This window comes from Cucumis melo, chromosome 9 (assembly GCF_025177605.1).
Source record: "Cucumis melo cultivar AY chromosome 9, USDA_Cmelo_AY_1.0, whole genome shotgun sequence".
Classification (NCBI taxonomy): domain Eukaryota; kingdom Viridiplantae; phylum Streptophyta; class Magnoliopsida; order Cucurbitales; family Cucurbitaceae; genus Cucumis; species Cucumis melo.
In genome coordinates, this window is record NC_066865.1 from 22135383 (window position 1) to 22255040 (window position 119658).

General features: G+C 31.2%; 16 protein-coding genes and 1 non-coding gene across 26 annotated transcripts; 8 read left to right on the forward strand and 9 right to left on the reverse strand.

Annotated features, from left to right (window-relative positions):
- Nucleotides 1-6513: 6513 nt before the first annotated feature.
- LOC103482590 (E3 ubiquitin-protein ligase HOS1) lies at nt 6514-13283 on the forward strand. Its single transcript, XM_008438824.3, has 10 exons — nt 6514-6807; nt 7117-7504; nt 7798-7932; nt 8031-8206; nt 9027-9431; nt 9506-9664; nt 10368-10862; nt 11250-11387; nt 11794-12509; nt 12611-13283. Exons 1-10 carry the CDS (start codon nt 6694-6696, stop codon nt 12783-12785), a joined length of 2901 nt encoding a protein of 966 aa, XP_008437046.1. The 5' UTR covers nt 6514-6693; the 3' UTR covers nt 12786-13283.
- Nucleotides 13284-14001: 718 nt separating this feature from the next.
- LOC103482591 (O-fucosyltransferase 30) lies at nt 14002-16908 on the forward strand. Of its 2 annotated transcripts, XR_536500.3 has the most exons (3): nt 14002-14530; nt 14864-16343; nt 16737-16908. XR_536500.3 is itself a non-coding variant. In XM_008438826.3 (2 exons), the coding sequence occupies exons 1-2, from the start codon at nt 14082-14084 to the stop codon at nt 15921-15923; spliced, it is 1509 nt and encodes a 502-aa protein (XP_008437048.1). In that variant the 5' UTR covers nt 14002-14081; the 3' UTR covers nt 15924-16573. The 2 variants fall into 2 exon arrangements, 1 of the variants encoding a protein (XP_008437048.1); XM_008438826.3 differs by lacking the exon at nt 16737-16908 and having other exon boundaries at nt 14864-16573.
- A 4310-nt stretch (nt 16909-21218) lies between these two features.
- On the forward strand, nt 21219-26392 carry LOC103482592 (peroxisomal acyl-coenzyme A oxidase 1). The gene is made up of 14 exons (XM_008438828.3): nt 21219-21692; nt 21795-21903; nt 21998-22059; nt 22244-22453; nt 22827-22914; nt 22997-23159; nt 23496-23691; nt 24114-24311; nt 24538-24669; nt 24895-25015; nt 25133-25243; nt 25457-25526; nt 25680-25863; nt 25955-26392. Exons 1-14 carry the CDS (start codon nt 21555-21557, stop codon nt 26162-26164), a joined length of 1992 nt encoding a protein of 663 aa, XP_008437050.1. The 5' UTR covers nt 21219-21554; the 3' UTR covers nt 26165-26392.
- A 1879-nt stretch (nt 26393-28271) lies between these two features.
- Nucleotides 28272-33816, reverse strand: LOC103482593 (probable glycosyltransferase At5g03795). Of its 3 annotated transcripts, none has more exons than XR_007823545.1 (6): nt 33595-33816; nt 31581-32266; nt 31354-31484; nt 30640-30988; nt 29511-30437; nt 28272-28488 (listed from the first exon to the last, which is right to left on the reverse strand). XR_007823545.1 is itself a non-coding variant. In XM_051089818.1 (5 exons), the coding sequence occupies exons 2-5, from the start codon at nt 32037-32039 to the stop codon at nt 29751-29753; spliced, it is 1626 nt and encodes a 541-aa protein (XP_050945775.1). In that variant the 5' UTR covers nt 32040-32266; nt 33595-33816; the 3' UTR covers nt 29510-29750. The 3 variants fall into 3 exon arrangements, 1 of the variants encoding a protein (XP_050945775.1); XR_007823546.1 differs by having other exon boundaries at nt 28272-28513; XM_051089818.1 differs by lacking the exon at nt 28272-28488 and having other exon boundaries at nt 29510-30437.
- Nucleotides 33817-37492: 3676 nt separating this feature from the next.
- Nucleotides 37493-42229, forward strand: LOC103482594 (uncharacterized). Its single transcript, XM_008438831.3, has 10 exons — nt 37493-37715; nt 39173-39232; nt 39345-39384; nt 39913-40091; nt 40222-40260; nt 40496-40582; nt 40689-40749; nt 41276-41400; nt 41721-41812; nt 41911-42229. Exons 1-10 carry the CDS (start codon nt 37668-37670, stop codon nt 42023-42025), a joined length of 846 nt encoding a protein of 281 aa, XP_008437053.1. The 5' UTR covers nt 37493-37667; the 3' UTR covers nt 42026-42229.
- A 3121-nt stretch (nt 42230-45350) lies between these two features.
- Nucleotides 45351-46538, reverse strand: LOC103482595 (3-isopropylmalate dehydratase small subunit 1-like). The gene has a single exon (XM_008438832.3). The coding sequence runs from the start codon at nt 46385-46387 to the stop codon at nt 45626-45628; it is 762 nt and encodes a 253-aa protein (XP_008437054.1). The 5' UTR covers nt 46388-46538; the 3' UTR covers nt 45351-45625.
- A 2360-nt stretch (nt 46539-48898) lies between these two features.
- On the reverse strand, nt 48899-58225 carry LOC103482597 (DNA mismatch repair protein MSH4). The gene is made up of 24 exons (XM_008438833.3): nt 58022-58225; nt 57261-57464; nt 57150-57185; nt 56929-57041; nt 56661-56706; nt 55971-56017; nt 55769-55876; nt 55421-55496; nt 54376-54448; nt 54115-54260; nt 53951-54036; nt 53632-53771; nt 53399-53538; nt 53266-53316; nt 52690-52753; nt 52400-52543; nt 52237-52304; nt 52070-52128; nt 51272-51428; nt 51140-51192; nt 50955-51053; nt 50362-50476; nt 50162-50284; nt 48899-49285 (listed from the first exon to the last, which is right to left on the reverse strand). Exons 1-24 carry the CDS (start codon nt 58076-58078, stop codon nt 49121-49123), a joined length of 2370 nt encoding a protein of 789 aa, XP_008437055.2. The 5' UTR covers nt 58079-58225; the 3' UTR covers nt 48899-49120.
- Nucleotides 58226-62660: 4435 nt separating this feature from the next.
- Nucleotides 62661-65046, forward strand: LOC103482598 (60S ribosomal protein L15-2). Its single transcript, XM_008438835.3, has 4 exons — nt 62661-62766; nt 63616-63782; nt 64303-64500; nt 64637-65046. The coding sequence occupies exons 1-4, from the start codon at nt 62763-62765 to the stop codon at nt 64880-64882; spliced, it is 615 nt and encodes a 204-aa protein (XP_008437057.1). The 5' UTR covers nt 62661-62762; the 3' UTR covers nt 64883-65046.
- Nucleotides 65047-66262: 1216 nt separating this feature from the next.
- On the reverse strand, nt 66263-70182 carry LOC103482599 (uncharacterized). Its single transcript, XM_008438837.3, has 7 exons — nt 69698-70182; nt 68747-68917; nt 67922-68086; nt 67684-67848; nt 67224-67358; nt 67007-67104; nt 66263-66628 (listed from the first exon to the last, which is right to left on the reverse strand). Exons 1-7 carry the CDS (start codon nt 69890-69892, stop codon nt 66439-66441), a joined length of 1119 nt encoding a protein of 372 aa, XP_008437059.2. The 5' UTR covers nt 69893-70182; the 3' UTR covers nt 66263-66438.
- A 1238-nt stretch (nt 70183-71420) lies between these two features.
- On the forward strand, nt 71421-75733 carry LOC103482601 (phosphatidylserine decarboxylase proenzyme 1, mitochondrial). The gene is made up of 12 exons (XM_008438840.3): nt 71421-71746; nt 71830-71918; nt 72214-72267; nt 72376-72441; nt 72807-72867; nt 73017-73126; nt 73224-73477; nt 73878-73984; nt 74183-74250; nt 74505-74582; nt 75108-75233; nt 75452-75733. Exons 1-12 carry the CDS (start codon nt 71578-71580, stop codon nt 75605-75607), a joined length of 1338 nt encoding a protein of 445 aa, XP_008437062.1. The 5' UTR covers nt 71421-71577; the 3' UTR covers nt 75608-75733.
- A 134-nt stretch (nt 75734-75867) lies between these two features.
- On the reverse strand, nt 75868-78476 carry LOC103482600 (uncharacterized). The gene is made up of 3 exons (XM_008438838.3): nt 78321-78476; nt 78013-78164; nt 75868-76179 (listed from the first exon to the last, which is right to left on the reverse strand). The coding sequence occupies exons 1-3, from the start codon at nt 78324-78326 to the stop codon at nt 76161-76163; spliced, it is 177 nt and encodes a 58-aa protein (XP_008437060.1). The 5' UTR covers nt 78327-78476; the 3' UTR covers nt 75868-76160.
- A 1587-nt stretch (nt 78477-80063) lies between these two features.
- LOC103482602 (VAN3-binding protein-like) lies at nt 80064-82860 on the reverse strand. 5 transcript variants are annotated; one of them, XM_051089819.1, is made up of 7 exons: nt 82764-82860; nt 82046-82472; nt 81532-81916; nt 81174-81350; nt 80702-80751; nt 80519-80576; nt 80064-80418 (listed from the first exon to the last, which is right to left on the reverse strand). In XM_051089819.1, exons 2-7 carry the CDS (start codon nt 82292-82294, stop codon nt 80180-80182), a joined length of 1158 nt encoding a protein of 385 aa, XP_050945776.1. In that variant the 5' UTR covers nt 82295-82472; nt 82764-82860; the 3' UTR covers nt 80064-80179. The 5 variants fall into 5 exon arrangements, with proteins under 5 accessions (XP_050945776.1, XP_050945777.1, XP_008437065.1 ...); XM_051089820.1 differs by having other exon boundaries at nt 82046-82477; nt 82764-82781; XM_008438843.3 differs by having other exon boundaries at nt 82046-82477; nt 82595-82781.
- Nucleotides 82861-91262: 8402 nt separating this feature from the next.
- On the reverse strand, nt 91263-91335 carry TRNAK-CUU (transfer RNA lysine (anticodon CUU)). The gene has a single exon. It is a non-coding gene; the product is annotated as a tRNA-Lys (tRNA).
- A 318-nt stretch (nt 91336-91653) lies between these two features.
- LOC103482603 (probable aquaporin TIP2-2) lies at nt 91654-94865 on the reverse strand. Its single transcript, XM_008438844.2, has 3 exons — nt 94448-94865; nt 93257-93507; nt 91654-92233 (listed from the first exon to the last, which is right to left on the reverse strand). The coding sequence occupies exons 1-3, from the start codon at nt 94572-94574 to the stop codon at nt 91859-91861; spliced, it is 753 nt and encodes a 250-aa protein (XP_008437066.1). The 5' UTR covers nt 94575-94865; the 3' UTR covers nt 91654-91858.
- Nucleotides 94866-99866: 5001 nt separating this feature from the next.
- Nucleotides 99867-103842, reverse strand: LOC103482605 (pentatricopeptide repeat-containing protein At5g66520-like). Of its 2 annotated transcripts, none has more exons than XM_008438847.3 (4): nt 102135-103842; nt 101309-101484; nt 101092-101178; nt 99867-100267 (listed from the first exon to the last, which is right to left on the reverse strand). In XM_008438847.3, exons 1-2 carry the CDS (start codon nt 103542-103544, stop codon nt 101470-101472), a joined length of 1425 nt encoding a protein of 474 aa, XP_008437069.1. In that variant the 5' UTR covers nt 103545-103842; the 3' UTR covers nt 99867-100267; nt 101092-101178; nt 101309-101469. The 2 variants fall into 2 exon arrangements, with proteins under 2 accessions (XP_008437069.1, XP_050945778.1); XM_051089821.1 differs by having other exon boundaries at nt 101565-103842.
- A 1888-nt stretch (nt 103843-105730) lies between these two features.
- Nucleotides 105731-110840, forward strand: LOC103482606 (uncharacterized). 2 transcript variants are annotated; one of them, XM_051089822.1, is made up of 11 exons: nt 105731-105878; nt 106757-106835; nt 106989-107099; nt 107293-107406; nt 107780-108121; nt 108465-108769; nt 109016-109115; nt 109191-109250; nt 109546-109632; nt 109762-109902; nt 110356-110840. In XM_051089822.1, exons 4-11 carry the CDS (start codon nt 107332-107334, stop codon nt 110683-110685), a joined length of 1440 nt encoding a protein of 479 aa, XP_050945779.1. In that variant the 5' UTR covers nt 105731-105878; nt 106757-106835; nt 106989-107099; nt 107293-107331; the 3' UTR covers nt 110686-110840. The 2 variants fall into 2 exon arrangements, with proteins under 2 accessions (XP_050945779.1, XP_008437070.1); XM_008438848.3 differs by lacking the exon at nt 105731-105878 and adding an exon at nt 105918-106222.
- A 5482-nt stretch (nt 110841-116322) lies between these two features.
- LOC103482607 (metalloendoproteinase 1-MMP) lies at nt 116323-117751 on the forward strand. The gene has a single exon (XM_008438850.3). The coding sequence runs from the start codon at nt 116541-116543 to the stop codon at nt 117630-117632; it is 1092 nt and encodes a 363-aa protein (XP_008437072.1). The 5' UTR covers nt 116323-116540; the 3' UTR covers nt 117633-117751.
- The last annotated feature ends 1907 nt before the right edge of the window (nt 117752-119658 follow it).

Sequence of the window (119658 nt, forward strand, 5' to 3'; positions counted from 1 at the left end):
ATTAATCTCTGTAAAAAAAATTAAGAAAGAATTAATAAGAAAATCTGACTAAATCCTAAACTTTATACTTTGTGTCAAACATACTCTAAAAACAATTTTATAAATACTTGTGTGACTCCTCAAAGAAAACAATATCTTACTTAAAAGTTATTTTATTAAAAGCTCTCTTACTATTCATAAATTAATTAAAACCATTTTGTTAAACTTTTATAATTAAGTTTTGTTTTTTAAATTTATGCAACACATGCGGTGCACTAATATCAAACTAGTTTAAAAAATTGTACCACTAAATTTTCTAACCTTAAAAGTTGATATCCCTATTCACCTTTCAATCGTACCCTTATATATTAACAAGCTAAGAGTTTCGATATTTGTATCAACCTTTAAAATATTTATAATATACATACATATGTGAGAAATAGTGAAAAATAACATAGTTAACAAAGTATTTACCTTTCATAAAAAAAAAAATGAAGTGTGATTTTTTATTTTTTTTTTGTCTTTCGATTATTTTTTCCAAGTAGGGTAATAGTTTGTTTTCTTTACCGTTTTTGAAAAAACCCTATGTGTATTTAGCTTAGCCAAAAATTATAATTTATTCATGACTTTGCTTAAATATGGAGGAAACAAAATACCAAACTATTTAAACGATCGTGTAACAAAATTAAACGATAGAATTGAAAAGATAAATTGTAACCATAACTAAACGATCGCGTACCAAACAATAACCAAATCTAAACGATCGCAAATATATTATGCATGCCTTGTTGACGACGTGGTCGATAGAACATTTTTTGTATTTTACACGATGGACCTCTGAGTTTTTTCCGTTTTCGAAATTATTACTGTAAATGCTGTTTTGTTATATTTTTTAAAATACTCCTTTTGTAAAAGTAAAATTTGTTTTATGTATTAAAAAATCCAACGGTTAAAAATAGTTGGTTAAAAAAAATCTTAAATATATATATATATATATATATATAATCTAATATCTTATCCTTGCTCCATTTTTAGTTTTATATGTATGCATACAAATGGGAATTATTTTATTGTAGAATGAAATTTTTTCTTTATACTACTTTTAATTAAAGATATTTAAAAACTATTTAGAATGTGTAAAATAAAACTATTTATGACGTGTTAAATATGGAATGGAATGAAGAAATATTATGAATTTTTTTTAGACAAATATAAATATGATGGCATGAAGGAATGAGTGGGTGGAAAAAGAAAGGAATAAATGATAAATTGAAGTAGAATATAATTAAGATCAAAGACTTGAACAAAAAAGAAAATGAAGAAAGCTTACGTTGCATTTAGTATATGTTTGAAAATTTAAAATTACTTCTAAGGGTAAAATAGTCAAAATATTTTAGATTCTAGACTTGGGTCTATTGAATTGATAAGTAATAATAGTTATTGTTGATTTTTTTGGTTCAATCTATCCAAGTTTTACAAAGTGCACTTCATAAGGTTTGGTTGGCCCATTGTTTTGGTTCCAATGTTGCAACAAACTATGTTCTAAACACGATTTTACTCTTTATCAATGGCAGTTGTTTGTAATTGATTAATGTTGTTACTTGTTCCCCATTACAGAAAAACAAGTACTCTGTACATCTTCAAATTCGAGCTAATAATTGTAATACGTTATGATTGTTGAAACTACACAAATATTGAATTTAGTAAACCGTAGACATTAGGTACCTATTTTACAAGCTTATCCAAATTTCATCTCAATCTTAAAGAAAAAAATTGATTTCCATCTATAAATAGGAAATTGAATGTCAAACACCGAAATTGATAGTACAAATTCACATAATTCGAGTTAATGTCCTGATTATTTTATATTCAAGAATTTTTTTTTAAATCTCAATTTCTTGCCGTCAAAAGGAAAAAACAGTAAACCAAAATATAAAAAGTGTACAATCGACAAAGATGAATAAAAAAAATGGATTTTTTAAAAAATATAAAAAATCGACAAACTATTTACCCTTCGTAGAAAAAAACTACTAAAATTAAAAAAAAAATCATTACACTTTATTTTTCAATGAAACGTAAATATTTCGTGCAAATATTTTATTTTGAAAAATTTCTTAAAAAATAATATTTAACTGAAACAACTATGACAGTGACTAGTTAAATTAAAACAAATTCTTTTAATCACAAGAAAAATAAAATTATTGAGGTAAAGATTAATCTTTTAGAGAAAAAAAATGCACATAACTTAATCATAAGAATTGAAGTAAGTGAATTAAATTAAAATAAAATGAAAATTGAAAATATAGAACAAAAATTATATTATTGTTTATAACCTAAGTTTTTGTTGAGTGAAGGTTTCTCTGACAGACAGGAAGCAGAAAAAAATATGAAGAAGAAAAAAATGGGCATTTCCGTAAAAAAATGAGAGAGGAAATGACGATATTGGCCTTATAATGGTTAATTTATTTGGTGAATGAATATTACAAAAAGTGAGCGTCATGTGGCTTTGTAGGAAAAGAGGTCACAACAGCCGACAGGTGACGCTTTGATGCTGATTTTTCCCTTTCTTTTTTGTCCTTACGTGCCCTTACTCAAATTTCATAGGGGTAGTTTTGACATTTTGCCCATACGTAATATAATTTATTTCTCTTTTCAATACATTAATTTTAAGAAAATATGAGAAAAGAAGATAGATTTTATTATATATAATGTTAAAAGTTAGAATTTAGGCCATATAATTTGATAAAATCTTGTGAATAGTTCGATGGTTTAATAAAATCTTTAAAAAATGGTCCGACTATTTGTGAAGGTTTTATTGAACTATGGAGATTGAATTATATCTTTCTCTAAACCATGATACCATATTTGTGATTTAACCGAAAAAATGATAAATATTGTAATTTTAAACTTTTAAAAAGTGTACTACAACATTCATTTAAATTTAGAGTTTGATTTGATGGAATATAAATATTAAGACGAGCTATAAACAAAACATGTCTCCCATGTTTAGGGTAATTATATGGTAATAACTTTCATGGATTGATCACCGAAACTTTATCAATAATCTAACGTTACATACATCATTTTTTACTCTCGGCACTTTAGAGTGAGGACTATGGAGGAGTAATTTAGTTATTTTGAGACAAGATTTTCCTTTAATCGAAACAGTTGGTTGCTAGAGCTATGTGTTGAAAGTGGCCGTTGTTAAAGATTTTGGAGTTGGTCGTCAACGAAAGTGGCGGTGGTCAAGCCAAAGTTGGTGGTGCGGTTGCTGAAGTTGTTGCCCTCAATGGGGGTCGTTAAAGTTGGTGATATTGGTTTCTGGAGGTAGTAGTTGAAGTCGACCGTCGATGGTGGTCATTAGGGTTTTGGTTGTTAGACGTGGTGACCATCAAAGTTGATCGTCGATGATTGGTCGCCAAAGATGGTTGGTGGTGAAAGTTTTACCAAAGTAGCATAGTGGTAACTGGATGCAATCGTGTTTTGATAACTATATGTAACAACAAATTAAGGAGAGATTAATCATTACATAGTCAAAAAAAAAAAAAAAAAAGAATCGATCTCAAAGTTTTTTTCTTTTTTCCTTTTCAAACCAACTTATTTGATAAGCTATTTTAAAAGTTAACTAATTTGTATTTTTGTTGAAAAGTATCAACTTAATCATTGCAACTTATACTAGTTTAAATTATGTGTTCAGTTCATGAAGTCCTAATTTGATCTTTTATCATTTTTATTGTTTCAATTTGTCCCTTGTAGTTTCATCTGTCATCTTTACAAATGTTCAATACAAAATTTCTACTTAAGGTAGCAGTAAAGGGTCGGTTAGGACTAAGTTAACAATAGAAAAAATAAGTGAATCGTTGAAAATTTGTATATTAATAGAACCAATTTGAAACTAAACCAACATTACAAAGAATCAAATTAAAATTCAGCTCAAACTATAAGCTTATTATTGTTGTTATTGTTATTTATAGAATTGAAAATGTATTTAATAGATTTCTAAAAATTTAACTTAAAAAACATCATATAGATTATTATTGATCATTTTACTTTTAAATCTTATAAATCTTTAAATTTCAAATTTTATATTTAATTGTTGCATGATTTATTCAATAGATCAATTACTTTTTAAAAATTTAAAAAAGGGAAATAGATTCATTGGGCAAAAAAATCAAAAATTGAAAGAAAAAACCTACTTTTTAAAAATCTGTTAAACGAATAATTAAAAGCGTAGATATTTCATTAAATACCTTTTTAAGTCTAAAAATCAAATCAACATAAAATTAAAAGTTTATGACTAAATATAAAACATGTATCTCATTTTTAAAATTTTTTTAATTATTAAAAAATAATATAAATAAAACCTATAAATTTTATCATTTCATTTTAAAAAATAAAAGTCATCGTTGATTTGATTCTATGAACTTTCTAAATCGGTACTAAAATATAAATTGTTTAAGATATTTTCTTTTTTTAAAAGATTTAAAACCTAAAATAGATACGACACTATGAGACATTATGGTAATATCAATTTATCGTCACGATTATTTGATGTAAAAATATGTTTCTATTTTACGTGTACTTTTCAAATGTCAAATTCAATAATAAAATGATGAATGTAATATTGAAACTTTATAAATAAATTTTATACAAATCACAAATTGGATCTTTTTCTTCAAAAAATATATATGTGAATTGTTTTTTTAATTGTTGTTATGTTTGCTGCCGACTTGGCATACATTGAAGATTGGAGTTGACCGTTGACTATGTCCATCAACGCACCTTCCTCGGCAGATTGGCACACCCTTTAATCTTGGAAATTTCTTCCTTAAAGCTTCTATATTCTAATTAAATCCTTCTCAAGATTTCCCGTAATTATTAGTATATTCAAATGTCATTTGAGTTAAGTTATTATTGACTTACGACAAGACACTAATCACGATACAAGTAAGATAAATTGTGTATTTGAGGTTTTTCTAAAAAAGGAAGAAAAAAATTACAAAATATTTATACTAAAATCACTAAAAAACAAAATTAATTAAACTTGATTTTTCTATAAATTGTAAATATTTTACCAAATTGTACCATTTGTGACAAGTTTCCTTTTCTTTTCTTTGAATGTGGTAGAGATACTCTTTTTTTCATCAATATTCTGAGTCTAATTTAAAGATGTGTTTAAATAAGTGTTTCAGAGTTAAAAAGAAATTTTTTAAGCAATTTGAAGGTAAACTGATTCTTCATTTAGTTACCAAAATCAGATCCAAAATGTTGATACTTTTATTTATAAACGAAAATGCTTACATACTATTTTATAAAGTAAGAAAAATTAAAATGATGTACATAAGAAAACAAATGCATATTGCAATTTTTTTAAAAAAATTACAACGAAAACTTAGTCCAGGATTATTACTAAAAATTCCTAATGTAATTATATTGCAAAAAGAGTTTTTTATTTTCAATATAATTTAATATATACATTAATCAGATTGTGTTGATGAAGTTTTTAGATCTACTAAAAAAATTCACTTGGTTGGATTTTTGAGTTATAGTTTTTTTTTTTTTATAATTTAAATAGAGTACCTAAGTTTATCTAGAGGACATGAATAATACCCAAACTCTCGTTGAATTTAAATATGAAAATTTAGATTGATGTAATTTCTCATTTCTTTTTAGCTAATCCACGATGCGATAAAAAAGTTTAATCATACTTAATAAAATGACAAAACTAATCTAACATAACCTTTACATTTTGGATTGGGTAATTCAAGTTGTTTAATTTAACACACTAAGAACGTAAATAGTAACACAGTCGATCTATAAATGTAGAGTAGTAAAAAACAAGAAGAAATTAGGTCTTCCATATATAAAATCAATAAGTAATCATAGAATATAACAAGAACGTGGGAAACAGTCGAGATTTTGACAAAATTATGAGTTTATAAGTTTTTTTTGGCAAAAGTATGCCACACACATGCCATATTTCTAAAACATTCTTGTTTTGCCACTTCATATGGAATCAAGTATCATTTGTTTTAGTTTAATGTATTCCGTAATTTCAATGTTTGATTCAAACCTAATTAAATTCATGGATAAAGTAGTACAATTATCGAAACATAGTGAATTTTATTTCCAATTTGACAATTTCATATCTTTATTGTTTTTTAGAAATATTTAAAATTGGTAAAACGAACAAATTATTTACACTTTACAAAATCAAATATAATGTTTGATCGTAAATAGTTTGTATTTTTTTTTTTTTTAAAAAAAATCCGTTGTTTTTTTTTTTCTTTCGATTTTTTAAATTTGATAACTAGAATTTGTTTTCGCTATTCATGAAAGATTAAATTTCGCTATTTATCTAGTCAGCACTGTATATATTCCCGAACATAGGTCCTTAATATAATTGGGCCAAGCCCATAAAACGTCGAGGCCCAAACTCTGAATCAGTTTAAGCCCATTATTTTTGTTTACGACAAAATTTCTTCCGGAAAACGACCGCCTGAAAACTGAAAAGAATAAAAAAAAAACAAAAAAATAAAAAATTAATTGCTTTTCTTTTCTCCCAATTCCCACATGGAACTTGGAAGCTTCAAAAACCTTCAAACCTCTATAATGGCTTCCTTCACTGCCAAGCCCTAGCCTCAACTTCCTCACTCTTATTCTTCTTTTTCCTTAGCTCTCGGAGATATTGGTATTCGCTTTTGCTCTCACTCAATGGACAGGCAAATCGATGGCCATGCCGTTCCTTCCACATCTACCAATGGCAGGCTTGCTTCAGCATCGACTTCTTCGTCCTCGCGACCTGATTACAGTAGCCGAGCAGTACAGGTACTCGTTTCTTTACACCAGTTGAGGCGTTTATGCTATAATGCTGGATAGTGAAACCCTAGCTATTTTGGTTAGCACGTTGGAGAATTCTTGGTTTTTGATGCTTTGGATTTTTGTTTCCGGAAGCTACTGTGGCATTTCTGTGCTCAAGAGTTGATGGTGTTGAGTGTAGAGCAAGTTTGCGTTCGATTTTTTGTAGTTATGTGTGCCAGAATGGTTCTTGGGGTTGTTTTGTTATTTAGCCAGACGTCGGTTTTTTTTTTTTTTTTTTCCCGCTTCTAACTGTTGTGCTTATATTTTCAATTCTAGGAAGCGTTGAGACATTTGGCATTTATTGATCTGATTGAGTTATGCAATGAAGCAAAAGTTGAGCATTGTCGAGCCACAAGAGACTTGAGAAGCTGTGGACGTGATGTTCAGTTTGTGTTGAATTCATGTGGACATGCCTCTCTGTGTGAGGAATGTTGCCAACGGTGTGACGTTTGTCCAATATGTAGAGTCCCAGTTCCAAAAAGTGGTGCTAGAACACGTCTCCGTCTCTTCTATGAGTGTGTTGAAGCAGGTCTCATACCGAAGAATTCCAAGGAGAGGCCTCTCGAGGAAGATGGGGAGAATAGAATAACCACAGACGTACAACGCTTGTATTCCTTATTTGATATTGCACTGGAAAACAACTTGGTTTCTCTAATCTGTCACTGTATCCTTAGCCGCCTGACTACTCTGCTAGCATTTCATGTAGATGCCACCCAGTTCTGATATTGTTGCCTTTTCAACTTAATGTGGAACTTCATTGTTTTCTGTCTCTCTTTATTTTCTTTGTATGGGATTATGGAAAGCCTTAAATAATCTAACAAAGTTGCTAGCCTATTTGAAGCAATACACTTGTCATTTTACTTTGTTAACTTTTGTTTGAATTCTCATTATATTCTGCTAACTTACTGATTATCGTAATGTTTAAAGTTCAAAATTTCCTTTACAATAAGTTCTCAGATGTTACGGATGTTTGTATGGATGAGAGTGCTGTATCAAGTGATCCTGTACTTGCATTTTTGTTGGATGAAGTGGTTGTGAAGGATTGGTGTAAGCGGGCCTCCAGGAACATTATTACTGAACTTCAAGAAATATGTAAGCTAAATTTTGAAGATTTTGATGCCTTGTATCTTAATATAGCATGTATACTGAATACTTACATGCTTATATGAATATTATTCATTTCATTTTAGATAACTCTGGTGTAGAGGGAATGAAGTCCAGGATGAGCCTACTACTTAAGTTCTCGGTGCTGCTTGCTGGCATATCCAATGTGCTTGAAGTGTTGGACTCATCATTTAGAAGTTCTCATTCAGCACAGCTTGAGGACCTGCATAATCTTCACGAGGGCATATTGAAGATCAAGCAGGTTCATTTTCATAGGAAGCAATATGATTATCAATCATCATGTTTTTCTGCTTTACATTAGGCCTTAGTTCTTGGGTGCTTTAAAATGGAATTTGTGCTGGCCTTCAATTGAGTTGCATGTTATTCTAATATTTTATGTCATCAATTCCTGATATCTGGCTTAGTTAATCAGTAGATTTTCTTTCTGATCAGTTGGAGAATACTGAATTGAGACATGCTAGCTCTTGGTGGCTTTCCTAAGATGTTTTCACACTGAGAAAAACAAAGATAGCTTTAACCAACATTTCTCTCTCTTTTCTTTCCTTGGTGAAATGTTATAATATCACGATTCACGACTCTGTATTTAATAATCTCCATTTGAATGATGGAAAAAGTTCAACTGAGATTCTTTAGTGAAGAATGAAAAGGCAATATTACCGGTTAGAAGCTGGAAATGTCACAATATGTCCATGATGTTTCACATGTTGATGATTATCTTTCTATCAAATTCATTCTTGTCACATAAGTAAATGTAGGAATTTATAATCTGTAGAAACTAGATTCTCATCCTTTAAGTTCAGTTTTTTCTTGCCATAACTTTCTAGGTTTAGAAAATAATTCTGAGGGTAATTAATGATTTTCTCCAAACTCTGCTTTTTTCCCCACTTCAAAATAGTATATGCTTGCGATTAAGTTAATGTTAGATCCTTATCCTATGGAAGGGTTATCAAAAAGTTGGGAGATCAGAACTTTAGAACCATCCTACTGTAATTAATTTTCCTTTTTTCTCTCAAGATAGTCTTCATGTTAAAATATTTATTGGCTACAATTTCTTTTACCAGCATATGGAAATTATGATGTGGGGCATAAGGCATCAGTTTTTGGAGAATGTTAGGTCCCGCCATTCTAGCTTTACATCATGGCTTACTGCTGTCCGTGAAAGGAAATCTGCTGCAATTAGGCGATCATGGCCTGATGCTTTAGATGACTCTGCTGATTCCAGTGGACTGGATGGATCTCTGTTCATTGAGGATGCTCTGGGGAATCTTGATATTGAGCAACAGTACTTCCCAGATGTTGAGGATGGTAAAGAAATTGTATCTCTAGAAAATGCTGCGGCACCTAAAATCTTCAGATCTAAAATTGGAGGGAGTTCAGGTTGCTACCCATTTGAAAATCTTCGGGTTGCTGTTGATGTTCTCTTTCTTCGTGGAAGTTCTGATGTAGTGGTTGCAAAGAAAGCAATTGTATCCTTCTTAACTATATATTTATTTCATTGCCCTAACTGTACTCTTATATTTTTCTCCTTAATCTATGATAGCTTTTGTATTACTTGTTTGACCGCCACTGGACGTTGCCTGATGAGAAATGGAGACATATTGTTGAGGACTTTGCAGCCACCTTTAGCATTACACGGCATTCTATATTAGAATCTTTTGTCTTTTATCTTCTAGATGATCATACAGATGAAGCCCTGCAGGTAATCTTTGTGCAACCCGTTACCTGCTTGTCTACATTATCATTAGTTTCAGGTTTGCGTTACTTATTCAAATATCCAACATTTGTGGTTCTGTGCTGTGTAGCTCTTTAATTTACATGGGATCTTTATTTGATTGGATGGATAAATGACTGAGTTAGAATATGTCGTGTAATTGTAGTTGTAGCTCAATACCAATGATGATTCCAAAATTTCAATCAATTTATGAAGAAAGAGTCGTGTAAATAATAGAATGGATTTAAGCAATAATTATAAATGGTCACGTGTATGGGATTTAGTATCCTCTGAGGTTTCTTGGCAGCTAAATAAATGATAGGTCGGGTCTTTGTCTCATGAGGATAGTTGTGTCTGAATGGTTGAGTTGACGACTTCATTCCGGTCTCTTTGTGGTGTCATTAGATCAACAAAGCACCCTACCTGTGGGGATTTGGATATGTTGGATAGCTTAACGCAACATGTATACCCTAATATTGAAGTGATTGGGAAGGATGAAAAAGCATCATCCAGGTTCAATTACTCCATAGTGTTACAAGTCCTATAAAATTTTGCCTAAATTATTAGTTACCCTAAAGAATTTTAATAGTTTCCAATTTACATAGTGCCTATTTCTTACCGTTTCTGCATTGTATGACTGTCTTTTTACCTGTTACCTTCTAACTTTTCCTTGCAATATGGCATCATGCAGGAAGCCTGCCGTCTTCTTCCGCAGATCTCTGGCCCAACAACCCATCCCAAGATTGCACAAGTTTTGTTAGAACGGAAAAATCCCGATACAGCTCTTATGGTTTTGAGGTGGTCAGGACGTGACAGTGTGTCAGTCCCAGTTTCACTCGTGGAAGCTGTAACTGGTGTTCGGGTGAGAGTGGAATGTGCACTCCTGACCGAAGCATATATGTACCAGAAAATGCTCTGCAATAGGGTAAGAGATAGGAGAAACTATAAAGAACATGAAGATGCATTTGATAATGCCGAAGGCAAATTTAGAAGCTGGGAGGACTGGATGAAAATATTGGTGACTGAAATTTGTTTTCTTTGTATCCGTCGGAACTTTGTGGATAGAATGATTGAGTTACCATGGAATTCCGATGAGGAAAAGCATCTCCACAAGTGCTTGCTGGAGTGGTCCACTGCTCATCCGTCAACCACTATTGGAAGTCTCCTATTTGTGTACTATCTTCAGGTATCCTTACACTTGTGCATTGCAACTTTCCAAAAAATATCCTGTTGAAATTAACCACGAAAGGAATACAAAGAAGTAGTTAAGGAATCAAGAAGAATGATGAAAATAAGCTGAACTATTTGCTTTTGTTGAAGTTTGTTAGGCTCAGCTGTTTCCAACTAACCGCTGAAGAGATTGCTTTATTCACATTACACCAAAGAGGTTATCTCCTCGTAATGGTTTAGTTTACAGACATGTTTTGAAGTTATATTTACATCATCAGAACTTTTGGTTTTAGTTAAGTCACTGTTATTTTTAGCATGAAATGTGCAAAGTAAATTATCATTTTGGGATCTATTCTACACACGGAGATTACGTATCATCAGAGCTTTCTGTATATTCTTTCAGAGGTATCAGTATCATGAGGCCTTCCAAGTGAATCTCATACTTCAGAAAGCAGAACAAGGCTATATCTCTGAAAATTCTGTTGGTGAAGATGTTTTATCCAGGATGAAATCGACTAGTCATTGGCGAGCAGGATTGGTTGTAAGTTATCTGAAACATTTTCCTCCTTTTATTGTGGTGTTGCTTGTGATGGGGTGAAGGTTTGTTCTTTAGAAGACACTTTTACGCCCCTTCATTTGAATGGGCAGTAAATTGTTGTTTGCTTGCTGTGTTTTTATATATGCAACCAGAAAGGTGAAAGCATTTTACTCAAATCATTTGGCACGAACTCTGAATATGACTTTTAACCTTGTGACCTAAACAATATCAATGAAAATATTCTGTTTCCTTTTCAAAATAAAAAAAAAATTAATTGCAAAATCAACATCGGTGGTTTTTATTGCAGCACTGTCTGGGTTTGGAACTCATGTTCATCCTTGATGTTTCATTATTATTACTACTGCTTCTAAGTTTTTTATATTCAATACTATTGCCTCAATATGAACAGGATAAATTCATGGAGTTGCTACCAGAAGCCCAACAGTTGGAAATAAAATCTGGGAAGCTGCCGAAGTTTGGTGCTAATTCAGAAGTAGAAGTGCCACAAAATGCCGATCCATCTGTGGTTCAGGATCAGCACTTAAGCAGTGTATTAATCCCCTCGGCTAATACATCTACCGTATCACATAGAAACGACAGTAAATATATCTTCAAGCCCCCAGTTTTTGAAACTCCAGGAAGGCTGGGTGGGACAGTGAATCATTCCAAAATTGCAACCTTTGGCTCGGCATTGATTCACGAAAGGCGGTTTGGCAGCAAGGAAAGAATACCAAAGCAAACTAACCTACACGAGAGTGTCAATTTTCAGGATGTGTTTAGTTCTGGATTCCATCAAGCTAGTGCTATGAATATTTCCCCCTCAGAAGAAGCCACAAGAAGTTCATCTAGAGTCCTGAATAGTCCGCTATTCGGGAACGATCCCGAGAAACTCTCACTGGTTAAGGAGCAAAATGGAATTACCAACCAAGTTCGGAATACCTCTCCGTATTCCCGTAGAATTACTGCTAACCCTATATATCATACTCCCAGCAGCAATTTCGGTTTATTAGATGCTCCTTCAAGGGGAGTGCAGGAAAATGGATCTACTACTAAAATAACGGTATCTATTAGAGACAATGGAACTTGGAACGTTTCTTCTTTAGATGATCCAATGGACATTTCGAGGTAAAGAAACCAATTTCATTTCCCACTTGCTGCCTGCTCCATTTGCATTTCATTTCTTCGTTTTATATTGATATTTGTATATTCTTTTCGTAACAATTCAGCCATGGAGAAGTACAAGATTCTGCAGTTGACACTCGATATTCTAATGGTGCACCAAGATGGAGGTCTGATGAAGCAAGCGATGAGGAAGAGACAAGTCTTGATAGAGCTTCGAGTATAGTACGCCACAGAGTTACTCGAAGCAGTACTAGAAGAACAAGGTCAACCAAGAGGTAATGACCATATTTGTCCACTTAACAGCTCGAGATGATGCATTATATGCAAAGCGGATAGCTCGTCATTGGTCCAAAAGACCACGAGAGTTGCAATCCTTACCGGCTCCAAGTAGTCATTGGTTAGGAGAGGAGGATGCAGTGCTTAAAATTGCTGCTTCCATGAGAGATGGAATAATCAATCAACTGAAAAGCTTCAAATTGTGAAGAAAAGGAATTCATTGGAGGGTCTTTCTATTTTCCATATGTATTTCAAATGTCAATATATTTTTATAGATTTGATAGTTTGATGAAATGATTGTGTTAGGAGGAAAATGGAAAACAGGGCTTTTAGGTTTTGATTATAGTTTTGATCGCGCTGGTCAACAGAAGCGGTGAGATTTGGTTGAAAATATTTCTTGTAATAGGAATTTTTTTATTTTTATTTTTCATTGCGAATATTGATAATTCTAATTTACATGAGGTAAATATTAAGACTTCCTCAGTAACTGAGTTTTTTTTTTTTTTATCAAAATGTTACCCTTCATTTGTGATAGATCATATAGTATTTATTTACTGACAATAGATTGTAAAATTTTATTATATTTATAAATATTTTGGTTCAAATTTACAGTTAAAAATACATACTAAATACTAAATAAGTTAGAGTCATTTCAAATGAGTCATTTCAAATGATAAAATTATTGAAAAAAATTACGAGGACAACAAATTTTTGAAATCTATGAACAATAGCAGTTTACCATGTTTGATGTTCATTAATATCTATCATTGATAGATTCTAAAAATTTTATCATATATGTAAATATTTTGGTTTATAAATTTTATCATATATGTAAATATTTTGGTTTATTTTGCTTTATTTGAATGAAACCTATTTTTTTTTGTTTGTTTTTTACTATATATGACAATTATTTATTTTCAATAAAGGTAACAAAGCAGTGATGTTTATTTAAAAAGTTGTAAATGTGCAAAATCTATCAAAATCTGTTGAGATTATATTGCAAATATCCAATAAAAGTATAAACTTTTCACGAATAGATTTTAAGATTACTGATTATTACGATAATTTTTTTAAAATGTTATATAATTTTAGAGTTGCTCCTCACTGTAATTAGCCGGTAAAATCCATCGCCATTTATTCTAATGGGCCCATTTTGAACAGGCCCACTGGATCAATCATGAGCCCATTTCAAAAACGCCCACCACCGGAGTAAGGCGACACCGCCGTCTCCTAATTCATTTTGCCTCGTCTTCGCATTCTTACCGGAGTGGCAAGAAGCCTTAAACAAAGAGAAAGGCCATGAATGTTTTCGGTTCGACCAGATCTTCGATCAATCGATGGAACTCGAAGAAACCCAATTTACAGCTCCGGCGTTTTTCTTTGTCTGTCTTTGTTCTTCTCTTCTGTTTCTTCTTTCTTCTTTACCTGTCCTCCTCCTTCTCCTCCTCTACCTTCATATCCTCGACTGCGTTTTCGACTTCAAATTCACGCCAATGCAATACCCAAATCTTGGGTTTGGGTGAGAAATTTCTTTTTTACGCGCCTCACAGCGGGTTTAGCAACCAGCTTTCTGAGTTCAAGAATGCTATCCTGATGGCCGGAATTCTCAACCGGACTCTTGTTGTTCCGCCGATTTTGGATCACCATGCGGTTGCTCTTGGGAGTTGTCCCAAATTTAGAGTTCCGGATCCTGGTGAGATTCGATTCTCGGTTTGGGAGCATATGCTTCAGCTTCTTCGAAATGGAAGGTAATCATTTCCCCCTTCGTTTGTGTATATCTATATATATAATTGTATTTTCAATGCCTTTATTTCTCTTGAACTGATGAGTGTTCTGGTTGTTGGGTTGCTGGATTGTTATGTAAGTTGCTTCTAAATCAAATAATTGAACCGTTTTGTTAAACTCGTTGCGATTCTTTTCTTTTGTGAATGATTTAAGAAGGAGCTGAAAAGAACGAGGCTTAATTATAAAAAATAAGTTCAGGAGCATTAGTTTGTAATTTTGCCAAAAAAAAAGAAAGAAAAATGTAATTCCTTGGTAATATTTGATGACATTATCTATGCATTTCAATTTTGTGGCAGGTACGTTTCGATGACGGATATTGTAGATATTTCATCATTAACTTCTTACTCTTCTGTTAAAGCCATAGATTTTAGGACCTTTGCATATTTATGGTGTGGAGTGCATCTGGAAAGTGTTTGTTCAAATGAATATAACAACCTAAAGCAATGTGGTCGTCTACTAGCAGGGCTTGATGGGAATGTAGACAAATGTTTACATGCTGTAGATGAAGATTGCAAAACTACAGTTTGGACATACCAAAGTAATGAAGTTGATGGAGCATTGGACTTGTTTCAGCCTAATGAACAGCTTAAGAAGAAAAAGAAGGTGTCATATGTCAGACGCCGTCGAGATGTATATAGAACCCTTGGACCTGATTCGAAAGCTGGATCTGCTACCGTTTTGGCATTTGGAAGTCTTTTTACTGCTCCATACAAAGGTTCGGAGCTGTATATTGATATCCATGGAGTTAGTAAAGATCAAAGAATTAGTTCTCTGATGAAGAACATTGAGTATCTTCCATTTGTCCCAGAAATCTTGAGTGCAGGAAAAGAGTATATTGACAAGATCATAAAAGCTCCATTCCTTTGTGCTCAACTGAGATTGTTAGATGGGCAGTTCAAAAATCACTGGAAGGCTACTTTTTTGGCCCTTCAACAGAAATTAAACTCTATATTAGAGAATGCTAATGAACCTATTCGCGTTTTTGTGATGACTGATCTTCCTGAATCTAATTGGACTGGAAGCTACTTAGGGGATTTGGATAGTGATTCAAATCACTTCAAACTCTTTTTCCTCAAGGAACATGACGAATTGGTTCTACGAGCATCTAAAAAGGTGATGGCTGTAGGACATGGCTTGAGATGGACATCCAATGCTTTTGGTCCTGGAAGAATTCGTAATATGAAGAAAGAGTGTGCTCCTGAGAGATTACCGGATGTTCTCTTATATATAGAGGAAACTGTTTGTAGTTGTGCTTCACTTGGTTTTGTTGGTACTGCTGGATCCACAATTGCAGAAAGCATAGAGCTGATGAGAAAATATGGAGTATGTCGAAGCCAAACTTGGACCAAATCTTGACATTTGCCTTCAAACTCAAGATTCTTTACCATGTCCACTGAAGTTATTCTCTGAGGATGGAGTCGGTGCCGATGTACTTTGATTGAATTACACGACCATCTGATACTTGCTTTTCCAGAAATTCTCTCGTCTATTCTTGTGAGCGATGCTGATTTGCCGCATCATGGAATCATGCTTCAAATTTAGCAGCAACTAATATGGTGGATTGTACCAAAATGGGTCGTCGTATCAGTTTTCAAGGTTGCATTTGGATGCAAGTATACATTACAGTTTCATGTTTACCATGAACAGGAATGCATATTTACTTAGTTCTTTGCACGATGGTGCAACAACTGATAGTTTAGGAGATTAATATACTTCATCGAAGCTAATGTGAGCTCAAGTCAGCGATAATTCGCATGATCTTCTTAGAGGTGGAAGGTTCGATCCCCGACCTTGTAACTGTGCTAAAAAAATATAGTTCTTGTTGTTTTCTTAGAAAGATTTAATTTTTGTACTTATGGTTTTAGAAATAGAAAATACATGGAATTCATGGTGGACTTCTCAGCCCTCATACGGTTGTATTTAGAATCATGACACCAATCATGTAGGTGTCATTTGATAACCATCTGAAAAGTTGAATTTATTGAATATTACTTCCGATTTTTAAACGTAGCTTCTGTTTTTAGAATTTAATCAAGGATTCAAAAGTACAGTAAAAGATTGGAAAGAAATAAGCATCTTTTTCGGGAATAGAAACTAAAAACACAATCATTCTTGGGGCTTGGACATATGAAGCTAACTCATAGTCCTTTTTTATGTTTTCTCTTCCAGATGTCAAGTCATTTTACATGGAATGAGATATCTGGATGTGGCAGCTAAGGACACACAATGCAAAATGAAGTAAGATTCATTTCAAACAATTTCTTTCCCTTAGAAATCGTAATTGTATCAAACCACAATATTCTATTGACTTGAACCAAGCTGGGTTCGGTTCATTTTCACATGTGGGATTTAGGAATTTTATTTATCGGCTTTATTAAAAAAAATTAGTGAAAATTAAATAAGTAAATCGTACCCCACAGACGTCAATAGACAATCGTTCATTAGTCTTTACAAAAATTAATAAAAATATAGAAAAATAAAAATAAAATAAGAATAGTAAAAACTAAATTTATAAAAGTAATTGAAACATGATTATTCCTAAATGTATAAAACTTATTTAAGCATGAAAGTTAAAAACTAGAATACTGTACCATTAACCTTATAGTTACGGGTTCGATTGTCGCACTCACACCTTTGAAAAAGAAAGACCGGTTAAGTTTAAAGATAGATTTTAAATTAAACTTTGTATATGAATAAATTGAAATGAGTTGTTGCAGTGATCATATAGAATTTGGGTCGATTATTTCCATTACATATGCATTCTTTTTCCTTAAAAAGATTATTATCATTCGTATAATGAAACTTTAAATTAGTAAAATACAAAAGATATACCATTCTACATCTGGAAGGAATTATATATAGAAAAGAAACATATAATAAAAATAGGAAAATTTGGAAACGTAACCTAAAAACAATAGTTGGAGAAAAATTGGAAACATTTTGAGGCAGATTGTGTACGTCATTCCTTACCTAATGCATAACGTCGAAGGACCAATTATAAATTGACATGTTACTTTTTAAATCAATGAAGTAATTAGCTGATACTAAATTTGGAATGATTATTTTTAAATATAGTAAAACAAATTAAAATACTTATCAGTAAAAGAAAATTGTAAACTTTTATTAATGTCTATGCTATGTCACTTATAGAAGTATATTAGTGTCTATTAATGTCTACAATTGATAGTATATAAAATTTTACTATATGTTGTAAATATTTTTGTTAAATTTCTCAATTTTAAATCAATTAAAAGTACACGTATTCGAAACCTAAAATTGAAGATATTTCGATAATGTCATGCGTCATTGTCACACCGTTTCATAATCAGTGTATATAGCTTAAATAAGGAGGATCACTACACAATTAATTAATTTCAATTAATACTTTAGGCTATGCCTAAATTAATATTAATTAATTACCTAACATTACTTTACCTAAATTAATTAAAATGGTTTATTGAAAAATAAATGTAATAATCGAGCATTATCTCTTGATTAATATGCTATTATTTATGTTACGAAACGCAATAGTTTGGTTTAGTGGTCAATATGGGCGACGAGTGAATTTGATCAATTTAAGTTATGGTGGTGACTTACTTAAAATTTAACATCTCCTACAAGAGTACGAGTTATCTTGATGGTCAAATATAGTGGAAAAAAATTCTTGAATCAACGTCGTGGTTCATTTCCTAAAAAAACAAATTGTTATTTATTAATTTCTTTGGTAGATATGTAAAATTTAAAAACATTTGTATTTCCTTGGGTAAAAATTATCATTATTATTTAATAATTTTTTTATAGGTTAAATTTAAAATTTACTACAAGTAAATAGAAACTAAAATTGAACCATAGAAAATATTAAACTAAAATGGAATAAACAAAAAAAAAAAAAAATATAGCGACTAGAATTGTATTTTAACCACTCTTTATATACGCATGCGCGTAAAGATAACAATCGAACTAAACCAATTTGTATAATTATTTTAGGGGAAGGAACAGGTATGAACTATAATCATATCAATAAGACTTTTGTGGTTTTATTAGGCTATATATGGAGGAAATAGGAAGATAGGGGATGGTCCATATATATATATACTTAAATTTGTTTTTTTAGTAAATAAACATTTTAATCTTATTTTGTCTTTTTTGTTTTAAAAGAAATACATTTAAATCATGCCAAATAAAAGGACGGTTATGCATTACGGCCACAATGGTGATTTCTTTTTCGCAATTACTAAAAAAGCTTTTCGGAAAAAAGAAAAAAAAAAGGGACAAATTTCCTCCGTATTCTAATTATTTATTTCTGAATTTAAAGTGTAATTATAATGGATAATAATTTTTAAAATAATTATTAAACATGTAGCAATATTTTTTAAAAATTGTAAATATAGCAAAGTCGTATATCTGTGGTTTATCAGTGATAGACCAACATTCGCTACATGGTCTATTAATAGATTTTGATAGATTTTACTATATTTGCAATTTTTTTAAAATGTTGCTATATACTTAATTATTTTGAATATAATTGCTACGTTTACAACTATCTCTCATTTAAAAGGAAAGAAAGTGTACCTGCTCTTTTAGAAAAAAAAGGTTATTTAAAAAATATATAGTAAAAATTAATATTCTATCAATAATATATTATAAAATTTTATTATACTTTATAAATATTTTGGTTTATTTTATTAGACTCGTAAGAAGGTAGATTTAAGTAAGGGTGATCAAAAAAATGAAAACCGAGAACCAAACCATCTAATGGTTTGGTTTGATTTTTTAGTATCAAATTGGACTTCTAGATTTGTATTTGAAAAAGATTAACAAAAAAAAAAAACGTATAGATTTGACCAGATCCTCGTTGAAAAAGCCAATAAAAACCAAACCGACCAAACTAATTTTAATTCAAAGAAAATAGACAGTTTTAATTCAAAGTCGGTAAAAAAGACCCAACGTGGGGAGTAGAAATAAAAATTTGAAGGAAAAAAAAAAACCAAAAAACGAGAACCAAACCGTTAGTTTATATTCCTTTTGTATAAAAACCATTTGATTTGGTTCGGTTTTTTGTTAGCTCAAAAGAAAAAACTAAAAAAACCGAACCGACATCAAGTAAGCATAGACTTTGAGGTACAAAATTTGGTAGGAAAAGGACAATGTTTTCAACTAATAGAAAGCTTCTTTCTATAAAAGGGACAAACTTTCCTCCCAATTTGTTTCCTTTTTATTTTGAAAATTAGAAAGTATATATAAATAAATAATTTGTTTAAACTTTTTTTTTTCTATGTACATGAAAATTTTGTAATTTTATATTTTAAATTCAAAGTATAAAAGTTTAGTTTTTCAAATTTTGCATTGGTCTCATAGCATAATCTAGCAATAATTTTCAAATGAAATTCAAAAGTTTAGGTTGAACATCTCCAATGTGGAATATAAGTAATATATATCACCAATTGTATATTTGAGACAACCATTTATAAAAATATATTGAGATGGATAAACCTCATATGAACATATAGCAAATATGTTAGACATATCATAAATTTTAAAATTTTCTAAACATATCTATCAAAATATATATATATTTTTTTAAGGATTATATGGAAAAGATAAATACACGAGGGATTATTGATTCTTTTATTTTTAATAAAAATTGTTATAGATAGTATATAAGATAAAACTGTTTACAAAATATAGTAAAATATCTCAATTGACTATAGAGGTCCGGAGGATTTTACTATATTCTATAAATAGTTGCAAAATTTTAACAACATTTTTAAATGTCATTTTTAATTAAAATATTTGGAGAATAAGAAAAATGGGTATTTAATAATATATTGTATAAGAAGTACAAAAGTTGAACAAGAATTTTACAAAAGCCAAAATTTCACTAAACTTTATTATTATACTAAATGCACAAATGAATCAAACTTTTAGAAGTTGAATTCATTTTTTTATTAAAAAAAACACTAAGTTTAGATGACCATAACTAAGTATAATTTGAATTATTGTACCATGCAACTACATTATTCAAAAAACTAAGATATCACATATATATTATAAACTATTTTAATTTTGGCTCGACTTAGCGATAAAAAAAAGTTTTTTTTTGTGTTAATTCTTTTAGTCATTCAATTTGTGAAATTATAATTAACCAATAATTCTAATAAAATAGTAAAAAGGAATATATTTTGAATTGATTTGTAAACATATCTCTTTTCGTCTTATGCGTCTCTTACGATGTCCTAAATGTGTAAATAGTCTATAAAATTACACTAGTAATGAATGAAAAGGCATATTGCACTTGATACTAAAAAGCCCTACTTTTTCTTAAAGAAAAAAGTACTGTTTTTTAAATAGCATGAAAAATGCTCAAACATATATATTTTTCTCTAAAAAAAATGAGTTCTTTTAAGGATAGGGAAAAAGGGTTAGTAAAGGATTTTTTTTAAGGATGTTTAATTCAAACTTAATCATAATTTGACTATGAATTAAAATCATAGAAAGAAAGATTATTTTAATGTGAAAAAGATAATCCCAAACCCACTTTAGAGATGTATGGATGAAGATGAAGATACTTTCAAACTTTTCAAAACAAAAAGATGGAGAGATAAAGTTCTATAGATCAAACGATATGAACATTGAACACGAGCTTAAAATGCGAACAGTAATCAAAGTTATTGAGAAAAAAAAGGAAAATTGTAAGAGGAAAAGAAAAAGAAATTCAAAACCAAAGACTTTTTCATTGGGAAACACAACGACCGACAAGTCGTGTGGATCGTAGTATTATCTTTTTTCTTTTCCTAATGGGATATTGAGAATCATTCTTCTTTAAATACCCACGTACCTCCGTTCCATTTGGCCGAGATTTTGTAGCTCGTTTTCCATTTCCGATATCGAATTTTTCAAGTTTTTTTTTTTCGATCTGGGGTTGTCGATTTCACTTATTAAAGGTCTTTTTTGAAGTGGGGTTTTCGAATTCTTCTTGACGAACAAATGGAGGGTGTTGATCATCTTGCCCATGAGAGGAACAAGGCCCAATTCGACGTTAATGATATGAAGATCGTTTGGGCTGGTTCTCGTGAAGCGTTTGAGGTATCTGATCGAATGTCTCGACTGGTTGCTAATGATCCGGTGAGTAATTTCTGTTCCACAGTCTTTAATTTTCTGGACATTCTTTCAATTTTTGTTATTCATTTGATTTAATGGATTTTTTGTGATGTTTTTGGTTTAAAGGCCTTTCGTAAGGACAATAGGGTCCATTTAACAAGGAAGGAATTGTTTAAGAACACTCTTAGGAAAGCAGCGTATGCATGGAAGAAGATTATTGAGCTTAAACTTTCTGGTATGACTAATTGATTTGAACTCTTTATGTGGATTGTGTTGTATTGTATTCTTATTTTCTTGAACGTTTAATTCACTTTGTGTTATCTCTTTAGAGGAGGAAGCTGGTAGATTAAGGTTTTTTGTGGATGAGCCAGCATATACGGATCTTCACTGGGTCAGTTAACTCAATTCTCTTTATTCGCATTACAACAACAATTACAGGCTAAATTGTTGGCTGTATGACTTTTGTTTGGACAACTCTGTGGATAAATATCGGTCTCCATCATCTTGCCTTTTAAACTTTTGGAATTACGTTTAATGTTCCATCTCTCATTCTCTGTTTTTTTTCTTTGTTTTAGGGAATGTTCGTTCCATTCCTTAAAGGTCAAGGTACTGAGGAGCAGCTAAAGAAGTGGTTGCCATTGGCATATAAGATGCAAATAATTGGTTGCTATGCTCAAACCGAACTTGGTCATGGTTCAAATGTTCAAGGGCTTGAGACAACTGCAACGTTTGATCCAAAGACAGACGAATTTGTCATACACAGTCCTACACTAACCTCAAGCAAAGTAAGTACAGTGGTAACTGTATATTCAGGCAGGGGAAGTTAGTTACCTCTTACCTGTATCGGATTGATCACTATCAAACTCTGTTTCATCTTTATGTGCCAATAATTAAAGAATTTGTTTCCTGTAGGTGTTACTGAATGGATTAGATTGATAATGAAGAGAAATTTTAATTAAATTTGCTATTTTGGTGACTTGATCAACTGTAGAAAGTTGTAACCGAATAAATTGACTGTAGTTTATAATATCTTTTTGTTTGATGGTTGGTATTCACACTCAGCGTTGATGTTTTAACTTTGGCACCTCTGTATTTAGGTATGAGAATATCTCGTGCATTCCTTGTCTCTTATTTTCGTTCCTTCTTTCTTGTGAACAGTGGTGGCCTGGTGGTTTGGGTAAGGTTTCAACACATGCAGTTGTATTTGCTCGTCTTATCACCAACGGTCAAGATTATGGAGTGCATGGTATGCAAATTATGAATGCTTTCAATCCTCTAGTTCTTGATCCTTATTTGTTATTTCTAATCAGAAAGCTTCCATTTTGTAGGTTTCATAGTGCAGATAAGGAGTTTGGATGATCACTCAGTTCTACCAGGCATAACCATTGGAGATATTGGTGTTAAATTTGGGAATGGAGCTTACAATACTATGGATAATGGGGTCATGCACTTTGATCACATCCGCATCCCAAGGAACCAACTGTTGATGAGGTTATTTCTATTTTCTGTTTTATCTTGTTTGTTTTATCTATTCATTTTCGGTCACCTATTCCTTACTATCATATTACATCTCTTCATGTTTTTCTTGTACATTGTTCATGTCTATCTATTGGGAATAGGAATGGGGATCATTTTCCTCGTTATGTTCTCATTGCTTGATTTTTCTTGTTTGAGGGATGAGCCTTGGCGAATCTCATTTCTATTCTTCAATCTTACAAAAAATTTGAAAACAAAGAAAATACAGAAATAACGACTCTCTAATTGGTATGCATACATATCATGCATTCAGTTGAATAAGCCCTCTAAAGTTGGCTCTAAAATTCACAGGTTTTCTCAAGTAACAAGGGAAGGGAAATATGTGCAATCAGATGTTCCGCGACAACTAGTTTATGGCACCATGGTATATGTTAGAAAGACAATTGTAATTGATGCTTCAAATGCCTTATCACGTGCAGTCTGTATTGCTACAAGGTACAGTGCTGTTCGTAGACAATTTGGATCACAGGATGGTGCGGAAAATCAGGTATTAGTTTAGAAGATTTTATGTTACAGGTTTATTTGTAAATTATCATTAATCTAGGCTATTATAGTCACATTAACTATTCTGCGTCAATTTTGTATCTAGTTTGATATATTTGTTTTCCTTTCCAAGAATTCTATTTATTTTACGGTTTCAACCTGCAGTTATTAACATTCTGCTCTGGTTAATTCCCCTGGTAATTATTGCTAGTTTCTTGTGTATGACCAACTCATCAAAATTATTTTCTCCATATGGGTTTATGAAATCAAGACCAACATAAATACAAATAGTTGAGTATATGATTACCAATCTGTCTTAATGTCCATGTTAGAAACAAAACATAGAAGAAATTGCCTCTCAACGACATTAATTTGCTGTTCTAGATTGTTGATGAATAATGTTTTCTCAATTGTTTGATCTTTTAGGTGATAAATTATAAAACGCAACAAAGTAGGCTATTCCCTTTGCTGGCTTCTGCCTATGCTTTCAGATTTGTTGGTGAGTGGTTACAATGGCTATACACGGATGTGACTCAGAGACTGGCTGCCAACGATTTCTCAACCTTGCCTGAGGCTCATGCATGCACTGCAGGGTTGAAGTCAATCACAACGGCTGCAACTGCTGTGAGTATCTTTTAAAACTCGTGCAAGTCCTCTCGAGGACTAACAGTTGGGTTGTGAGCATAATATAGAAATGTTCAACTCCATAGTTCTTTTCTAAGAAAATCCTATACTTATCCTTGTTAGTAGACTAGCAGAATTATTGGTCCTTAATTGTTTTATTGACATTTATATTACCAAGCACCACCTTTATTTTACTATCAACCTTAATTTTAAATTATGATTGCAGGATGGGATCGAGGAGTGCAGGAAGTTATGCGGTGGCCACGGCTATCTCTGTAGCAGTGGGCTTCCTGAGTTGTTTGCTGTTTATGTCCCTGCCTGTACATATGAAGGAGACAATGTTGTGCTACTTTTACAGGTGTGGTTCAACTTTTGAAGTAATGAATTATAATTGTGACTTTGTGTTAAACTTCTCAACATGGGAAGCTCTATTTTATTCTTTGATTGTTCCTTATAGAGAATGAAAACCAAAACAAATTTCTGCTGGAAGAATGAACAAAATCATTCAAATCGTCTTCAATCCATAAGATTCTGTCAAGGGTATCTAACTAGATTTGTTAAACTTATGTTGTTTATAATATAGGTTGCACGATTTCTTGTAAAGACCGTATCCCAGTTGGTGTCTGGGAAGAAGCCCGTCGGTACAACAGCTTACATGGGACGACTTCAACGTCTGATGGAATCCACTTGCAAAGTTCAGAAAGGTAAATTGTTATAAAAAAGAGAGAAATATTTGTACGTCCAACTTGAAGATGATATAAAAATCACAGGGACCTGGTTACTTGTTTACTGATTTTCTTGTCAATTCTGGTTCTCTGCAGCTGAGGACTGGTTAAATCCAAGCATCGTTCTCGAGGCTTTCGAAGTACGGTCAGCTAGGATGTCTGTTGAATGTGCCAAGAGACTTAGCCAGTTTACCAATCAAGAAGAAGGTGCGTCCGCTTCTGCCTGAATGAAAAATGGATTTCATTAAAAAAAAATAGTATTTTAAGAAATATTGAAATAACCGCCTTGTAATTTTCCTTTTCCGCTCTTCGACCAATTCGCTCGTGGCATCTTTAAACTATCAATTAATTATCTACATACATGACTGCAATTGTTCTCCTAATCCTGTAGAGATTTCATTATCCTTTATTATACTGCAGGTTTTCATGAACTTTCTCCTAGTTTAGTTGAGGCTGCAGTTGCACATTGCCAACTAATTATTGTCTCCAAGTAAGTTCTTGTTAGATTCACGAATCCTTGAAAGCTTTGATTCTTTTGAACTGGTCTTTTAACATACAGAGCATAACCCAATTTTCGGGTTTCGTGTTTTCAGCCTGCTCCTCAGTTCCTTTACTGATTGTTTTGAAAATCTTTCAATTTCAGATTCATTGAGAAACTTCAAGGAGACATACCTGGAAATGGAGTAAAAGAGCAACTGCAGAAACTTTGTAGCATTTATGCTTTGTATACTCTACACAAACACTTGGGTGATTTTCTTTCCACTTCCACCATCACTCCCAAACAGGCTTCACTTGCTGATGATCAACTTAGATCTCTATATGCCCAGGTTTGAACACAAGAACATTTTCCTCTTGACCTTTCTAGATGTTGAAGGGAAATCGTCTTCTAACCCGACGTCAAAATTCTCTCTTTTATAGGTTCGACCAAATGCAGTTGCTCTTGTTGATGCGTTTAACTACACCGACCATTACCTTGGCTCAATTCTTGGCCGGTATGATGGGAATGTTTACCCGAAACTCTACGATGAGGCATGGAAGGATCCCATGAACGACACGGCTGTGCCTGATGGCTACCATGAATATATCAGACCATTGCTTAAGCAGCAGCTCAGAAATTCAAGGCTATGAAGAATATCGTATGGTGTAACAAAATGTTATGCTCTTGATAATTTCTAATAAGTTAATGGATTCAGCCTGGGCTTCTATACTCCTGAATGAATTCGCCATTGTTTTAGATCGAATTACTACTATTAATTTTAAGTTCCTTATAAAAATGGAAGGTGGGTTTTCTTTTTATTTCTTTATATTTGTTCCTATTTTGAGTCAATAATAAAAAATAAAAGTTGAAGTTTCTTATTCCCTTCTTGTTATTATTATCTGTAGTCGTTAGTCGTTATTTTATATATTGAATGCATATTAGTCGGATTAAATAATTTAGAGAAGGAAGAAAATAAATTTTGATTAAATTAACAAGATTTGTTAAAACTTTATCCAAAATAAGATTTATCATTTAAGTTACAAATATTTATAAAGAGAAATGAAACAAGATAGAGTATTAATTTAAAGAGTATAAGAAAGAAATCAATTTTGACATTTAAATTTGTAAGTTGTATAAACTTAGAATAAATTTTAAATATGATCCTAAGTTGCAATCAACAAGCAACACCTCTAGCCAGCACTCCTAACCCTCTACCAAGCAAAAGAAAAGTGTATGCTTTTTAAAAATCAATTTTTGTTAAATTTTCTTTATAGAAACACTTTAAAAATTTTAGATTTTTTTTAATTCGTACGGGTGTATTTTTTAAAATTTGTATCATAAATCTAATATACAAATATTTGTATTTTATTTACCGAAATTTAAAATTTTTATTGAAAAACATGTCATTAGCTTTTGTAAATATGATATTAATTTTGAATGTTTTGTACGTAAGCTTTCCGTACTAAAAAATTAATTATTGTGTTACATGGGAAAGAAATTACATATATGTTCTTTAAATTGATGTTGTAAGTACAATATCGAAATATTATGTATTGTTAACAATCAATTTAAGAAAACGACGACCAACGTAATAACATTGAAACGAAATAAAATATGAAAAATAATATTTTTTTTAATGCAGTTAAATGACGAACATCAATTATATCGAACAATTCTATTTTGCAATATAGTATGAAAATAATAAAAATAAAACAATAATGACGAACATTAATTATATCGAACAATTCTATTTTGCAATATAGTATGAAAATAATAATTAGAAAACAATAATAAATTTCTTAATTTAAAATAATAATAATAATAATAAATTTTTTAATTTAAAATAATAATAATAATAATAATTTTCTTAATTTAAAATAACAATAATGTCACAGAAGAAGAAAGAGAATGATTAAGGGCAGATTGAGACAAAGAAAGAGAAGATTAAGAAGGAATAAGGGGACTAAATATATTCCTTACCCTCTCTTATTTTTTATTTCAAACATGTCATTTCTTTTCCTTCTTCCAAACGAGGCCTTTGATTTTTTTCTAAAATAATTTATTTTCAAAATTATTCAATAACTAATTTGAATATAGATTATTCTTATTGAAATTAATGGTTTATAAAGACTTACAACTTTTTGTGGGTCAAAATTAGTGGATGAATTAGCAACAATTGAATAAAGGATAAATATGCTCACTTTAGTTTAGGTTTAATTTCATGACATTAAAATTTTAGTCATATGGATACAATTTTACAAGTCTAGAATCACGACAACGATATACATGAAAAACGACGAAAGAAAGAAAGAGAAGAAAGAAGGATGAAGTTAAAATTTTAGAGTCATATTACATATCTAATCCCTTTCATATCACTTACCTTTCCATAAATCTTAAAAGATTGAGTAAAACAAATCCTTTAGTCCTTTTCCTTTTTAATGTTTGACTTTTGAAAATTGAAAATTGTACTTATTTTTCACCGTTCCCTTGATTTTCATATTTCCTTTGAAAACATTTTAGCTCTTTGTTGAACTCAAATTTGTGAAAACTGAATTTTTCTTTTGATTTTAAATAACCCTTTGAAATATTCTAAACTAATAAATGAAAATTATGTTTATAGTGAACTTACATTTCATAAACCAAGAATCAAATAGTTACCAAATGAATCTTAGATTATGAAATACACAAATAAAGAGATAAAAATCTAACTAGATGTTCATCAAGATCTATAGAAGCAAGTAGTCTACATCTGGTAAATTGCTCCCTCAAATCCTTATTCTGTATTTATATAAATCAATTTATTTACTTAACCAATCCATCCAATTTACAGTAATTTATTAGCCAAGAGAAATGCTAACTTACAATATGTACTTTGCATAATGTGTATGGGTGTATATCTTCAACAATATAAAAGTTTCCTCTGTGCTGCAGCATTTGCATATGAAGTGGCAAAGTCCTCTTTTCCTTGTCTTTCCTACAGCGGGGATTGGAACATACAGCTTCAATATCGCATAAGCACAAAGAACAGCAGAAACTTATATGAGTTTGACACTCGACGCATGAGAACGACTAATTAAGAATTCAGATTAGAATGGGAAAATTCAATGTTGGGGTATAATAATGTAACTACTTTCTACACATACTTGATAAAAAGACAACACCTATCTAGACACTTTTTTGAGAATCTTACGCAAATGTTTATATTATTCCTTTCTAGATTTATCTTTAAAAACATAAATAAATATCTAAAAAGAAAGGCTCTAAAGACTCCATGATAATGAAGACTTTATAAAACTCTAAGGTAATTTTAGATTTAAGAAGACCTCAACGATCTCATGCCTATAAACAGGAAGTTTGTAAGACCCAAAATTTAAAAAAACAAAAAAACAAAAAAACAAAAAACAAAAAACAAAAAACAAACAGGTGTCTTATGATGTTTATAAAACCTAACAAATTGAATGTCTAATTACTATAATGCCCCTTAGCCCTCATCATAATAATTACCCCAATATATTCCTAACTAGGGGTCTTTTAAGCAAACAAAATGAGAAAAAGGTGAATAAAGTGAATGAGTGAGTATTGAGACCCGAGAGTGATAGAGTTTTCACTATACACAATTTCTCTTATTTATCTAGACACAAGTTATCCTCCAACAAAAATCCTTTTTAATATTATCCCAAATCTTCACAAACATTTCAAAACTATCACTCAGAGTAAAAATCTTTCAAAACTACAAAAGTGAAATTCAAACTTAAAACAGTAATGTAAAAGCCTACACCAATGTGATAGTTTTGAAACATTTTATGAAAAGTTAGAGCTAATAATGCAACTTTTGAGACAATAAGAATACTTTTGAAATAAAAAGCAAAGTTCGTGGACATTTTTTTATAACTAGGCCAAATATTTTAACAGTACTTGTGATGGAAAGCATTGAAGAACTCCTAAACACAACAAATATAATTAGCTTCATAAAACAAACGATTATCTATGCTGTACCTGTACATATGCTGCTTGATGATTCCCGAGTGCCATTCTATTCCTTAGGCGTGGTTGTGTTAATTATCAAGATGATGATATACATACTCTACTCAAGACAACACCAACATCGAGGCAACAAACTTGGGACAACTTTCTTCTTACTCTACAATAAATTACTCTTTTCCGTAAACTCCTCAGCTCTTTTAAGACATTCGTCTCTAGACAGTTTTTCATTCAAATCAGAAGATCAAAGAGGTATTATGTCCGAGGGATTGGAAATAGATTCAGTCTACTAAACCAAATTGAGTGCAGAACCATGTGAAACAAATCATATTTAAGGGGTTTTGGGTTCCAAAGAAAGTGTTTCTGAACCATCTTCACATTTATCTGCATTGTAAGATATCTCTTCAATGGGATAGCCGTCAGAATCTCCTTCAGCTTGGGAATATCCTTTTCAGCCACAACCACAGAGAATGCACTCCAATCAAGAAACTCACTAAAAGGAAGCACAAAATTATCAGCAATAATTACTGGGACACATTCATAATAAATGGCTTCGATTATCCTTGGGCTGTTTACTTCGTATCCCATTGGACATATGCAGTATTTGCTTGACTTCATATGTTGTATATATGTCATCTTACGGGAGACTCTCAGTGGCAAAGGTCCATAAACTCTAATATCATCATCTTTGTCATTCCAATGCTTCAGAAGTATTGGACGGACTCTCCCATGCATGTTCCCAGCAAAGAAAGCAAGAATTGGCCGCTGTGATACCCTTTTCCCACCAACATTTCTAAGAGGTTTCCTTGGTGTCCTTATAGTAGTTTCTGGCAAGGAAACATCCTTCCCAAGTTTGAAAACCCCTTCTGAGAGATCAGCATTGCATAAAGCCTTTATGGTGTTTTGGCTAAGTTCTCTATGTTCATTGACAGTATAGGGGCCCTGCAGAAAGTTGTGACACATCAAAAGAAAGAAATTGGTTAACCATTAGAGTAGTGGCTTCAGCAATCTCTACTCGTTGCCATTCCGTTAAAGTGCTGATATAATTAAATTTACCATAACTCATCGGTAAATGTAAGTTTTTGGGTCAATCGGTGATTTAATATACTCAAAGAAATTTGAAATGAAGAAATAAGCGTCTCACCCAGTCATGGCAAGCAACAAGGAAATGATCGTAGCCATGTGTGCGGTTCCAATATGGATACTTTCCAGCAATCCAATTCACATGGTCCCTCAGGTATATTGACAATGGTTTCATGTTGTGAGAATCAGGCACATAAAGAGCCGTCTGCAGCTGGCGAGAACTATATGCAAGATAAAATAAGTGCGCCTTTTCTGGGTCTTTTGTGACAAACTGCCTGTTTTCCTCCATCAGCTTCATAAACCACCCTTCAGAAGCATAAATTCCCCTCAGATGGGGAGTGTGGAAGATAGGTCTAGATCCATCTCGGTAAATGTAAACTTTGAGTATCAGTTCCATCAGTTCATAACTCCTGACATTTTGGGGAAATATAATGGAATCAATTGATTACAAGTACTGAAAAGGAAAGGCATGCATAAGGAATTAGACAAAATCCAGAAGATTATCATGTATAAAAAACAAATGTATAAAACGGACTTTATTGGAAACATTCTTCTCAATCTGCAAGTCATACATGCTTCCTAGAACTTAGATTCCGACTTCCTAACTCTTTCCTTAAGCATACTAATCACTATTTATCTGTTCTTTCAAATATTTCTTGCATGAGCTGACTCCCACCATCATAGAAAGTAAAAGAGATTCTGACATCAAATCCTTAAATTATATCATCTCATTTACATATTTAAGTTAAAATAGAAGTACTGATAATGCAAATACCTTTTGAAGATAGATACATTCAAGAACAAAGGGGCATACAGATCAGCATCATCTATTACTGTTGGAGCATGCTTAAGCTCCTCCTTTGCATAAGCAAGTGCTTCCACAGGCTTCAAGGACCAAACATGCCTCTGGATTACATATACATAACATGGTCATCAGAATATTACAATAACTTTACTATTTATCTTTAAAACAAAAGGAAATAGAATTCCAAATTGCCATACCTCCAATGCGGAAGGCGGTCTCCTAGGTGGAGGAGGAGGAGTTAGAATAATTGGCTTCTCTTTTAACTTGGCATGCTTCCTTCTTCTAGATGATTTTCTTCTTTTAGGAGCTGTCTCTCTCTCCTGATTCACTGAAACAAGTTGAACCATTTGATCTGTAGCATTTTGCTGGACAACAGAGTTCAATGGTATCAATGGGAGCCTTTCTGTACTATTATTGTGGGTTTCATTCAATTCCATGGTTTCCTCCATGGGTTCATATAATATAACTGTTGCAGGTCGAGAAACGAACCATGTGTGCAATGGATAAGGAAGTATCAACATTTGAAGTGCAATGCCTCCAACAGTCAAAATGGCACCAATAAGACATACTTTTGTCCAATTTATTTTATAACTTATTGAAACCCTAAAGACTTCTCTCATTACGTATAGAGAAAAACGCTGCAATAGTTTACTCATTTCATTGCAACAATGTTTGCAACCCTATCGACCTATGAGAGACTGGTTCTAGAACATATCCTGACTGCATGCCATTATGATGTGAGAACAGATATAGAAATTTAATCCATTGGAACAAGCATTCAAGTCCAGGCAACATCTAAAAGGATGTCAGAGCTTAAACGGACTCGATTAAGTTTCCTGTCTCACCGCATGCAGTCAATTGCAATATCATGAGACTTCAGCACCTGCCAATGAACATTTTCAAAGTCATATTGACTGAACAGATTATTTCTGCAAGTACTGAAAGTAGGTACAGTATAAATGAAATGTTTGAAATGGATAGTTGATTTTCTATTTCATGCATTCAATTTCTCATAAAAACAGGTCTTCTGTGTTAATGCCTAAAATAAACCCCAGAATATAGCAAGCATTGAGTGCCCATCAAGAGAAAAAAAATCCTCGAATAAGAATATCTTTAAGGCTACCAAAACTTCAAAAGGAAGTAAAAAGAGTTTATTATGAAGTAAAAGTTAAAAATATATCAACCTAATCATAGTTCAACTAACTAAAACATATAGATTTGACCAAGAGTTTAGAGCTTCCAATTTCCCTCTATGTTGTTGAACTCATGGAAAGTTATATACATCTTCAATTTAGTTTCAATTAATTAGGGAAGTCATGCTCCAAATCTTATATATTATCCAATTTTTATTGAGAGGGAAAAGGAAATTAAGTCACAAATGACTTTCAGATATGGCTATCAGAACTATAAGAGAAATGTGATCCCCGTACTCTCCGAATTAACCACTATTTCTCATTAAAGTTCAATTAGTTTCGCTTTCACTTCTCCACTTGCTTACAGTTGTTGTGAAAGCTTTCGATCTTGAAGGTTATATGAATGGTAAAATTCAGCCTCTTGAGAAGTTCATAAATAGTAACTTCTCTGAAAAGAGGTCTGGAGCTGTATTGAAAAAAATATAGGTACACAGTTCGCGTTATTCCATAAGCGAATATCTGTTGAAAGAAACTACTATACAACATGCTTATAATCTCTGTTATTAAAGCTAATTGTAGAAATGGAAAATAACAACCCAATTTCTTAAATCGCCAATTGACCAAAAGCTTGTGGGCAAAGGTAAATTCAATTATATATCACTGACACAATAGTTATTTCTTACAGATGAAAATACGTAAATCAATTTTAAATTCCAAAAATCTAAAATGAAAAATATAGAATACAGGGTATCAATCAAAATGCATTAGTCAAACAGAAACAGGATCGTTGCCCTCCAATTAAACATCCACAAGATTAAACCCATTGAACAAACACCAAATTCTATGTATCGAGAACTTCATAATTCTCAACCGTCACACGATATGACGAAAATCTTAAGTCGCACGAAAATTAGAAAACCGTGTACTTCTCAGCTATGCAAAGTCGAAATACAGCTGAATCAATGAATTCAATAAACAGAAACGATTCTAATCAAGTAGAAATAAAAAATTAAAAAGAAAAAACGCGTCGAGAAGGGGAAAAAAAAGATTAACAGGATCATTACATCAAATTGCATACCTGGATTCAGAAAGCACGAAACAGAGAAAATTGGACCAAAATGATGATGGTGATGAACTCAGAGAAGAACAGAAACGGGGGATGACAATGGAAAGGATATGAAAGGACGGAGAATCAAGGAAGAATAAGAAAGAAAGGGAAAAGAAAAGAAGAGCAGAAATGGAAAACAGGGGAAGTGGAACCAAATGGAGGGAAATTACACACTGGCGACAAATGCGGGAACGGTTCTTATATATATAATATACACACAACTTTTTTTTGACTCATGATCCAATGTACAAATTAAAGAAAAAAATGTCTCAAGCAAATTAATATATATATATGTATCTTAAAATCATAATCACTTATAATTTATTTATTTTCGATAGTCTATTTTTGTCTATAGTTTATCAAAATAAATTGTAGTATTTTAATATATTTGTGAGTATCTTTGTAAATTTTATCTATTAAAATAATTTTTCATATCACTGTTTCTTTTTAAGGTTTTAGTTTTTAGTTTTGTTTTAATTTTTTTTTTCTGAATTTCAAAGCAATCTTTTAATTTATATTTTTCACTGAATATTCAAATTGAATTGTTAATGTTAATGTCCATCAATTAAATGAAATAAATATGAAAATAAAATTTTGGAACTAATTTTATTGGTGGAAAAATAGTGAAACCTTAATCGATTATAGTTTATTCAATTTAATATTAACAATAAACATTGGAAACCAAGTATTCGACTAAAGATCGACGTTAAAAATATAAATCTTAAATACATTACCAATTTGATTAAAATAAAACTTATACAAAAAATAGAATTGTAATATTTTGAAATTTATTGACAGAAAGAAAGCTATACCACTAAAATGAACAAAAACGTAATTGGGATCAAATATATATTATAAATTTTAAGGTCAAAGATTCAATATCAAAATAATTTACTTTCACTTTCTTTTTAGTATAACAATTTTTATCTTCCATTATCTATGCCTTATTTGATAATCATTTTATTTTATAATTCTTGTTTATTAAAAATAAACCATATTGGTTTAGTGATTGAATTATGTTTTTTTTTTGAAACAATAAATAAATATATATTTTTTAAGTTTCTTTTTTCATTTTCAATTTCCATTCCTATTAAAAACAAGTGAATTAGTTATCAAATCGACTTGTTTTTAAAAATTAAAAAAACAAATAGATTGATCATATGTTAAAAATTAGTAACCACCACTTTAGTTTTTAAGTTTTAGTATATAACAATATGTTCTCATATTTTAAATTTATAATAATTTAGTCCCTATACGTACAATTTACAATTTTAAGATTCCAATCGAAATTCTTATATAACTAAATCATTAGATTAATCCAAAACAAAATGTAAATTTTGAAAATGATCTTCACAATGAATTACAGTAAATTGGAACAAAATAAATTTAGGATATTTCCCATGATTTCTAAGTTTGAAACTTTATTTTTTCTACCAGAGTAGTTATTTCAAGTATTTTTTACACAATATCTCCTATTTTTATTCACTTTAAGCCTATATACTTTTATATGTCCAACTTTAGTCTCAGAACTTTCAACAAATCTTAAATTTAATCTTTACCACTAGTTTATTATAGCTTTTTCATTACCCTTTATTTTCCATTAGCATTTTTTACTATAAATTTTAAAAATATATTCTTATATTTTTACATTGTAATTATTTAATCAAAATAAAAGTTAACTTCAACAAACCAAACTTAACATTTACCAAAAGCATGAAGACAGAAAATTGGACAATTGAAAATATATGTAATAAAATTGAACAAATTTATTTTAATTTTAACCCTCATTCAAATACAAAAACTAATGTAATACAAATTATTTGACGTTGCAAAAAAAGACCTTTACAAAATGTTTTTCAACTTAGATATGCGAAGCCACCGTGTCCGCGGGGCAGAGGAAGTGTCACATACAACTGGCGCCACGTGATTGGTGATATCTTGATAGTTACGGAAACCCGTGGAGTCCAGCTTGTGGGTTTAACTAAATTCTGTCTTACATACTTCAAAAGAATAAAAAAGGAAATAAAAAACTCAATTTTGATCAATCTTTTAAAAATATTAAAAATATAATAAAATCTATTAGGATAAATTTTACTATATTTTTAATTTTTTAAAAATATTATTATATACATAATTATTTTTTTATAATCTATTAATTTTTTTTCTATTATAATTATCCACTAATAAGTCTATTAGAAAACATAGACTAATAAATATATCGAAAGTAAATGGGAAATTGAATAAATAGATGATGTGGCTACTCGTTTATGACCTTTCTTTTCTTTGTTACCCATCTTTTCTGCTACCTATTACTGCATGCTGTCTTTGCAGGTGAGTTAGATGAAGGATAATAATAAATATTAATCTTAGTCATAGACGATGGAATGTAATGTACCTTTTGTCATTTTAAGAAAAACGTGCTAAGTTCTTTTTAAAGTAACTTAAAATTTTAGGAGTTTAAAACACGTAATTCAAATATAACTTATAATTTTTTAGGTATGTTGTAATTTAACAAAAAGCAAGGGTATAAATGAGGGTGTATCAATTACTTAAATCTTTAAAGATGTGAGTAATTTGCATTGTGTTAATTAATTAAACATCTTGTCGTTTTATGGATGTGACTGTTTTGGAAGCTTGGGTGGCTCATTTGTGTGTTTGTCGTGCATTTTTAAAGGCCCCTTGGTCATATATGTGAGGTTTGACCATTTTTGTAAGAGTATGTAATATTATTGAGAAAAAGAATTTGGATGTGGTTGGTGTTCGTCGTTTGAAGAAGAAAGAAATCAGTATTCTTCCAAGCTATACTTCAACCTACTCGTTACCTTTGATTTGTGATTCATTTTGAGAGTGAGTTGTCAAGCTTCGGGGAGCCTAAACCATACAAGTAAAATGGTATTTGCTTGAGATGGAAAGATGAATTTCAAATGAGGGAGTCTCACGATTTCAGGGAAGTTTAAGTCTTTTTGAAAGGGAGTCTCTGTCTTAGGGAACTTAAAACACTTTTCACTAATATTACAACTTAAGTGAAACCTAAGTTGTATTTGAGAGCAGTTTCACATCTAAGGAGAATTTAGGTGAACGATTGAATAGTATTCGCTCTTCATTACTATTACAGAGCTACTATGTTGTAATTGCTTATCATTGATATTACTAAAGTTATATTTTTTGGACACACTATCCTCCAGATATAGGTGGTATTTACCGAACTTGATACCAATATCTGGTGTTTTTTTTTATATATGTTACTTTCTAACATTACTTATCACATTGTTTCTGTGCATTAGATACCTCCAAACAAAACTCAAATGCTGTAAGGATATTATATATATATATATATATATATATATCAATTTTTTTGCTGAAATGATTTGATAAAAATACACAATCTTCACTCTCCCTAAATATCATGATTCATGTGTTACATCACAATTTCCCTAAATGGGCCAACTTTGAAGAATACCCATCGTGTGCCGGCCCATAAATAATGTAAACGATGCCCAATATGGGCTCAGGCATCAACGACGTCGTATAGAAAGACCAAGAGATTTGCCATCAAGGCACAGATCTTGCTCACGTGTCATCCAATACGTAGAAGTTCAAATTATAACCAATGAAACATCGAAACGTCACCAAAGTACTCCGACGTGGACTCAACTATCAAATCCCATAGGCCGCGACCAGCAAAAGAAATTAGAGCCAATAAACAAAATCTCAAAGCTGAAATTTGTCCGCCAATAGACATATAAGCCCATTATAAAACCGCTAATTTACAAAATTTCACTATCATTAAACACTTTTCAAAAAGGGTATTATGGTCATTTCGTGTCTCCCAAATTGTCCCATAAAAATAAAAAAAGAGGGAAAATATAGAAAAAAGAAAAAGAAGAAGAAGAAGAATCTGGTCTGTTTCAATTCAACTTCTTCATGAATTTTTCCATTTGGAATTGCCGCTCGGACGCATCAATGGTAGCTTAGGTTTTAGATTGCTACTCTTCTGTTCTTGTCTCGATCTCTTGTAATTTTGAATTTAGTGCTTCTTGAACATGGCTGCTCCGTTCTTCTCAACGCCAATTCAGCCTTATGTTTACCAGGTGCTCTCTTCTTCTTTGATTCGTATTTTGATGTTTCCAATTTTAAGTTTGATTCTGGATCCTGCGAGGGTTTAGGTAAATTTCAAGAAGATGAAATGGAAAACTTTGATTATATGTCTTATTTCTTACTTTAGGTTGATTTTCCTGATCGTATGTTTGGTGGGTTTGATCCTGTTTAGTTTCGGCATTTTAATTTTGTGATTAAGGGTTTTACCATCCTTCGGGTCTCATTGATTTTGAATTTCGGGGGAGGCTTTTTCCACGCGTTGCAAATTGTTAACAAGGGGGTTTATTGATAATGGAGGACATTTTGTGATTCAAATAGGTCTGCGGGAACCATTTTTAGTTATGTTCTTTCCAGCTTTCTTCGGACAGGCCAAATGTCAGATATACATTGTTTGGAGCACCAGGATTTTTCTTGAAAGTGCAAATTGTTGCTTTTCGCTCCAAGATTATACACTGGTCTCGAGTGTGTTGGTCTTTTAAAATTAATAAACAACAAAACGAATTATGAACATGAGTTGACCGGTACATTTAGTGGTATCACGGCAATGCATTCGTCAGTCAATAATGGACTTGTATGATAGAGAGGTTTGAGGTATGAGTATGAACTCTATTACAGTGTCGAATTAGGCTTTTTATCTCAAGAGTAGTTCAAGAGGCTAAATATTTAAGCATTAACAAACCAACACCCAACTCATTGTAAAACCAATGTGGTATCACCCAACAATCTCTCATTACTTTTTGGTTCTTTGGATTGGATCTGACCATCTACCTAATCAAGTTTGTAGAGTTAGACTGCATGTGAAAGTTGTTATAACCTAGTTCTTTTTTCCTAATGAAAACACAACTTTCATTGAGAAAAGAATACAAGGGCATACAAAAAAAACCAGCCCACAAAACCACCCTTTTAAAGGAAGGGGGGGACCAACTAAGTTGTTATAACCTAGTTTATATTACCTCTCAGTGGCCAAATGGGTCTTCCAACTCCAAAAGCTAGTCTTGGAGGCAAAGTTTTACCTATCACCTAGCATCCAACTCTTTCAAAATTGACGTTGACATAATCCAAAATCATGATTACTGAATGTTAATTTGAAAAACCAAAAGATGAATAAGAAATATTAGACATTGTCCCATGACAGTTCTTAGACTAAAGAATGGATGTTTGTGATATGACAGCAAGCTTAAAAAGAAGCGATATGGGTTGCTGTCAGGGAAACATTCATTAGATGCCATCCTATTTAAAGCAGAAAACATGAACGGCCTGGAATAAAATTTGTCACCCTCTTGGTGTAGAGATCACCATTTAACTGATTTTTTCCCTGTCTCTAATATTTGTAACTTTGGAAGGATTGGATTTTAATAATTCTCATGAAGTTTGGTCGAATTGGAATCTAGTGTATGCTGTGTAATACTATTATTTTACTAATATTAGTTTGTTCTACGTCATGCTGTAGAGCCCACAAGATGCAATGATACCTTTTCAGATTTTGGGTGGTGAAGCCCAAGTACTACAGGTATATTATATATTGCTATTGTTATTTTCATCTAATGTCACATAGATAGATCATGGTTAACTTCTTTCAAGTACCACCTCTGTTAATGTTCTTGCTCATTTGACGCTGACAGATTATGCTAAAACCACAAGAGAAGGTTATTGCAAGGCCTGGTAAGTAGTGTTAGGATTTATTTTTTCTCTTGGTATCTATCTCTTCGTATAATAACATTTTGAGCTTTTAGAATATTGTTTCTATTCCTTTTAATGCTTTCCTTAGGTCAAGTTCATGTTTAACGTGCTTGGATATTGACCTCAATGCGTCTCCAACACTTGTTCAACTTGTTTTTAACTTGACACAATATTGGCATTTGTGAATAGTTCGTGATTCAAGTTCTCTCCCACAGTGTTGGTCAATAGACACAGGCACTAGAATCTAGATGTATGGATCGTTGCTAACTTGATGATCTGTTAATGCTCTGTATCTTCTGTCTGCTTGTTTCAACTGTAATTATTATTAATGTACATATGAAACTAGCAATTATAGTCCTTACAAATTTCTTATTTCAGAAAGTTTTGTTTATGAGAACTGAGGTTCCCTTATAGTTAATCTACTTTTTCTTAATTGGGGAAAGACTCGCCTGTTTCTTTGTTACCTACAGGTTACAACTGTATGTGCAACTGATACACTTATTGTTACAGGCTCAATGTGCTTCATGTCTGGGTCTATTGAAATGGAAAATGTTTTTCTCCCCGAAAATGAAGTGGGTGTTTGGCATTGGCTATTTGGCAAGAGTGTCACTAGCATCGTTCTTCAGAATTCTGGTACAAGTGATGGATATGTTGGAATTGCTGCACCTTCTCTTGCCAGGATTCTTCCGGTTTGTGTTGTGTTTTGTTGTCCTTTATTATTATTATTTAAGAAAAGGTTTAATCAATCGACTTTAGCTTCAATGTTGACCATTCTAGTTTATCCATAATTTTTATAAGTTTTTCCAATCATGTTGGCAGATTGATATGGCGATGTTTGGAGGAGAGCTTCTATGCCAGGTAGAGAGTATTGTTTACTTTGTTGTTTTCCTGGTAGCTTCTCTTTGTTACTTTTCTTAATAACTGATTTACCGCTGTGCCCTTCTAGTTCTCCCTCCCCCTCACAGTGGTTGAAAGAAACTAAATTTATTTGTTTAACAAGTTGAAGTTTTAGATATCTTGAATTCAGTTATTCTACTTATATTCTTTTGGGCTCCATTGCCTGATAATTTTTGCCTCATTTTTTTATACGTAGCCAGATGCATTCCTTTGCTCTGTTAATGATGTGAAGGTTAACAACACAATTGATCATAGAGTACGCAATGTTGTCCCAGGTGTGGAGGTGAGCTGATTTATTATTCCTTATTGTCCGTGCTTTCTTGAATTCATTTTGCCCTTCCTAATGTTGTTTATTTTCTTCTCTCTTGCTACTCTGGATCTAACTGTAGGGGTTTCTTAGACAGAAGTTATCAGGCCAAGGGCTTGCCTTTATCCTTGGGGGTGGATCTGGTATGCGCTTCTCATTTTTCATTTTAATTTTGCAAATTCTCCAAAGGCCCGTTTATATCTGTATTCGAGCAACACAAATGTTTGTTTTATTATTGAGATTTATTTTGATGCCTGCAATGTGGTGAATCACGACTGCTGACCTTGAACTGTACCAAGTCAGATGCATGTATGCTAGTATATTAAAATGGAGTTAGATTTTATTCACACATCAAATAGACGGAGTAATTTCTGTAATACTAACTTAAAGGCTGGTTCATTCAGAGATTTATGGTTCATAATTTACCAAGTATGATATATATAGTGGCCAGAACCAGAAGGATTGGGAGACCACATTATTGATGCTGATATATTTAATTTAATGTTCAAGATGGAACAGACTTCATGCTTCAGCTTTTAGACAATTTAAGATTAGCATTATTTTTATTTGAAGAGAAAGCTTTCTGTTTCAAAATAAGTAATGTATAGTATAAGTCTGCTAATTATGAAAGTCTTTTTTTTTTTTTTTTTTTTTTTTGGGTTCTGCTAGTTGTACAGAAAAATCTCGAGGTTGGTGAAGTTATAGCAGTGGATATCTCCTGCATTGTGGCTATGACCACCTCAATTGATGTCCAAATCAAATACAATGGTCCTGTGAGAAGAGCAGTATTTGGAGTAAGAGTTCTTTATTTGAATGGAGTTTTCTTTTTGCTTTCCATGTCTTCTCTTCGTTGGCCATGCAATAATTTTATTTCTAGGTTGTTATCCAGACAAAGGCCGAATAATTTACGAGCTACACTTCTCATAACTACAGCCAATTCTTACTCAGGGATTTTGTCGAGTGAATATCTTATTCGACCTTCTCTTGTCTCTCCATTTTTAAAGAAAATATAAAGTATCAGATCCCACAGTTTCGAACTCTCCTTGTTCTCGAGTTTTATAGGAAATACTTGTTTTTTCATGCTTTAAGGTTTCCCATGATCGTGAAATTGCAGGGTGAAAACTTAGTGACAGCCACATTAACAGGACCAGGGATGGTGTTCATACAGAGTTTGCCATTTCAACGACTTTCACAACGCATCGCGAGGTAATTTCTTAAGAATTCTTTCTAAGGTACAAAAGGTGTAATGTTTCCGTTTTTGCCCTCGAAACTTATTGGAGAAAGCATGGATTTTTTGGTTGCAGGGCTGTTACATCCCCAAACATGAGGGAAAATCCAAAGTTTTTCGTTCAGCTTGCACTTTTCTTTTTTCTGGCGTATGTTGTGATTGTATCTTCAATAATCTTGACAGATGTATGATTCTATTTCTAGATCTTCCCTTTTAAATCTCTCCCAGGGTGATTAGTTAGGCTGAAATTGGGATTAACTAATACAAAGGTTTAGTTCTAAGTTGGAAAACTTTTTTTTGGGCGTTAATTATTGGATTCTATTATATATATATATTGAAGTTGTGCAGATATTTTGAGCCGAGTAAATGATATCTTCCCACCTTGAGTTTTGTAATTTGGTATATTTGTATTATTAGCTATGCCTTCAATTTGTTGTATCCTAAGAAGTGTGGGGATTTTTGTTCTGAATAGAATTTAAAACTGAAACTTCAATTTTATAGACAAAGAAAAGGTAATAGTGAATTTAAATTCTACTCTGTTAGTTGTGCTTTTGTAGAAGGAATATTACGTTTTCACTTTCAATACAGTGTTGTTTGTTTTCCGTCAAATTGCCAATCAATTTTTCTTCAAAAAGAAAAGTGCAATTTCGTATGACGTGTGCAGAAGGTACTCTGTTCATGGTGCTGTCACATTTGGTCAGAAAATCAAGTACTTTTTTTTAATATAAATACATTGTTGAGCTATACACTTTTCTGATGGATAAATCAAAATAAAATTATCAATTTACACCTCAATTTTTGTTTCAGTTGTATCAATTTATAAACTTTTGATTTTGTACCAATTATATCACCTTTTCATGTTGCTTCAAATTCAAATTCTCGTTCAATATTCTAACCGACTTTTGTTTCAATGTTAGTTTTTTTTTAAAACATTTACACAAGTGTTCGGTGGTAATCATGCACTTATTTTAGATTATTTTTTTTTCATAATGTAACTCTACTTGTTTAAGATGGAATATGCAATGCTAAGAAAAATTATGATTGGCTTGCCACACTTGTATTTTATATACATGGGAGAAAAATTCGTCCCGATGATATGAGTTAACATCCTTGACAATGATTCTTTGATAATTTTTATTTCTAACAATTTTTTTTCTCACCAAAAGCATAATTTTTTAATGAATTTAAAATTGACGAGTATGTTTTAATGATTTTAAAGTCATTTCCAATTATCATACTTTCAACGTTGGTTTGTTGTTGACTTTTGGCTATGAACTTAATAAAATTAAATTGCTCGATATTGATATTGTTGAACTTCTAAAAGAAAAAAAAAATCTAAATGTAAAAAATATATTTGCATAGAACAATCTTAGTGTGATTATAGGAATAATAATTCTTCTACAATGTTACTGACGTTTAACCGTTAGAAGGAAGTTGATTTGGCATCTAGGGATTTATGGAGGTTATTCTCCCAGCTCAACTTGGGGGTATGTGGATCTAAAAACAAAGTAACCTTGAGACCGTATGAGATTATCGAAAAGGCGAGGACCTTGAGAAGAAACCAAGGCTGAGTGCTAGAAAGGCAACATGATTTACAACTTTATTGCTATCCTCCGAAGAGGTTACACTACACAGGGTCTCAACAGCCAATGGATCAACCGTTCATGTTTTGCTACAATTATTTTCTTTAAGAAAGAACGGATGGGTCGGTAGGTATGTTTTACTATAATTACTTGAAATCCATTATTTCTCACCTAGGTAGCATAACCATAGGCTATATCTAATCAAGCCTAGCATATCGTCCCCACGTAACTTCTAAAGAAATGTTCATATCAAACACGCTCTTTTAAGATCACTTATCTGAGTGAATCAAGTTCGTTCATCCCACAACATATGAATCTTAATCGGTCCTAAGGGCACCACCAAGGGATGATAAGCAAGCAAGCATATTGCTGAAAAAAGTATTATCTCAAATATCAAATCAGGTTTTATCGATACGGATAAGGCAGTGGATATTGCAGGAGAAAAAAGTAACAGTCGCTAGATTGGCAGCAGTGAGCTTCTTACAAAAATCTTCTCTAATCTCTAATGTTCCTGATTAGCATTAAAGAATGGATGTAACATATGACTCAAGAAACTGATCAACAGGACCACATGATCTCAAAATAAGAGTCTGGGGAATAAGGAGATGTGAGATTCCTTCATAGTGTCAAGAAAATCCTTCTTCTGTAATTAGAGACTGATTCCAGGTGAGGAAAAGGATGTCATTGACTCACAAAAGAGTAGAGACCTTGTCAACGGTAAAAGCAAAGACTCAAAGGCAAATATTCTAACCGATAAGGAACCTCAGATGAGAGAAGTCCATTGATGGGTAAAAAGTGTTTTAGTGGTATACAGAAAATTAGCATTCCATAGCGGAATTCTCATTGAAAAGAAAAAGAAATAATACAAGGGCGACCAGAAAAATAAACCATGAAAAGAGAAAACAAAGACGGAAGTTCGATGCTAACTACAAAAAGGACTACAATCCAAAAGAACGAGAGTAGTGTCATAGTTAAAAAGCAGTCTACCGACGGACACTTGAATATAAGCTTAAACCTAACCAACTCCCTGACCTTCTCCCTAGATTACTCAACATCCCTAAAGATCCTACTATTCCTCTCATGCTGGATACCCCACAAAGAAACTCACATGCAACAACTCATATCCCTTAATCCAAAACCAAAAAGAAGGATGCAGAAGCACCTCCTCTAACAAGGACCACTCACACCTAAAGATCTCTGGCAACGTCAATGGCAATATGAGCGACAATTTGATCAGGGCGCTAGTTTATCTCTAATATCATTCATGAGCTAGAGGAATATTAGCAAGAGTAAGTTCTGAACTAGAAAGCTAATTTTTAGAAACTCCAGTTGCCAAAAAGCAAAATGATTCTACATAATGGAACCCATTTCGAAATAAGATTTCTTGATGCAGAGTGCATTTGCCTTGCCAAGACCAAAAATGATAAATGGTTCAAAAATTACAACTATATTTCCCATTGTGTGAACAAATGCATAATGAAGTACAAACAAGACAACCACAGACTTGGTTTCAGTCTCATCTTTATTAGCTAGAGTTGAGGCTGCCACTCAATAAACCGACTATTAGGGCCCCGGCCCAGGACTGATTAGTGCCAAATTTTAGTTACATTACGATACTTCATTTATACTGAAATCACACAGAAATAAAATGCAAGAGTCAACATCACATCATCTACAACCAGCAAAAGTGGAGAAGGTCTTCCTAAATATACACAAATACTACATCTTCCTTGGTAAGAGAGCTTTTTTGGATGGAATGTAAATACAAAACTACGCAGGTTCAAACAAGTTTAAGCAAAAAATAGAAGATGTCGTACTAACGGTGAAAAATGAAGAGATATACGTTGACATAACAAGAATAAAAACCCCAAGATTTCAACAAAGTAGGAGGTCAGAACTTTGAAAGACAAGCAAATTCAAATGCTGAACAATGTGTCATCCCAATATCAGACTTTCCATAACTTGTAATAAAACTATGACATAATGTTGCTCCTAAAGAAGCTAAGGCTACAATGCAAGACTCATCTCAGACTTCAATTCCAAAAGCAATCATTTTTGCTGCCTTAATTCAGTCTGTATTATTAATTTATTCATACACGTTACCAAGACAGACACTTCTACAGAATTCTAAGCTCGGTAGCAAGCAAAGAAGTAACTTAAGAAACAAAACAACAATGAATTCTCACGAACCCAAAAACTTCAATGCGTTTAGCTTGAAATCATACCCGTTTTCCTTGCATATGCGAAAATTCCACCTGCTTCGATAACAGGACCTGCATCCCCAATAGGCTTAAGCTTGTATTCTTTCCCCGTAGTATGGTTGATCAAACGGCTTTCAGCGAGCTCAATTGTCACCACGTCGCCGGTCTTACATTCATCACAAATCCTAGTCTCCGATTCCAATGGATAAATTTCTCCAGTTGCCACGGAGTTTCTGAAGAAAATACGCGCATAAGATTCAGCAACTACAGCCACGGCGCCGGACGCTCCCAACGCAACCGGCGCGTGCTCCCGTGAAGAACCACAGCCGAAGTTGTCGCCGGCAATTATGATAGAATATTTGGTTTTCATTTCGTCAGATTCCACGAAGCGTGTGGAATAAGAGGAAGGCAGGCCAATTAGGGCGTAGGATCCGAGCTTCTCATATTCGCTGGGATTAGAGGGGACCAAAGTTAGGTACTCAGCCGGAATAATCTGGTCAGTGTCGATGTTGTCTCCGACGACATAGCAGCGGCCGTGAAATGCGGTGGCTGAAGGAGCGGTGGAGGATGGTGAAGCGGTAGCTCGAGGGATGATAGTTGCAAGACGCGGCGTCGCGTGGGAAACGGCGATGGATAGATCAAAGAGGGAATTGGAATAGGAAGAAGGGAATTTGAGGGTTTGAGGAGAAGAGAGAAGGGAAACGGAAGGTGAAGATCGGGGAGTGGAAATGGCGATAGGGCTTCGAGACAGAAACAGTGAAGCCGCCATGGTCGTTTCTGGCCGAGAAGATGTGAAGATCGAACGGGGTCTCCTTTTGGTGTTTTATGTCGTAATTAGCTTTGCGTAAAATGCCTAAATTTAAAACTAAAAGTAGAATTTTTTTTTAATAAATAAAGGATAAATAATACTGTGGTTAATGACTATAAATATGGTTTTAATTTCAATTATACCTTAATGCCCTAAATTTATAAAGTTTTCAATTTATACGTTGTTTATGAACAAATCTAAAACACTATAAAAGCAAGAAGAATATCGTAAATAGAAGAACGTAAAGAAGAATACCATAAATGAAAGAACGTAAAAAAGGAATATCGTGAATGAAATAACGCAAATTTGAGGGCTCGAAGTTTAGGATGAAAGTAAATTTTGAGGCTAAGATAGAAAAAAAATATAGAGAATTAATGAAGATTTGAGTGCATGGTGTTAAGGATGAAGGTAATAATAGGTATAGTTTATAGTTGATCGTGTTTTTATTTATCTTCATCTATGTGTTTAGAATTTTCCCCACCTGTAAATATAAAATTTCTTTCTAAATTTATACGAAAATTTTACTAAGTTTGTTTTAAAACAATAAGTGCGAGAATTAAAATGAAACTTTTCAAAGTTTAAAGGTATCGAAACCACCTTTATAGTTTAAGATTTTTTTTAATTGTATGGAAAATTCACCTTTTTTTTTTCTTTAACATCTTATGATAGTGTCTATACGGTGTATGAAATTTTTGAAGATATTTGTCAATAAAGTTTGCAAAATAACTCTAATTTCTAAGCGAGTTAAATGGTCCGTAAATATACATTGTATAATGGATAATCTAACTTTATTTTCAAAGTATATCTGCTTAGATTGTGATCTTGATAGAAGTAAATTCACCACATATATGTCTTAACTCTTGCCACTAGAGCTATATGTTGGGTTTCAAAACTTCAATCAGTGTTGATATATCAACAACAGAAGCAAAATATATTGCAACTATACAAGTTACTAGAGAAGAGATATGATTCAAAATGCTATGTTGAAGGAGTTCAGGCATGTACATAAGAAAATTTCCTTATTTCCTAATATTCAAGATCAATCTATCTATGTCAAAATTAATATTCAAGATTCTTCAAAGAGTTATCTTATTGTTCAAGAAGTTGTTGGAGACAATTTTGGATCATTGGATCTTACACTTTGCACATGAGATCAATTTATGACAATTAGATCTTACACATTGCATAAAGATAATTCGAAGTCATTGGATCTTTCACATCGATCAAGGACAATTCGAGTCATTAGATTTGCTTGATGACCAAGTTTCTTAGAAGACCCATAGTTGACAAACTATCCTAAAATCTCTAACAAATTAACAAAATGTTGAAGATATAATACCTAAAGTTTTTTCTTGTAACAGAGCTTGGTATTTTAAGAAACAAAATTTGTAACTCCTATTTTATATAGTATAATTATTCTATTCTTACTCGTAGTTTTTATCCTAATTTATCTAGGAGATTCACAAGAAATCGTAGTTTATTATTCTCTTCCTTCTTCGTTATTACTATTACCAATTTTAGACATGATCTTATTCCATTAAATCACAATCATTATTTGATATTTGATTTCATACATTAATTATATATTAAAAATTCGATAGTATACATGGAAACAATTAAATCAAGGATATGAACTATACCACACTATCGTCTATCATCATTAGAACAAAAGCTGGAAACACATAGACATCATCATGTTCACATTGTGTTTAATCGAGATGACAAAACCCCGCAGGTTATGCGGTATTATGATGCACTTGCTTCATATGCTACGTGAAATTTGCGTATGATTATTGGATACTTCCTAAGAGTAGGCTAAATTCAACTAAATAATCATCACCAAACCATGCAAATTTACTCCCTCTAAATCTTGCTTTTGTCAACGGTTCTTGCTTCTTAATTGTCATTATTATGATTTGTTCCAATTTTTTTTCCGAGATTATCGTTTAGAAGTTCTAGGTCATTTATATTGAAATTTTTAAATTTTCTATTAGTTTCATTTTTCTAAGTTACGAATCATGACCTCCTCAGCACATCTTATTAGGCATTTATGTAAGTTCGATCTCGACCAAGCCAGAGATTGATGCCAAGCAGCATATTATCTCCCAAACCAACTCTTCTCAACCCCATTTTAGTCCCAACTTGTTAGTTTTTACCCAAATCTTGGCTTCTGTTCATATATCACGTCATGCGATCTAAAATCATCCACGTAAACTATCACCAATGTTACTTTTTTTTTCAGTAAAATGATGGCTTATTTATGGTTAATGACTATTCCACAAGTATTAACATGCTCTGCTACTAGGTCTTAGTAAAGTTATGTTTCAAAATTTTCATTGGCGAATTTATCATGAATTGGTAATTTTAGGACGAAAGAAAAAATCAAAGCAGCTTCTGTTTTACAAGTAGGCTAAGGCTGGCAAATTTTTTAAGATAGTATCAAAGGTGTTATTTGATTATCTTAAAGACCATTATGAGCTGTTTTCCCCTTCCTTTTCTGGATTTCCTCACCTTTTCCATTCTCTTTTTCTGTTCAAACACAAACTTCGTAGTTGCACTCTTTTAATCTTCAATGGACCCAAAAACGTAGGTTGATGGATAAAGACAAATTTTATATTATATCAATTAACATGCAGAACAGTATGAAATTACTAATAATCGTGTTGTACCTTTGTATATAAAGGTTACCAAGAATCAGAGCCTGCCACTAATGTAGCCCTCTTTAAGATTTTGTAATGCTTCTCGTATTGAATCTTCATCGTGGCTGGAGTATTTCAAGCATATCAGACGCTGAGCTACATTATAAGCCATTCTGATCGGATGGTACTGCAAGTAGTTTATCTCCATCCGTCTTTCTTCCTGGATAATATTAAAGTTTTTTATCTAAGGTTATCATAATTTTGCAAATACCATTCAAATATTAGAGCACAAAATTAATGGATCCTGCTCCATAAGTGAGAAATAGAGTTAGACTAAATAGAACCTAAAGGATTGTTTCTTAGGTTGTGTAACTTGTGTTCTTTAACTCCATTTTTCCAATTACTCATCCAAACAAATTTATAAACACTGCTTTCCCCACTTTTCACCAATGTTTTTTTTTTTAAGAAAAATAAAAACAAAATAACTTTTGAAGAAAATAGTTTCCAAATACTTGTTTCTGTTATCAGAATTTAGTGAAACATTCAGATGTTACTACAAGAAACGTGAATGCAACGTTACCAACGGTCAATTTTGTTTAATTGTTATGTGAAAAAAATTTAAGGTTTAAAGAAGACGCGGTTTACAACTTGCAAAAATGGGAATGATCTTCTGAATCCCATTCCTTCAAATGAAGAAGTTGATTTACGGAGGATTTCATTTGTTCATCTTTGAATGAAGCCTAAAAAAGCACGATCTTGGAGAGGTAAAATACTATTTTCTGCTAGGATCTAAAACTAAATAGTTACAGTGGGTTTGGTTTAATTTTTCAAAGGTTTGATTTAAAGAAAAAACGGAAGCGATTCCCAACAACTCAAAATAGGTTTTAAAATAATTTTTAGTTTTATTTTAAATAGTTCTGTCAAAGGAGTTTAAATAAAAATGATTTTTTTAAGAGAAAAAAAGGTTCTCTGATGAGTCTAAACATACCCTTCAATCCTCTTTCTTGGTTAAATTCGTTACTTGGAGACAGAGGGCAAGAGAAATATGTTCATGAATTGGTAAGCTTTGGTTTCATTAAAACATAGACTGAATTACCTTCTCCTTGATCCTCGAAGTAATGTCTCTTGCAGTTTCGATAACCGAGCTAGGCAATCCTGCCACTTCTGCTAATAAAAGGCCATAGTGTGGAACATGTCTTATTCCGTCCTTTAGTTGAAACTAGTCGTCGATGCAAAGTTTCAGTCAGAAAAAAGGCAATAAAAGGGATTATAGACCAACGAAATGGAAAACAGTACCTTGAAATCCAAACGGTTATTCCTTATATCCACATGGAAGTGAAGAATTTTTACGTTTGGATAGATGGTTGCCACCTCTGATAGGCCCTCCATATGAGTGGCAAATATGGTATACCTGAGGCAGACAAAGAAGCGGTAAGTACATTTTGTTGAAGTTCGCTTGTGAACCCAAATCTGAATAAATTTTACTACTATTGTAATTCCTAGTCCCAAATTTATCATTATTAAAATGATATATTTAGTTTATGGATCCTACATATTATTTTTTACAAGCATAAAGTTTTTCCAAATCTATGGATATACTAGTGATGATGAGGAATGAATTTTGCATGGGACAAAAATGGACTAGACTCGTTTAACTAACATCTAGAATCTGATTTTCTTTTTCTTTTGTATTCAACAACACTGAAGATTTGAAGCTCGACCTTTAGGTTGATAATATATTGCTTCACCGGTTGAGATATGACTAGGTTGATGCATTTAAAACCTTATTGATCACTATGATGAAAATAGTATGCATGCACGCTTTATCTAAAATATAATTTGCATCTCTGGCAATCAAGTAGAATAGTTGGTAAGGATATTATATGCACGCTTTCAGTGTCAAAAGATGTTCGCAGCAGCTCCATGCAATTGCAAATCCATCAGAGGAAGAAGTTGACCTCCCAAGTTCATCCACGACAACGAGACTCCTACATTCCAGTGAACAATATGTTTCAATAAAATGTCGAGCATTTCGAGGGTTCTTCAAGTTCAGGTTCACAGTAGATTAACGTACCTTCGGGAGACATTCTGCATAACAAAAGCCGTTTCCTTCATCTCTGTCATGAACTGCCACCCGTAAAATATTAATGAAAAGATGCTTTCTTGGTAAAAGAAAATAAGTATGAATCATGTCGGAAACAAATACTGTGCTGGAGTTGGACTCTAGACTATCATCTGTGCCCATTCGTGTGAATATGCGATCAACAACTCTCAATGTTGAGAAATGTGCTGGAACATAACATCCAATTTGAGCAAGAATAACAAGAAGGCACATTTGTTGAAGATAGGTACTCTTTCCACTCCTGCAGAAAATGTAGTTCGTTAAAGCATGACATCTAAAGACACCCAAGTTGTACAATGGAAACCTGAATCTTAACCGGAAGAGTTAACTAATTTTCTCCTGGCTTAACTGTGTATGAGATGTTTAAATGATATTCAAATTACATATACCTTTATCTAAATTCAGCTCAATCTCCTCGAGTATCAATGAAATTATCGTATAATGTTGTTCCCTTGGATTGAACATTTGTGGAAATATATATCTGCCATAATTAAATATTTTTCAATGTTTCCAAGATTATTTATGATATGGTATGATATTATTATTATTTATCATGCCTATTTGATACTACTGGAACAACATTGATCTTGTGCTTCCAGTGATGGCTAAGCTTACAATTTTCCCTCATGTATTAGTTTCATGAGTAGTTTTTGACAAAGGTGCCACGACTGATGGGATGCTTTTCGCATCTCAAACTATGCAGTGTTAGTTCGTAAATGCTCTCCCTTTTGAGTTATTAGGTAACTATCAGTTTAAAGATCATTAGCTTATTCTCTTCTCTGAATTATTTTATTTCAAAGAAGTTAGCCAAGATGAAACAGGAAAAAATAAATCTAACAATTTTTTGTGCAATCTAAATCACGTCATGAGGTGAGTTCTTACATATTTGGACCCATGACGATTATCATGTTGGATGCTTCAGATAGAAATATGCTATTAGCCTGCAAAGAAAAAACTCAAATTTCCATAAAAAACAAGAAAAAGAGTCTACATACAAAACAATCATATATTACTATAGTATTAGCAATTGGCAAGGAAGTTATACATACAACGAAATCATTGTGTATACTTTCTAGGATTGGGTGTCTAGCAGCTTCAATTGCCATCGGGCCATTCTCTATATGTATCAAGGGAAATCAATCATTGTCAGTTTTGTTGTTGCATTCAGAAACATCAGGACCGAATGAAAGGCAGGAAAACATGTTTGCTTACCTGTAAAGTTTGGCCTAGTATATCGATCAACAGGCTTTGTTGATATTGTATGTGCAAATGAATTGACAATCATATCTAAGAGACACAAGACTTCTGCGAGCAGTGTTAGCATAGAGACGTCCTCTCTTATGGCATCCACCAGTCCTGACATTTGATTGGGGGCCAAATACATTTTTTTACCATGTAGTTTATTCGTCCTTGTTAAACTTTAAATTCAGAGATGTAGGTGAACTAAATCATTGGTAGCTCATGATTGAAGATTTAGTATATATCTAAGCATGTGAGATGACCTTCCAGGCAAATTTCTGTTCGTAGATAGCATTCTCCTGCAGCAGACTTGTTTCTAACATTCAGCTGAAAATGGGATAAAGACACTTAAGAGTTTTGCTGCATCCTACAGCATAATTTTCGTGGCAAAATCATACATGGATCGCAAAATTCTGAACCAAAAAAAGGTGGAGGTGTGGAACTATAAGCCATGGATTATCTTATGACATGAATTTTTTAGCGTTGTAGTTAAATGACTGAACCTTTGAGGTTATACACTTTTATCATTTCTAAGACTTTCCATGATGTAAGAATGACAACACTCTACAATTGAGTACAGATAGAGTAACCGATACAATAAGTTTGCAAATTCATTTAGGCCTTTCATTGTTGTTTCTTATGTGCTTCAAAGACATAAAGCAATTATAAACCATATACCTTTTGAATTGATGAGCTGTCAACTCGCATGAAAACTTATACGTAAGAAAGGAAAAGTATGACTATTATTTGTACATACATGTATATGGTAATAGATAATGACTATCCCCTATTAGATCATTGGTATGTGGTTACCATCGTATAATAACAGAAGTACTCACAGAAGCAAGTTCCAGGGTAGAGCATCGTATGTTGTTCCCGTGCTTCAAGACCTGAATTTTGTGGTAACTGGTAAGAAGGTGAGACTCAAAAAATTGCAAAGACATCAACCGGAAAGCAACTGTCATGCTTAACCTGAATAAACTTGTTAGGAAGCTTTCCTTGTACATCTTTATGAGGAATGCTCAAGTAAAACCCTTGCCTATTATTAAATGGCAGTTTTAAGTTGGGCAACTTGTACTCCTCTCGATATTTGTTAGCAAGATTATGTATAGCTGGTATGAACAGTGATTTTTAATTCATAATATGACTGACATCTAAAAGAAAGATGTTAACCGACATATTCAATTTATTAACAGGAGAAAAACCTTCACTAGTATCACAGAACGTCCTTCTTGCAATATCCAACAGTCCATCAATTCCAGCCTTAACTGCAAAACATTGTTGAGTGCGGGCAATAAAAGGAACTCTTGCATGAAGAACGTCTTCATCGATCACTTCTCCAATCCTGCAACAGGAAAACTTCTTTAAAATGAAAGAAATAGATAATGACTTTACTGAGGGCTTCTGTTAACAAGACCAGTGTTATTCAAAATATGTTAATTAAAATCTCTAAGAAAGATTGGTTGACTAGTCAAAAAGATCATATTATTGGGATTGTGTAATCATTGGCAGGAGCCAGGTTACCTCTTTCTAATGTTTGCATATTTTTCGTTTTCACAAACAGATTTGTAAATGTTTGCAAGCAGAAAACTCTTTGCTTCCTTAAGTATCTGAAATTTTGAACGAACCCATCACAAGTACGTGCTGGACTTTTGAAGAGCCTTGTACATATTTGGAAAGAATATTACCTTTGAGAGTAAAGGCAATGCCTCTAGGGCAGTTTTTAGCAGAATAATGCTAGATATCAAATTTTGGCTCTTTTTAGCATCACCAGGATGCAAAACTTCATTTGTAACTTTCTTTTGCTTGAAGCAGAAGTGACAAAGTACTCTGTCTGAATAAGAAACATGGAAAGACGATTATGTACAATATTCTTACTTAAGATTTTTAGTTCACTTTTATTTTTACACTCTTTTTGCACTTTACTAATGCTGTAGCTGCAGACTTACCAGTCTCTTTAGGAAATTTACGTAGAGCTTGAGAAAGCCCAAAGAACAATTGTTCATTGCTCATCAATTCATCCTAGAAAAGAAAAAGAAAAGGATAGGAAGCAGCACCTTATAGATGAAGTATCTGGCACCTACTGAAATATACAAAAACAAATTGTATTATTTAATCAATATCTCATTATACAAGAAACTTGTTGGAACAATGACTTTACTTTTGATTTCACCCAAAGAACTCATATCAATAGAGATGGTTGTCCTCACCTCACTTATATCTCAAAGATCTTCCCTTTATCTAGGCAATGTAGGGCTTTAGACACAATCCAATAAAACTTAATTTTCTAGCCAATTGGAGGGTGAAATCGGATATTAATCCAGGAAATTTATGGAGACAAAAGTACATAATTTCCACGGACAGTATAAGTTCAATGTAAGAAGATGCTGCAATACTTGGCCATAGTGAGTTCAATGTAAGAAGATGCTGCAATAGTTGGTCATAATGAGTTCAATGTACGAAGATCCTTCCTGTAACAACTGAGAGGAGCTCAATCGATGTTTAAAGTTGAGAAACAAAAGATTTTTCACATATGTTCGTTCTATAGCAGCCCCAGCATAGTTCATCTCGCTCCACCATTCTCTTTGTAAGTGGAAACTTATGGCAATGTTGGCTAACACACAATAATATTGTAATCCTAGCCCATTTAAACTTACAGGTTTTTCTTTCGTAGTGATTTGGAAAAACTACTCTCAGGAAGGCCATGGTCCAAATCACAAGAAGGTATCTATGAACTATGGCGGGGCTAAGAATGTTTTACAAGTAGTAAGTCGACATTATTGTTACTTGACACTGTAAAAGGAAGTAGTGGGTAGGGCAGATACACTTTCTTTGAGAAGACTTGTAATTGTTACTAAAAGAATTAAGAAATCCAACCTCTTCAATAGTAAGTTCTAAAGCAATTCTGTTACAAATATTACGGCAATTGAACCATGTGATACCAGTTCACCACAAATGTAGATATGAAAACCATAAAGCTCGTATGATACTGACCAGGCAATCTAGACGGGCATTAATGGTTTCGATATCTTTTAATGGCTGCAAAAGATTGGCACGAAGAAGTCTAGACCTGTAACAAAAACTTGACCGAAATAGCAGTGATAGTAAAGCACAAAATTTTAAAATAAACATGAGGAATGGACTAAAAACATACATATCACATGAGTACTTAACAATAAATGAATATCAAAATAATGTTCTATAAGGAATTAATGACTCATTTATGCGATATTCAATTGCATGTCATGAAATACTAGTTTAGATGGCAACTTGAAGGTGTAAGACGATCAAATTTGCAGCAACAAGTGGAAAGAGAAAATCAACCAACATGTAATTTCGTACCCTCCTATAGTTTTTGTTGTTTTGAGCATGTTATACAGACTTCTCTTCTTGTTGCTTGTTCCCCAAAGATTGGAGTGTAGTGGCTCGATAATTTCTAAATTCTGAACGCTGCCACCAAACAATTCAGCGTTTAATCAGAAATCTGCAGTCATCTTGATTAGCAGTTACACATAGTTGTAAAGAAAAGAGAAATGAAGAGAACCTCGTTGCATCAATGCTTACATGATCAGATGAGCCATTGAAGGTGACCTAAAATTTACAACTGAACCATCAGGATGGAGTAAGAACTCCGGAACCAAATTTAAGATTTATGAATTCATTCAGAAGTCAAATAAACACTGATATTCAAAGGCAAAGAGAGAACGAGTATTTTAAACCCGGGTCCATAAAGTTAATTACACATCCAGTTGACAGGTTTTTCTCTGCATAGTACTTTATCTTTCAAAACACAGCTCTAGAAAATAGAAGAAGTCAAAAAAGTGGAAAAGGAATGAGCTATAGTGAAAACAGAAGTAACAGACCATTGTTATCATTTAAAGAAGAAGAAGCTGTATTAACAAGGAGTCAACCTTAAATTCGATATGTTTCAAATTTGTGACTCGACCAATATGCAGGAAAAGCCTTTTCTAGTAGTTATAATTACAGAAGTATCTATTCTATAGGATGAAAGCAAAGGATGATAAAATTAAATAATTAATTTCTCAACATTAGGTTAGCAATCTTAAACACACACCAAGATGAGGTAGATAAGTAGAGTAACTTTCTTACAGAACTACATAAACTTAACTCGTGAGATTGCCTGTCTTACAATGAATCTCATTCATGCATCAGGAGAAATATAACCATTGAATTCTATTCAGCACTTCTACGACCATCTCAGAGAGAAATTTACCAATAAAGAATGATTGGTCACAATTACCCCCTTCTCTGCTTCAATCCTGAACATCAAGAAGCAGGTTTATTAGTGAAACCTGAGCATTTGAGCCAACAAGAATACTCTCGAGAAAGTATTAGTAATTAGCAATGCTCAACAGGAATTCTCTCAATAAACTATTGGCATCATAAGACTGACACTTTTCCTCTCTTCTTGTTTTTTAACAGACTAACCTAAACAACACTTCTCTTATCAAAGTAGTTGAAGGCGCAAGTTCGGATAATACCACTTAATGCTAGCAGCAGCAGCAGCCAGGCAGAGATAGTACTGTTTGTAATAAGTTTCTAAACCAAGAGCAGAAGGCTCCTTGGCTGCCAGATTCTTAATCAGAACGGCACCCTGGAAAGTTCGACCAAGATATGTTCAAAGCAGACTGACAAAAGAACAACATCCAATACAGTAACCATCAAATGAAACTTAAAAAGAAAAGAAGACAAAGGAAAAAACCTTTGTGTCGTCAAAGCAAGAACGTGCCATCACAACCTACAGAGTTTCAAATTCAATTTAAGTTTTTCTATAAAGGCAACCAATCTCCACGGGTAAGCAATATAAGTTGACCTTCTTCACTGTAGCAAAAAATCTATCAGCCAAAACAGAAACTCCAACCATGCCATCAGGCGCGAGCTTGTTTGGAGAAACAAGTATGACCATTGGATCATAAAAATGCAGCAAAGTTTTTGTATTCTGGTAGGAGCTGCTGGTCTCTATATATTGAGAAAGATGAAGTGAAGCTGATCTCAAGTCAAACGCAGCAACTCCAACCTGGACGAGGATTGATCTCAATTAAGCAATTCACCTATGTTAGTAGCTGAAGCCTGATCTTCGGCAAGCAGTTATACGGTAAAATGAACGAACCTCTATCTCTCAGATTCATGCTCTTAATTAAAATTTAGAGTAAATGTTTAGCATAAACCGTTCCAATTTGAGCTAAAGTATGATTTACTCAACCGCAAAACAACCTCCAAATTACTTATCTCAGCAGCATAAACCATCATTTCATTACTCAATAAGTTCTACAAAGGCATTAAAGCTAAAGGAAATGCAAGAAAAAGCATCGGTACATATAAATTCATCACGCGCGGCCATTATCTAGTTTTCGGAGATGGCGCAGAATAATTCAGCCATAGAACTACCGTATCATTTCTTCATAAAACGCTCCAATAAGAAACTCTCAGATTACTCATTGTTCTTCTTCCAGAATCACGAAATGCTTAAACTAAAGGAAAAATAAGAAAATGTAGGAAATATTTTCCCATTAACTTCCATTTTTTTCAGAAAACGAACAATGCGAGCTCTTGCGAGTAATTGCAGAAACATACCTCCTTGGCTCTGTTCTCGATCAGACCGACCACGAAGCTCGATCTCTCGTCTTCCATTCTTCCTCTCGCCTATCCCCGTTCAAACTTCAAACAAGCTTTTGTGTGTGGCCTGTTACGTCCTATTTATAGATTCAGCACTACCACTTCAGCGTTGAGTGTGGAAATGTTATGGGCTCTGGAGTTTGGCGCGAAACGATCCCACGTCCGAACAATAATCTATATATATTGAAAAATTATTAAATCACATTTTTAATCCATAGGTTTGTTTTTAAAAGAGAATATATATATAAATATATACATACAAATATAAATGAAAACAAAACAAAATAAAGATGGTGGTTTTTGGATATTCCTTTCTATTTTCTTGATAGTAACTTCTCCCAAACATTTCCATATTAATTTGGGTGAGTTTTTCTTTCTTTTTCTTTAAGTTTAATTAGCTTACATTTTGTTTCGATATACATGAACCTCTCTCTAACTTGGAATGTTCAAAAAATCTGTAAATCGACCAATCTAAATTAACCAACAAATCGAAACTTTAAAGGTAAGATTTAATAACCAGATCAACTTAACCTATAGCCCTTTATGTGCCACAATTCAACATTGTGGCACATCGAGGGCTAAATATTTCAGCATCACAATGCTACTACATACCAACATTATATCAAGGGTTGGATTAACCTGAATTTGTTGAAGGTAAAAAAATAAAAGATTTAGTTGAGCAGTTTGGATTGGTCCGATATTTGAACACTCCTTGCTGATAGAAAGCATCCAAATATTTTTCATATTTTATTTGGATGTTAAATATATATCGGAAATAAAGTGATTTTATTTTAAGTTTTAAAGATAAATGATCGTTTTTTTTTCTCTCTTTTACAACTTTGTTTATTTGTTAACCAAATAATTTTTAGCATTTGATTGAACATTATTTCTTTCCCTCAGACACCGTTGTGATGATCATCTCATCCATGCAGCGCATTTTGTAAAGTGGGCAAGCACATCCACGTTTTAGTTGTTGTTACATTTCTTCTTCAAAGTGATATTGGGGATAGGTATACTTTTAATATAATTTTTGTAAAATTAAGACCTCTTATTTATATGTTTTTGAGACATCAAAATTTAAAACGTTGCTTATGCTAAAATTTGAAATTTTGCATATATATTTAAGTGGACCTATTTTGCAACTTCCTCTTTGTAAATTTATGGTTCAAATGGGTAAAAACTTAATACATATCCATGTTTGATTACTAAATGTTAAAACCGCTGAAATGTTTCTTGAACTTTTTGTTAGGAAATAAAATTAGATGGTTGCAAATTATCTAATCAAATCAAATGGTGCATGCAAAAGTTTACTAGATTATCGATAATGATGGTGATATTAAGAGAAAAAAACTATATCACAATATTACATCAACGAATTCAAAGTAGATTAAAAAATGGTGGTAATTTTTCATATTCTTTTCTACATTGTATATGCATGATCGTATAACAACTAACAAATAAAATTGTAATTTGAAGAAAAAAACAATTGATTAGAATAATCTAGAGCAGAAAAAATAATATTTTACAATAACAACTGTGAGAGAGACTATGACGATAGTAAATATCAAAACTAAAAATTGGCAAATGAAAATTAAAATATATTACAAATATGAATAAAAAGAAAGCAATTTAAAGTCCAGAAACTAGCTGGGACGAAGTCTCATATTACATCATAATTTCAAGATTCTTTCTCTAGTTTCATACCTTCTCCCAACCATTTTCGTTGTGAGTTTTTTTTTCTTCCTAAGTTTAATTATCTTGCATTTTTGTTTCTAATGTACAATAACAATGCATCCAATGGTAATCATGGATCATATATATATTTTGCTTCACATCTTTTCTTTGCGTTTTCTCTCAGAAAGCATTCAAAAAGATGAAGAGATGCAAATAAAACGAAGATATATAGATTATCGTTTTTCAAAAGCCAAAGTTCTTTCAACCGAAGTTAGGATTGTTATGAAACCATATACCATTGAGCAAGCCAAAAAAATCCAATAGTAATCATGAATTAGCAAACTTCAAATTTCTATCATCACTGAAGAATAATAGTGCATTATTACCCATAAATACAAACACTACTATTGCAGCGTTGTCACCAAGACAAGTTGCTCGAGTTGAAATACTAAAGGCTAGATTTGGAAGTACCATTTTGAAGGCTTAACAAAAAAAAAAATTCTAATTCCAATAATGTGTTTAATATCTATGAATACGTTGTTTGTGCATCTCCATTAAGAAAATATTGGAGCTGACTTGAGTGAACTAATAATTAGGTATATACAATTTATTTTTTCTCTACATAATTAATTTTTCAATTACGTGCATGATATTAATATTGGAAACAATTGTGTATGCATTTTGCTTAGCTCTAGGACATCTAAGAACATATAAGTTTCTTTCTTCAATTCCTAAGTATAAGAAAATACTTTGTTTTTTCAAGAATGTTTCGTGATCTTACCTTGTTTGCTACGTGGTTTTCCCTACAAATTAAGTGACAATCATTTTTTTCAAGTGTAGAGAATCATTTGCTTGACAAAGCATCTTTTAGCTAGTTATTTAATAATATATCTCTTTTGAGCCATTGTATAATTAGTTGTATAGGTAAAGTGAGAATTGGCGGTATCTATCTCAATCATATAGAATTTTCAATTTCCTCCTCAATTAAATAAACCGTCAAATTTGATGTAATTGTTCATTTGAACTTCATTGTAATATAATTGTTATTTTTTAAATAGTAATATATATCTTAGACTTTGGTAAATAACTCATTTTTTTTATGCTTTTCACTTCAATTAATTAAAAATAATATTTTAATTTTAATTTACTACTAGAATCAAAGAAAATAATCATTAAGATATACCAAGTCGAGAGTTAGAAGGAGTAGTTGTAAGACTTGTCCTAATGAAGTAGTTTGTTGGTATTTCAATTTTACTTTCTCAATGATGTAAATTTAATTTGCATAACTTAATCAAATATAAAGTAAAGTTCTAAATTATTTTTATTGATGCTCTATAATAACATAAATAATTTGATTATATATATATATATATATATATATGCTTAAAACTTCATGTTTTCACGTGTTAGTTATATTACACTTTGCTTGGTTGTTCCATCCATTAGGAAAAGAGCTCCAAATAAATGGAATAAAGTGAAACAAAACAAAAACTACTAAAATGTAGATTAAAAACTATTTTGTTAGTTTGACATTGAATTTAATTCAATTTTTGTCAAAGCTTCAATGTACTTTTATTAAATTTTAAATTTAGTGTTTCGAAGTTGTTATTTATTTATTTATTAAAATTGATTAAATAATAATCATACTAATTTTACAATACGTTAATATATTTTTAAAATTCATAGTAAAAATGCTAATAAAAAATAAAAAAAGTAATGAAAAATTTATAATAAACTAGTATAATAAGGACTAGATTTAAGATTTATTGAAATTCACTAAAATTGGACATTTGAAGAAAGAGAAACTAAAATTAAATAAATTTTAAGTACATGAACTAAATTTTATTTTGTTGATTATCGTTAATTACTATCAAATGTGTTTAATAGTAAGAGTGAGTATGGTTGTATATTGTGGGTTACATGTTTCTAGTTTTCATAAAGACGAAAAAGTTACTACACGATTTAACTTTCAACGTTATGAAAAATGTGACAATCATCATCGATAAAGATATCTATTCAAGATTTTTTCGATAGTAGTAGTTTATTGTCACTTTTATTATCAATATAGACACTAACATTTTACTATCTTATAAATATTTTGATTTATTTTCATATATTTTTATTAAATTAACTCTAAAAAAAAGCTATGATGTACGAAAGAGCAGTAAAAATACAATAATTATAATATAAATAATATGATATACATATATTTTTATTTATTTATAATAAGATCCAAATCTTTTAAAATATAAACACAGTTGAATTGTTGTCTTTGGTTAGCAAAAAAAAAACTTATATTACTGCTATTATCTAATCATAATGTATGTATGTTTAATAAATTCATTTTTAAAATGGAGAAGGAATCTAATTAAAGTAAAATATTAGAACTACAAATCGGTGAAAGTAAAATGAGAATATGTTTATATATATATTAAAAGATTGAAACTATTGAAGTATTTTGTTATGTTTCGTAAATAGTTTGAATTTTTTTCTCTACTATCCATAGCAATTTCTCTTGAAAAAACAATTTAAAGTCAGACCAATAAAATAATATATATAACAATTCCAGAATGCATGTTTATATAATAATTAGTTGACCAATAAAATTGATACGATATTCATGCTATATAGATATAAAATTGACACAGTATTTTAATGAATTCAATATCAACATAAAAGATGAATCGGTATTTCAAAAAATCTATCGAACATAAAAAAAAGCAATAATACAATGATACATGTTAACTTATATAAAAATGATAAAATGTTGGGTTATTCATTTGGTTTTTTTCTTTTTTTGTTTATATAATTTTTCAAGAATTGAAATCGAAATTTTATGATTGAACTTAATTATTTATAATTTAATAACTATTAGGGATGAATTTAACCGACGCGTTTAGTGATATAGGCCCACATCGAAGCCCATTGGAGTACTAGCCCATATCCGACGGTCCAGATGTGAGAACGAATTATTTATATACAAACCCTAGGGTTTCAGAGACAAACCTTGAACCTCTCTTTTACAATGGGTATGTTACCGATCTGTTCTTCTTCTTTCTTTTTCCGTCGGTTTGTTCGTTCTTACGTTCTTCATAATCTTCCAATTTAGTTTGTTTGTGGAGAGCTTAGATTAGATTATCTAATGATCCTGCTTGATGAAATCAAAATATTTTCTTTTATCATTATGGTTTTTTAGCTTTCCTTTGGCGTTTGGAGAGAATGGGGTAAAATTTAAAGCATTGAACGGTTCTAGTATTTTGAACTGTTTTTATATATTTTATTGCTTGTATTTTAATACTCTCTCAGGATAGATTGATTACAGAATAGCTTGAATTAGATTATTATTTGTTGTTGTTTGATGACTTCAAAAAAGTTTATTTTATTTTTCTGATTGTTGTTTGTTCATGTAATCGATTAAAGTTGTCGAGGATGCTTTTTTAGTGTTTTAAGATTTGCTTCTGTTTTCGTAAGTAGGCTACTCGGCCCTTTTTGTTTTCTTGTTCTTTTAGTTTAAATTTAGTTCTTGTAGTGCAAAAATTTACAATTTAGTCATCGAAAAGTTCACACGACTCCCTAGCTATTTTAATTAAAAAAATTGAGTGTACTCTTTGGTGTCATGAATTCATTAGCCCATCGAACCATTCTTGTTTTTTCTTACCATCGTATTGAATTTATAAGTAGATTGCCGTTGAAAACTTTAAATTTATGTGTTTACTTTGTATTACTTTTTACTATTTTCAAAATCTTTCAGTATAGATTGTTTATGGTGGAGCCTAGGTTAGATTGTCTCATGTTTATGGTTGATGAATGGAAAAAGTTTTTTTTCCGTAATGTTCTCTATTCGCTTAGTTGACAAATTTGTGACTTGAAAAAAATAGGGGCTTACAAGTATGTGTCGGAGCTATGGAGGAAAAAGCAGTCCGATGTGATGAGGTTTCTACAGAGGGTGAGATGCTGGGAATATCGCCAACACCCTTCAATTGTCCGCGTCAATCATCCCACTCGCCCTGATAAAGCTCGGCGTCTTGGTTACAAGGCCAAGCAGGTAAGATAATATGCAAGCATTTCCTTTTAAAGTTGTTTGCATCTAAGCTTTCATGAGTTTTCTCCCTAGATGTTTTGGTTAGCATATTCTCAGTTATCATATCATTGAATTTTTTGGTACCCTTGTTTTATTTTCTTCTAAATGTTTTCATTTTCTTCTGTATTTTATTGTTTGGAAGTTCTAGAGTGAATATTGCATCTTTTTTTTTTTGTCTAACTTGGATTATATTATGATTTTTTACACTCTTTAGTTAGGAATTGGTTTTCTGCTTCTGCCGAGATTTTTATGGTGTTTGGAATGTTTTCAGTTTTTAGTATTCAAGTTTTACATATTGTAGATTTATACTACCATAATCCTTTTTCAAGACGAATTTGTAATCATGATGTAACAAACTTTGTTGACAAATGAGCTGATGTGGATCGTCTTCACTCATACTTTCTGGTTGAGTTTTGGTTTTTTCCCTAGTATCGTGGATATCATTTGCTTCAGCATTAATAGTGAGTTAACTATTTTGTTGCAGGGTTATGTGGTTTATAGGGTACGTGTGAGGCGTGGTGGTAGGAAGAGGCCAGTTCCCAAGGGTATTGTGTATGGAAAACCAACGAACCAGGGTGTTACCCAATTGAAGTTCCAGCGCAGCAAGCGGTCAGTTGCTGAAGAACGAGCAGGGCGAAAGTTGGGTGGTTTGAGGGTTCTCAACTCGTACTGGATCAACGAGGTAATTGATTGTACATTGTTATTTTCATTATGTAACTTTAGGCCAGGAGCAATTATTCATACGAAAGATTGATTAATCCTGTACTGACAACTTAGTTTTACCTATTTTCTTTTGATTGTTCTTGAAATTGAAATAGGATTCTACTTACAAATACTATGAGGTGATTTTGGTTGATGTTGCCCATAATGCCATTCGCAATGACCCGAGAATCAAGTGGATCTGCAATCCCGTCCACAAGCACAGGGAGCTCAGAGGACTTACATCCGCAGGCAAGAAGTACAGGGGTCTTCGTGGAAAAGGACACTTGCACCACAAGGCCAGGCCTTCTCGCAGAGCAACCTGGAAGAGGAACAATACTCTATCTCTCCGTCGTTATCGTTGATTTTGGTATCGTTTTGCTCTGTTTTGTTATTTTTATTACGAGCATCCTGTTTGGGGAATGTTGTGGCTGAAAGTTACTTCGATCTGGAAATTTTTGAACTATATAATTTGTGTTGAGACTTGTGAGGATCTTTCTAAACTAAGTGATCATTTTTGTTCTTATTATTGCAGCAATCCTTTTTTCTTTTGAAAAAAATTCTATTTTTTTCAGTTCTGATGAAAGCATGTCTCTGATTAGATTTAGTTGTATTTTATTGTCTATGCGTTTAGTGTATGTTATATTTGGAATTTTTCATCGAAAAGTTGTCTGACATGTATGATGTACTTAAGTAATGAAGAACAAATTGGTTGGTTTAATCAAAATATCAAATTACATTTCACAACGTTAAGACCTGGTGATAAATTACAATTACTAATTTCAAATCAATTAAATATACTCACGAGGTGGCTCATTTATTAGGCTTTTTATTTTTTAAAATTAAGCTTATTTTTTGTCGCATACGGTTGTTGGATTTTTAGCAAAATTTTGAAAGAAAAAAACTTTTTGGAAATTTTCTTTTTACATTTTGTTTCTTAGAACTGTTGATGGGGTGTAGTTAAGAATGAACAAGGTTGTAGGTTGGTATGTTGTAGACTTAGTTTTAAATGAAAACCAAAAGGTTAAAAAAGAAGCTTAGAGAATCTGATATTGACTGTTCAATATTTCGATTAAAATGGCTAAAGTACGGTTTTGAAAATTTGATCATATGGCAAACGATTTGAAATTAAGGATAGATAGAATATAGGCTTGTATTTAATGTTTTTGGATAAGTCTATAATTTTGTGTATTTAATCTTGTTAACATGCATTATTATCCTCATTAAAAGGAAATTAGAGTGAAAGAAACCCACCTTTTAGGCTTCCAAATCTTCACTCAATCTCACGTTGGAATCGATATGGATTAGGTTGAGAGAAGCATAGGTGAGTTTTATTTTTATTTTTAAAGAAAAATAAATTAGTTTTTCAAAAAGACCTGCATGACAAAATTCATTAAAATCCAACATCTCACATTTATTATTGGGTTTGGTGTCATCATCACGAACTTCTACCTGCTATCATGATCATGATCTTCATAATTATGAAAAAAATGCACATTTCTTCGGTGGGTTTCAACTCATCAACAATGCACATTATTTTAGTGGGTTTGAGCTCATCACCCTAAGCCATATAATCCACTGAGAGTTAGTATGTTTATCTAAACAAACGTGGGATTTTTTCAACGTAAAAGTGATTATTTTATGGTACCAATTTTATCTAAACTCTTTAGATGGTTTTAAAACATTAGTTCATTGGACTTAAGATTATAGTATTCAATTTTATTAATAATTATTTAATAATATCATTAAAGAGAATATAATTTTAAATTATAAACTACAGGTTTTATGACATAAATTTCAACGAAAATATGCAATATTTAGAGTACAAAAACATAATTCATATACCCTACAAAACCACCAAAACTTGACTTTAAAAGAGAAAAATCAGCACAAGTCTAGATCTGAGTTCAGAACGTTGGTACTAATCCATGACTTCACTAATGGTGACAAATTGAGAAGTCTCTATAGAGAGTTGTGCAGCAACTCCCATGGCTACTGAAATCAATCCATCTTGCAAGTCCACGACTGGAACTTCTTTATCTCTACCTCTCATTGCATCCAAAAAGTTTAGGTGTTCCAAATAGCTAGATCCATGATGCAGACCTTCGTACCTGCATATAAATTAACGCAACATGTAACAATTTAGTTTATATACTTAAAAGTTTATAAGAATGTTCTCCCTAATCCCTAACCACAAAAAAAATCTTTTAGATAATGGCTTCTTTATTGTTTATAAACACATGAAATCCATAATCAATTTATTGATTTAGTTTATGAATGTAAAAGATCTTTCACGAGTTTTGAGGTGTAGGAACTAAAATGTGACATATGTTCTATGAATGTTAAACTAAATGGACTAAATTGTCTGTGAGGAACTAAATTATTACTTCAGGACCAACGGGTGCTTTTTAACTGAATTGAGTAGATATGAAGTATATATTTGTGGATTGAAAACTGTGTAAGAGCAGTTTAAGATAAAAACAACTTACTTGATTCGGTGATCCTCTGCTTTTAACGTTTCGACTCCATTTCTTCCAGAAACTCGAGTGCCAAAGCGAACAATGTTTTCAGGAACAAAAGCCTCGCCCTATTACCGAGTTTTTAACACGACTAGAAGTGAAAATTTTACAAAGTTGACGTTTTTCTTACGGGAAAAATTTCTCAAGTTTGCAAAAGAGTAGAATGATGTGGAGAGTTTTCTTTTACCTTTCCAATATCACCAACAACGGATATCTCCTGTTCGTTTTTACTTCCCTCAGCAAACATACAAAGATCCAGCATCCCTCTTGAACCATTGTCAAATTCAACTATTACATAAGCATTGTCAAGTATATCTGGTACCTAACAAAAAGTTCGGAAAATTATAAAAAGTTAAGAAATTATAGTTTGGAAAAGGATAGATTTTAGCTACTATGGTTTCAAAAGTCGACGATAGTTCTTACGGTTTGATAATGGTTTAATAAAATCTTTATAAATAGTCTCAACAATTTACCAAAACATATGGATTAAATTCTAATCCTAAGCCAAAGTGAGCTTAGCTTTTACTTTTCTCCTAGAGGCGAGGCTTTGTTATTTCATCCCTGTACTAATATAACTTTCCTTGAGAATGACCTTCAGAACAAAATCTTTGAAGGCTGAATAAACAGTCAAGTGCTAAAGACTTTACCTTCCCATCATACATTTCATCTTTGTGATTAACATCAATTGCTCCAGATGCCATTAAACGGATAGGGTTTGCACCTGCAATCAGTCTCATAAGATCAAAGAAATGGCAGCATTTCTCTACCAGAGTTCCCCCAGTATTACTATTGAACCGGTTCCAGTTGTTGACCTACTGGAGGAGCGAGTCAAAACATCAAACTTTTAGTTTATACAGTATTAAGCATAAGAGATTTAAAACTTACCTTAACCAAGAAAGGAAACCGATGCTCACGAATTGCCACCATTTTAACTTGTCCAAGACTCCCACTCTTGACTATGTCAATCAGTTTAGCAACTGGTGGCATGTATCTGTATTCCAGTCCAACTTGAACTAGAATATCCTGCCTCTTTTTTGCGGCCATTACAACCTAGATCAAAAGATCATCTTAATCTTTATACTTTCAATAAAATTTAAGGGTTTATTTTCAAACATAACTAAATGTACAAAAATATTTACAAATATAGCAGCATGTCGGTCATTTAAAATAATTATCCGAATTTCACACACTAAATGCGTTCTTTCAATAATTTTTAAATGTGGTTCTTCAATGTGAATTTTTATCGAAAATCATGAATTGAACCATTTCGATAAAAATTCACATTGAAACTGAAGTCTCATGGTATCGCAAGAAAAGATAATAAACCAACCTTAGAGAAATAACGAATATCGTTTTTACTAGAAAGGAATAACTCTAAACTATGGACCAAAAATAGTGTTATTTTACTAAACTGAAGTAGATGCTCGTGATGCTAACAGGCCTAAGAGCTAAAGTGGGAAGTACAAAAAGCTTGACATGCTTATCAGTTATCAGTGTGTGTAAAGGAAAATCCATCTCACGAATTCAATATTTTAATGCTAATATTAACACTTCCTCAAGAGTATCTTTGACACCCAAATATTCTAGAGTTCGATGAGTTGTCCTATGCGTAAAAGTTGAATCAAACACTCACGGCATAAGGAAAATAATGCTGATATAGCTGATGTTTTCACAGTAAAACTGCATATGATTGCGAAAAAAAGGGATAACCTCTTTGCAGTGAGCAACTGTTGTGCATAATGGCTTCTCCACAAGTACATGATGAGGTCTAGGATGATTGATGATATCCATGAGAATTTGATAGTGAGTCATATTTGGAGTTGAAACAACCAATACATCACAAAGTCCACTATCCAAAAGCTCTTGGTGCCCTGAGAAAACCTTTTCAAACTCTCTATTATCAGAAACATTGCTTAATCGAAACCTGCTCATAGAATGAAAAGTTAGTTTATGGAATTTGGGCTTTTTTAAGGAGAATTTCTCATTATTCAAGAGGATAGTTGAATTTGAAGAGCAGAAATATCACCTGCATAATGTTCTGTTCTGTACTATATTAAAAGATCAAAAAGGCTCCAAGTGTTAGCTATTTGTGATCTTGAGAAAGCTAGAAGAGAGTAATCATGTTCTTATAGCTTTGTAATGGTCAATTATTCACCATGCATTTAAAACAAATATATTTAAAGAACTGTGCAGACAGTTCCAACTTCCAAGACCAGATTATCACACTATGGCATATCACAAATCCAAAACTACTCTCTCAGAACCAACTATTGAAATTATTCATGAATATGTGATACCGTTCAAAGGATTCAATATTGATACTAAATATTCATGAATATTTCTAACATCTTTTTATAAATAATCGTATAAGACAATATCTTATCTATTTAGTCTGCTGTGAATAGAAATCAATATTGTAACCCTTGCTTAGAACTTGATTCCACCTGATGAACTACTTCCATGAAACTAATTAGACTCTGTCTAATAACCATTTCATTTGTTGTTTATTTTATTTTTTTAATTTTTGGTTACCAAACTCAATCCTAAATACAAAATTGAAATTGAGCATGTAAGAAGGAAATTCGGCGTCAAAAACAGCCATCAAATCGAACAGTGGCAACAATCACACGAAAATTAAAGCACACTAAACTAAATACATACCTCCATTTTCCATCCAAATGATCGAGCTAAATCAAGGGCTTGACGCTGTGAAGAAGCGTGAGGGTCAGCTATGGCAACAACGGCGACACCTTTATCTTGAAGATGGAAGAGATTAAGGAGATGTTCTCGGCCCATCATTCCGACTCCAATGATTCCATATTTGATCGTTGAGTGAGGAGAAGCCAAAGAAGCCATGGATGAGAATATTGGGAAGGAAAGGAAGTGCTTTGCAGTTGCTTTCTCGTTTATTATTTCAATGGCTTCTCTCTTCCTCGCAGTGAATGACGTCTGTCATCTTTTCAAGCCGCTTTGCTACCTTCCCGTTGGATATTTTTCAATTTTTGTTAGGAAATTGCGAATTTAATTGGTCCCAAAAAGGAAAAAGACAATAACGAAAAGTCCATTAATGATTATTGATTTTCAGCATCTAGATTGGCTTGCTTTGTTCTTGAGATTTGAATAATCTTATTATTTTTTATTGTTAAATTTTGGGAAGTTCTTCCATGACTAACAGGGTGGGGGCATTTTCTTCTTATTGAAATGTGTTTTTTCTTCTTTTGTGAAGAAATTTAAAACTGAAATGTAGTAATTCAACTTTTTCGAAAACAGAGAAGTGGCAAAGGTGAGGGATTTATTCCGAATCATTCATGGTGTCCCATAATCCTTGTTCCAAAACAATTGTTAGTGTTGTTGAATTTTGTTTGGGGTCAGATTTTTGCTTTTGAACGAAAGGGTGTTTTCAATAGGGCATTCATAGACCACCGTTCTTCTGAAGCTCTAATCAGACATTGTCGCAAAAAAGTCATTGTCATCACCGTAGAAATCATATAACAATCAAATAATAATCGGTGTAATTAACAAACAGTATCAAAATAATAAGATAGCTATCAATATCATTGTTAATTAGATAACAATCAATATTAAACAACATTCAAATAGCAAATAAGTACAAGACTCTAGTATTTTGATTGCAATCGATATCAAGTAACAATCATATAACAATCAATATTATTGATAATTAATTAGATGACAATGGAATTATATTTTGTAATAAGATGATAATCAATAACTTATCCCGGAGTAGAGCATGTGTATTTCAACTTAAAAGATCAAATGAATCAATCCAAACAACTACACTAAAGTGCCTATTTTTTCTATATTAATTTTCTACCAATTTTATTCACGTGATATTTTGAAAATATCGATGAAACATCTTCAACAAAAGTTTAATATACCATAAAGTATATTTACGAATAAATACCTACTCTCATCGATCACAGTTCATTTTCAAAATTTTCTTCAATACTTCTCAAACTATTTTTTTTATTTACGAAAAACAAGAAATAATTGTCTTTGTTTGTAAAGAATTATATCTATATATGCCCTTCGATACAAATTTACATCCACTATAAGTCATGTATGAAGAGATGGACTTTTCGGATAGTTCGTTTTAATAACTCGTGTTGTTTTTTGTTGTCAATTTAAAAATGATTGATGTAGATAAACTTCTATGATATTTCATTAATAGATTAATTATAATGATCTTAGTTGTACATATAATTAAATTGTTTTTTTCTTTACTATGGTCGTTATGATTGCCTTTTATCTCTACGAGAGGTAAAACCGTAACGGTAACAATAAATTTGAAATTGGTCTTTTTAACTCAGTAAAGTTGTAAAAGCATAAACATAGTTGAAATTGGGGCCAAGTAGCATAGCGAAGCTTCGTATTTCTATTCTTCTCCTCATATTCCTCCCGTTCTCTACAACCGTATCGTGTCCGGCACAAATTTCCTAATACTCATAAGAGTTGAGAGCTCTACAAAGAACAACAGTGCAAAACAGAACTCATTGCTCTCATAAATTCAACCTAAACGAAGAATGAAATTTAGGGCTCCGAAGACGATTTTCATATTGCCTTCAACATCCTGCCACCTGAATTCTTCTCTTCGTAATCACAATCGAAGCTTCGCTTCCGTTTTCAGAAGGTTTCAAACTTCCCTACAAGCTCGAGCTTCTGTCGGTGGCGGAAATGGCAGTTCTTCTCAAGGTAGTTTTTGTAACCAATGTAGCTTGGGTGTATTTTTCTGTAATTTTAGTTTAGATTATTAAGCATTCGAAGAGTATGTGTAGGCGATTCTTATTTGGTTCCTGGTGCGACGGTGGCTACCTTACTAATGCTTGGTGCACTTCATGCTCGTCGGCTATACGATGATAAGAAGGTATACTGTTCTAGTGTTAGTCTCTTGAACGACTTATTCCTTCAGGATAGAAATCGACGGACTTCTTAGGTGATTCTCCATCTTAGTTTATGATATTAGTTTGTCTCTTTTCATGTGTTTTCTAAAACAATCACTTGTAGCCTGATATTGATTTTCTGCAGCGTGACTTAGTTTATTGTCGAACTGTTTATTGGTTTCAGAATAAGAAAAATAGGAAGAATCGATTTTTGTCTTGTAAGATATGGAGATTGATGATTTAGCTGTTTCAGAAGTGAATCTCTCTATCTTTGTTCAGGTTGAAGAGGCACGGGAGAGAGGCATAGAGCCCGAGTTCAAGTCGGACATTAAAGTACAAGACTTACACAGTGATAATATGATGTTGAAGATTTCAAATTCTTTTTTGTGAAAATATGTTTGTAGCTGGCCTCATTTAGTCTGAATCTCCTTTCAATTGCAGGCAACGTTTTTGAGATTGATACCTTTACGTTTAGTTTCAAGATGCTGGGGTCACATAACTAATGTGGTGAGCAACCTTCCAGTTCTTTTTTGATTTCGACAATATTTCCATGATACAATCAAAGTAAAGTCATTTCATTTGTCTAAGCCTTATATTTGGTCCTCTTGATTATCTTATTACTAAAATTACTATGGAAAAGTTTTATCCATGTGAAAGGAGGGGGACAAAGAAAAAAAAACTGAGACTACATACTTCTACCATTTTACCCATATTTGAGTAACATCTCTAAGGAAATCACATTTCTTTGATATTTATGCTATGTTTTTCTTATAAAGACGTATAAATAGTCTCCATAATTCTTTTCTTTTCTTTTTTTCTCTTTACTGTTGTAGTGTTGACATTGTATGTGATGTTATGTTGATTTGGTTTAGGAACTTCCTATCTGGCTGCGACCATATGTGCATAGGGCATGGGCTCGGGCATTTCATTCAAGTATGATTATTCACCTTAATATTTGTACTCATTTCTTTTCATTGAACTGGATTTTTGTTTCTATGTGTTGGTCATTATTTTGGATTTACGAATACTTTTACTGAAAATGAAGAGGATTAATTAAAGTTATTATCTGTTTTACATTATAGATTTAGAAGAAGTAGCTCTTCCTCTGGATGAATATGCTTCATTACGTGAGTTCTTTGTGCGCTCCTTAAAGGATGGTTGCCGGCCCATTGACCCTGATTTACAATGTCTGGTAACTGGTAACCAGGATCTTGAACATTAAATCATCCTATAAAAGTTTCATTCTCAAAAACATCATTTGAAGTTTATGACCTGCTAATTGTCATTAGGTTAGTCCGGTGGATGGTACAGTTTTAAGATTTGGTGAACTGAAAGGAGCAGGTGCAATGATCGAGCAAGTTAAAGGATTTTCATATTCTGTTGCTGCTCTTCTTGGTACTGGCTCTTTACTTCCCATGATGGCAGCAGGGGATGGCAACGAAGAGGGCAGTGGACAAGAAAATAGTTCTGCTGATAGTGGGAAAAGATCATGGTGGAAAATTTCTCTGGCTTACCCTAAAGTTTTGGACCCCGTCTCTACATGGTACGGAAATACTGAAATACTCGCACTCATAGGCCAGTCTTTATTGATGTGTTGGCATGGGAAGGAAAAAAAATTATTGCTGCAAAACAAAACATGATTCGAGAAAAGAAACATTACTCTTTTCTGAACTTTCTTAAGTAGCCTCCCTCCCCCGATATCTTTTCTGTGATTTCATTTGGTATGCATTTTATATCTATATATCTAGAAGACATAAGATGTACTTTGCCGATTCTTATGATGTGCATACTGTTATAAAGATTAATGAATTTCTCTTCCCCATCCTTTTGTTCGTCTTAGTATTAGTTGAAGTTTTAATCTTCTTGGGAAATTCATGTTCTTCGAAGGATGAAGTTTTTCCACGTGACAATTTACTGATTTGCATTGTAAATTTTCATTACAGCCCAGTGAAAGGTCTTTTCTACTGTGTAATATACTTGAAGCCTGGAGATTACCATCGAATACACTCACCAGTTGATTGGCAGGTTCTTGTTCGGCGCCATTTTTCGGGTAGTTGTCTTATTGGAAAATTGTTTATATTTTGAACAACAAAGAATTATTCTCATGGTGGTGTTGACCTTACTTGCTAAACTATCTAGACCCAGTTCTCTAATTCATTTCTCTTATGAAACCTGGTCTTCTTTATCAGAAAAGAAAAGTTTTTTATTCATCAACCATCTTGTTTCACTTTCCAACTATGATTTTCAGGTCACCTATTTCCTGTGAATGAGCGCGCTGTTAGAACTATAAGGAACTTATATGTTGAGAATGAAAGGGTACCTTCCCTGTCTCTTCTTTATCACTCTCCTTTCAAGTAGGGGTGAACATATCTAAAACTGCTTGGTTTATCTACTAGTCTGTATGGTAATTCAAACTGCTTTATTTGCTTCAAATTTGTGACCCAAATTCCTAAGAACCTCATTTCCTCGAGAAAAATGTGTGAATTATCTAAATTTTTGTTCGAAGTTGCTAGCCAAAATTTATTTTTCACTGGTACTAGCCCTTTAAGTTATCGTTGGTGATGTTGCAGGTTGTGCTAGAAGGTCTATGGCAGGAAGGATTTATGGCAATTGCTGCTATTGGAGCAACAAATATTGGATCCATCGAGGTAACCATGCTTCTCCTTAGAGCTGATAAGCTATTAGCTATAAACTCTGAACTCTATTATATGAAAACCTGACCAAGAAAGTGGAAAAAGACGGTTTGGAAATCTGAAAATACATTTATAATTGTCAAGAGAGTGGATGTGCAATCTGGGTGATCAATATCTCTCTCCAAGGTTGCATACCAAAACTCATATGAGCATGTTTAAGAGTTATTTTGAAACTCATATGAGCATGTTTAAGAGTTATTTTGAAATTGTTAAACTCACATTTGTCGCATTTAAAATTACATTTAGTTACTCAAAAAATAATTTAATATATAATTTTATACTTTTAAACGTAACTTTTATATCATCAAAATTAGTTTTGAATAATTTTATACTTTTAAATGAAACTTTTATATCACCAAAATTAGTTTTGAATGAGAAAACATTTAACAAGATAATTTTAAAAATAAACAAAATGACTTTAACCATTACTAGGTTACTTGTGATTGCAAATTCTTTGGTCTTAACCATAGAATGTTTCAGGTTTTCATTGAGCCAGAGCTTCGTACAAACAAACCGAAGAGAAGAAAATCACTCCATTCAGATCCTCCCGAGGAAAGGGTATATGAACCTGAAGGCGTGGGGATAATGCTGAAAAAGGGGGATGAGGTATCTATTTTGAGTTTCTCTTAACAACTTTATCTAAACTTGAGAATGATTTTAAAATGTTAGAATCTCTGCGTTAGCTTCGACTACATGAAAATCACATATAAAATTATAATACCAAACATCAGACATTATATTGATTTTAATCAAACGATTAAAGTTGTGATTTGCTTTTGCTTATCGACTGCATAGTAACTTTGATGTGTGGCAAATGCTTGCAGATGGCAGCTTTCAACATGGGATCAACGGTGGTACTCATCTTCCAGGCTCCTGTTTCTAATTTACACGAAAATGTTGCCTCCAGATCAGAATTCAAGTTTTCGATTAAACGTGGAGACCGAGTCCGAGCCGGAGAAGCACTGGGAAGGTGGAAATAATTCTTAACGAGATTTGACTTTATAACCTTCTTTACCTATTCACTCTATCTATTCATATACAGTACTCTCAGGACAATTTTCACAACAAATATACTAATATTATGAGTTGTTGCTTTCTTTCTCTTATTCCAACCTCTATAAACTATCATTTCTCCTACTTGTGATAATGGTTTGGATATTGATCATTGTAATGATTCTTCTAAGCATAGAATGAAAAGAAAACTGATTAGTCGCAGTGCAATGTTGATTCAAGTCTGATATGGCTAAACCTAAAATCTTTGAATTGAGAAGTCACTGATGGGAAAGAGAACCTTAAGGACCAAGAAAGACTACTTTCATGGCTCTATGAATGACTGTCATCAACAGTAACCACACAATTCTTTCAGCGATACAAAACGACGATGCCTTAATTGGATTAGGACTATAATCGTGTTAGTTTCCACAGAAATTTGAAATCTCAATGCATTTTTTACATTACCCTGTGAAGAATAGCATCACCCTCCATTAGCTGAGACCCCAAAACTGAAATAGAAGCGTCTCTTCCTCTATGGAACTAAATCAAGACTTTGGTCCTGAAAATTTCAAATTTCAGATTTCCCATTAGTGTTGCACAAATTAAAGCATCAATGTACTACAAAAGATCTATAGTTTGCTTACAAGCTCTTCCACTGCCCTTCTTTAAACTACACTATTAGTCCTTTCTTAAAACTTATAGAACGTTACGAATAAGAATCATGTGACTTTTACATTTTGATAGCTCTCAATTGACACAGATAGGAGAGGGATATCTTAGACCTGAAGGTCAAAAGAATTATGGAATAATTTCCCTTCGTCGAATCTTCTTCCATCAAAAATCCAAAATGATGTTCCTCCATGAAGATAAGAGTAAACTTTTACATTTATGGAGGTTAGAAAATGCCTACATTAATTATAAATGAGTCATGTACGTACAATTCCCAACGATGTTCGACTATGAAACTAAAAATGGGCTACAAGGACTAAGATTTCACAAGGAAAAAGAGAATAGGGAGTTGTTAAAAGGGCAATGGAGCAGGTATAAAGCACAAGGGGAATGACATTATCATCATATAAATTGTTGATTCTGCAAATTGAATGTCTTAATCTAACGCTGGACAACCACTTATTATGAGGAAGATGAAAATTCCTCCCACAATATGCCTCTCCATCCATTACCACCTATTTATTAACATTGCCTTTCCGTCACTAGTGAAATACTAATAATAGAGGCACAAGCAGATGACTAACTTCGGCAGCAATGAGGAGAGAAGAGGATATTGGGAGGTCAAAGGAAAGAAAAAATGAACTATTTCAGTGTTTTCAAAGAAGAAATGGAACCTTTTCAAATGAAGAAATGAAAAGAGAGTAGTGCTCAAAAGATACATGACTCAAATTTCGCAAGGGACTGATTAAAAGCAAACATAATGCAAAATAATTGCAAGGACAGTTAAGATAAAGTGAAGGCATCCAAAATCAAATCAATACCAATCTAACAAAAAAAAAAAAAATTAGGAAACGACTTGGAGAGAGCACCAGGAGGATGGTTTCGGTTTAGCAACTCAAACTGATCAAACCAAGGAAGGAATTTGCTCTAAAAGAATCTCAGATTCCTTCCATCCATAATTCTGAAAGGAGATCTTGAAAAAGAAGCCTAATAATTTGTAAATTGAATGACTAAATCTGTCCACTGAAGTTTTCAAACTTTCAACACGTACCGACTCAAACTATACCTAGAATACGCATACCAATTAGTTACTCAAAATATCCCACTCTCCCTCTACCTCCACCATGCACAAAACCCATTCAGGATCATGATCATTTGTCAGATTTCTATTTTTAGTACAACACTGGTGATCGGGGGATTCAAACCTCCCACCTTTAGACGATGGGTCATACCAGTTACCGCTAAGCTATGCTCATTTTGACATCATTTGTCAACTAATAGGTCCACTATGAGTTCAAGCAGAGAGCCTAAACAAAAGTAGCCAATGAGCTAAGTAAACAAGGATCTCCTATGCTAGACCTAAAAGTTTCGCTTTAGCATACTCTACATAATCATTCTTTTCTCGATCTCAACATCCCTAAGAGATAATTCGGCGCAAAACGAGAAATTCCCTTCACCTTTAACATCCCCAAGAGATAATTCAGCACAAAAACTTCATTTAGGAATTTACAAAGTGAATTCAGACAGCTGAATACTAATAACTAACGCTAGAAGAAATAAAACCGAGCTACGAAAGCCCATAAATCAAGTAAATGAACAATTGAAGGACAAATCGAACTTCATATTGACCATGATTTTGCAATCATAAACAGATCACAGAAATGATTAAATTAGACAGAGCTAATAATCTAATAAGACAAGTAAATTTCATAGGCACACCTACGTCTGTTTGGAGTAAGAAGAAGAAGAAGAAGGTCCACGCTTATTCCGGAACAGCATGTATCCAAGAGGCAATACGACTCCGATCATCATTATAACAGCCCCAATTATGTATCGGAGTGGACTGGGCGGTTCCACTTCAATGAACGTGCTGAACTGCGAGGAACGAAATCAAGTCCACCGGATCAGAAATTCAGGATTTCCATAGCATAAGAAAACGAAATTTATACAAGAAGAAGAACCCTAGAATATGAGATTTCCAATTGGTTTAGTGTTAAACGAGATCTGGATCTTAAAGTTGGAGAAACTTACAGGCATTTGTTGTTTAGAGATCGAGAGGATCGAATAAGGTTGAAGCCGTGGATTTTGGTGAAGGGAGGAAGAAGAACCGCAACCGTTTTATTTCACTTCTCCATTCCTGATTTCTACTTTGTGTTCTAAGGGTGTCTTTGGGAGCATACTATTAAATTTTCATATATGATTTCGTGATTAGATATTTAATATATAGAAATTCAAAATAATTATAATAATAATGACAAACATGTTCACTTAATTTGAAAACATAAATTTAAATTTATTTTTCAACCTTTTTGTTTTCTTAATTTTTCATAAAGATCCGTAGAAATCGAAATTTAATTGATATTTCCATATAAATTTTGGTAAATTAAGATTTTGATTGACATTTATGTTTTAAACATTATTCGAAAGTGATTTTTAGATGATTCAAATCACTTTTCCTTAATTGACATGAACTAAAATTGATTTTATAAAAGTATAAAATCATTTCAAATTGATTTAAGGAATTGGGCGATAGATGATTGATGGAGTATTACCGTGGTATTTGTAATTTTTTTAAATTCTAAATAATAGAATAAAAGATTATTGTTGATTATCATTTCAATAGAACATAATATCGTATATGTTTTGAATTTCTTTTAATATCTATATATAAACATATATCTAAATTAATTTATGTGGAACTAAATATAATTATTGTCAATTCTAAATATATGAAAATCAATGGTAAGAGTTTAGTACCAAACATAAATTTGATTATTTAAGAACTAATTTTATAAAATTAATTGTATATTTCTTTTTCTAAAATCACTAACCCAATTATCATTTTCGAACACATCCTTAAACTAGATGTATGATATTAAATTGGGCCAAGTAATAATATATTTTAAAAAATTACAAATATAGCAAAATCGGTTAAAATAGTAACTCTGTCACTAAGAGGCCATATTACAAATATCGGCCTATCATAGTCTAATGAACCATTTTTATTATAGGACTTCTACACCTTATTAGATATTATTTAATTATGTAACTAAATATTAGTATTAAGTACACTTGGAATAATGATTTATTTGATGTATATAATCTATTGTCTCAAGTTTGGTTTAGAATTGTGTTAGGGTTTAGAATAATTGTTGACAAATGTGTTTTTGGTAAGATTAGCTCTAGTACGAAAGTGTTTGGTGAGATTTGTTGTACTACAAGTGTTCGGCAAATAAATATTAAACTATTTGTTTCTTAAATACAACGATTAAAATTGATATGATATGATTACTTTTTATAATTTATAGTTATTAGATAATTGTTTAAAATAGATATATAAAATAAATATTAAATTTTATTGAAAAATATTACATAGGAAATTTAAAGATCAGTTGATTTTAAAAATTGACGTGAAATAAATCTACGATTTAAAAGTGATTTTAGTTGATTTAATTATAATTTATTTTACCAAATACGAAAAATGATTAGGGTTGTTTTACAATATCAATTAAATAGCGCTTTGTTTTGTTGAACGAGACGTTAACTATTTTTGCATGAGAAACTTTATTAAGTGATTTTATACTACTCTTGATTTTGAGATAAGAATGCTTTTATGTCTTTCTATGTTTTGGTGTTATTTTCCTTTAAAATAGTAATAAACAAATAAATAAAATGTATCGTAGTTCAATAATTCACATATACTTCTTTTTTTAGAGATCGTTCAAATTCTTTAACATTAAATAATATTTGTGGGAGAAACTATAAAGAAGAGGGAAAATTAAATTTGCAGATGTGGATTTAGATATACCAAAGAAAAATACTTGATATACCAAGATTTTATGCACACTAACAATAATTTTATATATGCTTATACCAAATCCACAAGTAATTTATATACTCTCACTCAAACTCAAAATCTGTAAAGACCTTCTCGTTGTTTCGATGCAGTTAACTTGATGAAGAAGACTTTGAATCCCTTGAACCCAGCTCTGCTTATGGTTCTTGTTCTTGCACTTGAACTCTAGAAGACCTTGTGCGGTTTTCATGCCGAAATAGATCTCGTTCGAGATATCTCTCTTTCTTTCATATGGCCATGAAGAAGTTTCGTCGCAGAGCCCGTAAACTACACCTAAAACACAACAGAAACACAGTTTCACAGAACGGTTATGAAAAGTCGTTTTCGAGGTGATAAAGTACAGGATGAAGAAACTAATATATTAGATACATACATTTGTTTTTCTTGGAAAAGGCCCCTCCAACATGCTTGCTTTTAATCGATGCTATAACCTGAAATCACAGGGGAGATATTCATTACAAGTTTGGGTCATAGTTTCTATGGTTTATTACACGGTTTCTCGACGATGAGTTTAGTTCTTGACGAATCATCCTTGCTTGAGTTTTGAATTATTTACCTGAGATTTCTTGTTGATGTAGACGGAGACCTCCTTCCATCTCAGGGTTCCTGTTCGTACAACGAGAAGTGGTTTAGATTGAGCAGCTCAACCAATGATCTAATGTTAAACTTGTTTAAGAGCAATAGATGTTGAAATACATCGGTTTGGTTACGTTCAACAAAACTTGTTATGTTTTGAACCCAGTACAATGTTATAATAAAATTTATTGTAGCCTATCAACTTAAGCTTTTGGATTTCATCAGCGATTTAACATAGTATTACGTCTCAAATGTTCTCGCCAATTAATAATGATTTTTACTTCTGGAGTTTTTTACACATTTTCGATCCCACAATGAGAGTTTTTAAGCATTGATATCATTTATATAATTAACTTTAGGTTTATGGGCGATTTAACGTACGAACCTGTTATTAAATATATCGATGTAGAACGTAAAAGAAATTGAACTCTGTAAAGTAAAAAAAGCTGTACCTTTCCGTGTAAACTGCAGTAATTCGCCCACACAAGGAAGTTCCTGCTCCTCCATATGACTATTAAAAGCTGTAGTCCAATGATTCTGAGCCGTTATCCTATCATAAGGACTCACAGAAGCGATTTTTCGGCCTTCCTTTGGCAATCTTGATCGGAAAGCAGCTTCTCCTCGCAAAGCTGGATTAGCAATAAGAAACAATTAATCATTAAATAAGATCAAGAAAGTTGGTAGATAGTTAAGAAATGGAAGAGATTTTTGTCAAACTGTTGGAATTCCATATGAACAGTTTACACAAATATGCTTTCTTCAAATGAAACTAGCGATCTTAAACTGCCATTGAATTGATAGAGGAAGTACCTGTGGCAGCTGCTGCTGTTAGAGTCATGAGGTCACCCGGACTTCGAACATCAACTGCCGATCTAATAGCTGAACCGAGGCGCTCATGGTTCGCGCCAGCAAATTCAGCCATTTCTATGCAATGAGACGCCAAAATCTCAGTAGCTGAGGCCAGAGCCGCACCCATTTTCGAATCAGAGCCACCAGAGTTCTCTGCTGCTGCTACAGCAGCCAAGGCTGCAGCAAGTGCGGCCACAGATATAGCAGAATGAACTCTAGCATTTTCAATTCTTGCTCTATCCTTCTTTTTGACAATACTATTACCAGCCTCCTTGTGGGGAAAGTGAAACCATTTTCCAAATGATCCTACCCTCCAAGCATGGACAGAATTCACTATCTTTTCTGGCTGTAGAAAAGCAATAGTTCAAGCAATCACTCAGCAAAGCATTTAGCGAAATATAAAAACAAGCCAGAACTGAAAAAAACAAATGGTTTTCATAACTAACTTCTTGTAGATATGAAAAGAAAAGCTTACAAGTTGTGGGGCAACAATGGTCTCAGGAATTGTGATGGGGCTCTTTTCAATGTAAAGTTGCTTTTGCTTTTGAGCAAGAACTTTTGTAATCTCAGAAGCTGATAGACTCCATGACCTTGCCAAAAACTCCATGGGCTCTTGAGGAGTTTGAGGCTGAGGAATTGAAGGCAAAGATGACACCATTTTCATCTCCTCATCTTCCACCATATTCTTTAACCCATGAATTGAGCCAAGTTGACCCTTTTCCATTTTTTTTTTCCACCCCAAAATCCTTTCCACAGAAGTACAATCAAACAGCCCTGTTTTACTAACTAAAAATAGTCTCTTCCAAGAAAAATTCTCTCAGCGGCATTTTCACAAACATTTAAATACCCAGAAACATCCAGACAATAATAGATTCAAGTTGACATTCCAAAGGCCTCGTGCTCTGAACTACCACAAAATCAGATTGAGTTTCAACCAAAAAGCAGTCAGAAACACAAAGAATCAAAGAAAGAGATTGAAATTCACGAAGCTCGAAAAGGAGAAAATATTAATTTAAAAGAACACCATGCATTAGCGTCCCCCTGAATCGACGGAAGCTGTTCCTTAACACTGGGGCAAGCAAGTGATCGTTCCATTTGAAAATTGGGAACAGACCCAGATGAGATTTATCAGTGAAGCACTTGGCCAATGCAATTGATTTATAAGTATTATTGTATTGAAGAATAAAGCTTACTGTTTAGGCGCCTTCATTGCTCTTTTGACCATTCATTTCAATAACCTTTTCATTGAACATTTTTTAATTTGTTCAAATAATATTTGGATTGACTTGAGAACAACACTTTTCTTTTGTTAAACTTTTTTGATAAAAATTATTTAGAATACACTTCACCATCTAAATTTTGTTATATTTAGGATATGATTAATGTGCTTCATTCTAATTAATCTTTTAATTTTTACATTTATTTCTATATTTACGATTTCTTTCCGTCTTTATAGTCTTAATAGGTTTTTTTATCCTATACTTAAAGAAAAGAGTCATTTCATTTTAAAAATGAATGAACCAAAATTGTCGCTTTTAAAAATATAAAGAGCAAAATAAACGTGGGACGTTTGCAAAAATAGTAAAATAATTAATGATAGTAGATAGTTCTCTCATGTCGTTTCATATATCTAATTACTTGTCATATTTGCAATATAATAAAAGAGTGCTACGAGCGTTTTTTTTTTGTCATTTAATACAATTTTTTAATAAATAATTTGAAAGTTTATGAACCAAAATAAATCAAATTTAAACGGATATTTTATATATAATTTCGCTTTATATGACACTCATTTATTTTATTTTTTAAATAAAATTTGTATTATATGATAGCCATATAGACTTAATAATTGAAAGAGTTTCAAAACTTCATTGGTCCACTTTCATGTTTATAATTTCTATTTCTTGTTTTGATCTTTACTTTTTTAAAAATATGAATCTTCATAGTTAATATTCTTTATTTCTCTTGTCACGATTGATTTATGTTAAATGTTTTGGTACAATTGTGTTTTATTTAAAAATGTTTCTATATTGTATTTATTTATTTATTATTAAAATTAGGACTTTGCATAATTTTTTAATTTTATCATTATTAAAAAAAACGGATATTTTCCCAAACAGCAAACTATTATAACTATTTACAAAATATAACAAAATTCATCAAATTCGCTATAATTCATTTAAACGTTTTGCTATATTTTATAAATAATTTGATATTATATGCTATCCACAACCATTTTTCTTAAAGAAAAAGTTGAATACATGCAGCATTAATTAGTATATGAAGCATATAAACTTATTATTATTAAAGTGGCTAGACCCATAAGTATTTTAGAAAGCTAGAATAATCCATTTATATATGTAGGGGTAAAATGAGTCTACATATTTAATAAGTAAAAGTAGATACCTAACTTCATTAGTTTTTCTTTTGGTCTTCCCTATAGTACACTTATATATTTGTTCCTTTTTCTCTTTATTATAAATAAAAAAAAGACGTTTGTAAAAATAGCAAAAAAAAAATTATGATAATAGAACTCATGTCATTACATTTTTTAAATTACAAAAATAGCAAATTTAAAAGCTGATAACCCTCTAGTAGCCCTCCGATAGCCGTATGATATCATTAATTTATTGTTATATTTGTCATATTCGCAATATGCAAAAAGAAGTATTATGAATTGTTTTCTTTTTTTTCTAAATTTTCTTTTATCTAATTTCCCAAAAAAGAAAAAATAACAAGAAATAATGGAAACATTTGTAATATTTGATGAAGTATAGTTTAAACAAAGATTTAATATATGTATAAAATTTGTATATTTTAAAAATTTAGAATAAGTGGTTAAATTATGAAGTAATAAAATTGTTACCTAATTTTGATGCTTTAATGTTTTATATAATGGACTATAATCGTACTTTTTAAATTCAGGTAAGTGCTAGTAATTAAATTAGTAGGGTTGAATTTTAGATGAGATGTTAGAAATTAGATGTGTTATAATTGAAAAACTTATGAATGTACGGAATTCTATTAAACCATGCCCTTAAAAGGTTTCAACAAACAAGTCTAAGAATTTATTGATAAATTTATAATTTCATTTCATAATAATAAGTCTAAACAATAATAAATAAAAAGTTGTGAATTCACACCTAAATTTCAACAAAAACTTCTACTTTTTTTTTTTTTTTCCTTTTCTTTTCTTTTTCGAAAGAGAGGGTTTAATAATTGAAAAATTAGACACATTTTTCAACATAATAAAAGTGGAAATAATTATGAAAGAAATAATATAATATTCAAAATATATATTTTTTAAACATTCTATATATTGACATAATATTTATAAAAAAAAACTTCAAAAATAGAAAAAATTGAAAAACTATTTACAAAATCACCAAAAGACAAAATTTAGTATATTTGATTTTTCTAGGGATCGTAAATATTTTGTTAAATATTTTATTTTGGATAATTTTTCCTGATTTTTAGTAGTAGAAAAATGAAATAATTTTTTTTTACGTTTGCAAAAATAGCAAAAAAAAATTATGATAATAGATCTCATGTCACTATATTTTCTAAATTACAAAAATAACAAATTTAAAAACGGATAATCCTCTAATAACCCTTTGATAGCCATTTGATATATCAAATTACTTGTTATATTTGCAATATGCAAAAAGAAAAGGTGCTATTGAATGTTTTTTTTTTTAATTTTTTTGTCGTATGATATAATTTTTCTTTTCTCAATGCAAATTAAAAGATTAAGATTAAGTTATCGATAGTTTTGTTAGGTTTATGTAAACGAGCTCGAACACTCACACATACATATTAGCTATCGGAAAAGCGCTAGAAAATGAACGGTGTCGGTGAAATTAGAGGAATAAGTAGAAAATGCCAAACAAAAGGGCATGCAATTATAAAGTAATGAACAACAATGATCGGTTTGGACGGTTACCTTCCATTTCCTTTTCTTTGTTTCGTCCTTTCACATATTTTCCTTGTGGTTTATTCTCATTAAAGAATAAATAAATTGTTTATAATTATGTATTGATTCATATTTTCCCAACTTCATCCCTTTAGATATTTCATGAGAAACATATAAGAATATTTGATGCTATGAAAACATATTATTATGTAACTAAGGAGTGGATTCGAGTTTTTTGAGTTATTAGTACATTATAGATATTTATATATCTTAGACCGATACTTTATAAAGTGTTAGATATTCAAATTATTTCTGATCTCTTTCAAAGATGTGTTAAACATTATTTGATCAACTTTTTTACCTAACAACAAAACTCAATAATTCTGTAAAAGCAAATAACCTAATTAAGAAATTTTAGCGTTTTTGTCAAAATTGTTTAAGAATTGATTATAACATGAAAGAGAGAAGAGAATATTATTCTTTAAATTTTTTCATTTGTTTAAAACTACCTTGTTTAAAAAAAGTTGCAATATATCATCTTTTGACTTTTCGTAAATGTTGCAAATCAACATCATAAGTAACAATTCAATAAAATCTCAAATGAAATTAAATTGAGACAATCACGTTGGAGGGGAGCAATGTTCAAGTTTCAATTTTTTTTCAGGCTGGTTGTCTCTATCACACCATTTTTAGATCCAATAGTACTTATGGCAGTCTAAGATTCAAATGTAAGCTCTAAAATGTTTAATTAAGTAAGATCAAATTAGGTTTCAACTTTGTTTCTATGTTTAAAGTAGAAAGAATTGAGAAATCGAATCCCTATTCTCGACTTCAAATATACTTATAATTAAAGTAAAAACAACAAAGTAAAAATATAGAATTTTAGGAAGCCTACGCCTGACATGAAACGTAGTTTACCTTTTAGAAATCATAATTCAAAGAAACAAAAAGGCAATAATAATTTTGAAAGAAAAAAGAAGAAATGAAAAGTTTGGAGTTCTTTTTAAATATTATTGGCTAATTACCTAATCTTGATGGGAAGTTTTCAAATGACATTCAACCACACACACCTTCGAATAATGTCGTCTCTTTTACCACATAAGTAGAAGAATCGTAGTTCTAAGAGAATGTTTGGATCACTCAATTTAGTACCGAAAATTAGTTTATTTAGCGTTTAGGATTTGATATAATATTAAAAAATACGTAACCTTATTTTTTAATATATTTTTTTATTCTTAATTATTAATAAGTACTTGAGTTTCATAAACATACGATTGTTTGTTTTATTATATTTTCTACCTCATTCATGAGATGCCTTTAATGCGGTTGTTGGAGGTGGTTGTCCAATTTAGCCTTAGAAAAGAAAAAAAAATAATACATATTCTTCTTATTATTATCTTCTTCTAAAAGGAAAGTTAGATTTAAATACAATTTAAATAGTTTTAAACCTTAAGATCTTTTAATATTTTAGATACAGTAGATACAAAATTGAAACTTCAAAGATCTATAAATCATAAAATTTAAATCTATTGACGAAACATATTAATTTTTTAAAGTAACTAAATTTATCGAAAAAAACAAAAATAGTACACAATTATTTTTTGGACATACTGACCTAAAAAATTTATAAATTTGTTACACACCGATGAAAGCAATGTAGTAGTTCTATTGAAAAGAAAAGGAAAACTATGGTAAAAGGAACAATGCATTTTAAAGAATATTTAAATAACTTTTGTCAAAAAAGGAAAAAGAAAAAGAAAAAAAAATTCAATTATTATAAACTGTATGCATTTTGCAAATAAATAACCTAACTAAAATAATTATATTCGTGGAACCCATATAATAAATAAATATATAATCATTTTACCACGTGTTTTATGAGCTTAGTTTATCGTCAATACTTCGCATCCCTTTACGAGTGTGAAAATTTTGATTCTTTCATTCCTCTAATTATCGTACTAAAATAAATATAGTACATTATTTTTCACTCGAAGTTTAATGGTTCGATATAATTATATTTTGTGAACGAACGTAAAAAAGAAAAGTTCTAATGTTGAAGTCTAAGTCGAGCTTCTTAACTAATTTTATTTTATCTATAATATCTCAATTTTTTGTTTAGAAAAGAAATAGTAGCCAAGATGATTCATAGTGCTTAATATAAGAAATTGTAAACAACTTGTTGAAGAGATGAAAATAAAATTCAGATATATATTTTCTTACTTGAATTGTGAAAGAAATGCCAATGGTGTTTGAAAAAGTGAAACATATATGTAGTCCATTATTTTTATAGTATAATAAATATGGGATGTGAAAATTCAAACCTACCACATAAATAAATAAATAAATAAATAAATAAATATATGTTGAAAAGAATTTTATTTATTGCAAAATTTCAAAGAATAATTATAATGATATTTGTTCCAACTTCACTTTGAATTAGTTTGGAAATTCTAGAGGCATATAATTATACCAACCATTTCAAAGACTTAGACTTGGACTTGGTTTCTATCCCATAAGAAAATATTTTCAAACACCAACTACTCTCTTTCTAATTAGAGAAAACCTATACTTTCATTCACCAAATATTAGTTTAGACTTGTGAGAGGGAGAGGTAATTTAGGTTGGTAAGAAAAATTTATATCATAATAATAATAGTAATAATTTTCATCTTGATATTTTTAAATATAACAAAATGAATCAAAATATTTATAAAATATAGTAAAATTTTATATTTATCACTGATAGACACTGATACTAATAAAAGTCTATCGATATTTATCGTTTACTAAAATCTGAAATTTTGCTGACTTATTATAATTTTCTATTTTTTATTCTATTGTTTTGGTGAAGAAAATATAGGATAAGGTTAGTGTCATAAGACCTAATGGAGGAGAATTTTTTCTTTTAAGAAAAAATAGAAAGAAAGAAAAATTATTGTTGAAAAATTGAATTTGAAAATTGTGAATTAAAGACAAGAGTTTCAAAATTATTTATGTTTGCTTTCATCGGTTTCATTTCTTTTTAGAAATTATTGCCTTTTTTGTTTTTATTATTTTAGAAAATAGATATTTCCACATACACTAAATTAAACAAAAATAATAATAATAATAATTAATAAATTTAGATACACTGTAAATATTTTTAATAATTTTATGATTTAAAATGATTTTTCAAAAACTATTAAGTGTTAGGAGTTAACTATATTTGCTGATTTTAAATCCAAAAAACAAAATTGAATTCAATTTATTTTCTTAGTTTTTAGCTCAAAAACCAAATGGGATTCATTTAATAACTTTTGTTTTTTTATTTAGTAACATTTTGTTTTCAATATTTTTTTCTCTAAAACATATCCTTATAATAACCTTTTTTTTTTTTTTGCCAGAATTTTATTTTTCTTCTCTCTCTCTTTTTTATTTTGTAATATTACAACTTAAATAAGATTAAGACTTTTGATTCTCTATTCAAAATAGTATCTATCTTTGAAATTTTTAGTCAAATTTTAAACTCAAACAAGGTTTTTCAACCTATCAACTTTAATCCAAGACATAAATGGCCTAAATAAAAACAAAAATTAAAAGAATATTAATATTGCTTTATCGTCGAATTTTGGATACTTTTCGTAATTAAATTTTAAAATAATAATTATATCAATTTAAACATTAAATTTTAGTAAATTTATCAATTTAAACCCTTCATAATTAAATTTTATAATTTTATCTATTAGATCCTTAATATTTATATGAACAAATTATTTTAGTCTCTAATTAAGATTCTTTTTTAATTATTCATGTTCCATTATAATCATTCATTTTATTGATTCAAACATCCAAAGAAGTTTATGAAAGTATAAAAATTGAATGAAGACGATTTTGATTTTGAAATGCAATCTTAGTAAAAAGTCTAATTAAATCGACTCACTTGCAACAATTTAGAAATTTAATTGAAATACTTTCTACGATATTCTTTCAAAACCAAAACCGACTAAAAGAGGATATAAATTGATACAAAATCAATGTTTAAAACCGCTACCAAATTACATATTTTTCCAAATAATTATTACATTAACAACCATAAACATTATTTTGATTCAAATTAATGGACGCAAACTATTACATTCAAGTTCAGCCAATTTGTAAGTTAGAACCAAATTCTAAATTACAAATCATGAAATTTGACTAAATTAAGACTAATTGAATGATCTCAATTTTCTTTTTCTTTTTGTTTTTTTGGTATGATGAACGAAACAAAAGTCATTGTTCTAGAAAATCTTTGTTAATAATTAAGTTGTTGTTGGATATATATCAAGAAATTGCAAACTCTAGTAATTAAGGTGTCACGTAGAATGCCAAATTTGATAAGACATTTCATGCTTTTAGACATTGAATATTAAATTTCATTTTGTTCACTATGATCCAATTATTATATCTTATCCTTAATTATGTTGGAAAATCCACTTCCGTTAACTTACTTTCTTTTAGCCATAATTATTTCATGTGCAATTTTTTTTTTTTTTTGTTAATATCATGAATTTAAATTAGTAAAGAAATAATAATAATGTTTATTATTAATCTTATCCAATTATTTTGTAATCACAGTAATGTTATTGTAGTACATATTCATCACTATCTATATTTTATTATAAAGTAAATTTGAAATATTAAAAATTAGTCTAAACATACTCTAAATAATCAGAAATTAATATTTTGTATGATAACTATGTAAAAAACTTGATTTAAGATATTTGAATTGCCCACTCCTAAGAAAAAGATGTAAAAACTCTTTTTAAAATAAATTTCAAAGAGGTTAAAATATCATCTTTTAAAAGAAATTCATTTAGTGTATAATGAAGTTTAATATTTTTTTCAATTTTAGTACATGTGCTTCAATAAATTATAAATTTAATCGATTCTGGTTGATGTTTATCAAAATTAGTTTAATAATAATAACAATTTTCATGCACAAAAATGTAATATTATATTAATCGATAATAAAAGGGTTTTAATAAACTAATAGTATAGACTAAATTTAAAATTTATTGATGTTAGACATTTAAAAAAATATATATACACATATATATAAAGGCTGACTAATAACATTATTAAACAAGTTATAGAATGTATCAAGAGAATTAGTATCTTAAATCTACCATCTAAAAGGGAAAAAAAAAAGTCTACTCAATGACATAAATTATAGTTAAACAACTAAGTGAAGCACGTAATAGGTTTAAATTATAGTATAAAAATGTTATTTTAAAACTTAGAGGGTACACTTCGTTGGAGCTAAGTGTCGTAATAAGAAAACCTACAAAATAGAAGCACGTTAATAAAATGACAAAGTCGTGGATCTCGCAATTTTTAAAACGTTTCGCGACTCTACTTTGATAGCAAAAGAATATCATATGTCTCGTCATCCCCAAAATAAAAAAGTCTCTATTTCCGTCGGTGCGAACTGCACTCAATAGATACTTGTTTGCTCGAAAAACTACAAGAAGAAAAAAACTTGCTGGGAGAACTAAAAGAATACAAATAGGAGAAAGGAAAACTCGAAAGAGAGATAGTAGAGAGATGAAACCTCGCGACTGAATGACGACAACGAATTTTGCCCATCTCCTCACTCCTTCTAAAACTTGAGTATACCTTGACATCTAAGCCCATAAGTAAAGGTGTTGATATTTGAAGAACTTCCACGAAAATGCAAGCTTGAATAGAATAATATTATAATTTTTGCTTTCTAAAATTTTTCATTAACAATAATTGATATAGTATTAAAAAGAAAAGTTCGCCCACCGTGAGGCTCGAACCCACGACCACAAGGTTAAGAGCCTTGCGCTCTACCGACTGAGCTAGACGGGCTTATTGGTGAACTAATTAACTCTTTGGGATAAATTAAAATAAATCCACTTTAATTTAAATAAACTCAACTTTTTTACAGATAAATTTAATAAATGCTTTAGTTGAAATTAACCAATGAAAATATATATATATATATATATATATATTATGATTGCTTTAATAGTATAAAATACTAATAGATATCTATCAATGTTATTATTGATATATTATGAATTTTTCCTATGATTTATTCAAATTTTGATTCGTTGGCTATATCTACGAATAGTTGCGATGATAATTCAATTTATTTTAATAAGATAAATCATTCAACAACCAATATAAAACACATAAATAGTAATTTACACTTTTTTTATTAATCCACAATAAACACAAAACCTAAAAGAAAAGTACATTGACAAAAGGAAAATACCTCAAAAGCAAAACATTGAAATAAAAAGGGAGAAAATTACAATTTCTTTTTCCAATAAAAGAAAAACACACAAACAAAAACAAGCACATTCAAAAGAAATTAAAAATTGAGATCTTAAGCATAATCACCGGAGACAGGAACAGGGGCATAAGAGGAAATGAACACATCGCCATAGATAAGCCCAGCAAGGCCACCGCCAATAAGTGGGCCGACCCAGTAGATCCAAATCTGAGAGAAGTCTCCACTTACAACAGCTGGGCCGAAGGAACGGGCCGGGTTCATGGAGCCGCCGCTAAATGGGCCGGCAGCGAGAATGTTGGCACCCACAATGAAGCCGATGGCGATTGGGGCAATGGTTCCAAGAGAGCCCTTCTTGGGGTCTGCGGCGGTGGCGTAAACCGTGTAGACCAAACCGAAGGTGATTATTATCTCGAAGACCACTCCTTCAATTGCTCCAAGTCCTGCTGCCACGCCGTGGGTCGGAATGCTCTATAGAATTAAAATACCAAAACTAATTTCAATTAAACTTACACTAAATAAATTCATTAAACTACAAATTTTGTATAATCTACCTTTAATACAAATTTTAAAATAGTATTGCGATTTTTTTTTTGAGATTGTTTAATGATAATACTAATTTTCATTAAAAAAACGTTATGTGAATTTTTGCTTTAAAACAATTGTAGATAATGAAGTTTATTTAATAAACCAACTTTGTTTTTGTTTATTTCGTTTATTAAAATATTGATTTCATCAATACACTTAGATTAGGGTTTGTGTTTGTTGACGTAAGGAAAAAATAACTTTATCAAAAAGTTCATTTTTATTTAATTTTTTTTAACAATAATTATTTAAAATACAATAGTTTTCATTCCAGTTTTTTCTAAATGATTTATTTGTTAAATTAAAAAGGCATCAAAATTTATTCCTATCACAACTTTGGTCTGGTTGTTGATTTAAAACTTATTTTATCAAAATAGATAATATAATGATAATAATAATATAACTCGATTGTATTTTAATTTTATCCCATACTCAAAAGTTTAGAATATATAAAAAGTTTAGAATATTGATTTAAACATTGAAAAGTCTATATATGAAAACAAAGAATATATAAAAGTTTAGTTAGATATAATTTTTAATTAGTAAACATTTTTTGCATATATATACACATACATACATACATATATATATATATATATATATATATATATATATATATATATATATATATATTAATTTATTTTTTATTGCAAATTTTCTTAGTTGACTTTTAGAACAAAAGGCTGAGTAAATTAGAATATCTGATAAATATATTAGTTTTTAGTCGTTTTATCATTTACGATTGTATTTTTACATACATTCCAACAACTCTAAATAGGAATAATTAATATGTTGATCCAGTTTATTTATTTTTATTTACAAACTAATTTCAATTTTAATTATTTTATAACAAAAATTTATATTAGTGGTAAGAAAAATAAAAATAATAGAGGAATTAAATAATTATACCTTGCCGTTGGTAACAAATTGAAGGAGGAGGCAAGCAACAATGGAGCCAAGCAATTGGGCTATCCAATAGAACAAGCCAGTCAAGATGGTGATGTTGCCACCGATGGCCAACCCAAAGGTCACTGCTGGGTTCAAGTGGCCGCCGGAGATGTTGGCCGCCATCGACACACCCACGAACAATGCAAATGCATGAGCCACCGCCACTGCCACCAAACCGGGTGGATCCAATGCTGCATCGGATGTCAATTTACCTACAAAACCACGCCGTAGATCCAAATCAGTTAGATTGTTTTGATACTGTGTAATGAGAAATTATTAATTTCATTTATAACTATTACGAGATCTTTTAACGTCGACTAATAAATTATTACTATTTTAATTGAATTTTTATCGGTGTGGGTTTGAAATACATTTTCAATTAATTTAAAATATAAAACATTTAAAAAATTATAATATTTGACAAGCACTTTTAAGAGTATTTTAAATAAAAACTAACTTTTTATAAACATAATATTCTTAAATTAATCCAAACAATCGCGAAAAAGAGTTAATTCTAATTTTAAACGTGAGATAATTTTTTTAATACTTATCGATAAATTGAAAAGACTACTTTAAATATGTGTCATCCGACTTTCAAATTCGTATAAAATTTATTTCCTAAATTTGAAAAAGTCTATAAAAGAAATATTAAATTTTCAATTTTAAATGGTAATAATTATTAAATTTTAATTAAGACATATTGTATGAATTCAAAATACTTTTTTAAAATGTTGTTTTTTAAGTATAATTTACGATAAAAAAATTTGAATACACAACTTTATTCTTGAAAACAAGTGTCGATTAAGTTAAGTTTATGTTGCGAATGTTATATTCATAAAGCGTTTTTTAAAGCTAAATTTTTTTTCTTTCAATTTTTCGAGAATTTCCCTTTCACAAAGTTATTTCTAATTATCTCGAAAAAAAATTTAAACTAAGAAATAAGAAAGTCATACTTCAATTTTCAGATTCAGTTTTTTGAGTAATTAAACAAAACACACACTTAAATAGTTGGAAAATTAATTCAAAGACATTATTCTTAATCTCGTGTCAAGTTGATCTTCAAATCGAAAATATTTAAGAAAGAAAAAAGAGAATCAAAACAAAAGAAAAAAAACAATGTAAGAAAGATAGTTAAAGAGAAAAGGATCAGACCGTAGGCAATGGCGGAGCCAACACCGGCGAAAACGAAAAGGAGAGTGGCGATGAACTCAGAGAGATAGGCTTTAAGAGAAGCCGCACTGAATGAATCGCCAGCGGAACCTATAGCCAACTTCACCATTTTCGTTGAGGGAAAACCGAAGAAGGAAAGAGTTGAGTAAATAGAGAGAAGAAGGTAGAAGATTCTCGCCGGAGCTGAGGGATGGTCTGAGAGCAGCTTAGTTATGGGGTTTATATAATACCAAAGCAACGTCGTTTTGGTTTCATTTTTTACACTTTTTTTTAATAAAAAAAAAAAGAAGAAAGAAATTTCATTTTTATTATTTGGAATGAAAGTGAATTTTGTGGTTGGAAACTATGAGAGAGAGAATTGGCACGGTGCCGACCAAACCGCCCCTTCTTTCTCTTTCGTTACTTACCTTTCTCTTTTGTTTTTGGGTTATTTCTCATATTTTTAATTTTGTTTTTTTAATAAAAATTATAAATAATATAACATTTCATACAAATATTTACTCTTTATAAAAAAAATAATAGTAAGAAATTTTATCTATTTAGTGATTTTGTTTTATAGATGGTAAATAGTTTGTCAATTTTTTTTTTATTTTTTTAAAAATCCCTCGAAGCTCTGGTAATAAGTTTCATGATCATTTTTAAATATAACAAAATATTAAAATATTTTTAAAATATATGATTTTCTATCCATGATAGAAACTCAATAGATATGTGTAGATTTCTATCAGTCTATCATTTTTATTAGCGACATTCTTTTAAATACAACTTGGGATGGAGAATTTGAACCCGAGACATCTTATCATCAAGGATATATAGATGTCAATTGAGCTGAGTTTTTGTTTGCATTGTTTATTAGCACATTAATAGGTACCTAATAAAAACTTCTATCCATGTGTATCATTGATGAAATTCAAAATTTACAAAGTTTTTATGAGTGTATCAATTGCATACCTGTTATATTATGTTATGCTTGGATAAATATATATCATGTGAGTTGTTTTAGACTTATAATTTTACCAACTAAACTCGTAAATTTTATAAAACGTTGGATTTGAATTCTTAGGTAGGGTTTTATTTGAAAATTGCTCATGCCTCAATTCTATTGGTTTGCTTTGTTACAACATTTGAAAAAAAAAACGATGTAACGGTTGATGTATAGATGATTTTTAAAGCTAGCTTAAATAAATAGTCTAAATTGATTCAAAATAAACAATATTTAAATTTATTAATATATTTAAGTCGATATAATATCTAAAATTAGAAGTAAATAACAGTGGTAGAAAGATTCAAGTTTCATATACTATTTGCTCAATACTAATCAACTAATTAAATACAATGTCATGATTGAGTTCAATATTGAATTATAATTTAAATTAAATATAGCTTACCTTAATAGAATTGTGATTATATTTTTCCTTTTTCATAACATAATTGTTAATTTGGGTCCGTGTAGTGAATCAAATTAAAATTTTCAAAGAAACTATAAGATAAAAGTAATTAAAATAAGATGGTCAAATTAGTGATTTAATTGAAATTAAACAAAAAGTTAAGAAATTGATATTTGATATTTGATATTTTACATATTTTGAAGTTATGGTTGGCAATAAAAGAATGGGCAATGATGGGATTGGGATGTGGTGACAGCTTTATTGACATTATAATAAAGTAAAAGTTGAACTTTTCCATTTTATTTTAAACATGTAGATTGGAATGTTCTGGAGAGGTTTAGGAATTTCTACAATAAGACAATCACCATTCTTCCATTTTTAATCTTGCTTTTACTTTAAAATAATCCTAAGCAGGAGGAGTTGCTTCAATTTAATATATATATATATATTTTATTTATATATACTCAAATATATTCTTTTTCTTGTTCTTGTTCTAATACATCATTCACAATGTAGTGTGTGACCACTCCAAATTAAATTCAAATTATCTAATTTGTGTGGATTTATAGATATCAAATTTGTAAAACAAGAAAATAATTTGATTATCAAATAAAACATTAGAAATTTGATATTTAATAGAATTTAGTTCTTATATTTTTAGATTAGTAATTATAGCATATCACTCTATCTTTTAACATAAAAACTAAATCATTATAATCAAAGTCCACCTTGTGACTAAGTTTGATTTAATTCTTTTAATCACTAAAATTTTTATTTTTTAAAAGATAATTTTAACAATTTATTATTATTTTTTATGAAAAAAATATGTCTTATCAATATTTTTGTTATCTGAAAAAAGGTTTTTAAAATTTCCAGATAATTAGCAGACATTCTTTCAAATAAACTGAAGAGAATCCACGTGGAGTGTTCCATTTTAGAGAGAAATTTTGTAAACAAAACTTTGATTGTTTTTTTTTCTTTTTCTTTCCACTTTAATTTTTATTTTTGTGGCAAAAAGTTTTTTCTTTTATTTTCTGATAAAGTGCTTATGGGACAGAATTATTGGTATATCCACTTTATATATTTAAATAGTGATATAGAGATAGTTTATATTTAATTAAATTTGATAAATTTTTATTGTGCATAATTACATTTTAAAGAGATGAGATTTTGACACGTCGAATTAAATTTAAGAAGCCAATAAATAAACTTGGAATTAACCTTCCATTTGAGCTAATTATGATGTGAATTCCACAAAGGATCCATTGGAAGAGTTTTAGTGGGGTTTTATTATTTACTTATTATAATAATGATTATAATTTATATGTTAATAATGTAATCAAGAGATAATATAATTAATACAGGATCAAATGACAGGTAATAATAATTATATTAAATAGTGGTCGGTTTTAAATTTAATCATCAATTATTTCTTCCAAGCATATGTTATAAAATAGGCACAACCTATCCATTGGATAATCCAACTACTACATCGAATAAATAACAATAATAACATTAACAATAATTTAAATATTTTTTTTAAATTTCATTCTGATTTATATATATATATATATATATATATATATATATATATATATAGCGTCGTTCGTTAATAACAGTAAATTTGATTGGACAGAAATTCACGTAATTTGTAAAAAAGAAGTTACACAATAATGTGATGTTTGTCACATTCATTTTGATACTTAAGTATGAGACTTAAAAAAGTAAGTTAGGTTATATCCAAATAAAACTATAATAATGATGTATTTGTATATAGAGATGATCATCGACCGATCTATATGTTGATTTGATAGGTTTTAGAGTTATTTTAGGATAATCATACAACTAATCAAGTTGAGAATGTGCTCTATTTCATGTTTGGTGATCCCTATATCTATTTTAGTCCTAGGGTGGTAATGCTTTAAGTTGGAGCATGCAATATCCCCCCACCAACTTTAGGTTGAGGATATTAATTTTGCCTTTCATCACAAACTAACTCCGGCCTCCTTTCGTCCTATTGAGTATAGAGCGTACTATCTTTGGTCTAAAATCTATAATTTTATAGATTTTATTGTTTTTATCGTTATTTTATGTTGATTATTTTTCTTTTGTTTGAGTATTCTTTTATAATTCGATCTCGGTGTCTTAAAATTAAAGAGAAATTTTTATGGATAAAAAAAAATTAAAAATATTTACAAATCATAACAAAAAAAATAAAACATACTAAGAAAAATTTGATAGATTTTGCTATGTTTTTTTTTAATATTTTATTATTTTTTTTTGTTATATTTAAAAATATCTTAAATCCAAGTTATTGTTTAATTTGTTTCTGATATTTATATTTTCAGAAATTATTCTAATAAAAAAATCTCAACCAATTTTATGGAATTATATATTTTAAGGCTGAACTTTAAATAAGTTTTAATTCAGTTTCTAGGACTTTGAAAATTTTCACTTTTACACTTTGACTTTTTAAATTTGTTTAAACAAAACCCATTTTTTAATTTGAAATTGATTAAAAAAGATACGTTATACTAATATTGTTTTACCTAATCAACTAGCATTGTTATTTATTCAAATGATACGTTAATTTTTAACATACTTTTTAATTTTTTTATATTAGCTGCGGTATAATTTTTTTTTATCTAGGAAAGAAGAACATTCTCAAATATAGTAAAATAAATTAAAATATTTATAAAATATAGCAAAATTTAAGCTATATCACTGATAAATACTACTTTTATCGATGTCTAAAAATATTTTCAATAATTTTTCTAAAAAAACTCTTTTAGAATATCTTTTAGATCCAATGTCAAAATTTTTAGAAATCAACCTAACATTTTAAGTGGGGAAACATAATTAAATTTTGCAATAAAGTTTATGAATATTCTGCACAATTTGACAATTAAATTATACTGTTGTATTTAGGACAAAAGACTGCAAATGCATTCTAAACCACAGGATGTATAAAACCCAAGAACATGTGGCTCAAAATTTTTGTAAAATTTAATACAAAAGTTTAATGACTAAGGTCGAATAAAACATAATATTTTGAAATTTTTGTCATATAGTGCATCAAATTGATAATTTTAAAAACTTTGAAGTAATATTGGGGGTGGGTTTTTGTTTTTTTTAAAGAACATTTTAATGATGATATTGATATCGACGTCTTTCATTTTCTTCAGCTTTCAAAGACAGAGAATTAATTAAAATAATAATAGTAATAGTAATGATTGGAGCATTGATTTGGAGAAGACAACTAATAGTTATAATTAGCCATATTATTTTATGTATACTATATTATCATCAAGCTTTAAATTGTTAATTTCGTGCGAAAGTATGCACCTAATACAAAAATGATAAGAGAGACACAGTGAGTTTACTAAGCTTATCTTATTCAAAATTCCATATACTATGTTTATAAATGTAAAACTTTAAAAATGAGAGCTTTTATATTTTGATTCTCTTATATTGACAATGGTTACAAGATCATATAGGAATAAGAAATATGAAAACAAGATGAACGAAAACAAGACTAAAATGAAATAGATTTATGCAATTATAATGAACATTGAAAGTCAAGTTTGGTAATCATTTCATTATTTATTTGAAATTAGAAAAAATTTTAAATATAGCAAAATCAACAGAAAATATTTACAGTACATATTAAAATATCAATGTCTATCGAAGTTTATCATAGATAAAATCTAAAATTACAATATGTTTTGTAAATATTTTCAACTGTTTTGTCATTTAAAATAATTTCACTTGAAATCTTACCGTAATTTTCGTCTTTCTTAGATAAAAAAGTTGAGTTACTAACCAAGTTTCGAATTCAAAAAAGGAGAGATCTAAAACGTTATTATTAGCATTTCGAAATAAAATCTAAAACATTATTAAAACACTTGGATGATCAAGAACATTATTAAAAAAAATTAGATGTAGTTTTAGAATAAGCACCTTAGAGCGTGAATCCAAAGTGTTTCACATAAAAGCATATATCACAAATAACCTTGAACTAACCAAGTGACAATGACACATTATTATATCTTGATCACATGGAGGAAACCCGGTGCTCTATGATACAATAATATAATTTGAGTAGCCAAACTGGTCCCAAGTACTTTAAAATCTTATCTTCATAGTCATGGGCACGGGACCAATTTATAGACACCTCGACGTACTTAATATTTATCAAGATTTTGATACTTAGATACCGATTTATATGAATGGTGCTAGGGTGTATCAGTCACTTTTCTTACCATGTTGGGGACTGGGGTCACCTGCAAGATTGGCTCCACAACCTATGATTTTGTCTTCCACTGATTTTGCAAGCACCAAAGAGCAGCTTCTAATTTCCCCATAGCCATGAGCCACAAATTACTCAGCACAATTAAGTGTGCGTTTTACATGCCTTTTAAGAAAGAAAATGTTCCAAATTTAGCATTCAAGAAGAACAAAGTTGTACACCCTATAAAACAAATCTTATTCAAGTAAAGTCATGAAGAAAACAAAACGTTTTAGTTAAATGTTTCCTCTAAAAGTAGTTTACCACCGGGATTTTAAAAACTTCCACTCTTCAAGTTTTTAGCCAATTATTACTTTTTCCTTGAACACACATATGGATATGGTTGACCAAAATATTTTAAAGGACATGCCGAACATACGCTAATATATATATAGATGCCATAGTGTTGGTCTACCACCTGTTAAAGTAGGGAAGGGTAAGAGTTCATGTAATAATGAATCTGCTTTTCATGTGTGAAGAATGATAGATATTTCAGATTGTTCCTAGTGCTAGCTCCACAAATCATGTGGAATTGTTCACTCGTGCCCCATATATGGCCATACATTGACTTCAATCAATGAAGCACCGTTTTATTTTCCATGCCCAAAGACAGGTGGTGCTTGTTGATTGCAAAGTGACAAGGAGCTTAGAGAGAATGGGTAAAATCCATGAAGGTCACCTACCTAAAATTTAATATCCTATAACTCTGAGTTTCCTTTACACCCAAAATTATAATAATTGCTAGGTTATCTCGTGGGATTACTCAAGATATACGGCTGAACCCAATGCTCGTGGATATATTAAAGAAAAAATTAGCAGATATTGTCCCAAACAATAAATAAATTGGCAGCCAAGTGTGATAAAGAAGAATTCAAAGTCAAAACTTTCAATTATTTCATAGAAAAGTAGTGTAGCTGAATATGTAGATTATCATATAGGTATAGATTTACCATGAAGATGATTTGGAGAAGATGCGAATGTTACTCAATGGCTTTTGCAAATGGAGGACACCAGAATACCCTCAAAGTATAGATGATCTACGGGTAAAAGAATGTGAAAGAAATGAACCACAAGATTCTGTATCATATTATTTGATATATAACAATGAAATGTAAATAGTAATTAACCTAAGAGAAACTTTTGCTCATCAATATCCTCCATCCCTACCTCATCAAACCTTGGCAAGATTTCTTTGATTTTGTGCTTTATTTTCTTAGTACAACAAATCTGAGAGTGAGAATTTCAACCATCTACCTCAAGAGAGTAATGTTTCAACCATTGAGTTATATTCATGTTACCATGAATTTGTGCCTTTTCCATCTCGATCATCACAACCAATTTCCCTGTAAATAAACAAATTTGGTTAGCTTTCAGAAAGATAAAATAAATTAATTACTTAAAATTTTGAAGGTATTCTTTCTACCAAAAGATGGCTCACTTGCAATTATGTGAACTTTGTCTAGAGATAACTCGCAGCCTCTGAATTTCCAAAAAAGTAACTAAAACCAAATGAAATGCACAGCGTCTAAAAGAATGGTTTCTCCTATTTGAAAATATTAGATGACGTTGGTTTCTACTCAAATCAATTGGCAAGGAGAGAAGTATCTCATCCACTTTATAAACATTGTGAGATTTTTTGGATTCACTATTCTGGGATAAAATCTTAGGTTTTAGACTTAGTGTCCAGATAGACCTCGTGGATTCTGAAACTATTTTAGATAACATAAGGTTCGCATTCAAAAGCAATTGGTTACGAAGATTGTGATGTCCCTCAATATTTTTGAATGTAGATCCTCAACAGAAAACCATTTCTAAATTACTTGACCGTCTCCCACTTGACCATTTTAGAAAGAAAACCAAGCATTTCACATATATGTTGCACTTGTGGATGAGAGAGATCGCCTGCAAGAAACTCTTGAACTGCGCCATCAACCTCTATCACGCTGCAACCTGGTATTTTTTTCGATCTAGCTTCTGAGAATTTTTTTCTTACCTCCTTTGCCGCCATTTCCCTTCCAGCTTCAGAAAAGATGTTGTATGAAAGAACTTGGGTACCACCGTCTAATACACCCAAGGCTGAAAGCTTTGTCCAAATTCTGTCCCCAATTTCAATATTCCTATATTTTCTACAAGCACTCAGTATTGCTCCCCACACATTGGCATCCACATTACTAAAGCCTCCCATTTTTTCCTCCACAAATTTCTCAGCATCCTCTACCATACCTGCTCTAGCCATAAGATCAACCACACAAGCATAATGCTCGAATTGAGGTTGAACCCAGTAAACAGGATACATTTGGTCAAACAATTCAAGGCCTCTCTCAACCATCTTGGCGTGTGTACAAGCAGCAAGGATAGAGACAAATGTAGCTTCTGTAGCCTGAGTTCCACTGGCAATCATTTTATCAAATAACTCAAGTGATTTCATCACATCCCCAGTCATTGCAACACCAGAAATCATTGCATTCCAAGCCCCAGCATCTTTATTTGAAATGCCCTCAAAAACTTCTAAAGCTGATTCGATGTAACCACATTTTGAATACATATCAACCAATGCAGTAGCCAATATTGGGTTTGCGTCCAAACCATAGCGCTTGGCATAAGAGTGCATCCAAAGTCCCTGTGTTATAGCACCAAGATGTGCACAAGCAGTAAGAACACTAACAATAACTGAATCATTAGGCTTAATATCCTTCTTTTGCATTTCTCTAAACAAACAAAGCACCTCTCTGAAGTCACTAACCCGAGAATAAGCAGCCATCATAGCACTCCAAGAAATTACATTCCTCTCGGGCATTTCATCAAACAACACTCTAGCACTCTCAATATCCCCAACCTTTCCATACCCATCTACCATCACCGTCCACACAACTACATCCTTCGCAGAACTTTTGTCAAACAATACGCGTGCAACTTTCAAATCAAACAAGGAATAAAATTCAACAAGCGCACTAACGACAAAAGCATCATTCTCATATCCAAGTACAACAACATGGGCATGAACCAAATAACCTATTCGCTTTAGTTCACGATAAACTAACGCGCAAGCTTTTATCAATGGCGGGAAAGTATATTTATTAGCAAGAAACCCATGATCAATCAAATCTAAGTAACACAAAATCGCTTGTTTCGGAAAACGCGATAGAAAATACCCTCTGATCATTGAATTATACATGAAAATGTTCCTCTGCTGCAGGTTCTTGAAAATTCTACAAGCGTAAGAGAAGAAAGAATCGCCATCACAGCCGGAAGTTGCAGCAACTTCGAGTAAAGGTGAAATGGCGTATGGATTTTGTGGAAGGTAGGTCTTGAGGAGGTGGGCATGAATTTGTTTGAGATGTTGGACGGACTTGCATTTGCGTAGAAGGGGAGAAATTGCGTCGTTAAACGTTTGATGAATCATTTCAATGGCTGGTTTTTGAGTCAATCGTACAGATGGGAAATGGGTATTTCGACGGTAGTCAAATTGACGAGGTTGAGTTCCAACCGCCGGAGCGCGGCGGCGCGTAACCTTGGTGGGATTTTACCCTTTCCCGCCTGAACTTAAAAAATGTGACGAACAATAAGAGATTGTTTGCAATTCAAACTTCTCAAACCGATCAACGGATTCTTTGTCTTTAGGAAATGGGAAGAGACGGTTATAGCTCTGCTCTTTTGAAAAATGGCTATAAAAGGTCTACAGAAAAGTGATCCAAAATAATTTACTGAAAAGTAGCCAATGCGAATCTAGAGGAATTTTTTTAATCATCGGTTTGGGCAAATATAAATGGTCATGTGATAGAACGAAACAAAAAATATGTCTATTAGGTTCCTCTGCCCTAATCTTTCCATAAGTTTTCATCATTATATGTATTTGGTATAAAAGTTTCGAAAACATGTTTATTAGGTTCCTCAATATTAAGTATTCGTTAAATACACACAATTGATTGGACTTAAAATTGTTCATGCAACTGCAGATTAAGATTAAAAACTCGTCCAAGTGGGGTTTTTTTTTCAACTAAATCAAATTTAATAAAACAAACACTAGAATGATTAAACTCACATATAATCTTTTTCGAGTAGTAAACGTGTTTCAAGCACCATCTAAAATGGTGATGATGTCTTTTTCAACATGCATATTCTTTTATGTAGACCTTTTATTCTATTTTAGATGGAAGACAACAACGAACAAATACCCACCGGTGATAAAGCTACTGAAATGACTCGTAGGTTTTTGTAAATTGTTGGCTAAAATGCCATGTGATAAGCTTCAACGCGAGGTATAGTGCTGGAGCACTTTTGCTACTCGAAAAAAATTATACTTAAGGATTTAACCATTTAGGGTTTTATTTTATTAAATTTGATTTAGTTTAAAAATAAAAATCAATTAGCATGTAGACAAATTTTAAATCTAATTAATTTAGGCCGGATAAAGTGCTTGTGTTGAGGGATATAATAACCCTACTCTTCAAAAGTTGTGAACTAAAATGATCCATTTTTAATACTGATGAACCAAATACACCTAATGATGAAAACTCAAGGACTAAATAGTAATTTTATCAAAATTTAACTATTTTTTAATAGGATATATAATCATATGTCTTAGTTAATTTTTGTGAGCACAACAATTGTGTGAAATATGATCTTCCACATCTTTAATGGAAGATTATACGAATTATCGATGAGCCAAGCTAAATTCATTTTGACACGTTCTTTAGTTTATTGAAGATAGTGTGTAGCAATGAATGTTTGGTAAAGAGAAGAGGAACTTATGTGTACAAACACAAAGGTTTTCTAAGGAAAAAAAATATTTGAATTCGTTTTAAGTTGCACTCATCTTTGTTCGATCTAATCAAATGGTCAATAAAAAGTTAATCATATTACAGACTTTCCTTTTTAAAAGAATTTTCTTTTCAAGTTTTTTCTCCATCTCTAATGGAAGGAGGATGCAAGGAGATGGATTGCACCCAAATACAACTCTTTCCAAGGTCTATCCTTCATTTTATTTTCCTTGCTAATACAAACTTTAACGTTTCATTTTAGTTTCTACGGTACTTTTTATTCCTTTAATAATTTTAATGAAGATTAAATTGGAAGAATAAGTTGAAGATTTATTAAGATTAATTCAATTCATGAAAAAAAAAAGAATCACGATATTCAATTTTTGTCAACAACTCAATAGCATCTCTACTTGTTCTATAGTGACATGGTTGGTGATTCGATATTTTCACTGTATCGTAGAATGTCAAAATGACACTAATACAAATGGCATATAAACAATAAACGTATATTTGAAAATCTTAAAACATTTATTCATTAATTTAATTTTTTTTGAAAATTTTTCAGATATCAATTTTATATTAACTTGAGACTTGTATATTTCCATCGACGTTTTAAATAATGAACTTTTAGTTTTTACAACGACAAACCGTGATAGATCAACCATGTGATATACTTTTTATATTTATAAATATTTTCAAATAATTTTATCACATTATGCAAATTCAAATATTTGAAAAAGGGCTCCAAAATTTCAATTTTCATCTATGAAACCAAAAAAAAAAACAACCAACCTTCAACGGTGAGTCTTCGGATTGAAATCAGTCCGTTTGTGGAAAGGACATGGAGAGAGAAAACTTGAAAAGGAAGACGAATTCAATTCTCGAATTCAATGCAATCAACAACCCTAAAGTGATCGAATTTAATTTCTTCTGCCAGAATCAGAGAACACAACCACCACTGTACAGTTATTCCACTGGTAATTGCCTCAAATCTTACCATCTTTGATTAAAAAGAGAAAGAAATTTTTGCATTTCGATCTTTGGATGCTGTTTGGTTACTGTTTTTTTTTTTTCCTTTTTCCCATTCATTTAAGAGCTCACCCATGGCGCAGTTCAGTATCTTTCTTTATGATTCTGCTTTGTGGGCAAGTAGAATTTGAATTATCGAGTGTTTAATAGAGTAAGAATGTGTATTCTGAATAACAATTATGAGTGGATTGGATATGCATATGCGTGGTGAAGAATCAGCTTCTGGGAAGAGAGAGCTTAGAGATTATTTAGCTTCTCAACGTGTTCATTCCCGCCATAGGCGATCTAGAAGGTTTTATTTGCAAATAGAGGACGTTTTGTTGTTTGTCTGTTGCGTTTTGATTTGTTTATTGTTTGGTTGAGTGCATAGAGATTAAGATTTTTTTGCTTCCTTTATTTTTGGTTGATTCTTAGAAACTGGAGAGTGGATGTTGGAGATATACGTGGGCTAATTAATATATGTTTTTTTTTTTTTTTTTTTCCCTATTTTCACCTTCATTGCTTTGTCGATGTTGAATTTTGAAAGCTGGATCCGTTGGTTTCTTAAAGAAAAGGGAAAGTGCAAGCAAATGAAGTTCTCAGTTTACTGATTGGCAGGGAACTAAACTTGAATAGAGAAAAACGTGGGGATGGCAATAAGCTGTTGTTTCACTTAATGTTCTCATTTGTCGTTCATTTTTACTCACACAAAGTTTCTTCATGACTCATGAAGATTTTATAGAATCTATGAATTGATAAATTCATTTCGTCACTCTTTAATGATCATTACATCATGTCACTAACTTATGAGTTATAACCATTTTGTTCTTCTTCTTCTCCCTTTCAGCTCTTCAGACAAGAACTCCAATGGGTTTAGAGGCGGAAGTCTGCATTCTAATAGCAAGAATGACCGGAGTGATGCACAAGTGAGGCAACAAATCCTAGTTATCATTATCATATTAGTGTTTTTTTTATGTGTGTGGATCCATGATGACTGTCTCATGAGCTATTGGATCTCGTGCATCAGTTGTGATTAAAATGACTTCGACAATAATTTTAGGTGAATGTTGTACTGACAGGCATCCCCACTTTCTACGAGCGGTATCAGAGCACGAAGTCCTCTACATGAGCAGTCTACAGATTTTAATGACAATTCATCAACTAAACAGCGAGCATCTTTAGAAAATGATGTAAGCATCTAGTTTTTCTCTCACTAATGTTTCATGCGCAGTTGGATTCCTTATATGTTATGTGCTGAGGTAATCTATTTCAAGATATCAACAACTCTGGATGGGCAAGTCAATAAAGTGCCAAACAGTGGTTCAATTGCCAGTTATGTTGAAAATATTTTAACATCTCAATTGGTACACTTACAAATTGCAGATCGAGTTGCTACAGCTGCGGTTGCAACAAGAGAGATCTATGCGAAGTATGCTTGAAAGAGCAATGGGTCGTGCATCTAGTACTTTATCTCCCGGCCACAGGCACTTAGCCCAGGTAATTCTTTCACTTTTTCAGGCATGTATTGAAGTATTGTTTTGATGCTTTCGATGGTTCTAGTATACATTTATTTTCTCGATTTTGGAAACCTTTTGTGATTATTCTATAGGAGTTATTTTGCAAGGTTGGAGTCCCTTCTTGTCAAGGGAGCTTCCTTCTTTTGTGAGTTTTTTTTTTATTTTTTTATTTTTTTTTTATTTTTTATATGCTCTTGTATTTTCTCTTTTTGCTCGATGGAAGTTGTTCGTTTTATAAAAAGGATTGAATCTTGGATTTGAAATTTCAAATAACTCCTAGTTGTTTATTATATTAATTATTATAATAGATTATTAATTTCATACTCACCTTTACCCAAAGTACATTTTACCAGACGAAGGATTTGATCTCAGAGATTGAATTGCTTGAAGAAGAGGTTGCAAACCGTGAACAGCATGTTCTCTCTCTCTACAGAAGTATTTTTGAAAATTGTGTTAGTAAGCCATCTTCTCAGCAAAATTCAGTTACAGCCTCTCCTGCTCATGGAAAGCATGAATCAAGAAAACACCCCAGTATCATTTCGAGCGCATTTTGTTCATCGAGGAAGTTTCCTTTGGGACCTTTGCAACCTTTCTCTGTAAATGACTTGGGAAAAAGAACCTCAAATGCTGGTCCTAATTCTTTGTTTGGAGGTAAAAGCGACATAAGTACGGGAAAAACTTCAGGCACTGCAAAGGTACGCTTGATAGTTAATATATAGGTTGTGTGTGTCCTGCTTGGCTAAAAAGTAAGTTTTGCATTGAGACTAAGAATATTCGATGTAGCTGTTAAGTTGGATCCTTCCTACTACAGCATCATTATTTGTAAACCATACAGGGATATCAAGTAGTGACTATTTGTAGAAAATAATCAAAATTTCTAAATACGGCAACTCCTTCAAACGCTACCAGAACCAAAAATGTTTCTTGCCCAATGGACATATATCATTCAGTATTCTACATGTTGATATTTTATTTGCTTGGTAGTCAGTTACTTTCTGTGGCCAGTATTGAAATTGACTCGTCAGAGTAATTTGTCAGGTTCGTGAAGCTTTTTCCCAGATGAAGAGAACTTCTCTGCGATCTCTAAAAGATCATCTTTTTGAATGTCCAAGTAAATTATCAGAGGAGATGGTGAGATGCATGGCTTTCATATACTGCTCTCTTCATAGAGTGGCATCAAACAAGGCTCAAAAAAAGGCAGGTTCCTTCCCTCAAGTTAAACAGCCTCAACGTGAACCGGTGGAGGAACAATTTGGGGGTGGGAAAGCAATGCTGGAAATACATTGCATATCAACCAATAACAGCCAGTTCTCTCGTGCTTCGTACGCAATCAACAATTACAGGTAGGTTTCTTGCTTGGAAATGTATTTTCCTATGGGGGTAGGGGATGATGTAGAAAGGGAAGACTTAATCGGTCTTTATCTTCCAAAAATTCCGTGAATTATTGGAGTTCATTTTTTTTAATGATTGTCTGGGAGATATTTGATTCAAGCTTTATCTTTTTCTTTTTTTCTTTTTTTAGTTTTTTTTTTTTATTGTCTACATGTATAAAGAGAGTAATTTAGTGGGTTCTTTTTTATTGGTTTCAGAGTATTAGTTGAGCAGCTGGAAAAAGTGAATGTTAGTAAGATGGGGATTGATGCTCAAACTGCATTCTGGATTAATGTCTATAATGCTCTTCTAATGCATGTAAGATTAGCTAATTGTGACATTTCCCGTTCGCATTTCTTATTTTGTTGAGCTTATCTTGCCTGTCTTTTTCAGGCCTACTTGGCATATGGAATTCCTCATGGCTCTCTAAGAAGGTTGGCTTTGTTCCACAAGGTATTGCATTTCTCTGTCTGCAGTACATGAACACAAACTGGCATATCAATATCTTCATTTTCCAAAAAAAATTGAGATAGCTATCTGGGAGTTACCAATATGTGTTATAATGCTCTAGACCTATACTGTAGGTGGACAATCTAAGGGGGTTTTGTTGGTTTCAAAATTTGTCTTTTTTCTTTCCAGTTTTCATCCACACATATTCCCGTTTAAAATCTTTGTGCTGTGTCCTATGAGTGAATTCAGTTGTTTTAGATAGACAAGCATTCTTGATGGGCTTTTCAGTATAGTGCAGGCTGCTTATAACATCGGTGGCCATATCATCAGTGCAAATGCGATAGAGCAATCAATTTTTTTCTTCAAATCTCCCCGAATAGGATGGGTATGCACTATTCTCTTAAGCTGTTGCTGCTGGTGTGGTGACTTGTCCTGGAGTTCCTATTTAATACCCTGTTAAAGGAGATGTTAAAGTGAAGTTTTGGTTTTGACTATGTTTTTGTATCAACTACAGTGGCTTGAAACCATCATTTCAACTGCGCTGAGGAAGAAGTCTGGGGAAGAAAGGCAACTCATCTCGTCAAAATTGGGTCTTCCTAGTCCTCAACCTCTTGTTTGCTTTGGCCTTTGCACGGGTGCCTCTTCAGATCCTGTGGTAAATTATTTTGATCTCTATCAGTTTTTTTGACGAAATGGATCCGTTTTTGTTCTTTAACACCAAATTGAAAAGATAGAAAATCGAATAGCTTTGTTCAGAAACATAATAAAACAAATTTATGTGAGGCTTCTTACCGTGATTACTTACTCCGAGAGGGGCAAGACAGTAATTTTGCTTGAATAAGTTAGTTATTGGCAGAAGAAGGCGTGTCTGTTATGGAAGGAATGTTGGCTGAAGGTTTGTGTAGGGTTTTGGGGGTGAGGTGAGTGGGAATTTTGGTGTTAAGCTGATCGTGGACTTGTGGAGAGAGAATAGATGGAGTACTTTGTTCGTTCTCATTTTCCTCAGATGCACACCAGTTTATATTTATCATTTCCAAGAATTTTGTGGTTTTCTGAACTACGTATGTTGCAAAAGATTACTTAGTAGCTGCCTTGTTTAAACCTGTAGCTGAAAGTATACACGGCATCAAATGTTAAAGAGGAGCTTGAAGCGGCCAAAAGGGATTTTCTCCAAGCGAATATAGTTGTGAAGAAGTCGAAGAAAGTATTCCTACCAAAGGTGCTAGAAAGATTTGCACGCGAGGCATCCATCAGCTCAGACGAACTCCCAAAATGGGTTTCTGATAATGTCGATGGGAAGCTCCAGGAGTCGATACAGAAATGTATGGAACACCGAACCGGCAAAAAGACATCTCAGATCATCGAATGGTTACCTTACAGCTCAAGGTTTCGGTATGTATTTTCTACCAATCTAACTGAAAGGCCATGGTGGTCGTAAGATTCACAATGTTGTTAACTCATCGATGTGAAGTTTCGAAAATAGTAGGACCAACAATTTTTCTGCTAATCTGAGGGGAAATGGATTTAGGTTGTTGAAACTTGAAATAACTCATTTGATTGTGTATATATATTGGGTCTGATTGTTGCAACTTACCTTATAGCTGCATTTTGAACTCTACCTCTATTTATGCAAAGCCGATGTGTTGTTCCGAAAAGATTCAACTTCAAATCTATATTTCAATATCGTTGAAACAGATGATCTTTTGGTGAATGAAGCAATGTCATGGTTCAATTTCCACTAAACAGTATAAATCCTCCAACTTGTTCTAAAAGGTCGAAGCATTTCGAGTAGTTTGTTGACACAAGTAAGGTTAAGAAAACCTCTTAAGTTATTTCGATATTGACACTCTGACAAATAAGAGGCAGGAATTGATTCTCTTTGGAAAGCAGATCTTTTCTTTGATTGAGAATATTGGTATTCTTTTGTTACATTGAACAGTATGAAAGTTGGGAGTGATTAAATGTGCAAAGTTCATTAGAGGTTTGAAATAAAGACTTTGAAAAGCAAACAAATGAGTGATTTATAACACTATTAATCATTTAATAATGCTTTTGTCAGATTTGCTTCACAAAGATCTCTTTTGACTTCTTCACCATTTCTCCTTCAGTCTTACTTTGACATTTTCCACAACAAAAAAACAGATTCTTTTCTAAACAAAAAAAAAAAAAAACTAATTTTGAGATTAAAAAAAGTTGTTGGGAAAATGAATTGCACTAACAAAAAATTCACTAATAAACATTATTTTCTCAAGAATATTTTTTTCCCTATATGAATAGATTTAAATTTGAAAATGAGATATTCAAAATCTTAATTTGATTTTTGTTTTAACTTTATGTATGATAGTTCTCTTGATATTTCTTTTTTTTTTTTTTAAGAAAATGAAAATGAGAGAATGAAGCCTAAAAGGTTTTCTAAAATAAAATTTGAATATAATTCAACTATCATATGATATGTGTTAGCGATCAAAAGGTCTGTGGTATGAACGTTTCTTCTCAATTTATATGGTAAAATATACTAATAAGATAAAATGAAATTCCATGAATTATGTTAGGCTACCAATAAATTTTAAGCTCGAAATATAATAATCAGTGTCTCTACCCGTCATAACCTATAATTAACTACAATATTTCTCTTTCAAATCCTTATTTGCCTACATTATTTACTATTTCTTATTTAGGCTAAAACAATATGCACTTCGTACGCAAACTATTATAATTCACAAACTAAAATAATCAATCCAATCAATCAAACATCCTTATATATTCAAACAAAGAATGAATGATAGAGGTTTGAAAACAAAAGATTATCGACCATTATTCCACAAACTTGATATGTCTTATGAAAATAGTGAATCTGTAATTTCCAAAAAAATATATAAATTCATCCAAATTAGGTATATATATATGTGTGTGTGTGTGTGTATATGTATATGTGTACATATGTTTATATATATAGATTTGAAAATATAAAATCTACCCACTTAATATTAAGGGTTTCTATCCTTATTCACATGGATTGTATATTTTTTTTTTAATGTATAAAAAGAATGGAAATGTTCTTAACAAATCAACCCATACTTATTTCTAAAAAGGTTAAATCATAGGTTTCGTCCACAAAAATTAAAATTGGTGTCTTTTTAGTTCCTACAATTCAAAAAGTTGTTGATAGATTTTAGTAGACTTAATTATTGTATCTCTCCGTTTATTAAATTCTTAACTTTCAACTTTGTGACTAATAAATTTTTGACATACACATATGAATTGTTTCAAATGTAATAAAACAAACTAAAATATTTACAAATATAACAAAATCTCGCGGTCTATCTATGATACACTATACATATAGTAGTAGTAGTCTATGATAGACGGTAATATTTTTCTATATTTGTAAATATTTTCAAAATTCTTGAAATTAACATATCTATTATATATAAACTATTTCAGAACTCTAAACATTTAATCTTATTTTTGGTAGGTCTATAAATTTAAAAAATTATTGAATTAGACGATGACCTATTAGTTACAAATAAAAAAAATTCACGAACATATTAAACACAGAATTAAAAGTTTAAAAATTTATTAACGATTTTCGAAATTTAGTAACCTATATTATAGATACAAAATCAAAATTGATGCTTTATTAAACCTTTTTAAAATTCAAAAACTAATTGGAAACAAACTAATAAATTTGCAAATTAACTTAAAAGGACAAAATAAAATATAAAAAAGAGGAAGGTAAAGAAGAAAGTTTGTGTACAATGAAGAACAAAACTAATGGGGTTAGAAAGTGGTCAACTTAATTAATTGTCTATGGAAATCTTTTGTTGAGGCACTAATTTAAATAACAACAAAAGTTGCAATTTTTTCAACCTTTGTATTATTTTTGTTGTCATCTCCTCCTAATTGGATGATGCAATCATCATTATTTATGAGACAAATTAACCCTTTAATATATCAAACCAAACTTAAATGTGGTTCACCTTCTTCTTCAAACCTATAGATTTTGGATTAATATAATGCTAATTAAACACAAAGAGAGGTTATTAATTGGTTTCACATTCTAACCTTATTCTATCTTTATTTATTCCCTTAAAACTTTTATTTTAATTTTTTAAAATCTTTTTTAAATACATCTAAATGTGTCAATAGGTTCACTGCTCCTGAGTGAATTCGATTACAATTTCTTTTTATTGGACCGAATACTCGTTTCCTCTCGCTCTTGATCGGATAAGATAACAATTCTTTTGATTGGATCAAATACTATATTAGATAGTACAGAGTTTTATCTCAAAAGCAATTGATAATAAATGAAATAAAATATATTTATCTTATATGGAGTGTGAGTTCGATCCCTTTTGATTTTTTCAACTAAGATTCTAAAAAACCAGTGTCTATCTAAAATTTTTTTATACAATTATTAGACTTTTCATTTTTAATCAAAATTTGGAAGGGTATTATTACCCATAAATTAGTCTTTTACCTTTGTGGTTACCAATAAATACATAAACAAACAAACAAATAATTATAATTCATTACAACACTACATTTCAAATATATATAAGAAAAGAATTTGATATGTGAGTTCAAAAATGACCAATGATTATTTGATAAGTTCAACTATGTTAAAAGTTGACAAAATATTAATTTACAATTTAATAATTTTTGGAATTGATAATATTGATTTAATATTTATACCTAAATACATGTGGTTTGTGAAGTATATATATTTTATTGCATTTATTAAGAGAGAATACCACATATATATATATATATATATATATATATATATATATATATAATATGTTAGAATTAAATGAAGAGTTGGAGAATAAACATCAAACTTACATTTTTATTTATTTTAAGACTTATACATATTTGATGTATTCTAATCCCATTTGTGTATATTTATTGTTTGAATTTTCATTTCTTTTATTATCTTAGAGAATCATGAATGATTATTTGTATAGGTTTTTCTTTAAAAAAATGAATACTAAAAGAATACTAAGAGAATCATGAAAACAATCCTAATAATTTGTAAGAGAAGGAACAATTAAACGTCCATCCAAATATAATTCAATTGGTTAAAATATATATTATAGACGAAATAGTTAGAAGTTTAATTTTCACTTTACTCGTTAAACCCTAAAATTAGGGAAAAAGAAAGAAAAATCGTGTATCAATAAATTCTATATTTATTTTTGCCTTATCGAACTTCTCAAAATCCGTTTCTCACATTTATTTTTTAATTTTTAAAATTTTAAATTTTGAAAATGAATCATTAACTAATTTAAAATTTTGAAAGGTTCAACATAACCATTCCTATGAAACACACTCTCAATTTGTAGGTCTAATAAAACTAACGACTTCACAAAAATTCTATTATGAAGTCAAGTTGAATAATTCATTGTATTATTTAAGTTATGTTGTTATTATTTATTTTAAGAAATCTCTTGACTTGATCTTAATTTCAACGTAACATTTTAATAATATCATTTTTTCAACGTATATTATATCTCAATTGATATAAAATATATACCATCGATCAAAAAGTTAGATGTTCGAATATCTCATTTTTGCGTCTTGTCAAATTAAGAAGAAAACTAATTGACTTAAAAAACGTAGATTATAAAATTTAATTCGTATTTTTAGATAAAACCATAAACTAATACTTTTAAACTTCACTATTTTTGTGATAAATTATATCTACACAGGTTTTTTCATAAGCATTTAGAACTTAACCCTTATTTGAATCGAATAAACGTTTGGGTCATGAAATGATAGTGGCAATCATTTACGTGACATGAAAATTCAATTTTTTTAGTCGCATGTGGTTCTAAGTTTTGAACTTTCGTTCATTATAATAGTTTTAGGTTTAGTTTAATTTTTTACTTAGAAATGAATGTTTATTTTGTTACATAAAAATGGATTTTATATTATTTGTCCTCAATTTGTAAAATTTTAACACTAAAATGTTTACACACAATGGAATCCCACTATATACAAATTTATGATAATAACATAGTAAGAGATTTGGTGAATGAAATTTCATGATAAAAATAGATAAGATAAAAAATGAAAGTAAAAGTATTGAGACTAAAATCAACATTTCTATTCTAATAGAAACAAATTAAATAAGTAAAAGTTGATAAAAATTTTTCATTTTTTTTTTAAATTTAAGAATAAAAATTTTAATAGTGATGTTTAAACATTATAAATATAAAATAAAATCAATAATTTTGGTGAAGAACAATAAATTATAATAAAAATGACAAAAATATTTGGTGAACAAACTGAGTGAAACTTCGGCCAAACCCCTTTATATAGTTATACCAAATCACCTTTAATTATCACTTCATATTTTATTTCTAAGTTCAAAGACAAAACCCACTAAGTATTATAATTCTGATTTTCGTTACATAATATTAATAACACTTTATAATTCCATTTTATGTGCCTAATTCAATCTTAGAGTCTCACAAAATAAAATAAAAATAAATTCTTAAATTTTGACATTCATTTCCGAAATATTGTAATATTATTTTCTAAAGACCTAATTAGATGTTTTCAAAACTATTATTTAAATAGAAAAAAAAAAACTTTAGATATAAAAATTTCTTCAATTGAGCCCTTCAACTTTCACTAAAACTTAAATTTAGTAATTCATAATGATTATTTTCATACATGAAGAAAACAAGATTTATTTTTCACAATGATTAAATAGTAATTTTTCTTATTAAAACAATCAACAACATTGCATGGATTAGTTTTAAAATATATATAAACTAAAATTGGATACAATCAGAACAAAGTGAATATTAATTTATATGAATTTTGAGGTTGTATCAATTTAAACTTCAAGCTTAGCGAGTTAAATTAAACTCAAAGTTTAGTTTGGAAGTTATGAAAAAGAATATTTAAAATATAATAGAAAAAGAATATTGAAAACAATAACTAAATTATGTATTTGTTTTAAAGAAAAAAAGGAGTGTAATGGTTTGTTAACCAAACTCCAAAGAAAAGCCAAAATAAAAGTCAGAATCTCCAAATATAAAGGAAAGGAAGGAGGGCATGGAAGAAGAATCTTCTTAACTTTCCCTCTCAATTCCTTTCTCTCCATTTTTCCCCCTAAACCAAAATCCAATTTTCCTTCCTCTTTTTTTCCAAATTAATTTATTCATTTCTCAAATTAACTCTTCATATTCTTATAAAACAAAAAAAAGATATATATATAATAAAAATTGATAAATACCTTTTTATTTCCCTTTGTTCCGATAACTGCCAAATAATATCACCATGTTTCCGTTTTTCCGTTATTACCCTTCCTTCTTCATCTTCTTCCTCTTCTTCAACTTCCTCTCCTCCTCTGTTTTCCTCTTCTCCCCTGTTTTTCCCGCCAGAACTTTCCCCGATAACAACAACCAAGATTACTACGCATGGAGAAACTTCGCTCGCTTCCTCGACGCCGGCAAGGGTACAGAAGTTAACGGCATGTCCGAATTGAAGAAGTATTTGAATCGATTCGGTTACCTTCCGATTCCTCCTCAAAACAACTTCTCTGATATCTTTGACGATCAATTCGTATCGGCCTTGAGTTTGTATCAAAATCGCTTAGGTTTATCAGTCACTGGAAAGCTTGATTCCGAAACAATCGCTAGCATCATGTCACCGAGATGTGGAATTAGTGACCTAACTAAAATCAACAACAACGGAAGTACAATTCATTCAACTCGCCGGTACGCTTTCTTTAACGGCCAACCGAGATGGATTCGATCATCAACTTTAACTTACGCTCTCTCACCGGATTACACAATCGATTATCTAACTTCATCAGAAATCCGCAAAGTCGTTCGACGATCATTCTCGCGATGGTCCGCTGTGATTCCGTTGAACTTCACAGAGTCCTCCGATTACGATTCATCAGATATCCGAATCGGATTCTACCGTGGCGATCACGGAGACGGAGAGGCGTTCGACGGAGTATTAGGCGTTTTGGCGCACGCGTTTTCGCCGGAAAACGGAAGGCTGCACTTAGATGCGGCGGAGAGGTGGGCGGTGAATTTCGAGAAGGAGAAATCGAAAGTAGCTGTGGATTTGGAATCAGTTGTAACGCATGAGATTGGGCATGTTCTTGGATTGGCTCATTCGACGGTGAAGGAATCGGTGATGTATCCGAGTTTGAGTCCGAGAGGGAAGAAGGTGGATCTTAGGATTGATGATGTTGAAGGAATTCAGGTTTTGTATGGTACAAACCCTAATTTCAAATTGGAATCCTTCTTGGAATCTGAAAAATCGATGAACAGTAATGGATCATCATCATCTTCTTCAAACAGTAACTCTAATCTCCTCTTCTTATTGTTCTTCTACTTTTTGATTATGATTTGGTGATTTAGGGTTTCTTTTTTCTTCTCCTTTTTTCATTTTGTACTTGCAAAGTGTATATGTATTGGAAAGTTACACCAAAAACACAAAAAAGGAATCAAAAAGAAAGGAAAAGGGAATCATTCTTTCACTCTGTTCACAACAAAAATCTATACAACCGTTATCTAGCACTTACAAACTATAGCAACTACTTGAATTGATTATAATCAAGATCAAAATACCCTTACAACTTTTAAAGAATAGATTCATATAATAAGAAACTAGAAAGAGTTGGATTATATCTGTAATATTGAAATCTTGATATAGTATCAAGTTTTCAAAAGTTAGGTTTAAATATCAATCAACAATGTTGTTTACGAACCCTACTTATTTTTGTACGAAATTAATAATAGATAATATTTTACCGAATAGTATGATTAATTATAATTTTTATAAAAATGGGAAGGAAAAAGGTTTTTAGTTTCTATGTGGATTTCTTATAATGATTGGAGAGAAGAATGAGAGCATTGAAACTAATTTAATTTTCACTATTCTATTCACTAATAAGTAATAGTGATGAACTCAAATATGTAATAATTTTAGGATCTTCATAATAATACTTCAATTGATTGTTTCTTTATAAAATAAGTATTTAAAATGGTCTATGGCCTACAAAATAAAATTGGACATAATCTTTTTTTTTTTTTTCTTTCTATAAGTCCTTAAATTAACATGAATTGAGACATTAAAAGATATATATGGACTTTAAATATAATTTAAGCTATTTGTTACCTCACACCATATTCTTATTTAATTTATATATAAAAGAAAATGGAAAATTCAAGCTGGTCAAAGACATTTGTGTCAAGTTTTGAATAACAAAGAAATCAAATGGACAAACAAAAAAATTGTTGAAAAATAGAAAGAGAAAAAGATAGGGAAAGAAACATTATATTAAAATAAATACAAAAATTATATGAAATTTGAAATGTGTAATGAAGGGTGTGTCTTTGTGTGTGGACCAATTGAAAGTATATACTTTTAAAGAATGGAATTGCCAAAGTGAAAGAAAGCCCTAATAATAAAGGACAATAATATGGGGAAGAAAGAAAGTTAATTAGAACAAGTTAAAGCCAAAAAGACAAGAGAAAATGTTTTTGACTTAGAGGAGACTTTTATTTGTATAATATTGTAATATTTTGATTGAGATTTAACAAAGAATATGCCTAACCTTAGCTTTTGGATTAAAATCATCATTTGGGTATCACTTTATACTTAAGATAATAGCAAAACCCTATCATCCTTAACAATAATATAAATTATATATCATTCTTCAAAGTTCATTCCTTGATGGCTCTAATTTTTTATTAAACCGAAAATTGAAAGTCTACGATTTTTAAAACTTAGTTTTAAACTTACTAGAATTAAACTTTTGAAAGTTTAAGTATGTAATGGGTGTCTCATAAATCTTAAAATTGAGAGATTAGACTTGCGATTTAATATTAGATTCTTCTTGAATCGAAACAATTTTATCTTGTAACAATTTTCTATTGCTTTTGTTTGATAGAAACAATTGGATAAGACTTAGATGTTTGTTTTTGTTAAGTTTTTATTTTCTTAATCTCATGTACTTGTCATGGTGTGTCCAAAGTCACTCATATGTTTGTCTAAGAGATAAATATGTCATGACATGCATCATTGTTTTTAGTATTATTATATATACATAGGGCATTTAGTATTTCAATTTCAAATTTACATTTTTAAACCTTTGTGTATTGCTAAATTAAATAGAAATTAATCTTATATATATATATAATTTTGATCATACAATTAAAGTCATCCATAGATAGCGATTGACCTTTTAAATATAACAAACCTAAACGGGTCTTCTTCCTTTCCCATTTTTTTTTTAAAATTACTATAACTTTCTTTAAATATTATATACTCTTTAAATTAAAAAGAAAAAGCCATCAATAACAAGTCTTTTCAAGACAATAAATTAATATTACAAAAAAAAAAAAAAAAAAAGTCAAGTTTTGGGAGTTAAAAGACC

What these genes read in the sequence shown, in the direction of transcription:
- LOC103482605 (XM_051089821.1), bottom strand. Translation starts at nt 103,544, where the DNA reads ATGATTCATCAAACGTTTAACGACGCAATTTCTCCCCTTCTACGCAAA.
- LOC103482591 (XM_008438826.3), top strand. Translation starts at nt 14,082, where the DNA reads ATGAATGTTTTCGGTTCGACCAGATCTTCGATCAATCGATGGAACTCG. An exon ending in CAGCTTCTTCGAAATGGAAG is followed by an intron (nt 14,531 to 14,863) that starts GTAATCATTTCC and finishes ATTTTGTGGCAG; the next exon opens with GTACGTTTCGATGACGGATA.
- LOC103482607 (XM_008438850.3), top strand. Translation starts at nt 116,541, where the DNA reads ATGTTTCCGTTTTTCCGTTATTACCCTTCCTTCTTCATCTTCTTCCTC.
- LOC103482601 (XM_008438840.3), top strand. Translation starts at nt 71,578, where the DNA reads ATGAAATTTAGGGCTCCGAAGACGATTTTCATATTGCCTTCAACATCC. An exon ending in AAATGGCAGTTCTTCTCAAG is followed by an intron (nt 71,747 to 71,829) that starts GTAGTTTTTGTA and finishes GAGTATGTGTAG; the next exon opens with GCGATTCTTATTTGGTTCCT. An exon ending in GGGGTCACATAACTAATGTG is followed by an intron (nt 72,442 to 72,806) that starts GTGAGCAACCTT and finishes GATTTGGTTTAG; the next exon opens with GAACTTCCTATCTGGCTGCG.
- LOC103482598 (XM_008438835.3), top strand. An exon ending in TTGGTTACAAGGCCAAGCAG is followed by an intron (nt 63,783 to 64,302) that starts GTAAGATAATAT and finishes ATTTTGTTGCAG; the next exon opens with GGTTATGTGGTTTATAGGGT. An exon ending in ACTCGTACTGGATCAACGAG is followed by an intron (nt 64,501 to 64,636) that starts GTAATTGATTGT and finishes AAATTGAAATAG; the next exon opens with GATTCTACTTACAAATACTA.
- LOC103482595 (XM_008438832.3), bottom strand. Translation starts at nt 46,387, where the DNA reads ATGGCGGCTTCACTGTTTCTGTCTCGAAGCCCTATCGCCATTTCCACT.
- LOC103482592 (XM_008438828.3), top strand. Translation starts at nt 21,555, where the DNA reads ATGGAGGGTGTTGATCATCTTGCCCATGAGAGGAACAAGGCCCAATTC. An exon ending in TATTGAGCTTAAACTTTCTG is followed by an intron (nt 21,904 to 21,997) that starts GTATGACTAATT and finishes TTATCTCTTTAG; the next exon opens with AGGAGGAAGCTGGTAGATTA. An exon ending in GTTTACCAATCAAGAAGAAG is followed by an intron (nt 25,244 to 25,456) that starts GTGCGTCCGCTT and finishes ATTATACTGCAG; the next exon opens with GTTTTCATGAACTTTCTCCT.
- LOC103482603 (XM_008438844.2), bottom strand. Translation starts at nt 94,574, where the DNA reads ATGGTGAAGTTGGCTATAGGTTCCGCTGGCGATTCATTCAGTGCGGCT. An exon ending in TGGCTCCGCCATTGCCTACG is followed by an intron (nt 93,508 to 94,447) that starts GTCTGATCCTTT and finishes GTGGTTTTGTAG; the next exon opens with GTAAATTGACATCCGATGCA. An exon ending in AATTTGTTACCAACGGCAAG is followed by an intron (nt 92,234 to 93,256) that starts GTATAATTATTT and finishes TTAATTCTATAG; the next exon opens with AGCATTCCGACCCACGGCGT.
- LOC103482597 (XM_008438833.3), bottom strand. Translation starts at nt 58,078, where the DNA reads ATGGAAGACGAGAGATCGAGCTTCGTGGTCGGTCTGATCGAGAACAGA. An exon ending in TTCCTAACAAGTTTATTCAG is followed by an intron (nt 53,317 to 53,398) that starts GTTAAGCATGAC and finishes CACAAAATTCAG; the next exon opens with GTCTTGAAGCACGGGAACAA. An exon ending in CTACCCTGGAACTTGCTTCT is followed by an intron (nt 52,754 to 53,265) that starts GTGAGTACTTCT and finishes TCCCATTTTCAG; the next exon opens with CTGAATGTTAGAAACAAGTC.
- LOC103482606 (XM_008438848.3), top strand. Translation starts at nt 106,110, where the DNA reads ATGAGTGGATTGGATATGCATATGCGTGGTGAAGAATCAGCTTCTGGG. An exon ending in GGTTGGCTTTGTTCCACAAG is followed by an intron (nt 109,251 to 109,545) that starts GTATTGCATTTC and finishes AGTATAGTGCAG; the next exon opens with GCTGCTTATAACATCGGTGG. An exon ending in GTGCCTCTTCAGATCCTGTG is followed by an intron (nt 109,903 to 110,355) that starts GTAAATTATTTT and finishes TTAAACCTGTAG; the next exon opens with CTGAAAGTATACACGGCATC.
- LOC103482599 (XM_008438837.3), bottom strand. Translation starts at nt 69,892, where the DNA reads ATGGCTTCTTTGGCTTCTCCTCACTCAACGATCAAATATGGAATCATT. An exon ending in CAGTTGCTCACTGCAAAGAG is followed by an intron (nt 68,087 to 68,746) that starts GTTATCCCTTTT and finishes CTTTTGATCTAG; the next exon opens with GTTGTAATGGCCGCAAAAAA. An exon ending in GCAGAGGATCACCGAATCAA is followed by an intron (nt 66,629 to 67,006) that starts GTAAGTTGTTTT and finishes ATTTATATGCAG; the next exon opens with GTACGAAGGTCTGCATCATG.
- LOC103482590 (XM_008438824.3), top strand. Translation starts at nt 6,694, where the DNA reads ATGGACAGGCAAATCGATGGCCATGCCGTTCCTTCCACATCTACCAAT. An exon ending in GCATATTGAAGATCAAGCAG is followed by an intron (nt 8,207 to 9,026) that starts GTTCATTTTCAT and finishes TTCTTTTACCAG; the next exon opens with CATATGGAAATTATGATGTG. An exon ending in ATTGGCGAGCAGGATTGGTT is followed by an intron (nt 11,388 to 11,793) that starts GTAAGTTATCTG and finishes CAATATGAACAG; the next exon opens with GATAAATTCATGGAGTTGCT.
- LOC103482593 (XM_051089818.1), bottom strand. Translation starts at nt 32,039, where the DNA reads ATGAGTAAACTATTGCAGCGTTTTTCTCTATACGTAATGAGAGAAGTC. An exon ending in GACCGCCTTCCGCATTGGAG is followed by an intron (nt 31,485 to 31,580) that starts GTATGGCAATTT and finishes TATGTAATCCAG; the next exon opens with AGGCATGTTTGGTCCTTGAA. An exon ending in AATGTATCTATCTTCAAAAG is followed by an intron (nt 30,989 to 31,353) that starts GTATTTGCATTA and finishes CCAAAATGTCAG; the next exon opens with GAGTTATGAACTGATGGAAC.
- LOC103482602 (XM_051089819.1), bottom strand. Translation starts at nt 82,294, where the DNA reads ATGGAAAAGGGTCAACTTGGCTCAATTCATGGGTTAAAGAATATGGTG. An exon ending in ACATCAACAAGAAATCTCAG is followed by an intron (nt 80,577 to 80,701) that starts GTAAATAATTCA and finishes CTGTGATTTCAG; the next exon opens with GTTATAGCATCGATTAAAAG. An exon ending in CTTTTCCAAGAAAAACAAAT is followed by an intron (nt 80,419 to 80,518) that starts GTATGTATCTAA and finishes GTTGTGTTTTAG; the next exon opens with GTGTAGTTTACGGGCTCTGC.
- LOC103482594 (XM_008438831.3), top strand. Translation starts at nt 37,668, where the DNA reads ATGGCTGCTCCGTTCTTCTCAACGCCAATTCAGCCTTATGTTTACCAG. An exon ending in TATCCTTGGGGGTGGATCTG is followed by an intron (nt 40,750 to 41,275) that starts GTATGCGCTTCT and finishes GGGTTCTGCTAG; the next exon opens with TTGTACAGAAAAATCTCGAG. An exon ending in TGAGAAGAGCAGTATTTGGA is followed by an intron (nt 41,401 to 41,720) that starts GTAAGAGTTCTT and finishes GTGAAATTGCAG; the next exon opens with GGTGAAAACTTAGTGACAGC.